This window comes from Thermobia domestica, chromosome 12, assembly GCF_964235325.1.
Source record: "Thermobia domestica chromosome 12, izTheDome1.hap1.1, whole genome shotgun sequence".
Lineage (NCBI taxonomy): Eukaryota > Metazoa > Arthropoda > Insecta > Zygentoma > Lepismatidae > Thermobia > Thermobia domestica.
Window position 1 is genome coordinate 177,777,307 of NC_137465.1, and position 144,179 is coordinate 177,921,485.

Genomic DNA, 144,179 nt, shown 5'->3' on the forward strand with positions numbered 1-144,179 from the left:
TATAAAAGCATGTTCCCTTTCAGTTTGACCATCATTAGTATTTCCTTTATGTGATTAAAACACACCGAGCTGCGAAAAAGTGCTGAGATAATAATATTAAAACGATTTATTTTACTTTGCCATTGCAAATCAGTCTTTTTTTTGTTACATACAGGGTCCAATGTCATAACCTACCATAAAACATGTTTGTAATAAAGATAGCAATACTTAGGTTAGGTTAGGTTAGATTGTATTATGAAGTTTCGTGTTATATTCAGACTGTAGTTAGGATAGATAAGTTCAGGTAAAGTGAAAATAGTTTAAACTAATTTACAAAATATAAAATACTGAATATGAAATTTACATGTTTTTCACTGTCATTAAGCGTGTTTGATTTAATTTTGATCTTCAGGTCTTCACAGGTACTGCAGACACCGACCTGAAGTCTGCCAAATCGGTAACCAAAGTTTTTCTTGAAATATTCCAAATAAAACTTATACTTAATTACATTCTTCAAGCCAGGAAATTTTTCTATGGAAAGTTCATGCATTTTTGCCACATTAGCCTGAGCATCGAGATATATGACTGATGTAGACGTATAATGTGCAACATATTTATGAAATTAATCAATATTGTTTATGTATTTTAACTAGATGTGAGGCTGGAACAGTATTAGAACGGTGTTCGTGTTTACCTCTCATGTCAATAGGGAATTTCCAAGAAGCCAAAATCTTTGTCAACCTAATAACAACTTTGTGTGACACCGCATGAAGGCTTATGTACGCATTACGACATACTTCAACTCTGCTCGTTCCTTTCATGACAAATTACTTGAAAGAGGACTCGTATTGCTTTGGGTTTTGATTTGATGGTCTGAGCCTTGCAACCTCATGCCTCTCAATTAGGCTCACTAATAATGTGTTCTGCTTGTTCTTAAGTCTGCCACTATTTAGGGTTTTAACAATGTTCTCCTTTTCCTCAATAGAGAAACTATCCATGCATTTTCCCACAGCTCGGACCGGTTGTTTTGGCCGGAACAAGAACGCCTGCTGAAGTTACATACTCCTCACCTCGACGCCTTGCTAACTTTTCCATCTTCCGTATACGTTTTTCTTTGTCAAGTCTACCCTTTTTACGGCTTGGTCACCATTGTCACTGTCTGTTTCGGACATTGTTACTAGGTTAAAGCAAAGAAACACCAATTAACTTCACTACACTACTTTTCGCAATGATCTTCACTTTCAACTTTTAACATAACCAACATGGCCTTAAACAACAGCTCACCTGTTAAGTCATAATACATAACTGAGCACTAGCGCTGTGACGAGTGCCGCCGGCACTAGCGCGGCTGCGAGTTGAAGAAGGAACATATTCCAGGAACATATTCTACATATTTTTGGTAACCTTATTTGCAATAGTGAAATATATTTCTTTTTCTGCTCTATGGATGTAGATACGGCAAAAGAAAAAATGGCTATCTCAGTTTAATTTGTGATATTTTTGGAATATGTATCTTTTTCAACTCAACCATTCAATTTGGATAACAATATGTCCTTATTTCACCCATCTTCTTTTCCACGAGAAGAAACGAAGCTTTCTGATACCTACTGCTTCCACATCTCCTATAATCGGGCGTATGATTGTCGCCTAGACGGTCAATGGGTCTTTCTCTTGGCATTCAAAAGTCTCTTTCTTATGTTCTTCATTTCCCTCTCTTACAATACCCATATATATATATATATATATATATATATATATATATATATATATATATATATATATATATATATATATATATATATATATATAAAATTAAATAATTACTCTTCATAATCTCACTCTGGTTGATCTTTATATTCCTCCCCACATACACCTTCCTACTTATTTTTGACAATATCTCTTCAGTTCTGTTTCTCCCCCAGAATTTTCGGCGGCGATGTTAACTCTAACCATCCTTACTGGGGCAATGTATATCAACTATGTTGGTATTCTATTACTATTACTATCATTTAATTCCCAATATTGCCGGTATTCTCCTTAATACTGGCACTCCAACTTGTCTTACCCGTCCCCACGAACTCTGTACCGCCCCCGATATAACTTTTCTTCTGCTTATTTTAGCCCCCTTACATAGTTCCTTCTGACCCGTACAGCAGTGGTCATTTTCCTATTATTTTACACAATACTACTTATCCTTTTTCCCTATTGTTTTCCATTTTCTACTAACTTTGATTGATCTGTTTATTTTTCTCGGTTTGACATCTTACCCCTCCTTCGTCTCGTGATACTTTACTCCACACTACTTTGTGTCCTCGAATTTTCTTGTCTGTTTCTTATTCTCACTCTGCCCTAGCTAACTTCTCCTTTCCTCCACCTTCCTTACCCATTATCGAAAATGGTGGACTCGGGAATGCCAGCAATGGATTTTCCGGAGGTGCCAAGCTCTCAAAATTTAACTTATTACTCCATCCTTTACCAATTTCCTGGCCTATCAACACACATCACAACCCGTACTCTTCAGCAAACTTTTCATAACCTCTGGTTACAATTTTGTCCTAGCCTTCCTTATGGCTCCTCTCTCTCCTCAATTTGGACTTCTTACGTTTCCCTTTGTACTAAAATTTGCCCTTTTCCTGGCGAATCTGCTCGACTATTACTTTAATTCTCAATTAGCCCTCGCCAGGTGCCTTTTCTCTCTACTGGCTATCTGCTGTTTATAACGCAGAACCATCCACCTCTTTATATCTTTTTACCCTCTCCGAACTCTCACTCGCCTAATCTCGTTCACTCCAATCTTCTCTTGGCACGGATGGTATTACCTATCGTCACTTACAACGACTTCCTCCAATGTACTTGCAGGTTTTACTCACTGCAAAATTGTATTTGGTCTTCTGAACGAATTTCTCACATTAGGTCCACCTCTTTATTCCCATTCACAAACCTACTAAACAACCTGGTATTTCTGATCATTCTCACCCGATTGCTCTGTTTTCATAGCTCCTAAAAAAATTTAAACAATTTCTTAAACAACGCCTCCAATGAATCTCCAATATCACCTGTTATTTCTCAAACAGCAATATGGCTGCAGAGTGGGTTCCAGTGTTCCTGACTGTCTCTCTCTTCTTACCTCCGACATTTAGCTGGCTTTGTCCTGTAACCAGCTTGTTTTTGCTGTCTTGATTGATCTCACTTATGCCTGTCAGTCTGTTCCCCTTTACGATCTCATTTACATTTCCTGGCAACAAAGTATCCTCTCTAAATACCTACGAATTATATTCAACCATCTGGTAGAACATACCCTATATCTTCGCCTTAGTTCCTAACTCTTCCGGACGTACAAGTTCTCATTGCTTTTCACAAAGCTTTCTATTATATCCTATTTTATCCAAAATCTTTCTGGCTCCTACCCTTCACCAAACAGGCAACACCGTTCGTATTCTATCATATCCAGATTATTTAACCTTCTATACTACTTCTTCCTCCTCCATTTTACCATATTCCAACTTATTTCTGCACTTACTACATTATCCAACTGGTGTTCCAACCATGACTTACACATTAATGGGGAAAAACATCCTTTCTGATCTTTACTCGTAAACGTCCACAGACATTCCCTCCCTTTCCTCTACTCGTGTCCTTATACGTCGCCTTTCTGTTTAATATCTTGAGGTAACCTTGGACTCTTCTTTACATTGAGCCCGTCATTATCAAATAATTGCATAAAAATACTTCTCCTTCCCATATTTAATACGTTCTATTTTCACTTTCACCTGTGCTGCTCATTTCCGTTTCCTTCTTCTCATATAAACAGGTCTAATTACCTATTTTAAACTATGTGTTTTATTTCTTCCCCTTCTCCTATTATGGTCTTTAAACATGTCCAATCTTTCCAATATACTCTTTCCCGTACTATCAACTTTTCCACCACTATTGCTGCTACTGTACTTTATAATGAAACTATGCTTTCCTCTTAGCTATTTATCTTAAATCCCTGTCGGATAAGTTTTATTTACAACGTTTCCAACTTACTCGTTCCCCTATTCTTCAAAAACTTACATTGCTTCGATATTTTCATACTACCTTAACCTATTACTACTTCTCTCCTTTACATTTATATACTAGTTACCTCGAGCTCTCAATGCGTGATGTTTACTCCATACGATGGTAATCCAAGTAGAGCAAACGTTACAGTAGATAGTCATTAATTGAATTTTTCTCCCGAGCGTTAACGACGAAACAAGTTATCACAACACATAGGCGAAAATTAAAGTAACAACATTAACCTTACGACTATGATAAACTCCAGCATCATTTAACATGAAGAATTAATTAAACACTCCAAAATTTAATTTTATCAATATATTGCACCATGCACAATAAGGCGAGAGCACATGTAAGGATTAACTCTAAGTCGCAGTAATGTCAATGATACCCACAAATTTGGAAGTTATGTTTAATATAGGTATGATACTTATATTACTTGTTGACAAAGGCAATATTTTGACAATAACATGTATCGATGTTCTACATATATAAAATTATAAACGAATGTAGTGATTTTTGTTTCTAGCCAAATTTTATCGCAGCGGTGGTTAAAGGCTTCCTAGCGTGCGGTTCCGGTTCTGGCACCGAATGGAAGCTAGCTCGCGTAATTTCTCTGTTATTCCACCCACCAAGATGAGGTAATCACAGGTAGGGCTGTAATTGGCTGCCGCTGGTTGCCAAGGCCATTGGCTGCTTCGTCTGCTGAATGTTGCTATCCGTTCGAGAATGCATAACGCTGGTGTAAATATAGCAGCCTTTTAAAATAAAAGGAAATTAAATGGTCTGAGCTGGGTATACCAAAAATAATGCACAAATAAGTTTATTACAAATGGCTTCCGAACAGTTGAAAGGCAAAATTCTGATATGATGCGATTACCTTAAGAACCCTGGCAACACTTATTGTTTGCACTTGCGTATGACGATGACACACTGTAAGTTATTCAAATATACATTACCTAAGTCATAGTTCGCACAAACACTTGGTTAACACTGCACTCACTAATAATAGAGGGCGGTATTCAGAGAGAATTCGTTAATCGACGGTTAGTCTCAGACTAGTTAGGTGGCATACTAGCTCTTTACTAAGGAAAGTGCACGTTATGGTATTCAGAGTCTACTTTGAGTACAACTAAAATTATGATTTGGGTATGATTAACTAATATAAACCCAATGCATCGGGTGAGAACAAAAATGTGGCAACTACGGAAAACTAGATGAGCGCATGCGTAGTCTGTAAAAATGAAAATATATGAAATACGAAATACGAAATGTTGTGTCGCACGCTAAACCGTGGGTAAAAGATTAGCCTCTGTTCTAGATTAATTAGTAACATGTGATTAACTTCGTCAAATACTGTAACACGATTGGATCGTGTTGGGTTCGGTTCCAGTTCGGGGCAGCCGTTCTTGTGACCTGCAGGGTCTGATTCTTGTTCGAGCTAACCACTTTTGTGACTGGCAGAGTCTGATCCTTACCTGATCCCATTCGGGATAACCAAATCTTATAACTCTGCTGGAAACAACTCCAGTTCAATACAGCTTACCTGTGGTGGATATTAGTAATTGGCATGAAGAAGGCATTCGCAATACTAATGATAATACTACAATAGAGAGTGCGCAAACCTCCAAGTTGGATCGCGAACCAAAATACTATTTCATTGAGGTTGCGACTACGAGCACCCAATGTCATTGCCACGCCTGCTGGCGGTAGCGGAATGAATACAAGTTACTAAACATAACATCCACCATTTTGGGTAGTGATTGTGCAGAGATGCTGTAAAGGTAATTGCACATAAAGAAATAGATTGTATGTAAATTTTATTCAATTCACACAAGTTATGTATAATACTTACTTTTATGACATTACAACCTTTTGTTAGTGATTTTTATTTAACATGTACCAAAATACCATGAGCCCAAAATTTTATTAATGTGGAATTTATGCGATGAAATTATTATATATTTTTATTTTCTCTTTAAGCAAATGACGCACTACGATTGCCGGCTGAAATTTGTACTACACGATGCACTAGCATTAAGCACACGCTATTTTCGTATCACACTTAACTACACTATAAGTTGATGGATTTGGGGGGGGGGAATCATGTAGCTATTGTTCAAAAAAAAAAAAAAAGATTCCTCGGTGCTTCTTGTTGGTCGTCGAACAGTTATTATTTAGGTTCCATGATAGTTATTACTCTTTAGTTGTGAGTGCAATTCGCCCTTTTACCTGTGTTGGTTCCTTACTCATCCCTCGTGGATTTCATACATTCACATATTATACGCTATTTTAGCACACAAACGTTGATTTTATGTTAATTTTATGTTTATCATTTGTGTAGGTTTAACTTGTTTTTCCCATAGTTGAATTTACAAAAATCGTGATTGATTGCGAAGAATAACTTAGATATTTTTCACAGGCGGCACAAAAATAGAACAATCTAAACCACCATAACTGCTTAGCACACCTTCGCGGCTTTTTTACCTCAGCGTCAGCATGTTTGCGCCGAGCACGCCAGAAAAGATTTTACAAATGTTCATAATAAATATTCTTTATCAGAAATACGCATATTAAAGGGCGTTAAATAAGTTCACCATTAAAACAAAATAATTGAAATGTTAAAAACAGTAAAAATAAGTCTCGATGATGTTTGAATTCGACGAACTATGTTTTGCATCATTTTAACCATATTGCGCCTCCTTTGTTCAGTGAACAGGAAGCACGAGTCATCACTCACAGGATTGCCAACTTATAAAAAGATAAAACTAGAGCACAATTTGCGTCGACGAACAGAACATGGAGCCTCATTCCAATTCAGCCAAGAGAAACTGGGAAAATTTAAAATGGAATGGGAGTGAGGGGGGGCCACACGCTCACAATACTACGTCCTAATCAGAGACTCCGAATACAATTTTGATAACCATCCTTTAGTCAACCCCGTAGTATGACGTTAATCAGTCTTCAAAACGACTCTGCATAAGGCCCAGAATGTTTATTCAGTCCAGAATTAGATGATATGTGAAAAACTGTATATATATATATTTGTTAATTATAGCCATAGCAATTAAAATGCGAATTCACTCAATTAATAATTATAAAAATTGCGCCGGAGCACAGCATAGGACCCATGAGTTAGCACAGGGGTGGGTTCGCAAGAAGCTGGGACATCAGTGACTAAGGTTGAGAGCGTAAATGAGGATAGTACGAAAAATATTTGCCGCCTTACGCAGAGTCGTTTTGATGTATGATTAGCGTCATACTAAAAATCAGATTACTGCAGGAAACAAATATTAGTTGAACTCTTTAGTATGGCACTAATCACATGTCAGAATGACTCTGCATAAGGCCTTGATGTTGCATAAAATCACATAGGTTATTGCACGTGTAATATTTTCGCATTCCTAAATGTAAATTAGTGGTTTCCTACACTGCGAAAAATCCCTCCGGAACTTAATATCCTACAGAATCCTCTTTATTATGTACTCTCTCATTTTAACTGTATAACCTAATGTTTTTATAACGGACTATTTATTCTTAATCAGTGTCCCAAAGTTACAAATGTTACTCGAAAATTAACTCGAATTGGTCCGATGCTTAAATTTCATCTAATACAATATAGATTCATACGTATTTATTGAACAAGAAAGGTAGCATGAAAATAAGTATTTGGGAATAGCAATGAAGGAGGGAAATGAGACAGAAGTAACTGTGAATAGTCATTCTATTCATTTCTACAACCTTATTCATTATAGTTACTTCAGCAGATGCCACCATAAAATTACACACATACGTTTAAGTAACCTAACAATTGAATCAAGAAATATAAACAAATGAGCAAGGATATTCATTTTATATTTAATCGTTTATAATGGGTGCGAAAGTTTTAGACAACTTATTTGACCAAATTTCCATGAAAGAAAAGGTCAATACAATATTTGATGGAAAACTGTGACGATGTATAATCAGCTTACTACTTTTTTCATCTACCAAAGAAGAAGAAGAAAATAGTTGCTTCCAACCCTGCTACACCAGACGAATTTTATACACAGCGTCTGCTCTGCTTAGTGCAGTAAGAAGTTGTACTGAAAGTTATGTGTATGTGGTTGTTTGTAGGGAAAACAAAATAAAAAAAATAGGTGGATAGGAAATACTTGAATTTTGAACACGTTTATAAGCTCTAAAGAACTGGATATGTGCAACTGAAAGCTGCACAAAGCAAGAACAGAATCTGTTTCGTATGCCACGTTCTTCAGTTCAACCACTTAAGTTACTGATTGGGTGCTGTGAAGTTGAAATGCTTCAGAACAAGCATAACGAAAAACTATATCTGGACATAATTCGTCAGGAAATAATTAATCACGATTTGCAAATTAAAGCATTGATACAGGTCAGTTAATAACTAGAATTGACAACTATTCTTTGAAGTATAAATGTAAGGTTTAGTCTCCTTACATAATAGGGTAAGGATTAAATGTGGTGGTTAATTAATGAAAGGATAAATATGTAAAACCTGCACGAAAAAAAAAAAAAAAAAACGAAAATGTTGTGTAATTTCTTAATCCACGAAGAAATGTCAGTAAGAGTGCACTTTGAGCAGAACGTGATTTTGTCACAAGATGTGGGGAAGGTTATAAAACACAGGTTCCTCCAAATAGGTTAATAGCTAAGTTGGTTCTATTACGTACCAAAGTTAATTATTTAATTCACATAGCATTGCCGAGCGAGCGTTAGCGACAGGGGCGGATCCAGGACTGACTTCTGTGGGGGCGGTGGGTTGTCATATTGTTACTTTTAAGGGCTCTAAACTTTGGGATGGGTTTTATTTATATATATAAAATAAGAAAGCTTCCTCTTCTGGGGGCTATCGCCCCCCTGGATCCGCCCCTGGTTAGCGAGTGGTGGCGGGTTAGAACGCCGTAGGGCACGTTTTGTTTTAGGGGGCCGCGGTGGCTCAGTGGTAGAGCGTTCACCTCTGGTGCTTGGGGTCCCGGGTTCGAACTTTGTGGTGGACAAACACCGTGTGCGTGGGTTTTCTCGGGGTTCTCCCGTTTCCTCCCACTTTCTTCATTCCACCATTTCATCCATTACTCATCATCATCGTCTCCTTTAGCCTAACCGGCATAACCTTGGGACGTAAAACTCAAAGATTTCATTTCATTTTTCAATAATACGTTTTATTTCAAAGCAGTGATGAATATTTTCCGATTCATAAATAACATACTCCACTTATTCCTACATCGTTATTTAGCCGTGATGTGAGGTGGAAAGTTTTCTCCTGTATTTTTCCGGAAAATTTTCCGTTCTAAAGAAATATCAGTGATCAAGTGACAATTCCTCAGTGATCATAAAATTAATTGAATTTATGTATAGAAATGTTAAAAAGTGAAAGTTCGTTTAAAGAATCTGAAAATTTTCATGGCTTAGACAATTTTCAGTACTATGAAGGAACAAGGAAAATAATTCTTCATGAATCGGAAGATTGTCTGTCCTGTATGGAAAAATCGAAAAACTTTTTGAGTGGGGAAATTTTCATCATTTTTAAGCAAAAAGTAAAACAACTTTTTGCGAATCGGAAACCTTTATTGCTCTAGAAACAAGTGAAAGGAAATTTCATAGATCGGAAAATTTTCATTCCGATGTAGAAACAAGTGGAAAAATTTTCCATATGCCCGAAAATTTTGTATATTATGTATAGTGATGTTAGGTGGAAAATTTTCCACTATATATATTCCTATAATATTCAATTCCTGCAGAGGAATGTTAGACAGCAACAAATTATAATTTTGCAATTAGCTTTCGGGAACCGGAAAATTTTCTAATATTTCAAGTTGGGAAGTAAGAATTTACAGTGTTTCTCTCTCTCTCTCTCTCTCTCTCTCTCTCTCTTTCTTTGTGTGTGTAAAGTGCAGGAAAAATATATGGAGTTCGTAGAGAACAAATATCCCATTGCAATATTTAAAATGTAACAAGAAATCGAAAAGAAATCTTTTCAATTGATCAAATATTTCAAAAGCAAAAAAAAATCCACTTTTTCTTCACATATAGGCCTGCCTATGTAATGAAATAACTACATAAAAATTCCTTATGAAGATTATTTTTGTAACAGAAAATAAGAAGAAATTCTTTGATTTTATTGTGTTTAAAGTCGTAATTCATAATTTCAATATTGGAATTTTGTATACCGTAATCAACATCTTAGAGCAGATAGTTTTATTGTAAAACTATCATTATTATTTATAAGTATGTATTAGAAATAATACCAATTCGATAGAACAAGTACATATCTATAAAAAAAGATATATATATATATTTTGTAAATTAAATGAAAGTTCTTGTTGCTTTTAGAACGCAAGCTAACAGTGCAGCTTTTTACGTTTCTTTTATTATTTTATTGAAAGAACAACTACATAAATCAGCTTCCTTATTAGTTATATCTCACTTTCTCTTCTGAATGAATATATATATATATATATATATATATATATTTAAATAAAGAAAATGTTTCATTATTTGTTTTCATGAGTTACTTAAATCCAAGTTTTGTCCAAGTGTAGTCAAAAATTTACAGTAGGCACTTCATATTATCTCTACTTATTTATAAATGTTGCATTATGTAAATCTAGAAAAGTAGTAAAGCTATGAGAAAACTTCGTGTTACGCGCATTAAACTGACGAAATATAATTTTGTGAGATGAAAGGTGGATTCTGCTGGAAGAACGCATTGCAGTTTTTGAAATCTTTTTGAAGAAATGAAGAATTGTTAGATTTTCACTTCATGAAACTTTTTTAGGCAATATTTATTACCAATAAATTTTACGGCTAAACAACTATGTAGGAATAAGTGGAGAATATTTTTATGAATCGTAAAATATTCATCACTTTTAATAAATTTAAATTTTAAATAACAGAATAGGATATTTGTACTCTACGAACTCGATGTATGTTCCCTGTACTTTACACACACACACACACAGAGAGAGAGAGAGAGAGAGAGAGAGAGATAGAGAGAGTGAGTTGAATTGATTTGATTTTAAGTTTAACGTCCCTTTCAGCAGCGAGGCTATATGGAACGTTACCTACTGGTTAACGTGAAATCCGAACCACCTGCACTCCCGCCGGGAATCGAAGAAAGGTCTCCCATGCCAAAGGTGGGTATGCTAACCGCTTAGCAACGAAGGAACTCACAGAGAGAGAGAGAGAGAGAGAGAAACACTATGTAAATTTTTACTTCCCAACTTGAAATATTAGAAAATTTTCCGGCTCCCGAAGCTAATTGGAAAATTTTGTTGACTAACTTTCCTCTACAGGAATTCAACTTTGAACTCAATGTGCAGTTAAATATAGTGGAAAATTTTCCACCTAATATCACAATACATAATATCCAAAATTGTCCAGCTTACGAAAAGTTTTTTTTTTTTCTACTCGTTTCTACATCGCAATGAAAATTTTCCGATCTATGAAAATTCCTTTCACTTGTTTCCACAGAGCAATAAAACTTTGCGATTTACTTTTTGCTTCAAAATGATGAAAATTTTCCGACACACAAACTTTTTCAACTTTTCCATACAGGACAGACAATTTTTCAATTCATGAAAAATTATTTCACTTGTTCTATATAGTACTGAAAATTGTCTAAGCCATGAAAATTTTCAGATTCTTTAAACGAACTTTCACTTTTTAACATTTCTAAACATGAATTTAATCAATTTCATGATCACTGAGGAATTGTTACTTGATTGCTGATATTTTTTTAGAACGGAAAATTTTCCGGAAAAATATAGGAGAAAACTTTCCACCTCACATCTCGGCTAAATAACGATATAGGAATAAGTGGAGTATGTTTTTTATGAATCGGAAAATATTCATCACTGCTTTGAAATAAAACGTATTATTGAAAAATGAAATGAAATCTTTGAGTTTTACGTCCCAGGGTTATGTCGGTTAGGCTAAAGGAGACAGTGATGATGAGTAATGGATGAAATGGTGGAATGAAGAAAGTGCGAGGAAACGGGAGAACCCCGAGAAAATCCACGCACACGGTGTTTGTCCACCACAAGGTTCACTTGGCGGGGGCTGGGATCGAACCCGGGACCGCAAGCACCAGAGGTGAACGCTCTACCACTGAGCCACCGCGGCAAAGGAGAAGCAAAATGAATATTGTTGTATGATATAAGTCATTAAGGGTTAACTGCTGCTGCAGATGGCGGCTCCGAAATCCAAAATGTACTGTGAAATGATCAGTCAGACAAAATATCACAATGAGAGTAACGAAAAATGTACCGTAATAAATGTCTTCAGTGTGGCGTGATAAGTTAGGGAGAAAAACGAAGTTAAATTCTGGACTATATGAGTTTACGTGTTGATGCGACATCAGGTAAACAGGCAATAGTGGATAATATGTCAGTGTTTGAAACCTATTGTCTTATTAACTAACCTAGGACGTGTGTGCTGCAGTAATGGGGAAAGTAAAGAAATGTAGAGCGGTAACTAATAAAAGAGGGGAGTTGCATCTGACATAGTGAAACAGTCTGACATAAATATAGTGAAACAGGCCAACAGTTTGCATATTATCCCATTTTGTGGGCATAAATTTGTAACATCCAGGAGGAAAATATGTCACTTCATTTCACAGTAGGATTGTACAAGTAATCAAAATATTTCTGACCTCTTACGTGTATAATAAGGTAGAAGTATGAAATGGAAAGTATGTTCTTTACCACGTAGTATTCCATAAGAGAGACATGGTGAAGTAAAAAAGTGCTATGTGAACACAGTGTATAAAATGATCATGGAAGTATTGCAAAGCTGTGTCACACATAAGACATGTGTTTTATACCATATAAAGTCTTTCTTCACTATCCTCGTGTATGCGTATATCGACAGTCCTGACGTGCCTCCTTCCTAGGGAAACACCCTCACTACTAATTAGTCACTGTAGCTGCATTTCTGCGCTGAATTGGTTAGATAGCATTCATGCTTTTCAGTGACCAACTGGCACAAGTTGGTTTGTGAATTAAGTTAATTCGTATTTTATGCACTGTAGTTTTTATGTCATATCTACGCACGCTGTATACTCAGCCTTCTTTATGTGCACCCATCAATGCAACTGCTCCCTTAAGAAACGCTTTCAGAGGCAGTTTGTATGGAAGCTTAGTGCAGGAAATAAGTATTTTCGTGTGCCCTTTGTAATTTTTGATGTTCCAGGGACATGTATTTGATAGGGAGCTCCTCCCCCAATGCCCCCTCTAAAAAGTTTATTTACATAATACCGTAATAGAGTGTTATTTATAGTGTTGATTGGAAACATGACAAGGTAAGAATTCGTTATTTTCGTTATTTGTGAATAGTGCATAGTTTGCAACACTTAACAGTTGAAAGATACTAATTTTGCACTGTAATACAGTACATATGAAAAGCAAAGAAAGCATGAAAATAAGAAATATTTGTGTTAACAGTTAAGAGTAAACCATAGCAAGTAGAAGAATAAGTGCGCTTTGTCAGCCTCTAATCATTGGAAACTGTGGAACCTCGTAATAATGGCGCTGCGATTGAGCTGGCTTCAAATTTAACAATTTGTAGGAAAGTTTGAGAAGTCGCGGGTTTTGTCTATATCCTATATGTTTTAAGTGTGTGTGTGTTTGTATTTAAGTGCTTTCTCTTAGTGTTCCCTGTGTGGTGCATTATTTTTGTTAATATTATTGTATTTTTGATGATTTAATGTGTTAAATATGCCAGGATGTTTCCTTTCTGTCTGCCTATCAGGTTATCGTGGTCATTGCAAACCTAAGCACTTTCTTACATCTCCCAGGAACGATGCATTGTTTGGTAAGTGGTAAAAGGAGAAATAATTGAATTACCGAGGGAAAACTGGAAATTAAAACTTAGTGCATTCTCACTCATATTTTCTAATCTTCTCAAGTATTTGACCACGTCTATTAAATATCGAAAGCCCCCTACGAATAGGCAGCTAGAAATCATAACAAACTAATGGGATCTGACCTAGTGGGCTCTTGACGAATTCTACCAGCATCATCGATTTCCTGTCTTGAAAACTCCGACGCTTCAGATACTCGTAAGACACTTATCTCTCTTAGAAAGCAAGTGAAGAATCTCAACAGAAAATTAGCCACAGCAAAATGTAATTTGTCCTCAGATACAGCAAAGATAAAATCCTTGGAAAGAAGTCTTAGCCATGGCAAAGCTAATGTATATGCCTCCCCCCCCCCCCAAAAAAAAAATAAATTTCAACCTCAGTTGGATACACTCCTGGGTACGGAAGGCACACCAAGATATCCAGCTCTGGAAACTTACTTTATACTGTGCAATGGGAATTATAAAGAAATAAAATAATTTTTAAAAAATATTGACGAAGAAAGAATAAAAGAAAAAAAGGTCTATACTGATTTCAATTTAAGTTATCTCAGGATTTTTTGCCCACTTGATACGGCCCAAAGTGTTCCTCTTAAAAGAATACAAACGAAACTCTTTTTGAAGCATCAAACTTCACCAATTATTTATATTACCTCAAATCATTACCTAAAGACAGAGCTTATTTTGTAGACACTACTGGCTCAATTTCTACGTTTTTGATACTGTTCATAGTAAGTTATCCACTAATATTCAAAAATAGTGGGAGTGAGGTTAGCGAAGCGCTTTGATGTCGTTAAATATCAGAATATGTAATAACAACAATATACCCAGCATTTACATAGACTATTCATATGAAAAAATTATCCACAAAGTTTCAGCGATATTTTTTCACCATCGTCAGTGCGGAAAAAAAATGACGTGTTTTCTTCACCCTGTGAAAATAATTGTTGTGAGTTGATTAAGGTATCTTCTTTCTTTCGAAGATTTCTTGTTTTATAACTGAACTTGTCGCCTCATTTACAGTATTTAGACTTGGAAGTAAAGAAACGCAGGCATATTATTCATCTGTGGACAAAATCACTGAATCACTTGATATCATTTAGTCCTGAATGGAGAATATGTTACTGTTACCAATACTTGTGAAATATGACAATTGTAGTTACATGGTTGTTGGCTATTTTGCAAAATTTAATTAAAACATCGAAAGTCATCAGCTGCCGAGTAACTTATTTTCCTTTTTAATGCCCCATGATTTTGCACCGAAGCAAAGGGTGACGGATATAATGATAATGAACAAAATGGTAAGAAACTGGAGAATCCCGAGAAAATTTACGCATACGTTTATACTAATAAAAGGAGGAAACAACTGATTTTTTAAATACACCAGATCCTTACTTGGTGCAAATTCTTCATATACAAAGAGTGAAAGACCGGGACTCGAACCCGGGACCTCTGACATACCGTGTCGATGCGTTAACCTCAGCACCAAGCGAGGATCTGGTGTATTTAAAAAATCGGTTGTTTCCTCTTATTAATATATGAAAAAATTAGACCGTCATGGGTGCTCGCTATATGGACACAGGGATTGTCGTAATCACAGCGGAAGTATGTGCTACAACCCACATGGTCCGAGACGAGAGTACCGACCTCGTGGTGGCATAGAGGTTAACGCATCGGCATGGTATGTCGGAGGTTCTGGGTTCTAGTTCTGGTCCAGTCGGTCACTTTTTTACTCTGTGTGTTACGCATAAATTGTTTGTCCACCACAGTCCACTGCGCTCTCGCGGCTTGAATTTTTCATACTGTATTTCATAAATGCTGTCTTTATTCTTATTCCGCATTAACCAATTATTCGCCTTTTAAGAATTAGTAGTGTGGAATGATTTAGTGTGCATAAATGAATAATTGGTCAACGTGAAATATAAAGGGTTATTTTGTTTTAAGTGCCCAAGTTTGCCAGTAAGTAATTTATTAATAACTTCACCCTTTCCTAGTACAAACTCCATTTGAGAATTCAAAGAATAGTTTAAAAGAGTCTTTATTATTACGAATATAAACTCCTACGTTGGTGAACGAAATAATATATGTATATTTCAATATTTAGGACATCCATGCTTGTCAAGGACCACAGGAGATTCTACATGAGCTTAATAGTGAAGTCCGTAAGAAAATCGGAGTTTTGAGGAAACAGATCGGAGATTTAGAAAAGATTGCCAAAGAGGAAGACAAAGAAAGTGATAAAGTAGAGCTGTTGAAAGAAGTGGAGAGCTATCGACAGCAGCTAACAAGGTATAAGACATTATGTGTATAATTGATAGGTTAAGAATTATAGAATATTATAAACGTGTATGTTAGTTCTTATTGTATCAGCTGTATAGTTTGCATTCAGTTCTTATTGGTAGATGTTTGATATGAAAAATCTGAGAATAATGTTTAAATCACATTTTATTGGTAGACATTTCATCCAAGATTTTTTTTTTCCCCTATGGAAATATGTAGTTTAATGCTGTACCTTGATATTTTCAATCGTTCTGGGATAGAGTATTGAGTTTAGTGTTCACACTTTGCAGTAACAGTAACCAATTGGTGATCAGTTCGAACTTCTGTAAGAAGTTGATTTTATATTAGTTGATTGGAGTTTAGCATCCCTTTCAGCACTAGGCTATATAAAACTTGAATTTACAGTTTAAGCTGGAATTCGATGTACCGTAATGTGTTTAAATTTCAGATCTCTCTCATCAGGAATCGAACCCGCTACTCTGTGCACCAAAGGTCGCGCAAGCTACTAGACCAGTGATGGACAAACTACGGCCTGCTGGCTAGAAACGGCTCTCTGAATGGTTCTATCTGGTCCTCGACATGATTTCTAATCTGACAGATCAAAAGAAGTATAGGACTACCTCGGAAGAGTTGTTTTAGTATATGACAGATCAGCATTTGTTTATACTTTTGAGAATCAGTGCATCCTAGTCCGAAACAGATTACGAAAAGCATAAATCCTTAATAGAGCTTAATATTACAATAAATTTTGTAAATTTATTGTAATATTGTTTTTTTTTTCCTTTTTTTTTAACTCATAAAAATGTTTACCAATCGCTGTCTAGTCCAGACCAACGGAAGGGATTCACTTTACATATAAGATAACATAGACTGAGCTGTGTTGACGTTCTTATGAAGGGCAGGACCTGCTATTAATCTGTATTCCGAACCATGACCACGGCTTCAGTGCGGTCCAGTTGACAGGTGCTTAGACCGTTATACAAGATCGACCCTCATAGGACAGGTCGTTCCCTTCCACTATCTCGGGTTTAATAAAATAACACAGTGAACTCTTTGTTATTGTGCTGGGATTTTCCCACATAGTAATTACGTTTACCTCAATAGCTGGAGCGTGAATAAACGTTGGCACCAGTAGCTTTTTTGAATCTCTCTGTGAGAAATCGTTCAGATAAGATGTCAGTTGTAGCTTGTGAAAATAGTCAACACCTTGCCTGGGTTTGAATTGATAAGCGACTGCTTCGAAGCAAATGTGCTATAGAAATACTGAAAAACTTGTATTGAATGAAAAGGATTTACTATTTAAGTATGGAGAACACTTTTCTTTCATCTTTAATTTTGCATTGAAAACTTTAATTGGAAATGACCAGATATATAAGACATTATAAAAGAAATCTTGCTACAGGTATAATATTTTTTATGCTGTAATGCTGCTATTTTTGGATTAGATTAAAATCCCTTATGTGTGTGAATTCTCCGATCCGTTCGTTGACTTTTCAGGATTGTTGGCGGTCTTAATTTCGACTCGAATTTAATTTTGCTTATAGTTAGACATATTTTGAGATAAACAAATTAAACCGTCAATGCAGTTCTTTAACATGGTAATATCTTAAAGCGAAGCTCCCACCAAGTCGAAAGGGAAAGTTATCGTTTTAATGTATGTGAAAAATTAATTGAAGATGAATGTACAATCATGACGTTCTTGTGGAGAATTAAATAAATAATAATAATAAAAAAAAAACTATTAACATTGCTGGTAGTGCAGTTTGAACCAGGAATCTCTCGATTACAAAGGAAAAGTACCTTAACTGTTTAAGGAAGTCGCTTTTACTGTTATTATCTATTCTTATTTTCAAGGAGGGGACGCGGTGGCTCAGTGATAGGGCGTTCACCTCCTATGCTTGGGGTCCCTGGTTCGATCCCAGCTCGCGCCGTGTGGACTTTCTGGTGGACAAACACCGTGCTTGTTGGTTTTCTCGGGGTTCTCCCGTTTCCTCCCACTTTCTTCATTCCACCATTTTATTCATTTCTCATCATCACCGTCTCCTTTAGCCTAACCGGCATAATTGTGGGATTTAAAACTTATAGATGTAATTTTTTTCTTATTTTCAAGGATTGCAATTGAACATACAGATGGTGATCAGAAAAATAGAAACACCTGAACGAAATTGCAACTTACCAGATTAATATGGTGTCGGGCCACCTTTCGCCTTCAGAACAGCCTTGATGTGACGTGGGATGGAGGCATAGAGGTCGTGAATGGTAGCAAGTGGAATTTTACACCATTCCTCGTGCAGGGCATCGGCCAGTTCTGTGAGAGAGGATTTAGGTGGAAATCGTCGCCGGAGTCGTGTTTCCAAGACGGACCACAGATGTTCAATTTGTTGAGATCTGGGGATTGGGCGGGCCAGGGAAGGTGTTGAACTTCATCCTGATGTTCCTCAAACCACGCTGCAACAACGCCAGCTGTGTGAATGGGTGCATTATCATCCTGGAAGATGGCGTCATTGTCCGGGAACAACATCCGGACCATAGGATGCAAGTGGTCTCCTAAAATTGCGACATAATCGTTGGCAGTGATTCGTCCGCTATGTGTGACCACAGGACCCAATGAAAACCATGATATGGCGGCCCACAGTATCACCGAGCCGCCGCCATGTTTCACAGTTGGGCGGAGACACTGCAGATCATAAGCTTCTTTGGGCGCTTTCCACACATAAACACGGCCCGTGGTTGGGAATAGGGTGAAGGATGACTCATACGACCATATCACACGTTTCCAGTCCTCAACGGTTCAAGTTACATGGTCGCAGCACCATTTGCGGCGTGCGAAAGCGTTATGGTCCCTGATGAGCGGTTTGGCCCGTGCAACACGACCCCGAAAGTTCATGTCATGTAATTCGCGGCGGACTGTGATTGTCGAAACAGGGTGGGGGAGGTGCTGATTGAGTTTATCCGTCACTTGCTCCGCAGTGGCACGACGGTTCTGCGTGACAATGCGCTTTAATACCCGGCGTGACCTGTCACTCATGATTTTCTTTCGCCCACTGTTTCGCTTCCCCGATGTGGATTTCCCGTGTGTTGTGTAGGCCGTCATCACCTTCGACACTGTCCCACGCGACACACCTAACACAGTAGCCACTGCCGTCACACTCACTCCACATAACCGCGCACCAACAATTTGCCCTCTTTGAAAATCTGAGAGGTCTCCCATTTTACACTACCTCCGTCTGCTGCAGCCACTGGACACTGCTGTTCCACTGCGCCAGATGTAGTATGGAGACCGACCTAACACACCACCACCAGCGGCCCGGCGCTGCGGGCGCCACGACACCACTGCCAACCCATACATCTGACGTGTTGCCAACTACAGGTGTTTCCATTTTTCTGATCACCATCTGTATAATTCTGATAATGTGTATATGTATTTAAGTGCTCGAACATTTAATAATTTGTGGTAGTAATGTATAGTGTAGTGCGTAAAGCTTGAAAGAATTAGGGAAGATTTAATTATTATTTAATTTTTCAGTACTTTGGCGAATTTCCGAAAAGCGAACATAGTATGCCAGTTGACAATAGAGAAAAATTCCAAGGAGTTATTATTTGACGAAGGAACTGAATTATCTCAGAAGCAAAGGTATGTATCAGTTAGTCGATTTTTATTTATTCATGTATATATGTATTGATATATTTATACATTTGGCTGCAATGGAAACCTGCCAGCTAATGGCCCAGTTTCCGCGTGGCCAGGACGATCCATCTATGCTCGTGTACAATGGTTGTAGGCTTAAGTCTCATAAACTTGAGGTTGAAAAAAAATAATAATTAATAATAATAATAATAATAAATCAAGATTGGAAGTTTGCACATGATGTTCCTATGTTACGTTGTGATTAAATAATTACTCATGTTAACTTTCGTGAAGACATTTTAATTTTGATGCAGTATGACGTATAGACAGGCTGACCGTTTCCATCCAAATAAATTCAAGTTATTGCTTGCCTAAGATATTCCACCCAGCCACCATCGATCATGTTCGATGTGATGGCAGCAGGTATATTCCATTGTGCATCACAGGATCCAGTGGCGGACCTAGGCCAGGGCTGGCGAGCCTAGCCTCCCCCCCCCCCAGTTTTTTGAGTGACAAAAATAATTGAAGCTATTATTTATATATTTTCAAAAGTTTATAGTAAACTCATGATATACATAGTGTGGGTTCTGGCTGCCCCCCTCCCCTAATTTTTACCTTCTAGATCCGCCACTGACAGGATCTCTTGCAACAATTTCGTTGGGTATATTGTCTCACGCCTGCTTGCAATCTCTTGATAGCCCATTTACGGTGTGAGCCCGACGTGATGAAAGGCGCCGTTCGAGAAGTCCAAATTAGCACTGCAATTCATAGGACTAACGGACTACTCTTAATGGAAATATTCTCCAATGGAATAGCATGAATACCAGTTACATCTGCCGTGCTCGGTAAAAGGCCAGCGATGTTTTGGTCATATGGTTTGAAGCTTAGTCCGGTTGCACATCTGCACGATGATTACATAACCGGTTTTGAGGAGATTGATTTTGACATTTTTTTCAACCTTACAAATCTTGAGTTTCCCTCTGTAGCAAAAGCCAGTAACAACCTAAACCCTTTCGAAACTTTCTTTGCATTTACCCCAAAATAATAATAATAATTATTATTATTTTCGTGAACACATCTGCAGATGATGATCTAAATTTTACCACAGTCACGTAGTTAAATCCATGTTTTTCCTTTGTCAGAACATATTTCGAGCGGCCACCAGCTAGTGGCGCTCATATACCCTTCTGCCCTTGCTCTTTGTTCTCCAATATGCCGTAGTGTTAACGCGTAACGCTTGCATGCTAGCCTTGCGGACAGTTTGCAGTCTCAGCTTGTGATGAGTTGCACGATTCACTGTTGATTGGGCCACGTTGTGGTAAGGATTCTCACCATATTGCGAATTTCCTGCAGTTCAGATCATAAGAGTTTGCCCTTTATGGGTACAAAAGATGTGAGCTGTGGTGGAACTGTGCATAACGTTTAATTGTAACACTAATGATGGTTCTTTTGTCACACAGACATTGCTCCGCCACTGTTCTGTTATGCGAGAATTGCTAACGTTTGCATGGAGAAGAGTCATTGTACACTTCCTGAAAGCGATATATTTTTTCGGCGGTATTTTGCCTTTGTAACACCTTCATTCTGGCACACAACAACTAAAAAACTGATGCACGTGTCCGTACAATTTTGTTGCTCTGTGAAAGCAACTTTGGCAAGTGTCGTTATTTACAAGTTGTCCCGATGGGTCAGTCTCTATATTTGCTTCGAGCTTTTACTGAGCACTTCAATTGATGTGAAAAATAAGTGAATGACTTTACTCCATCCATTAAAAAAAAAAAAAAAAAAAAAAAAAAAAAAAAAAAAAAAAAAGATTCACGATAAATATAAAACTACAATTTTTAATGAAATATGACGTATACCGATGATGATGATGATGATTATTATTATTATTATTATTATTATTATTATTATTATTATTATTATTATTATTATTATTATTATTATTATTGATGATGATCATCATCATCATGATCTTCTTTCATTATTATTATTACTTTTTATTTTTTTCTATCTTAAGTTTCTGTAATGTACTCTGATAACACAGAAAGTTGTTTGGGAGACTGAATCAAAAGATGATTATTCTTTTCTGTTTCTTTATTTCCAGGCAGCGCAAGGATAAAGAAAGCTTAGTGAAAATGTCTTCCGATGTTACAGATCACTTGCAGTCCATCAGTAGGCATCTAGCAGAAACAACCCAGCGAAGTGCAGAAACTCTGGATACGTTGGGTGAGTCCTTAAATATTACGGCAGAATAATATTAATACTGTAGTATGTATGTAGCGGTTACTCATAATAGAACATTTCATTTCTGGTACGCAGAGTCACGAATTCAATCACATATCGCTATGTCTGTACTCACTACATACATACTACTGCAGTGTGCATGTATTTCTACGGCGTGTTTGTATGTCATCCCTCATTAGTTATTCATTCTGAAACTTATATCTTATTTCATCATTCATTTGTATTTCTTATTGATCCGTACGAAAATGTAGGATATTATACTTAAATCTTTGTTTACCGTCATACTAAGAAAAAGATGAAAAGTACGCTGTAGATTTTTTCACTATGAGAATTCTTTCTTTAAGATGAGCCAAGATGTTTGTGTACATAATTGTTACCTGAATAATTAATTCTCATTTATTCTATCCGCATTAAGCTCCTGTTTCTTTCCTGCGTCTTGACATTGTTACCAGCAAAGGAAGTGAAAATTCGACTATGATTGTTTAACCTTGTGTCTTTCAAGTGCGGATGTTTCACCATATTCTTGCTTTCAAGATAAGACAAATAGTATTGGAATATATTCTTCACAATGTCTTTTGACATTTGTTTTTCTGTATCATTAGAAAGTATAACAAACAGTAAAGCTATAGTATTTTAAGTAAACCAATGCGCGCATCGATCGTCAATTCATGAGAAAATCGGACGTTCTTGTCTTAGCGGGATATATAAATTTGGTAAGTAAAGATTTCATAAATTGGTAAAAGTGTAGTAAAGAGCGGAGTGAATATTTCTTGAATTAATTTGTAAAATGTTATCTAAAATCATTTTACTATCATTTCTATAGATTTCAATGTAACCCTATTGAGGTACTTTACTATCTTTTTACAGCCAACTCGTCAACAACTGTTCATGACACCCAAGATGAATTCAAAGGCATGGGCGTTGTGATTGGACAGTCAAGAAAGCTGTTAACAAAGTATGGACGTAGAGAGGTGACGGACAAAGTGCTAGTGATATTTGCACTGGCTTTCTTTTTTGCGTGTGTAGCCTACATAGTTAAAAAGAGACTATTTTAAGGAAGAGCATAGATACTAAGAAAATTTTGGTGCTACAATGGCAAAGCAAAAGAGTGGAATTCCCATGTTGGATGCCTTAATATAATTTTAAGACACAATGTTGACCGAATTACTATTTGTACAGATTATTTTCATAGTGAGATTGCCTTAGAATCTTGGAGGTTGTAATTTTGTAAACAAAGGAATAGATTAATGTCGAAAATTTTTGGAAGAGACTTAAGAGGCTGGTCCTTGAATTGTTCATCTACGTAGACTTCGATATCAATATGCATATACTCTAGGATTGGTATAAAGTTATGTACTCCAGAAAAGGACACCAATCAGGATTGGTATAAAGTTATATAGGCATAGTTCCTGTAAATATATGCCTTAAAATTTTGTTAAAAATTTTGGTGTATATGGAAAAAAAAAAGATTTTTTTCCGCCTAAGTTTATGGTAGTACATTACAATCTAAGACTCAACAGCTTCTCTATGATTGTATTTTTTCCATCCTTTTTTTTCGTACTGCTAAAGTACATTTAAAACTAAAATATCACTGTCGCCTTCAGCGTAAATTTTCTGAGATTTCCTTTTCCAATCTTTTGATTTCACTTTGTCTTCGTATGTACATGAGTTGAATGTTAAAAATGAATTTTGTATGCGATAGAACACAAAACACTGTCTTACAATATACAATTAAAGCGTTGGCACGGATAACACACATTTCAGTGAAACCGAAAAAACTACGAAAACTGAAGTAAGCTTCCATAAACAACAGTGCTCGGCTCAAAGTTTGCGTGCGAGCGTACTACGGCCACATCCCGAGTAACGGAGTAACGAATCTTTGAGTATATGTTAGTCATGTTCTACAGCATGATTCCAGTGGCAACTCAGAAAAGTCCCAAATGCGCCATACAATGTTATTCGGGGAAATGCTTCAATTTATTTTTCTCCAAAGAACATGTGAAGATGTTTTATAATCCACAACAAAAGTGTTGAGATCTAACGTTTTAGGATTATTTGCGTGAAATCGAAAAGAACAAAATATTGCCGAGAAGTGAATAATGAAAAGCCACTTCGATTATATGTTTGATTAAAACAGCCGAAGATGATCCGAATCAGTAAAAATGATTTAAAGAGGATTTCGGTTTCTGATTACTGAGTCCACTTTATCATTCCTTTTCGGAATTCGTTTGTGACACTGCAAATGTTACGTCAAGATAAAATTAGATATAATAACTTGATTCTCCTTTTTATACGTTGATATTTAATTGCCAAAATTTTCAATGAAAGCTTTCATCATCTTCAGCGGCGCTCTTCAAATCTTCAAATTCTACTTTTAATCACATCTCATGGCGTCAGCATATTTTTGAGATCTATACTGCTATGATTCAGATGTACAAAATTGTAATCTTCTTAATGAAAATGGTCAAATAATGCATTGGGTTGATCTATAACAAATACAGTAAAACCTGTCAACTTGGCCACCTGTTCATCTTGGCCTGGTTCGTCTTGAACCTGCATTTTCCCATAGGCATTCGTTACTTATTACTCTGTAAATTGACCGCCTGTCTATCTTGAAGTTGGCAGCATTGAAGCAATGTTTACTCTCATGATAATGATAAAATTACTTTCTTATCTTGGCCACACAAAATACCGTTTTGTTATTTTTCCTAACTTTTTAGTATTCCCATATGAGAAGCAGATGTTCTATATTTGTGACTAGAGACAAAGAAGCATGGATTCCCACAATTTGTTCCTGGAGGTCAAGGCCAGAACACTACTCTGATAAAGGGATGGTGAAGGAAGATGTGAATAAGTAGAAGCACGTACAGGAATTCAGGAAATGGTTGTACGTATTTGTTTACCCTGTCTATTTTGGTAAAAGTATTAACTATATCGGCTCCTTTCATCAGTGGGGAGCTTTACTAATTCCGGAAAATTCTTAAAGTTAAAGCTAAGAATCTCTTTGTCAACTATTGGCACCTGATGGCTTGTCGGTGTAGCTTGTTTTGACATAATTATGTACATTATTTAAATTGTACACTATTTAAAAGTAGCTGTCGTGCCATAGCTTTCTAAATTTTGCAATCAAGTAATACTAGAAATCCTATTATAAAAACAACCAATCACACTTATTTTCTGTAAGTTGACCACTTTTCAATGGAAACGATGATGCCCAACAGACAGGTTTTACTGTATAACAATGTATGAAGAAATGAGTCAAAATATTATTTGCAATCATATGTCGGTTTAGGTCTTTATGTAATTAGACAGAATACAGGTTCAGTTATGTTCAAATGAGTAAATATCTTTCTTTCAAAAGTCCTATATAATCATCTTTATATAGGGTTTAGAAAAAAGCGAAAACAATTTCTGTATATTATTAACTGCGTACCAAGTCATTTAATCTAAAAGTGTGAGTGTAAATGTATGTGAAAGTATGATGAATGTTGAATATGACTGCATATATAAAAAAGAAGAAGAATTCTGATAACACTATATTAAGAGTGCACAATTATTATATAGCTGTCGACATTTTCGCTAATGGCGCTAATAGTTTTAATTCCGTAATTAGAAAAACTATATACTTTTATGAGCAAAGATTTTCTCAATTTAGTAGTTACGAGACTATTATCCGAAGTGCAAGGTTCGTATTAATGTTAGTTTATATAATCAGCCGGAACAATTGTGAAAGAAGCTGAATGTTAGAAAGATGAAAAAGAAATAAAGAATTAAGATAATATTGGAACATACAACATAGTATACTGAGTGAACGTTCTTCCAAAGTTGCAGAGTAGCTAAATGGTTAGCATAGTCTTGAGATCGAATTCAGTTGGGCACAGTTTCCATTAATTTGTAAGGAACAGTGGCACATAAACTTTTTTTTTAACAACTACATTAGAAAAGATAATACAGTATTTGTTGATAATCAGAAGGAAATTATAACGGAGATGGGTTTCCGTCAGACCTTAAATAGAGGTCGTGATTTGACTTTTTTCTAAGTTTATTATTATTATTTTTAGATGTATAAATGTATCTTAAAACAGTTGGCCTCAGTTTATTTGAATGACCATGTAACTGAATGTTTGTTTCTCGAAGGAAATCAATCTTGAAGCTAAGAGAGGTAATTCTAATTATGGAAATAAAAAAATGACTTGTATAAAATTGCAGAATAATTTTGATAGCAATCAGTTGAAGATAGATATATATACGCTTAGAAAGTCAGAAATGCAAATTCGTTAATTTTTTTTTCTTATTTACTTGCTACACTGTTGCTTTAAACTCAGTGTGTGTTCTGTATTTCTAATTCCAGCTGGAAGTGACTTACCTTCTATTTAGCATCTCTCAGTTACAATCGGTTAGTAAAGCTAAGTTGCTTATGGGTATCCTTAATGCTGAAGTTTTGTAGTAGTAGTATTATTAAAAGACAGACATTTTAGTATACCACAGATATTCATAAAAGATTGTATTGTTAATGTAGAATATTGTCTAAAGAAGTAACTTGAATTATTGTTCTTCACTCTTTGTCATCTTGATTAGAATTAAAAATATATGCAGATATATATATTATTATATATACACAAATCTCATCTCGATGTACAATCCTACGGGATAATCACTATGTTGTCTTCATATAGATATAGAAGTAAAAGATTTTTCACGTTCAAAGAGTAAAAGTGCCACAAATATTCTAGGTGGCATATGATTGAAGTTTGCAGTTTTCTCTGAAATTTAGATGTCATCCTGTTGAAAACTAGGAATTTCTTTATGCACTGTTTCCTGTTCGAACACTTCCTCACCTTCTGCTGAGTTAGCATGTTCCATTGAAATGCTCTTTTCACCTTTTGTAAAGTTTTAATTCCCACTCAGACATCCCTAATTCATTGTGTATTATTTCCATTCCAATTACGCTTCCTCATTCCAACTTTTTTACTCTCTTTCGTGATAGGAGTTGTTAAGCAAATGTAAAACTAGCTAATATTCATGTATAGTTTTCATTCAATAGATTTTTTGAACAACCGTACTACAAGTAAATACATTTTTTTTTATCTTCTAGTAATTTTGATTCAATTGTCTAATTTATTTAATTTATTTTTCTTGATTTAGGAGGTAAATGAAATTAACTTTCAGTGTAAAGAGTCTCTCCGTGTTTTTGTAAAAACAATTAATTACGCACCAGAATAATGCGTCGGAGTATCTTTACTCCAACCATACGTTTGAAAAAGGTAGTTACATACAGTCTAATGTAATAAAGAAAAATTAATGGAAAAACATTATTTCCACTATCAAATAAGGAAATTTCATCTGCAATATGCATTTAGAATCCAAATTTCCGTGATTCCAGGCATTTGAATTTGTAAACGTCACCGTTACATTAATTTTCTTGGGGTCCTTTCGTTTTTCCACTATCTTAATTGTAGCAGCAGTTTCATCACTCACTTTCATTTTATCATTCGTAATTATAACCTAAGGATATAACCGAACAACGTTGAACTAAATATTTCGTTTGTGGTTATTATCTAATTAAAGTTTTAATAATGTCACACAACAGTAGAAACTATCTATTTTATAATATTCTTAATTGTATGAATTAAATGTGTGGCAGATTTATTCTACATATTAGACTGTATGTACTAATAATCCTAAATTTGTTGTTGAACAAGGATGCAGTATGTTATGTTGTAATGTTATAAATATAATTAATTTATTCTATTTTTATACACAGTGTATTCTTTTAAATGATTTAGAAAACACTAGGATGCAAATCATTTGACTAGCTCTAATGTAGCTGTGATTTTATTACAAAAATGAATAAGATAATGTAAATTATTTTTATGTAAGGAAAGTTGTTGAATAATACTATTTTAATACTGAATTTAAATAAAAGTTGCTCCCGAAAGCTTATAACGTATCATATGACGTAATACTACAAGTTATTCATACAACTGTAGTACTGAAAATTAATCTGAATTTGAAGGACGTGTATTTGTAAAATAAAAATAAAAGAAAAATGTCTTTTTTTAAAAGAAATAAATTGCGTTTTCTTGTACAAAAATAACGTATTATAAACGTACAAAATATATATTACATGGGGAGCGGAGCACAGCGGCTGGATTGCATTCGGAATAAACAGCTTCATTTTGAAAAGTAAAATGCTAATGTCCCTAAAGCTTAAAATTGTGCATTTTGCCTGTTTCGAAAGCGTGGATATTAACAAAATCAGGCATTCACCGCCTGGAGACTGCACAATGAAGCATGGACGATGTGTATTAGTATCACCCACAAAGATAGGAAAAGAATCACATGAATCAGAAAATATTAGGTGGACATATATTGTCATAAACAAAAGCATTGAAGTGACAGTGGGCTGGATATATCGCAGTAAGAAACGATGATTAATAAACAATAGCAATTCTTGCGTGGATACCAAGATACAAGAAACGACCTAGGAAACGCTCTGATACAAAGTGGAGTGACGAAATAAAGAAACATTGCGAAATAATCTGAAAAAGAATTGCCCAAGATGAATAGTAGAAAAGCGTAGGAGAAACCTTCATCCAGCAGTGGATTGACAAATGGTTGACTATGATGACAATATAGTAAACATTTATTTTTGCAGTATAAAACATATATGAAATATCAATATTTATTCATATATATCTATCTTAGCTTGTCATTCGCACACTATATTTTATATGTGAACTAGCTGAAAATACCCATTCTTCGCATGGGGGCTGTATTTGGAAGTCAACGCCTGTAAGAGATATCACTATTCATCTCATCGACTGCGAAAACTATGGATTTGTCACTAATATTGATCATTTTGGATTATTTTTACATGTCTCGGTACCCCCCTCACACACACACAGGTGACCCCCGGTCCACATACAATGGAAGCTGAATTTGAAAGTCATCGCTAATGGAAATGTCACCATTGATCTCAGCGACCGCGAAAACTATAGATTTGACACTAGTATAAGTCATTTTGGATTATTTTTACATATTTAGGTATTCCCTCTCCCGTGACTCCCGACCCGCATCCGAATGGGGTGGATTTGAAGTTATGCAATCGGAGTTTCGCCATTAATCTCAGTGACCGCGAAAATTGTGAATTTGACACTAATATCGGTCATTTTCTACTACTTTTACATGTCCCGGTAAACGCTTCTCCCCTGGTTCGAATTAAAAATAAAACGCTTCGTCTTAATTTGGGGCCTGGACCAAGGTAACCGTGACCAAAATTTGATAACTCTTGGTCCACTCGTTCTGGTCCCTAGGCCGCACACAGACACACAAGTAAACAAACTCTTTACTTTATTTACGTATATTAGATTTCAAAATTTTAATTCGTTACAAAACTCTACGGCACATTCTTTATTCTTTCCTCTCTTCTGAATGCGAATACGATCGTCAGTTCAAGGAACTACGCAAAACATGCATATTGTCTCATCCCTCCAAACAACGAAACATAAAAACCAGCCTTACTATGCACCTAGAAAATGTTTGTTGACTGCAAGCAACTTAAAAATAGTTGTGGTTGATTCCGTAATGATTTGCATTAGGGCATCGCAAAATATGTGTTTTAGTTTACGATAATATTCATAGCAGGTATAATTGATTTTTGCATCGCTTTGCGTTGTATTACGAAGGAAGGTTTAGAATTAGTTGTATTATCTTATTTTCCTTTCTCTTTAACATCTTATAACATGAATCTGGTCATCGACTGTTCTAAATTTCCTGCAAGCTCCACAGAAACAAAAGGATTCGAGTACGAAAATAAGGGCATCCAAATCCCTTTGATCTCAATCACAAAATGACCTTGCAATATAGAAAAATGAATGAAGGCTTTAATGGCATAAATGTGTTGATATGATTGCTGACAATAGAGATAAAGCAATAAAGAGTTCTGCTGATTGCTGTATTTTTGAAGTTACTTCCAATTGAGCAAACTTTTCCCCTGCTTCCTTCGGTTTAATGACTTTCTGAAACAGACAACAGTAAAATATGTTTTGACAGGATTTCTGAAAAATGAATATCACGTAGGTATGCAACATGCAAAAGGAAATTTAACATTAACAGCATAGGAACAACATTACTTAAATACGATCAAGTTCTTAGATAGATAGATAGCCAACTTCCGAACTATAGATAACGCATATCGTATGGGAAAATACAGGTTCTATAAAAATGAAGCCAATTTGAAGAGGTAGCCAAGTTAACAGGTTTTACTGTGTATACCGAGCTATGACCACCTCTCCCAACAGCGCAAGTGGTGAACCACTGGCAAAACTGCAGAAGATAGTGTAAAGTTGATTGTTGAGATTTAGCAACTGGTGCGGGTTCGTAGGCGCCGCATATTGGAGCAGTAGCTACTGAAAACATCTGTGATCCAGTTAAAACATCCATGGGATATTCCAAAAGACTTACCCGGAGGTTATACCCACTTCTCAAATGGGTTTAGTAGCGATGATGATTCGCCTAATGCAACCACGAACATGCAAATTAGACATAAAAAGTACGATTTTTACTTTACTCCGTGGATGGGCATGTGCGTGTGCATGATGTGAACACGCACAAAAATACAGATCGAGGTAGCCGCTATCAGATCAGAAGGGTCGTTTGGTGGGTGGAGATGAGGGTTGCCTCCTGAACAATGAATGTGGCTGGAGATACGAAATACAATTTTTACATCAAAATAATAAATTAGTACAATATAAATGAAAATAATACAAATATTAAATAATATATTAAATGATATACATAGCTTTTATATATCGTACGCTATAATAATTAGGTGCAATGTGATGCTTAATAGTATGTACACAGTGTCCGAAGTGGGCCAGAAAAGCAGAACGATCGTTAACTGCTTTTTTCATTTCTGCTTATATATGGGTATAATTCTAAACAATTAAAAGAAAAATAGAACGAAAAATATAATTTTAAAAAGTACCATTTCGATGACTTGGTATGTAAACGTTGTATCAACATCTTTGAATGATAGAAGTACATGCTAGTTTGAGGGCCCACAACGATACCAACATCTGTAATATTTTTAGGGAACCTTATTGAACTAGTATTAGTTTGAAGGAGGACACATGGCTCTGTATATCGCAAAAGGAATTGAAGTTTAAAAAGTTAAGGCTTTGGGAGGAGGCAATTGTATGGCATGTGGTGTATTTACATGAGAAAAAAGTTATCTGCTGATTATGGACGAACACAAGACTTTTGTCTGATATCGCGATTTCCTGGCAAAATAGTCACATCCAATTGTATTGCTCCTTCCCCATAGCGAATGTATCTTCCAGGGCGATAACATACATAGCCACCACCCATGTCAGTCCGGAATATTTCGAGGAATACGACACTTCTCAACTCCGAGGATCTCGACACCATTGAACACTTGTAGGGCATCACAGAATGGCACATCCAGTTTCTTAACAATATAACCCCATCTCGACATTAAAGCCTTCATTAGATTACGTATGTGCATTTTTATGTACTTAAATACCAGTATGTACACTCAACCACAAAATTATCTCCCCCCTAAGTGCTCTAATTCCATTACTTGGGGTCCAGGTCATTTGCAGTTGTGAGAACGCCTAGACACAAGCAACCCAACTTACACGTAACTTTTCTCGGCACTGACAGCAAGTTGGTAGCCCTAATCCAGGTGTTTATGCAGGTAAAATTGAAAAGTAAGTGACTAACGAAACAGTTCTCCATTCTAAGATGAATCACTATGGTTCGGATCGTTTTTTCCAAAGAACACCATATATTAATCTCAATATTGCTGTGTATGTAATGTATTATATCTTTACATACTATATGTTTGGATAAATAAAAATACTGACCACGCATGGATCAGTAAATGCCTGAAAGTAGCTGAAAATATCAAATTAGAACAATTGCAGGAAATAAGTTTGTAAATGATTGCCTTCAATGAGAGACCTTCTCCAATTCTCCTCATTCCGACATCTTTTTCTTTCTGGAGGAGAAAAGATCTTGTTTGTCACACTGAGTATGTATTGAAATTTAAATATTTGAAAAAGTTTCAACCTGGCCGGGATTTGAACTCGGAAGTTCAATACGCTAACCACTTACCTACCGCGTCACTTCATCTTTCATCTAAACTAATAGCTAGTTAAAATCGTTGTATGTAAGACTATCCAAAATACTAATGCTCGTATAATGAGACGTTCCTTATGAGTGCCACAATGATTTACTCTAGATTTTCTTGTTTAACTCAAAAACAAGTTATATAGACGTTCCTCAATCAGTAACATATCAAGAAACGTCCTTCAAGTTAAGGCTACGTCATAGTTTTCAGCGATTGCCCCGATTTACAGTACAATTCTTCTTTACCTTCTAGTTTCCAAAGAAGAAAAGAGGGTAGAAATAGTTTTTACATTCTCTGAATTATATCAACACATGTGGAAATAGTGTGTGCTGTATTTATCTAACATAACTACTAGTTTATTTTCTTATCTTTGTATGAGGAATTGATGGCAAAGTGTGAAAGTAAAGAACTGCCATTACAGCGACCCGGGTTCGAATCCCGTCGTGACATTTATTTTTTTCTTTATTGGAAGGTATTGTTTACGTAATTGATATTGTAATTCTGTTATTCCTTGATTATTATTATTATTATTAATGCAAAGTCGAGATTTGGTTACATATTTTATATTTTATGAATTTTCTGATTGGATTTCAAGTCTTTTTGTTGAATAATCAACACACCCATTGTAAGTGGTTTGGGGAGGAAAATATCATTCTATTGCTTTTTATTTGTTTACTTGCACGCTACCAAGACTGGATACTACATTTCACCTTTCTATATCTACGGGAAGTACCCTAAAGATTTTGACGATCATAAGGGAGTAAGTGCATAACTGATGAGATCACTGAACTTTGCGTATTATCAACACTTAAAGTGTCAGGTTGTCGGAAAAGTGATGTCGTATTTCGGTAAAATATGACAAATGATTTGTGGATATACTCGACTCATTCGGGTCATGCAATAATTATGTCATGAATAGCTAAGATGTTGAGCGTTTTGTGTAGTAATATTGCTCTTTGTTTGGTTTGGTTTTAAATTTGACCAGAGATGGCGCTGGTCAATGAAAACTTGACACATGACCCACCACCCACCATGATCCACTCCAACCCACCAAATCACATCGTTATCAACTCTGACACATGATCCACGGCCTCTTCTCTACCGACTAAAGAGTAATAAAACCAGGTTGTGAAATTCTAACAAATCGGAGTTTGAATTTCTACGGTCAATCGCTTAAGCACCACTCTGTTACAATAACGGTGGATCTGACCTTTACGGTAGTATTTGTCATGGGCCAAATTACGATGAATTTCAATTAAATTATCATGGTCCAATTATTTCCTTGTTGAATTATCGATACTTTTCAGTGGAAAAATGGATGACATTTGGAAGTCCCAAATCAAGATAAGTAGAACAACGTACAGAAGGTTACATTACAAATTTTATGTCTATTTTTCTCACAACTTTATAGGTTGATTGCCCTGTGCTCTAAGTGCTCCATATAATAAACAAGCTTCAGCAATTATTATAGTAGAATGCGCATGGTAAGCATATATGGATATGTGATGCGAAGCATTGTATTTTTTGTTTTTCAACTAATATCGATCGTTTTCGATTATTTTTACAAACTAACCCACTATCAATTTACCATATATAGAAAGTGCTTCCCCTTCTCATAAAGGAGAATTTTTAAAAAATACTAGATGTACTGTTCATTTTCAATAAAGAGTTAATATACTGAATTTCAACTCCGTAAGTTTAACGGCTTGCGAAATATTCATTTTTTTCGCAAAAATTCGGATCCCCACAATCCTTTACGATATTATTGTAATGAAAGTAATATGATAAGGTCCCAGTTTGGATAAAGGCCTAACTATATACCAAAATTCATTTCATTTGACTGCAATTTGGCCGTGATAATTAGGCACATATAGTTGCATTCATTTTTTTCATATAACAATCTATATATTACAGTGATTCAAAAATGTATTTTTTCCAGTAGTTAGCTCTTCTAAAACTCACAAGCTGTGTGTCTCGAAAGCCAAGTAATAGTATAGTCCTATTGCTATTATTACAATTTCAAATATCAATATCCAAAATGCCTCAAGTTCTTTCTTCACTTAGAGATACTCATCTCATGTAAGTAAACAGAAACAAATGAAAAAGGGAAATGGAGGTCTTGAAAGTAAAATGTAGACAAGTTGACCAGTGTTCAGAAGCATATTTTGAAATCACGTTCGACCCTACTCATAGGAGCTAAATACGCGGTTCTGGGTAGTTGGAGTTATCCGTTTCTCGCCACGTAGCATAAATATAGTAAAAATCAAGTGCCTGTTACTGGCGGTCTTCGTGGCTGAACGTACTAGCGCAATGGGCTAGTAATTATAATTACTTTTGGTGTGGGTTCAAACCCGGGCCAAGGAAAGTTTATTTTTATATTTTATTTTTTAAATTTTCAAAACACTTTTTTCATTAAAATATGATGAAAATAATACTCAAAAAGTACGTTACGTGTGCAATTTTGCTATACGAATCCACAGTATAAGTAGTAGTACTAGTAGTAGTAGTAGGAGGAAAAGTTATTTAGAAACCCAGCAGGGCTCGTTTTGGTGCACCTTGACTGCCATGATATAAATTTAACCTCAACTGCTTCTTCAATTGTCTTCTTCAATTCCAACAAAGTGACAATTTTCTTCTATTAGTACTAATACACAATACATACACCAGATGGTTTGGATAATCGCAAGTTGCTACCGATCAGAAATGTGTTTATAGTTTCTATGGCTAGGGTCGAAGATGAAAAAAATATGCTGTTCAGAATATGCTGTCTACAATGCAGTAAGCAGAGTGAGTAGGTGGGTCAGAGTAGGTCATAGGTGGTGGGTCGATGTGGGTCACATTCTATTGACCCACTCAGAAAACTCGATCCATTTGACCCACTCCAACTCTGGATTTGACTTCACATAGAAAATAGAAGACCAAAAAGTGCATGTTCACCATATTTTATTATTTTACTTCAGGCAAGGGAAGAACGCGCGAATAGTGTTTGTGATTTTTACTGTCCTCAATGTTTCTGTTTTTGTCGCTGTTCTTAAAGAGTTATTGAAAAAAACTGTAAAAGTAAGTAAAGCACGTGAAAATGGGAAACAAGGTACTGAAGAAGTAGTTAACTTTTAAAATAATCCAGTGCCCTGAAACACCAGCTTCCAATCAATGTGAGTATCTGTCCAATGCCGTGCCGTTAAATACCAGGGCCCGAGGCGAGAGCATACGGCAGCACCTCCGTACATATGAGTTGTCAATTTAAAGTTGAATTTTCTGGACTATTCTTTCTGCATAATACTTTACTATTTTATCATGACTGAAATCAAAAAGTTTCAGTATTATTACACTGGAATCGTAAAAGTGTAATTACTGAATTCACTGCACATCCAGTTTCTTCTTTCTCCAAGAACAGTGATGTCTTAGAGTAGTGGATTAAGCGTTAGTTTCATAATGTTGGGGTCGCAGGTTCGATTTCGGCTGTGGCAATTAAGGGAATTTTTGTAATTTGCAATATTGATACTTCCGATGTATACTAACATGAAAAATATTAAATTTCTCTCGGTCTAAGAGTAGAGACGACTTCCTTCAAAGATGAAATGCCAACAACACAAAATTACATCATCCGTATCAACCTTCATTCATAACTGTGTGGGAGCGTAACATGTTTGGACAAGAACTGATGAATACATAAGGGCTTTACACGTCTTTACTGCTGTAGTATGGGCCAAAAATGAGTTCCAAGGAATTTGGTCCTAACTGTGCACAAATTGCAAATAGTGATCGAACTTACAACTCTAGTCACAAGAATGATCCTATTTAAGACTTCACCTCACCTATCTACTTTGTAGAAGGGGAAACTAAGTGCATTACTGTTATCAGCTAACAAATATTTATATTCCATTTCTTGTTGTCATAAAATGATAATTCTATCTGTAAATCCATAAACGTAGTAATATTATTGCGTTTATGTGTAAACCTAAGAAACATCTGACATACTGTATATCTTTTCTGTTTCTATGAATACCTTCAACTATGTTACTTTTTCTTTCCTTCTGTGGTAATAGTAATAATATAGGATTAACATAATTACAATACCAATTACATAAACATTACCTTCCCATACAGAAATATTAATAATTGCCACGATGGGATTTGAACCTAGGTAGCTGCAATGACTCCTAGTTTCACATTTTTTAAACAAACCACGGCACCTCATGTGCTTTCAACGTATTCCAAACACTACAGGGACACGAACACAGAAATACTGAGGACAGTTAAAATTCCGACCTTGCTCTTCAGAGGAATTCGAACCCCTACTGGATTGCGCCTCATGATCAGAAGCCGAAAACCCGATATCACTCGGCTAGTGCCACCGGCTTAATTTGCCACAAATTCTTCGTATGAATATAAGAAAATAAGCTAGTAGTTATGGAACATAAACATAGAACTGTCTATTTCTACACGTGTTGATACTGAATCGGTGAGTAGAAAAAGGATAATATTCCAAAAAATAACGAAAACAAACTGAAATAGTCATTTTGTTCTCTATCCGTAAATACATAGAATGAACGTAAAAAAACAGTGTTACTATCATAATCCATTGTTAGATATTGCTTTGAAATTTTCGCTGAGTGAAAGAAAGAGAACATTCCTGGAAGATTCTCCTTTTCCCACGCAACACCAGTAATTCCCTGATCGGCCACTAGATGCTGCGCCAGTCACAGATAGGCATTCACATCAGTCGCGGAAGATTGAGTACTGTGAAGTAGTCGTGTTAACACCGGAGTACTGTGTGTTATGAACATTGCGAAATAATATTCTAGTGCCTTGAAGTATTCTGTGAACTTGTGTCTCAACAATGTCTTCGTCAGAGGACAATATGTATGAACCTAAAAGGGAAAAGGGTAAGCGTAATAAAGACCAGCATATCAAAGAAATTGAAAAACAAGCTAGACAACGCGGAGAAGAGTTTGTGACAAGTAAGGGATATTTAGTGGAAGCAAGATTAACAGGTAATGATTGTAACTGTCGCAAAAAATATACGAAAAATTTACTGAAGAAGAAAAACGATGTACAATACATGTTCTTTTCTGTGGACGTCCTAAGAACGAACGTGATATGTATCTTTCAGGCTTAATTGAACGACATGATGTTGCACGTCATCGTCCTTTGACATTTGAATCTAAGCGTAATACTTTATCTTTTAAATATTTTGCAATAAAATATAATACTAGAATAGAGGTGTGTCGCAAAGCGTACATGGCGCTTCATGTCATAAAATCTAACAAAGCTGTTGAACGTTTAATTAAGCTAGTAGAAACAAACCAGAAACCAGAGGATAAGAGAAGTAAACACACTAACCAGGGAAATACTATAGATGCCATAGTTTTGAATAAATTAGATGAGTATATTGCCTCGTTCCCCACAAAGGTTTCACATTACACCTCTCAGTCCATTACTTATTTACAATCTGACTTAATAGTGAAAACAATGCATGAACTGTTTGTAGAAAAATAACCAGAGTTAAAACCAGTTGTTAAATATGAGTATTACTTAAGTAGTGTCAAAAAATGATGATATAATTAACTTTAAGGATTGGTGGCCTTATTATTTCAAGAAAACTACAAGACATTGAGAAAAAAAGTGAGAATTTTTCTATTAGTCAACATAGGCATCTTGTCTACAATAGCGAAACTAAAGGCTGATAAAAGCGAAACTAAATAAAAGCCTATCAGTACATTGATGGCATACAATATGTAACTTTTAAACTGAGAAAAACAGAAGCCAGCAATATCTTGTTCCACAAGACCTTGCTTACAGGGCAAAAATACCAGTGAATCCAAAGAAGCTTAGAGACATTGAAAAAGTTAAGCATTACGTGCCGGATGATTATCAAGATTTCTATAACAATATCATGCAGTTGCCAGTTTCTGAAGATACTAGTAGTGACATTGATGATGAGTAGATACAAAGGCGTTTTGTTTAAACAAACTTCTAAAGCATTTACTATACATTTTCTACTTTTTGTATCGCATCTAAACTGATGTTATAAATAACTTTTCATTTTTTTAAGAAAATATCACTAATATTGACTTGAAACTTGCAATTTAAATAAGTTTTGAACTAAATGTACCATGTATTAATGAGTTGACTGTTTTCAATCATGTGTTTAGAAATAACGGGTTTTTCTGTATATTTTGTACACTCTTTTGCTACATTTATCTCTTGTGTGTAAAAAGGAGAATATTCCGCAAGCAAATTTCCTGTGTAGTCGGAAAGATAAAATATTTAAATGTTTTTTCTTTGTGGCAAATAATAATCCTTAGCATACACTACAAATTTATAATGCAAAACAATCATATCAGAGCAACACATTTCTCAATAAATAGTTTTTTTTAAGTTTCCCGAAAATAAGATAGTGGGGAATGTTCTCCTTTTTCTACTCATCGATTCATTCAAAGAATGAGAAAATAATTTCTGTCGTCTTTTCTTCTTGGAAATTAGAAGTTATGGTAAAGAAGAAATGTATTGTAAATCGAGACCATCCCTGAACCGATGACGTAGCCTCAACTTGAAGAATGTTTCGTAATATTTTCCTCATTGAGGAATGTCTATATAACTTGTTTTTGATTAAACAAGGAAACCTCGAGTAAGTCATTAAGACCCTCACACAAGCATTAGTATCTTTTTATATTTTTCCATGAAACGATTTTAACTAGGTATTAGTTTGGATGGAAGATGAAGTGGCGCGGTAGGTGAGTGGTTAGCGCATGGAACTTTTATTCGGGTTCTAATCCCGGCCAGGCTTAAACTTTTTCAAGTGTTTCTATTTCAATTTCAATGCATACTCAGTGTGACGAGCAAGATCTTCTCTTTAGAAAGAAAAAGATGTTGGAATAAGGAGAATTGGAGAAGGTCTGTCAATGGAGACAGTCATTTACAAACTTATTTCCAGCAGTTGTTCTAGATTCGATATTTTCAGCTACTTTCAAGAATTTTCTGATTCATGTGTGAGCAGTGTTTTTATTTCTTTGAATATACAGTATATAATGAAATAATACATTACATACATAGTAATATTGAGATTAACATATGGTGTTCATTGGACAACACGCTCTGAACCAGAAAGATTTATCTCAGAATGGAGAAATGTTTTGTGTGTCATCTACTCACAATTTTACTTGCATAAAAACCTAATTCAGTGCTACCAACTGCTGTCAGTGCTGAGAAAAGTATGTTAAGTTGGGTTGCATCTGTCCAGGCGTGTTCGCAACTGCATATTACCTGGACCCCAAGTAATGGAATTAGAGTACTTAGGGGGAGATACTTTCGTGGTTCAGTGTACAAAACATCAAAAACAAAAACAAAGTATTTTATTTTTAGTTTAAGGTCCCACGAGGCTAAAGGAGGCAATGATGATAATATTGAATAAAATGGTGGAATGAAGAAAGTGAGAGGAAACAGGAGAACTCCAAGGAAGCTTACGTACACCGTGGTAGTCTATCAGAAAACCACCTGACGCGAGCTGGGATCAAATCAGGTACCCGTACCCCATGTACCAGTGAGGGTGCGTGACTCAGTGGTAGTGCTCTCACCTCTAGTGGGTAGGATCCTTGATTCGTTTCCAGTTTGCACCAAGTAGTTTTGTGGTGAACTACCACTGTATGCGTGAGTTTTTTTAGGACTGTCCCGCTTCCTCCCACTTTCTTCATTCCAACATTTTCATACATTATAATTATCATAGTTGCTCTTAATCCTCAGTCCATAATCGATGAGCGCTCTACCACTGAGTCATTGCAGTCCCTTTTACTAAATTCTTCTTGTTGTTTTGGAGTTCGGTGTATCCAGTAATAGGCTATATAAAACATGATCCTACAGCATTACATGAAATCCAAATCACATATGCCTTTAGCTAAATCTAACCCAGATCTCCCGCATCAATGGGGTAACTAACAATTTATTCACGAGTGTGCTCCTCAGTTGTATTCGAATATTAAGAACTGGTCAATGGTTGTATTGATTGTTCAAAAAGTTTGTATGCTTAACTTAACTGAATTTGATTTAAGTGGTGAATTTGAAATAACAAAAATTTAAGTTTTTTTTAAAAATCTTTATTTATTAAAAAGTATGTACACAAAAGCTAGAATTTAGAAGTTCTCCTGCGTCCTTTAAAATCTCCTAAGCTATTCAAAGAAAATTGTCTATTTCATCTCCGTACCTTCTTAGCCTACAATAGAAAAGTTTTGATTTTTTTGTCAGTAGAAAGATCGAGAACAAAAACAAGAAGTAAGTAAATAGTTAACAGATTTACTATTTAAAAAAAAAAATATATCCTGTTTGGTTTGATACCTTAAGAACGATGTTTGTCTATTTGAATATAACCAATTTCACAATAGTAAATTTGACATTTGCTATTATATCGCTAAAATTTAAGCATTTCTTTTTCTTGAAGGATTTGGTTTTGTGAAATGTTTAGTATCGATGACCTTTAGAAAAAAAAAAAACTTGCTAGTTACTAATTGATATTATGGGATTCATATCTACTAACAGGAAATTAAAATTATCACACACTAAAAAAATCCAAAGATACAAAATTAGCATACAGTTTCTAGACACTTCTCATCTCTTCCTCGGCGCATATAGAGAAAAATTCGTTGCTATATTAAATGCATAATACATGAAATTCTCTGGTTGTTCATTCTGTGAAAAAAAAAAGTGATGGGGTAAATTTGAAGTTCAGATTTTCTTCTCTTCCTTGATCTTTCATATATATTTTATTCTGGAGGAGACGGCTAAAAAAATAATTGAATTTATAGCTTCTATCACAAATTTTATTACACAGCAAGTACTTCCTGAGTGTGTTTAAACGTTTCAAGTTAGAAAATTTATGTTGGTGTCAAGTTTTAAGAAAATCTTGTATATTACATCATCATTAGTTTTACTGAGTGATTCACAGTTCGAGATCGTTAATTAAGTGTCAGTTCAAGATTAGCACTTGGTTCTTTATGATTTGTAGTCTAACGTAGAAGTGCATACCAAGGATTTTTCATTACTCATAAATTAGGACGAAAAGGAAATCTTATTAACGAACTTAAAACTTACTCTATCACTTTTATTCTATAAAATGGCAAGCAGAGAAATTCATACATCATATCTTTTATATACAAACTAGTTTTTTTTTTCTTTAGATGCGCCAAAGAAGAGATGAGGAGTATCTCGAAACCGTTCGCTGATTTTATGTTTCGGATGTTTTGATATTTGATAGTTTTTATTTACTGATGCATTTCGAACTCCCTCGTAACTAAGAGGTTAACGTACGCGCCTTTGGTTTGGGAGACCTGGGTTCGATTCCCGGCGGGAACTTATGCGGTTCGAATTCCACGTTAGGCTGTTTGTCCACGTCTCATATAGTCCCGTTGCTAAACTCAAATCAAATAAAACTCATACATCTTGTTATTGTGCAATAACATGTGATTTTGCTTATTTTTGTGTGATATACACTGAACAACCAAAACATTATGACTACCCACTACTACTTGAAAGAAGTCGTTGGGCTAACGTAAGAGCCACAGAGCAGAGCAGGGTAGCTCGCTACACGATGACAAGTAGCTCGCTACTCGATCAGTTAATATGATGCTTGTAAGTAGAATGGGAAAGGTCGGTGATATGAGTTTGATACGAGCTACACTGTAATGGCCAGACAGTTGGGAACGAGCATCTCCTCAGGAACAGAACGGCTTGTCGGGTGTTTGTGAGCTGCAATGATTAGTGTCTTCCAAAGGTGGGAAAAGGACGGTGGAACCAGCATCAAACTACAAGACATGGGGCAGCCACACCTCATTAAACATGTCGGACGTCGTAAACTGTCGAGGTTGGTACAGCAGGATAGGGCGCAAACTGTGGCACAAGTAATAGCACACTAACAGTTGACAATGCATGAGTGTTTCTGAGCACACAGTTCACCGTGCAATGATATGCACCTCCGCAGCCGATCTCCCACACGTGGGTCAATCCATACGAAGTGGTCCAGAGGTGGTTGCTCGACCATCTCGGAAAATAATAAAACTTTGAGTGTGACGAACCTTGTGTATGAGAAGGTGAATAACATCATTCACGTTGTCGTATGTACAAGTTCCTGAATGGCGGCCAATTTTTGTTGTCGGTGGAGTGCCATTTTTCGCATTTGCAAGCGTTTACGAATACTACAGTTGCTCAGGATGTACGTATCAGACGAACTCAAAAAAAAAAAAAAAAAAAAAAAAAAAACGAATGTTTAGAGAAGAGATTAAGGTACAGGGAGAACATATACTCTTGCTTCTAAATAAATATGCAGGGTTGCAAACCAATGTATGAAATCGCTAGGAAAAGTACAGAAAATTACACTTTTAAAGGGGCTGTATTTTAGAATGACATAAAGTGGGGGGTTCATAAGTTTTGTGCTGAATACTATTGCATGTAAAGAGTCTGTAGAAATATCCACATCGTAGATTTATGGGGGTCCGAAAGTTGAAGTTTGTGATTTTAATGCCATGTTTGGGGCGTAATATCTCGGGAGGGCAAAGTGCTAAAAATTGCTGCTTAGGCCACAAAGTAATTCTGTGTGTGAATAAACTATTGCAATATATATATGTATGTATGTATGTATGTATATATCATGATTGATATCGCTTGGAGAAAAAAGTGAGGACATGGTAAAAACACGAAAAAGGCAAGCGCGTGACGATGGTCATAGCCTGGAAAAATTTAAATGTTTTGATATGTTCATGCTAGATCAAAAAAAAAAAAAAAAAAAAACTACGCATGGTTCAGCAATTAGGCCCGCTTTTGTTTGTGTTCAGTTGTGCAGAAGCTTACAAGTGGCGTTTGTTCCATCTTTCTAGCTCCATGGTCATTGCCACGTCTACAGAATGGACAATTTATCTTGACCATCCGCTATAACGGATAAACCAAAAGGGAGAAAAAAGCGAAACTTTGCACGAAGCAACTGTAAGAAGGGGACATCTTAGAATGTATTAAACAGAAAGGCTCAAGAAGCAGTGTTGCCAACCCAATATGAAGTTATAGTTTTTTTTTCAAATGGCACTACGTCAGGTTATTACATATTTAAAATCAACGTGTCATACATAAGCTTAAAATACCACTTTTATTTTTCAGTGTTGCAAACTAATGATGATATACTATCACAAACATCCAAAGTTCGGAAGCTTCTAACTAAAATATAGCATAATGGAGATGCATAGGATAATGCACATCAAAAGTACTTTAGTGTCGGATACCATGGTCACGGTATGGCTTGTTTCGAACCAATAGGAAGGAAGTTACCAGGGCTTGAAAATTTTATTTTTTTTAGAAAGCATTTATTTCGAAAAAATGCTGAGACAAGTATCATATCTAGTTACTTGTATGGTTTGTAATGGATGTGTAAATTATTTTGCCGTTTACAGCACTTCGATATCTCAAACCTTTCCGAAGATATGATAAATAATGCTGAAGTTTGCAACACTGCTTAAATCGTGTAATTGTGTGAACTTGTAATTACAACTACTAAAAGCTATTGCTGTAATGATATAGAAGAGAAAGGAAACAACAAACATGTTAAACATTTCCTACAAAGACGCCATTTTCAACAAGATAGGATGGATAGGTGTAACGCAACCTTGTGAACACATTAATTCCGTAACTGGGATTGGATTTCAACGATACTTTACTGATACATTAAGTGCCTTAATACTGTGGTCCAGTCCGACGGTGGGTGTTGTGGATGCAAGGGAGAGCTAATCCCCTTACCATATACACGTGGCAATGATCATGGAGCTAGAAAGATGGAACAAACGCCACTCGCAAGCTTTTGCACAACTGAACACAAACAAAAGCGGGCCTAATTGCTGCACCATGCGTACTTTTGAGATTTGGCATGAAACATATCAAAATATTTAATTTTTTCCAGGCTACGACTATCGTCACGCGCGTGAGTGCTTTTTTCGCGTTTTTACCAGTCCTCACTTTTTTCTCCATGCGATATCAATCATGATATTTTTTTTCAATAGTTTATTCACACACAGAATTACTTTGTGGCCTAAGATTCATCACACTCAAATTTCTATAATTTTCGGAGATGGTCAAGCAACCATTTTCCCCATCTTTGGACCACTTGAGATGGATTGACCCACAGGTACTAATGTTATCCGCACGACATAATCGATGACGAGTAGTATGAACACATGGTCATCGTCATTGGACCGCAGGGCAATGAGACAATGTTGCATGAGCCGATGCATTACGATACTACCTTCATCACATAGAATCTGTCATTTCCAGAGAAACAGCTGCTCGAGATGTGCACAGTAGAAAGACGACAGGCCGGTGGTAGCTCCATTATGATTTGAAGGATCTTTACATGACCATCCATGGACTCTGTAATGCATGTGGAGTGCACTATGATGGCTCCTAGCTATTGGCAGATCATTGCTGATGACGAGTATGATAATTTTACCAGCTATTCATATCGATAATTTTTCCAGCCGAGAATGGCACTTTCTAGTAGGATAATGTTCTTTTTGACGTTCTGCTACAGTAGTTCGAGAAGCACAGTGGCGAATTTCAATTGCTGCAATGGACTCCAAATTCATCCTATGTTAACGCAGCTCATCGACTTCCTCTGCGGAATTTGCGGTCACTAAGTTACTTGCATGTGCTGATGTGGTGCACCATGCATCCAGTCACCTACAAAGATCTCGTTGTTTCCATGCCAAACCGCATTGCTGCTGTACTATGAGGCAAAGGCGACGTATCAGATATTAGGTAAGTGGGCATGATATTCTGGCTGATCAATGTATTCCGATAGGGACTAGAAAACATCGTACTTTTCACCTTTCAGTCCCATTATCGAAGGGACAATAATCTCCCCTGTTTCAAACAATGTACTCAGTGTTTCAATGTTGAACGAAGCCACAACACATCGTCTGCACCGGGCTTTCTAACAGTGAAATTGATTTCTGTTAGGGATGGTGTAAATAATGAATTGACTACCACTACCTACTGTGCCAAAAGACTTTCTGAAAACGATCATGATACCGATGGCTAAGAAATCGAACCCAAAGAGATGTGAGGACTATAGAACTATTAGTCTCATATCTCATTCAGCTAAAATTCTGCTCCGAATACTGAACAGAAGGTTATATGAAAGAACAAGTAAAGATGTTGAGGAGGAGCAGTTCGGATTCAGAAGAGGTAAGGGCACAAGAGATGCAATTGGATTATTAAGGGCGATCGGTGAAAGATTTATAGAAAAAGGGAAAGAGGTGTATGTTGTATTTATTGATCTAGAAAAGGCTTTTGACCGCGTGAATTGGGAATTGTTATTGGGAGTTCTAACGAAGATAGGGTTGGAATGGAAAGATAGAAGACTCATAAGAAACTTATACATGAACCAACAAGTAAGTGTGAGGATAGGGGAGGAAATGACGGAAGAGAGTGCAATTGGCAGGGGAGTTCGACAAGGATGCTGCCTCTCGCCAACACTATTTAATGTCTATCTAGAAGATATAATGAAAAAGAGCCTACATGATGATGATGGTATTTCGGTAGGAGGTAGAATGATTAGATGCATAAGATTTGCAGACGATATGGCGCTTCTTGCAGAATCTGAAAAGAAAATCAATAAAATGTTAGAAAAAATGAGAAAGGGCTTTGGAGAATATGGGATGAAAAAAAGGCTGGGTGGTATTATTAGTAATGACATGAAGTGCGAACGTGAAATAAAAGCAAGGATAGGAATGGCGAAAGAAGCCTTTAGGAGGAAGAAAAGCCTGTTTTGTGGGACCTTGAATAAAGAGTTGAGAAAAAGACTCATAAAATGCTTCGTGTGGAGTGTTGTACTGTATGGGGCGGAAACGTGGACATTAGGTAAAGGTGACGAAAATCGACTGGAAGCCTTCGAAATGTGGGTGTGGAGAAGAATGGAAAGAATTAGTTGGGTCGAGCGGAAAACAAATGAGAGAGTGTTAGAAATTGTGGGTGAGAAAAAAAACACTTTTAGATAGTATTAGGAAGAGGAAGAGAAACTGGTTGGGGCATTGCCTAAGAAGAGATTGTATCATGAGGGACGTCCTAGAAGGTATGGTGGAGGAAAAGAGAGGGAGGGGGCGAAGGAGACTACAATTAATGGATGATATTAAAACAGAAAGATCATATGCGAAGACGAAGAGGTTAGCGGAGGACCGTGGAGCATGGAAGCTTCTCAGCTGCGGCAAGTGACCTGCTAACAAGGGCAGAATACCTATGATGATGACCTACTGTGCTTAATTAATACAAATTGAAAATTCTAGATTTTATTACAATAGTCGATGAGCGAAATATTTAATTATCCCTAGCGACATTATTGTTTAGAATAACTGGATCAAAATGTCACATATGTCGATAAATGTTTAATAAAAACAATAACAACTACACATATTTGAAATGATGTTCCTTAAGAGCATACGTTTTTAACCATCAACTATGGTATTCAGAATTGCGACAAAGGAAATCTCGGGAAAGTATCAGGATGGCTAGCATAAGTAGAACCAGGCCCGTAGCCAGCCCAAAAACTTAGGGGGGGGGGCGGCTGAAGTTAGGGGGGGCCCGATCCAACCATATGATAGTTCATCACCATATTATAGTTCTTTTGCAAACCTACTGTAAAACTTTTAGGGGGCCAGCAAAAATTTAGGGGGGCCCGGCCCCCCCTAGACCCCCTCTGGATACGGGCCTGAGTAGAACTCTAGTTAAAATGACTTCTCTTTACTAAATGATATGACTAACCTTACAGTGCCAATGTATTTATTCCAGAAAAATTATATTTGCGAAAGCCGTCGCTGCTTTTACCCTTAGTTACTCCAAGTACGAAAAACCGATGTCTACATTAAACTCACATATTTATGAGTCCATAATTAATATTAAATAAAACATAAATTGTGATATGCTGGTCAATATATAATCCTACTACTCAAGTGTACTGTACAAAAACACAAAAATTAAATAACTGTAATGCATCTTATAGTTTGTCCAATAAAACCATCACTTTACCAAATATACTACATACAGACACTATGACTAACTGATCCACTATTCTGGTGGATTTATACATAATGTAAATTCATAAGTAAGGTGAAAATTTGATTAATCTTAAATATTGAAGTGTTTCAAAAATATTTTCGTTGGAATAGATACATTGACACTGTCAGATTAGTGATATAATGTAGTTAAGAAAAATGTGTCAGATGGTTTCTACGTTTGACTTTTCTTAGCTTATGCAACGAAATGTTTAACTCCTCCTATGATACTGAAAATGTAAAGCCAGTCCTAATAATAATAATTTACCTTCCGTGTTAAAGACCTTTGTAGACAGTTGTAAAATTCTTCTTGACTTCTTCCTTCCGGAATTATTTCTTCAGGAAGTGTTAACCTGATTTTAGTAGATTTCTTATCTTTAACAGGAATGGGAGTACCGTACTTGTTTGTTGTAAATGCCAATAATTTTTCTTCAAAAGTTCTATTACTTTCATTAAGCTGTTGTTGTTTTTCCATTAAGGAAACACGGTCTTGTTGACACTGTTCATTGATCTCGTCGAACTTCGACTGTGTCTCTTGTATCTTTACAACTATTTTCTTCTCTTTGGCACTTACAACGATATTTCCATCTTTATCATACGTTTCTCCATTCACATGCCTTTGGTATTGTGTCTCGAGAAGGTCACTCTTAAGATTCTCTATCAACACTTTCATCTCGTTTGTCATTTTAGACCGTACGAGGAAGCTGCGATAGGTTCCTTCTACATCTTTCGCTAATTGTTCCCGCGCTTCAAAAAGACCTTTCCCTTCTGTTGATATGAACTCTATATAGATATCCTCTTTTGATGGTACGGGAGTCATTTCTGGAATAGTTGTAATTTCACCACTGGTAACCGTTATTACCTCTTCCGTCCTTGTGACGATCGATCCGATACTTCCCTGTGAAGTCTTTCTATCCTGCACTGATGGTGATGTGACGTCGGAAGCACTTACAGCAATAGCCTTGCCTTTGGCAGGCTTAGTCATTTTCTGCTTTTTCATTGCTTTCGTCACATTACCATCTTGCGTTTTGATATTTCTTGCAGCTGCGGCTGGGCCAATACCAATCCCTCGGCGATCAGTTTCACCAACTTGAAGCAACTCCTGTTCTTTCACTATCAATTCTTTACCTGTGCTTTTGACAGTATCTACCAGCTTTTTAACTCGAGGTCTTGGAGTCGTCCTTTCACTGAGGGCAGCACGAGAAGAAACTGCAGTCGTCGTTGCAGGTGTAGGTGGTTGTTCAGGTTCTAATTCATTAAACAAGTCCCGAAATAACTTAAGTAATAGCTTGCCCTGCTGAGAACTTAGGACTTCAAGTTCAGACACATCGCCTTGTAAATACATAGCCACAAGTCGTCGCAGTTGTAATAATTCTGATTGAGACATAGTTGAATACGAAATTTCGGGGTGGTTCCTAATAATATTAAATAATTCTAATTCGGATAGTAAGTATTTCACTTCATCCTGGAAGAAAGAAAAAAAAGACAAGAATATATAATTTGAAATAAAAGCATCATAAGAATATGAATATTTCAAGACATTTGAAATAAAAACAAGAGATTGAAAGACAAATAAGAAGGTGCTATGCTAAACATGACACTAATAGAACAGATAAATGACGTAACTAAGTAAAACAAGGCATTAAGAGAGTCACAGGACCTCGAATTCAAAACTTTAACCGGTACATGATACTTACGTCAGTTTAAACAATAACTCTTACTACGGGCGTCTCTGGCATGTTAAAATTGAGAGGAACGGGGACGACTAGAATGCTAGTAGACCCCAACTAAAGTTATGTCAAAATTATCAATAACTGGAATCTACTTTACTAATGGTATCCGCTCTTTCTACCTTTAGCAATACCTTCATGATTTTCTACCATCACTGGTAGACTACTTGCCGAAAAAAAAAAGTTTATATATAATATGGTTCTTAGGTAATTTCTTCACCTTGACATTCCTACCGGTGAATTCCTGTTCAGTGTTCTTAAACGCATTTGCAGCCGTGTAGTTTTATAGTCCTCATTTATGTCGATTATTTAGCTATTAAAATCTTAACTCTCTGAAAGAAGTCTTACAATGACACGTGATTTGATTGCGAATTTCGAATTTTTGGTTTTCATTCTTTTTCTGTATTCTTAATAAGCTCAAAAGGTATATTATCTACCTTTTTGTTCTTCATTTCGCTGTTTGTTTTTGAACTTTCCAATGAATCACCCTCGTTTACTTCGTTTTCCGTTTTAATGTTTAAAATGTAGTCTATTCTTGCTGTCATCTGGCTCCTCAGTGCATTCTTTCCATCTTCCTCACCCTCAATTCGCTCAATGAATACTCATTTCTATCTTTAATTTCTATAGTGATTTCTATAGTATTTGTCCCTTGCTGCCCTTCTACAGTATTCGCATAAAATTTACTCCCATATATAATATTCAAATTTCTCTATCTTTTTAAATTCCTTTTGTCACTTCGCTTCTTTGTAGATTTCCCTTCTTAATTCGCAATAAACTTTCTATACATCCTTTCCTTTCCTTCTCCAGTCTCCATTTGTCATGGAAACCAATTATTGCTGGTTAAGCAATGAAAAAACTGTGTGCCTGCAGCCGAGACTACTTTGACTAACCAAGAAGTGTAACTTTTCTTTAAAAATCCTTCTTTGAAAGCGACACACGTCAGGTGGACATTCTAATCACATTAACCTAATGTTTAAGAACAGACATAACTTTAATTTGTTCTGCCTATGTTTGTACTTCTTCCATATAGATCTAAATACTTTCAGCATTGATCCATTTATCTCGTACTCAAAATATTTGAGGGGGACGCGTCCCCCTGTCCCCACCGCCAGAGACGCCCGTGACTCTAACATACTATGGAACCCGGAATTTCAATGCCACGTTCACAAAAGCTCTCCACTGGATTCTATCTTTAGCCAAATGGATCCAGTTTCTACTTTGTATTCCTATTTCTGCAAAATCTATCTTAATATTGTCCTCCCACCTGCGCCTAGGTCTTCCTAATGGTCGTTTCCCGATTGGAATTCAACTTAAAACTTTGAAAGCGTTTCTACTTTCTTCCATTTCAGCTACATGACTTGACTACCTGAGCCTCCTAGACTTGATGATCCTAACAATGTTTGGTAAACGGTATAAATTATGCAATTCCTCGTTATGAAGTTTCCGCCATCCCCATTCTCGTTCCTTTTGGGTCTCAGTATTCGTCTCAGGGTCTTCTTCTCAAATATTTTCAGTCTACGTTCTTCCCTCAGAGTAAGCGACCATGTTTCGCAACCATACAGAACAACAAGCTTCATTATCGTTTTACATATTTTAAGCTTCAAATTCCTCGATAGGATTCGTGACGACAAAAGATTTTGAACTGAATAATAACACGAATTCCCTGCTTTTAGTCGACATTTAATTTCTTCGTGAATACGGTTTTGATCTATTAATATTGATCCTAGATGTTTGATAGTATCTACTTTGTTTAAAGTATTATTCGATATTTTAACGCATCCATAATTTGCAGTATTATGATCCCGACGAACTCCATGTATTTAGTTCTACTCTGCGTTTAATTCTAAACCCATATCCCTGTAAGCGTTTAATAAGATCTCTTCATTTCTCTCTATTGTTCTCTTATCATTCCGTATTATATTTACATCATCAGCGTACGCCATAAACTGGTGAATACCATTCAGCTCTAGGCCCTGATTGTTGTCTTTGATTTTTCTTGTAGCGTACTCCAGAACGAAGTTGAATAATAATGGCGATAGCGCATCTCCTTGTTTCAGGCCATTTTAGACGTGAAAGTTCGTGGACAAGAATTTTCCTACTCGGGCCTTACTTTGGGATTCATTTAAATATATCCTAATTATCCTAACTAGCTTTCTCGCTATTCCCAATTTTGTAAGAATGTTGTACATACAATGTTTCCCTCCTAACAGAGTCGTAGGTCTTTCTAAAATCAATAAATAATTAATGTACCGATGTATTGTATTCCCATTTCTTTCGAGTATTTGTCGAATGTTAAATATCAGGTCGAGAGTTGATCAATTTAGCCTAAATCCGCACTGATATTTTCCAATAATTCTGTTCGGTTTAAACAATAATAGGACTTAATATATTAAGAAAAAGGTTGAAGTCAAATTTATCTATATTATTCTCTGTAAGTAATACTTATAAAAATAATAAATTTAATAGAAAAGATATAAGAAAGAAATGGAGCAAGACGTGTGTGGTAAACATAAATAATAAAGTAGCACTGGCTTAGAAAAGTTGGGTATTTTGCGTATTTCTCGTAATAAATATCACTATCACACGCTTCAACCAAAAATTACTTGATAAACAAACTGTCCTGCATTTTGAAAATTAAAAATTACACTGTAGAAATTATTCATATCAAATTATTCGAAAGAACTGCTTGTCTGTAGTGTAATATTTTCCTTAAGAAAAGCAAAGCATAAATTGAATTAATATAAGTTGCTAACTGGAAATTTTTAGACTTACTAGATCTTATACTTTAATAACGAGTTTCATACAGGTAAATATTTTTCGAATATTATTGTTTATTTTCTATTTGACAATTAAAGTACTTCTATAATTTTATACTACATTTTTATCCTGCTTCGTCATCCTTTTATTTATATAGCTAAATTATTTTTATTTTGTCCAACTTTAAGGTGTAAAATATGAATAACAATGAATTTTTGTTTATGTATAAATGAGAATATTACATAAACATAAATAATAACTGAAAATACGTTCTGGGTTGACACATCTACTTTGACTTACCTGGTTACTCACTTTCATGTGGTATGAGCTATTATGATAAACCTAAAAAGTTATTTTACTACCTTTTTGGTCTTACTCTCTGCTTGACAATGTCTCAGACTGCTGAAAACGTAAGCCTAAATTATTTTAACTTCTTTTATTGAATACATATGCATTGTATAGTCATGTTCAAGGAAAGATGTGACCATACAGTTCACTTTAATAGCTCTGCACTTCCATTCATATGAGGGTTATTTTCTTTACCTTTTTCAGACCTTTATTACAAGCTTCATTGTTAAAATATGTCAACTTTTTTAAGCATATTGCCTTGAAAGAAATACGTGTCCAAGCTATTATGAAAAAGAGTGTACCATTCGATTAATAATAACTATACGGTGGGTGGAAAACTCAGTATCCATTTGAAATTTTAATGAATATGAAACTACTCTAGTTCATACATTTATTTTGCTGCTTTTTCGGATCTTAATGCATTGTATTTTTATAGTGTGTTGCCATATAAGCGATGTTTTCTGTTTTCCACGATAATCTCTAACCTGATACTCAACACTGGTGCTCTAGTAATAAACGATAGGGGTGTCTATGGAACAGGCAAGTGACTACATAGGTTGCAGGGCATAGTGTGATAGGTAATAGTTTAACACTAATATATGTATTTCAGGTTAATAGTCATTACGCATAGTGTTGAGCAAAGTTGGGCTATAAGATTATCATAGTTTTCGGTTGAAAAGTAACCAGTGATAAATGCAAAAACTGGACACGCCATAAAATGATGCAAAAATGCACGCGTGTGTGTGATTGGTTTGAAAAAACAAACAAAACAAATTGTTTCTAGGTATATGGTTTAATAGTTGATTTAACACTTAATAGTTAACATTCTGAATTTTTTTTGAAGTCTATTTATATATATATATATATATATATATATATATATATATATATATATATATATATATATATATATATATAGAGAGAGAGAGAGAGAGAGAGAGAGAGAGAGAGAGAGATAGATAGATAGATAGATAGATAGATAGATAGATAGATAGATAGATAGATAGATAGATAGATAGATATAGATATAGATATAGATATATATTAGATAAGTTGAAGAACAACAACATTTTGGATAGTAAATTTTTCGAAATAAAACTGTCGAGATGATCTTCGGAATGTCAGTTGAAATGGTAACATTATCTAACGAATATACACCAAGAAGGTTATAGAAATGTATGCAGGGTTTTCAGCGGGAAAAAAAGAAAGAAAAAAAGTACACCTGATACGTAGGCGTTTTCAAAGACTGAGGTGAAGCACCAGAGTCTGAGGGTAGCAATAAAATATAAACAAATAAAAGAAAGAAAAGGGGAAATATTTGCGCTATATTAATGGCAGAGATTTAAAGAGCAGGTCCTACAAATCACAGAGATGTGCCAGAGGTTGAGGGTATTAAACAGAAAAGCTTGGAACCCTTTTGGGATGATAGAAAGGAAAGCTGGGAGGCACTGCCGGCTCCAGGGGGGTACGATGGTAAGACCGTATCGCTTACGGACGCCAAAATGACATGAAGGGAGAACATCAGTGGTAATATTAATATGTGAAGAAATATTGTATTTCAGATTGCATTAATAGATTCAAATCGTACGGTTCTCGTAGACTTCTTGGTCATTTCAGTACAAATAAGTGAAAATTAAATAAACCTTACGGCACTAGCGTCACAAGAGAAAAGCTAAAAAAAAAAAAAAAAAAAAAAAAAGTGAAGGATGAATGGTAATATTTTAAGAAGGACAGAAATCAATGATTTAGGAGTAAGGTCTGTCGTCTTTCGGAACATATATTGAAAAAAAAAATATTGTATGTAATAACTCGTATTATATAGTATGCTTTATTATAACAAATACAAAAGAAATAAACCATATAGAGACATTATTAGCTTCGTAAGAGGGATCGTTTTTACTAGTGCCCTATACACAAATTACACTTTAAAATAATTCTTATGTTAATTATACTGCATTATTAAACTTATTTAAAAAATCCACATAAGATTATAGATATTTTATATAGAATTGTCAGAAAACATTTAGTACCTATAATACATTATCTATTAGAAGAGAAATCTGCGAACAAATGTTTATTATACAGACTAACAACAGATCAACAGAAAATCAGAAATTTTATAATTAAATGTGAACAAAAATACGGACTTACACAAAAATAAATATGGTTTCGCACTTGCATGGCTTTTCCAGTAAATAGTACATTAGTCACGTCATTTGTCATATATACTTTGTACGAGGATCATTTCAAAAGTCTTGCACAAAGAGCATGCGCGACCGTTTGAGTGGTGTGCTCAAGCTCAATTTTATGTCAGCTCTGAGTCAGAGTGTGGGCTTGATGGTTGTGTCTGTGTTTGCTGGTTCGTGTGGCTGTGTTGTGAGAAATTCAGTGTTAAAATGGAAGGTGAATCCGACTCAGGTCGGATTACACATAGTGACTAGCGGGCAAAATTGAAACTCTATGTGAAAAGAATCCAACTGAAATGTATAATGTTTTGCGAGAGGTTTGTGGAAATAGTGTAGTAGATCGTAGCACTGTGTTACGATGGTTAGCTAGTTTTCGTGAAGTTCGTGTTAGCACTGCGGACAACCCAAGAAGTGGAAGACCATCAACTGCAACAACTACACCTATAAGATTATTGTGAATGACATTTTGAGAGAGGCTCGACGAAAAACAGTGAGGAAATTGCATATGAGACCAGAATGTCTGTCACTTCAGTTTACAGAATCATTACTGAAAAGATAAAGATGAGAAAAATCATTGCCAGATAAGTGTCGATATAATTGACAAAGCTTCCAGTGAGGAGACTCGAGTGATCAAACAGTTCAACAATGAAGGTGCTCTATCTGGAATACAGAATTTATCAAAACGTTGGAAAGCTGTCAAAAGCAAGAATGGAGATTATATTGAAAGCTTGTGAAACGTATTTTGTACAATAAATTATTTACTTCCATAATATCCATAATTATTTACTTCCACTTCCAGTGTGCAAAAGTTTTGAAATGACCCTTGTAAAAGACAGTGTGAAACTATGTAATCGATTTCCATTTTATATAAATAGATGGGGGGCGCTGTTTTGCTTACCGTACCTCTTGCTCACAAATCTTAAAACAGTCGGTGGCTGGGGGCGTAATATTGGAATTGCAGGAGGGAGAAATAATACCTAATTCGTCATTGCAATATGTGTCATTTGGCTGTAAAAATATGCACTGTAAAAACACGCTTTGAGATAAGCATACAAACAATAATAGAAAATAACGTAGCAAGCAACATAATGTTGTAATATGCAACTATTTTACTAATGTTTATGAACATCTTTATTATTTTAGGGTAGAAAACTGATAAAATATTATTTCTTAAGCATTTGGGAATCTCGTTCTCTGCCTTGTGGTGTAAAAGGTTTAGAGTGAATAAAAGAAAGTTAAAGTACGAGCAATATGACATTAATACGGAAATAAATATTTTCAAGGTATTTGACTGAATAATAAACATTGTAATTTTGTTTGAATTGTTTCTTATAGGACTTCATTTTCACACTGGACGTTTGAGATTCATTGTAATAATCTTCATATGATTTGATTCTTAAATCTTATTTCAGCGTATTCAATTACACAAAACTATATTAAAATAAAGCGCTATACTGATCACCGCTTACAGTTTAACTCATTTATGAAATAATTCGTGTAAACATTTTTAGGAAATTGAATTTTCTGTTTCCCTTTTCAAATCAAGAAAAAAAAATCATATTAAGATAGACAGCAGCCATAGGAGAACATAAAGAATAAATTGCCTTGTGCATATATAAGAGAGTGTTAATGAACTGTATGACAAACTATAAGAGGCGATTTCTCATCAAAATAAAAAATAAATAAATAAAATAAAATAAAAAAGAAGTTCACATGGACCCATGGACAAAAGTGCACAATTTCAGAGCTAGTGCGTGTAAAAGCGTGGAAAAATTATATTTCAACACGGGTTATTTCGAATATTAGAAATCGTAAAGTAGACGTCCATATTAGCGTAAAGAAAATCACACATACGCCATCCAAAAATGTATATTTTAGCAATGTCTTTCTAAACTCTTACGTCAAACATGTCTTTCTTACAGAAATATTTGAAGTACCATAGAAAATTGTCTCCCATGATTAAATTAGTAAAATATATTAGAAATCAACATAAACTCAAGAGAATTTTAATCTGAAGGAATCAATTCTTTCTAGTAGGCTTAATAGAATGATCTTTTAGCTTCTCTCAAGAATAATCTCTTGTATTAATAATTTCTCATTAATGTGTTCATGTAAATTTTAACTAAGTATTTCTAAGAACGATTTCAGTTATATAGTGAAACTAGCACATTGTTGTTATTCTTACCTTCAGTCTCAGAATCTCCATGTCCGCATCCACTTTCGTGTGTTGAACAAGAGTGCAAGGTAGACCACGAATCATCTGACCAAATCGAAGCACTGAAATCGTTATGGCCAAATTTTCAAAATCGCCATTAATATGTCCAATGAACCTGTGTCGACAGAAAATAATAATAGCGCATATTTTATTACTAACTGTATGTACTGCTGATATTTTATTAAAATAACTACAGAGGATTTTGACGGATTTTGGGTTAAGAAAGTTGGAAATAGTGACATTAAGAATCGATTTGTTGACCATATTTATCACTCAGTTTAACTTGCGTTATCTAGTCGACTAAAAGTCTTTCGTAAACTTAAAGGGCTCACTTCATTAATATACATTGTACTTTGTATTTTTCTAATTATTGTAACTGTAGAGAGAGAAAAAAAGCAATACACATATGTGCAAGGTGTTTAAAAAGGATTATCCAAAAGTAAAGCCTTCCTTGTCTTTGTACGTAAAGGCACCAAACTTCAAGGGAAAGTTTCAGAATTTTAGTTCCGCATACCAAGAGAGTAATCTGGCATTCTGAAGATCAACCAATAGATGGCGGCATACATTTTGGAGCAAATGGATTTTCGTCATCCAAGAGTACTCCAATGCATCAAAAGCCTGATCATGATATTGAAAGTGAGCTATGTTGGCTCTTTTTTCACCCCATACTGCTTGCAGAATGCTCAGCAAATTGTTTCCGGGCTGCCATTGCATTTGTAGTACTTGGACGATCAAAATCCGTGCCTCAAAAGTGTGTTTCCCCGTCTAGTGGTTGACCATAAGAATACGAGATTATTCTCTTGGCATGCAGAACTGAAATTTTGACACTGTTCGGTTATTCGTGAAGTTTGGTGCCTTTACCTGGAAAGAGAAGGGAAATATAAAGCTTTTGAGTAGTACTTTTTTAAAACCATGTATAAGGATAAGTATTTTCTTAGACTCTGGAGTAATATTAATTTATACTTCTTACATAAAATACAATTTTAAAAGATGTCTCATGTTTATATTTTACATAACGAGGTATAGGATGGAAAAAAACTACATAATTACATATGGTATTCCGAAGAAATTGACGAGTAAAAGAAGTAAGAATAACTTTGAATTGACAAAGTCAATTATTTTCCATATAAAACAAGTGAGTTTCGTTTCACAGTGTGAAACTACAATAGACTTTCAAACTATGGGAATTCAATACTCAAACTTGAAGTAGTATATCTATAACTACTGGTTGCAATAGACTAATAAGAACAAAAGATAAAACCTATTCCTCGGACGCTGAATCCATATGAAAAACCATTACTCGCTATGCCTTACTGTTTTTTTCTTCTACAATACAGGTTGAAACAGGAAATTGAATTAGAACCAATTCCCAATTGAATATATGGTTAAGGAAGGAGTTAGAACTTACTGTTAGGAAGCTGAATCGATTGCCAAAAACTGCATCTCGATATCTCTTATCGTTTTTGCTTTACGAAAATCAGTATTGAAACAAGAAGCAGTAGTAACTTTTAACCACTTCCGGTTTTGGTAGAGTGTTGCGAATTGTGATGGTATGTTCCGTTGAACCCCTGAATCATTTGCAGAAAACCATTTCTTGCTATCTAATATAATTTTGCTCTACAGCGATGAACGTTAAAATAGGAAATGGTTAATTTGAACCATTTCTGGTTCGAATAGTGGGTTAACAGAGGAAATGAACCCTACTCTTGGGATCCTGAATCAATTGCAAAAAACGGCATCTCGATATTCCTTACCGTTTTTCCTTTGTGCAAATCAGTAGTGAAACTGGAATATTAAATTTGAACATCTTCCGGTTTTGATAGAGTGTTCAGGATAGTCTCTGTACGTTGCAGTTAGACGCTGAAGCGGTTGCCAAAAAACTTCTTCTCGCTATCTGTTTTCGTCTTTGTTCTATAGCGATAAACTTTGAAACCGGAAATGAATAATTTGAACTACTTCTGGTTTGTATAGAGAATTAACGGAGGATATGAAACTTATTCTTGGAGGATATGGAATTGATTTCAGAAAACTATACCTCGATATCTCTTACAGCTTTTGCTCTGATACCTGTCAACAGACGGACGGACGGACAAAACTGTTCTATAAGACTTTTCACACTTATGCATAGCATAATTTGGAACTCGAATAATTTTAAAATACATATATCTTGATATTCTTCTTTAATTTACCTATCTTTTTATTCTACTCTTCCTGTTTTCTACGTAGCTTTTTTTTATCTTCCTTCACTTAAAGTACTTTTTGTAGTAGAGATGCACTAGATTTTGTAACTCACTCATTCCTCGCATGGCTTGTGAGACATACCGTTTGTTGGCAATATTTATTTACAACATTTTACTTTCTTAGTTATCTTTTCCAGTTTGACGATATTCTACGCGCATGATTGTGTCTGTTCATCGTCAAGTGGCCTTCTGTACGCGTGTCCCAGATTCGATCCCCGTTGGAAATATTTGCCTCGGATATTAACCTCAGTAACGATCGAAGGTCTGGTCTATACAATCTAAGTATCAAAAGGGAATATTAAACTCCACTCAATTAAAGCTATTTTGAATGTATGATCAAATATACTCACAATGTACTTTCTTTATGTATTTTGGGTGCATTCTGCAAGATAACTACGTTAGAGCCTTCTTTTTTTTTTTTAAGTTCGGAGGAATTAATAAAACTCAAAAATGACACAAAACTGTTTATTATTTTGTGCTTATTTTTCATGATCTGCAAATACATTCAAGAAGTGGTCGTAATGAAGTATGGATTTTTATATTCCTATCTTAAAAAGAAAACGAAAGAAAGAAATCGCAGCTGAAGTGATAAGGAAGCCCATGGACTGGAAAGTGAATATATGTATTTTAAAAAATCTTATGTTTTATGTCTCACACTTATATCGTGTGAGCTAAAGGAGATGATGATGATGATGATAAGTAAATGAAAAGATGGAATGAAAGTGAGAGGAAAAGGGAGAACTCCGAGAAAACCCACGCACACTGTATTTGTCCACCGCAAAGACCACTTGGTGCGAGCTGGGATCGAATCAGGAACCCAACGCACCGGAGGTGAACGCTCTGCCTTTGAACCACGGCATCCCATGAATAGGTGTATTATAGAATTATGTCGTTTGGTTACGTACTGACGTCTCATCTGTTTCTACAGATTAAAGGTGATAACAGCAGAAACAGTTTGAGACTAATGAGCAAGTCAAAAGTTGGCATAACGCCCAGGTGGTACGTTGTATTAACTCGGACTTATCCATTATCTATTTACAGCACGCCACAGGTTGCTAACAAGAAAAAAAAATCTTTCACATCCCATAAGACTTTATGTGGTAAAGAAACAACTCGGGCAGTCAAAATAAGGTAATGTAACATTATAGTATATGACAGGGATGTAAATTTCCTTGAACTCTAGATATTATACAAGTAATAGTATGATTAGCAATTATTATTAATGACAGTATCATTAATAAGCAACAAAATTATATAAATATTTAACTATACAATTAGCTTACCTAACAATTGATTGAGTATTGAGGGAATCACTAAGGAACCGAATCATCTGAGTTTTTCTTGTGAAAGTTCGTTCTTTATATATTCGGAGAGAGATCATAAATTCTTTAAGTACACTCAATGTTACGTTACTCTTTCCTATTTCTTTAGGAGTTTTCCAAGCTGATGAGCGCATTCCTGCAGTATCAATACCAGCCAAATCAATAAAATGTAACTACAAAGAAAGAAATAAGAAAAGAAAAGATTTACTTTAAAACTTTTAATTTGATTTTAATTGAATCATTGCATTCACGGCACACTTATACTACGTATGAAATATGCAAATTACAAGAATGTTAAATTACACGTACAAGTAAATATGTATAAAAGTAAGATGGTAATGAAATGAAAAGGAAATCTTTCAGTTTTAGGTCCAACTGTTATGTCGAATAGGCTTAAGGAGACGGTGATGGTAAGAATGAAGAAAGAGTGGGGAAACGGAAGAATCCCGAGCAAACCCACATAGTAATAAAACTCAGATATAAATGACAAGGGTTTTTTGCACATATTGTCAATATTGATTATTATATAAATACTCTTCAGTTATATAATGAATCTGTTAATACCCCTTTCTATTCATTGAAAAATGAAGTGTTACTGTTGTCACTGTTTCAGCAGATATTGTTGATTCAGGAAATAACAGGTTCCTCATCACAAACATGTATGTGTTCTTTATATTATTTGCTGAAAAATAAATTCTAAGGGTAAGTTAACACACTTTAATTCAGTTTATTTTTCCTCGTATAAAATGTTTACAGAAAACTGACTAAATTAAGTAATTTAAAAGAAGATCTAATTATTATATATCACAAAAGTATGGATAAAAATTGAGTCGTAAATTCGATACAAATATCCAAAGAATATTCAAATGGTATTTAAAAAATAGTTTAAACGTGTTTTCTAGAAATTCAGAATTATGACTGAGAACATGAGATCGCTACATTTCATATTTAAGATGATTAAACGAGGAAAAAAAGGCAATTGTAGGAGAACATGTATCTAAGAACATATTTTTAGTCTTAAACTAGAAAAATAAACGTTTATTTTAAACACTGAACAAAGCAACGTTTATTTTAAAATAATAACTGTGTAACAGTTTTGCCAAGTAACTGAACTTCAGACTCTGCAAAACTCAGAACTACTCAAAATTTATAAACACCTTCTTTCATTGCCTATAATCCAAGTGTCAAGTGAACGAGCTTTTTTTCTTTTTTTTTAAACTTAAATACATAAAAACGAGACCCCATTCACGACTTCCTGACAAACATCTGGAGTCTTATTTTTGATGAATTCAGAAAGAGATATTTTGGCTAAAATCGACAACAGTGTCATTATGGACAATATGTATGAGAGGAGCACAAAATTAAGAAGACTTCTGAAAATTTAAGTTATTTTGTAATAGGAATTGCTTGTAAACATAAAATTAAAAATATTAATTGCCTTTTTTCTAAGATGAGACTTTTTTCATTATATTAATGTTTATAAATGTTAAATGACAATTAAAACCATTTAGACTTTTCTTTGAAGTATCTTTAATTCAATTTTATGTTTTGCGTTGTAGTTAAAATCATATATGGTTACTAGACATAATATGACATGTATGTCTCTAACAGCATACACCTATAAATGACATGATACCCCCTCTCTGATCAATTGATATCGCGCCTTCGCAATATCTGTGCCATCACTCTTATCATGGAGTCAGTCCACCCCTGCACATAACACTGTACCACATAGGCATTGCTCTCAGCTGTGATTTGTGCAATATAGCGGACAATGGGAATTAACACTGATATACGAGCCACAATTTGAAGTTTTGTAAATCTCAGCACAGTTTGTCTAAACGGATCCCACCAAAATGGCTGTGGAAACATTTTTGAGTATTAGCCACACCCTGTTTTTTCCCGAACAACAAAACTGTTTCTTTTACTCTTTTCTGTAGTTCCAGTCTCTTAATCGGGGAACTGGGGTTCGATTCCCCGCGGGAGTTCATATGGTTCGGATTCCACGTTAAACTAGGGTCATGTCTCATATAGCCTCAATGCTGAAAGGAATGCTAAATTCCAATTCAATTAATGCAATTTCCCATTGTCTGCCGTGTTGCACAAATCATTGAGGGAAGCAAAACTTATGAGTTATATCGTTATTTTCTCTTATCTGTTTTACCACGCATAAACTAAATCACATTGTATGAAACATAAGTAAAATATAGTTCCCATCCTGTAATAAGTGTTATTTGCGTAGGATATACGCAATCCAACATAGTCTGGATGAGTGCAAAGTAATATCGACGTTACCAATAGCATAGTATAAAATATTTCTGTTTCTTCTACGAGAGCTTCCTCGTTTAAGGAAAGGCAAGTTTCGACAATATATTTCACTATAGGAGCACTAGATAGATAAAGATATGAGAGCCAAAGGAAGTAATCTACGCTTTTAAGAGATTAAGAAAACTTGAGAATTAACTGTAACATGATGCTTTACCGTGAAAGTTAAGTTAAACAAGTCATTACATTTAAGATATTATTTTAAAGTAGTGATTATAGAACTATTGACTACATAAATGTTCTAATTCTATCAAATAATGTTTATTATCTTCTTATGGCAGTGAGTGTAGTCTTAGTAAATACACTATTCACCGATTAACCAGTTAACTCATTAGTAAAGCTTGTTCAGCTTTTATTTAGACAATGTCCTAAATTATATAAGTTTATAGTAGATTCTGTCCGCCACTCTCAAACAAGATTTTTCTCTTTTTTTTTAATGTTAATATAATTATTTTTTTTAATATAGACTCCCACTTGTTAATATATTTAACAAGAATATAAATAATTTTTATGTTTCAGTTATATATATAAGAAGTAGATGACATTACAATAGATAGAGTAAGGTCTTCATTCTCTTTAGTATTGTTTTAAACCATGTTTCCTAGTCGTCTAGAAGATTCCTTTTCTTTCTCGTTATATAGAGATAAGTTTCCTTTGTTTTTAAATGAATCTTGATTGTGTATGATAATGTTTTCCCATTACTATATTTAAAATAATTTAGACATGAATTATGGTAAAATTTCACGAATAAACAAAAGAATATATGAAATTAATGAAAAAAAACACACTACATCCACACAATGATCCTAGTAATGTTGAAGACACTTACCCCTAAACAGGTCTTATTGTCAAGTATTTGTTACAACACGAGGCGATAGAAAAACAGAGAGAGAATAGAAGGGAGATTATAGAAACTTAATATACATTCCTAAGCTAATATATTTTTAAAAATTAAAAATACCAACTTCGAAAGCTTAGTATATGGATCATCTCAACCAAACATACATATAGTAACAAATTATCAAGCAAGAAGGCAAGCAAAAAAGAAACAGAGGAAGGAAACGAAAACCTGATACGATAAAGTTTAAACATATTCATACAAATTAGACATACATATTCTTAGGGCTACGGATACGAAAATATTTTCTTGGAACAGTCCAGTATTATTAATGGAATATTCTGTGAATACTATACCTGAGCCACTGTATATAATAGCATAGAGACCAAACGTATGTAAGATGACGACGGAAGTAATGGCAGGAGACCTTATAAGAAAAGAAAAATAGTGGACGGAAATCAAACTTAGGCGAGCAGGATCATTGAACACTCAAAAAGTTTGTTACAAAGAAGAGGTAATGCACCACAACTGGCTACAAAGCTCAATCAGTATTTGGATTGACTCGCTTCCATAGCCACATTCCGACGAGAGCAGCACAATCTAAATACTTGTAAATACGTTTTCTCTTTGAGTAGATCTAAAGGATTTATTGGTTTTAACAATGAAAAAACAAAAGTGCCGATCCCTCCAAGATGTTGGGCGTAGTTCCAAAAATTTACCATTCTTTCTCCAAATTTATCATTTATCCTAAATTTACCATTCTGCCTCCAAATTTAGCATTTATCCCAAATTTCTCCCTCCCTCCAAATCTCCCTCCAAATTTTTCATTTACTACAATTTACTATTCTTCCCCCAATTTATCATTTACCCCAAATTTACCATTCTCCCTCCAAATTTTTCATTTACCCCAAATTTACCATGCTCCCTCCCAAGTTTATCATTTACCCCAAATTTACCATTATTCCCCCAAATTTACCCTTCTCCCTTCAAATTTTTCATTTACTACAAATTTACTATTCTTCCCCCAAATTTACCACTCTTCCTCCAAATTTTTCATTTACCCCAAATTTACTATTCTTCCTTCAAATTTTTCATTTATTCAAAATTTACCCTTCTACCTCCAAATTTTTCATTTACTACAAATTTACTATTCTCCCCCCAAATTTACCACTCTTCCTCCAAATTTTTCATTTACCCCAAATTTACTATTCTTGCTCCAAATTTTTCATTTATTCAAAATTTACCATTCTCCCTCCAAATTTTTCATTTACCTCAAATTTACCATTCTTCCTCCAAATTTATCATTTACCCCAAATTTACCATTCTCCCTCCAAATTTATAGTTTACCCCAAATTTATCATTCTCCCTCCAAGTTTATCATTTTGCCTCCAAGTTTATCATTTACCCCAAATTTACCATTCTTCCTCCAAATTTAACATTTACCCTAAATTTACAATTCTCCCACAAATTTACCATTTTCTCTCCAAATTTATCATTTATCCCAAAGTTACCATTCTTCCTCCAAATTTACCATTTTACTCCTCAAATGTACTTTTCTCTCCCCAAATTTATCATTCTTCAATTTGATTGTATCATTTTCAATGTAAAACTAAGTTCCTCCAAAAATTCCTATGGGTACAACCTGCCTGTTAGCGCGCTGTGAAGAATTTTATTATGAAGAATCATACATCTTGTGTATTCCATATGTACTTCTATACAGTAATTTTATGTAATTGCAATGGATTTTTCTTCGATTTTTTAAAAATATTTCAATCATATATTGCAAAATTACTTTTAAGTTGAGGAAGTGTGTGTTAATACGCTTATGGTGAAATTTATATGATAGATTCTCCATAGGTCAGTATATCACATGATAGCTGAGAATTAATTGTGACTACACTACTGTATAATTAAATACAATTGATTGGAAAACTACCTTAGCTAGTTTGACTGTAGAACAAGAGTGTACGAGCGACTTGGATTCTATGTATACTGTGAAGATACTGTGTGCTAAATTCGATCCCTCATACGTCAAGGAAGTCTTGGTAAGTCGCTTGGATTCTCCTTCGAATAGAAGACGTAGGCCATCTTCTACACAGTCAATTTTGTACTTGGTCAGTCCCTAGAATAAAAAGAGTTGAATAATAGTAGCGAGGTATTTAAACTTGTTGTGTTTGAAAGATGGGTTTTCTAAACGTCTTTGGCAAAAATCCAAACATAATCCATAATGCTTTCTTTTATAAGTGATAAGTGCTACCATTTACATTGGAACATCCCTAGAACATAATACCATAACTCAATAATGATTGGAGTTTTGCTTAGTAGACTGAAGGTAATATTTGTGTTGTAATACTATCTCTTATTCTGAGCTCTTTCATGGCTAAGCGGTTAGCATATGTGCCTTTGGCGTGGGAGACCTGGGTTCGATTCCCGACGGAAGCTCATGTGGTTCGGATTCCACATTAATCAGTAGGTCTCATCTCATATAGCCTCGCTGCTGAAAGAAACGTTAAACTACAAATTAACTCAACTATCTCTTACTCTGCGAAGACTAAAACAAGTATTACTTAATTGTTTTTAAAGTTGAAATATATTTTCATTCCAATATAATTTGCAACTAATGTAAATACCCAGTAATGATTATTTGCCAATACGATGAATTGTTTATTTTGAAATTCCACAAAATTGTTTTATAATTATTTAAAATCAGTTTGTTTGCGTCTAACCATTCGATTAATCGACTGAATGTTATGTTTAAGTTATTTTCAACAAAAGGCAAAATAGCGTATGCCAATTCACTTAATGGTGTAAACACTGATTTTTTGTAGAACACTACTTTGTATTTTACTTTTAGAGAAATATAAAATTTTCAATTTTTCCATTGTTTCTTTTGTAATTTGAACTATTAAATATATATTTTTCAAGATTGAATTAACTTATTAGCAATGCCTCTTATGCCACAAGCATGTAATTTCCAAGTAGAAAATTGTGATTAATAATATCACATGCCTTCGTAAAATAAACGAAGATACTAATGGACCATTCTTTGTTATTTATCTTGTTCATAGCAGTACTAATAAAACAAAACAAAAAAATTAGGAGTCAGTAGATTTACCTTGCGTCGTAATCCATCCATCATCTTTTCTCTTTTTCTGTGTGGCAGAATATGAAGATTAACCCGTGGTTACAGATTTACAAAAGTCCTACAATCTCTCTACTTAAAGCGAGTAATCTGAAGTAATAATATGAGGTCAGGATTTCAAATATTGGAAAGACCAATCACTCAGCTTTGTATCAAAAATTGGAACGCTATTCAGAAAATGCGAAAACGTTTGCTAAGAAGAAAATGAAACTTTTACTAGCATTTTTATACAAACTCTGCTAGCATTTAACTAACTTTGTGACATTTTGGTGAAGTGTCCACCACTTGCGTCTTGAGAACGTTGAACCTGGCATGCATATTGTGGACACACTTGCCAGTACATTCGCTATCACTAAGCTCCTTCGTTTGTGTTTACACTATGGTTCGTAGTTTGATTGAACAAACTCTCCCTTTTAGATATCCGTGTAGATATATTTAGGTGGCGTCAGATCGGTCGAGTGGCCGAGTCCGATCGAAATGAACGAACTTCCATCGAAATGATGGAGTCGTCAAAAAAGTGCTGAATTTCTGTCGTGTGTGAGGTATCGCTCCATCTTGCTTAAAATATTCAATGTAGATTCTCTCATCGTTCAATTCATGCGCAAAAATATTAATGCTTTCTCTATATGCAGCTGTTGTGATGATTGTATGGAAGAAGATGTATCGCCGGAACATCCCACGGCAAACAACAACCTTCTTTAAATGATGTTTACAATCTATTGCGTTGAGATTTTCCTTTACCCATATGCGAAACCTTTTTAGAATTAACACATCCTGACAGGTGAGATTACATATTGCCCAAGAATCAAATGTACTTTGAAACGTCGGTTTATTTCTGAAGAAGTGTCCGAAACCATTAAAAGTATATCCCCCTTTAACTTAGTCAGGCTTTTCTATTTCGTGGACCATGGAGACAGATATGCATGAAGATTTGCTTTCTTCTCAGCATTATGAAAATTTTCTCTGGACATTCCTAACTCTTGTGAAAGTTGGTGCAGTAATTTCTTGGAAGATATGGTTCTTCACATTCTTGACCGTTTTCTGTGACATTCTTGGATGACTTTCTCCCTTGTTGTTCAACGAAGGACGAAGTTACTTTGGTTAGTTTCCAATTTTTTCAGCAGGGCCGAAATATGAAGTCGGCAGTGCATGTCTCTCTCCGATTTCCTCTAGAAATTGCTGTTGACGTAATTTTATCAACTTGGCTTTCCAATTAGTGTGAATAATAAACACTTGTTGCTCTAGAGCAGTGATCGCCAAACCGTCGATTGCGAGCTACTAGCAGCTCGTGGGGACATTTTCGGTAGATCGTGTTAACGCTCCGGTTGGCTAACCTTGATTCCTCCACTGATTCTTTCGTAAACAAATATGATTTAAAAAAAGTTGATAGTTCTTTCGGTTGGTAAGTCACAGTAGGATTTAGAAACGGCACGATAACGCAGAAGCTTCATAAATTTGGCGACCGCTGCTCTAAAGTATACCGATAGTAACACTAACGAAAATAGTCGTACTGTGTAAACATCCTCAGCCGACCGAAAGAAGCAAAATGATACCAAGAGAGGTGAATCAGGCAAAAAGCAAGCTGGCTAAGAGACAAGTCTTTTCAAGATAAACAAGCCGGTTAGGATATTAACCTTTTGTGCTATAACGTCATGGTAACCATCTTGAAATTCGCCATTTTATATTAAGGTCAATTGTTTGAACGGAAGAGAGTCTGTGATGCACCCAATCAGACAAGAAAATTGACAGAAAGACTTGTCTGAATTAAATTCATTTCAGCATATGGAAAGTAATATATACAGTTTATTAGCCGGCGGTGTTTAAAACTGCTTTCTGTAGACACCCTATGTCAAATATCTCTTAATGGCTGCTCATGATTGTACCAACTTTTCTACGTGTAACTGCCTTAATTAACCTCGAATTCTTTTCAAGAAAATTTCACTCCCTTTCAGTTATGTATGTATAACAATTAGAAATACAGCTTCTTGTTGTCATAGCAACATGTAAAAGGTAACATAGACAACATGTAACATGTAAATATAGATAGGCTTTCGTGATTTTACCTATGCGATAGAATATATATTAATATTTTGTGTATGGAAAAAAAGACACATATTTCCAAATTTTGTACGTCTCCTTATGAAGATTTTCATATTTTGTAAACCAACCACATATTAAGTTCCTATTTAAGTTTTTAGGCTCAAACTAAAGTTCCAGTAATAAGTGAGTCAGCCGATTTATTGGATTGTTGTACCTTTTTATATACCTAACATAATTTAATTATAGCAAATAAATGTAGTAAATAGTAGTACCACTACTTTAATCTTATATCTAATAAGCTTGAATTGTTTAATATATATATATATATAAAATTTTGCTTACCTTGTAGATAGTTTGATCTCCGTCAGACAGCATACAAACGTAGGAATTTGACGATACCGACAGAAGATCCCGAAGTTGATCATTGTAAACTTCAAGAAAGCTAACACTGATCCCAAATTCACGCTCTATTTCCATTGCCTTTGCCTCTTTAAAGATCTCTCCTAATGTACGAGGAATAATGCCTCGATTCTGAAATATGTAAAGAGATAAGAACTGAAAGGCTGTTTGAATATTTAAGCATAATGAAGCGCTTTTTAAAATTTGTAATATATTTTATATGCACAATTTTTCAGTATATTCGTACAAACTTTTTTAATATGGTAGTATATGAAGGATTGAATGACAAAATGAAATGTCTTCATTAGCAATCGAAATCAATGTTGCCTATTTATTTTGGTATCTTTTTCGAAGGACATCCTCAGTTGCACATATTAGAAGGTCCTACTTCCCGGAAGTCCCAAACGTCTACGTATGGTGGGCAAGATACTAGCGGAAGATTCGATAGATTTATTGTATTCTAGTAATATATGCATAAGTGCATTATATAAAATATACCAATATATAGAGAAAGATACTCAGTAAATGTAGATAGGTTTACACAATACACACAAGGTAATACCATAAACAGAATAATTATATAATAATATCATATAAAGTTGATATAGGCTATACGTACATAGTACATACTAAGCATATTAATGTTTTAAGTATATTACAAGTTCGGCATTTTTACCCACTTTTTGTGTATTTTTTTTAAAAAATTATATTATCTAATATGGTTTCTCATGTGTGTTTGTTTATGTATGTGTGTGTTATTCGATATACAGCTTTTAGTGTTTTAAATCGATTTGTCTTCGTAGGACACCGAAGAAATGGAAATATGAATTTAACTTATTAGTAATCTCCAGGATATGATTTTTATAGATCAAGTTTTTATCTATAAATATTTCCATACATTTAATAGTATATGATAGTTTATTTTTGTAGTCTAATTATTGTTTCTTAAATAGCCTTGTTTTGTAATGTGTGAAAGAGGATATGTTTGTTTCTCCGAGTTTTACTGCAAGTTTGTTATTTTGGAACCAGTTTCCTAATTCTCCATTATTAGTTTTGTTTATCAAAATGTCCTTTATTCATGTTCGAAATGGTTTTGTTGTATCTTCTACAAAGACATTTACCTCAGCATGTAGAATAGTAGGTGAAAGGTAATTAAAATATAAAACAAATATCAAACGTTACAAGAAACTGACTTGAGGTACCTCAAACTCATTTTCCTGTAATTAAGATTCATTGCATGTATATGTACCATTTTTATTCATGTATAGGATCGTTGTAAATTGTTTCTTCCTTGATGCTGTGCATTTCCCTGTTTGAATTCCCTAACTCCTACTATTTGGGATTTATATTTATTTTCAACACTTGTCGAAATTTCTTCATCTTGTGTATGGTCATCTCTACTATCTCTGAAACGATTTGAATGCATGTTATTGATCTGTATTGTTCCGGAGACTTAGCAACAATGTATCAAATGTCATTCCAGTAAATTACGGTATGATTATAAGAATGACAGGTAACTATCTCTTATTATAAGAGACCATGTGGGATATTCAAGAAACGATGTATTATTATATTACAGAAGAACTGCCTTGATTATGTCTTGCATTCAGTTTCTTCGTTTTTGAAGTATTGTAGTGATTTCAGAACTTCACATAGGAGACGAATAATTTCTTCCTTGATGATATTGGGTAATATTGAACACAAAGTTCAAAACACTGATGAATATAATTGTAGTTGGTAGAAACCCATTCTATATACTTTTCGTTCTTGTGTTCACATAACTATCTAGTTAGATACTATGAAGTAATATTATTTACATACATTTTATATATTTAGTTCCTTTATTCTTTCACAGGTTTTGTATAAAATGCAATGACATTTGAAGTGTATGTATAAGTTACATATGAAGGAATGGAAGATGCAACTTTAAACTTAAGATTTCAGATCAATGGTGAAAAGTAATTTCAATTTGTTCACTTAAGATTCACTTAATTTAGAAGTTCATATAATTAACACAAATTTCTATAGCGTAATATTTAATAGTGTTTATTACGAGTTTGGACATAAATAATTTTTGTCCGTGTTAAATAATTTTTGCATCAGCTTCTTCGTGACTATTTGCAACTTGTGTAACATCGAAGACTTTACCTCGTTCCTCCAACTAACAACTAAATTTTGCTTTATTTTCTGTGCATGCAATAATACTTTATGAGCGAAGTAAGCTGTCAACTCATCCTTAGCCCTGTGATGAAACAGTAAAGATCTGAAGGTCACTTTGAGATTTTATATTGAACAGGGGTTGTTTAACTAACCCTTTTCTTTCTCATGATGTTCTTCAGTGAATATTCGACGTACTCTGGTATGCCATCAATGACTGTTACAGAGTGTTTTATGAGAGTGGTTTGTTTTGAGTGAATTGCAGGTTCATTGTATGTAGATGAAGCTTGTTGATTTGTAGTGTCAGAGATTGGTAATATAAGGTGTTCAACAATTTCCATCAATTGCTCTTGTTGGACGATAAAATCATTGATTCGTCTAAATTAAAGATTGATCGAGGAACAGCTAAAAACTCATCCTCACTGAGACATTGCTACAGATCGATGTAGGATCGACTGCTCGAGACAATTAGTAACGATCTACCTTTGACTGTAATACTCGATCCGACTATTTCGTCAATACAACTTTGTGGAGTTTAGTACATAATGAAGATTTGCTTTTTTCATTGGTGCCCATAGACTACATTTATCTGATTCAATTCTTTTTTGTTTACAAACGTACATCTGAAGTATTTTTTCAGACATTCTTATTGTGTCGTTCTGGATATATTCTGGAAACTCTAGCTTTGTTGAGATATTAATTAGTTATTTTCCTTCAAAAGTACGGGATTTGTCATTCTCAAAAGATAGTCATAAATTATTTGAGCATCTTTCTATTGGCGAGACGCTTTACATGCTACAAGATGATAGCGTTTTTAACTGTTTTCATCCGTGATACCCAACATTTTTTTTAAACTTCTGTCGATGTCCTAGTATCCTAGATAGTATAGGAGAAGTAAGAAAAAAACTGTTATAGCTGGTTTTCGTCTAGTGATGTTTACCACACCTCCAAGTACTTTCATTGCTCTGGTTTCTTGTTCGAGAGCTTAATCTATTCCTAAAAACAAAAGGACATTTCATCTTGTTGAACACCCAACTTTAGTTGTTAGTTGGAGGAACGAAGTAAAGTCTCTGGTTAGAAATGTTATGAGGAAACTGAAACAAAAGTTATTTTACTCGGTTTACATGTATCGGCCCGTGCTTCTATCCTCCACATCTATTCAATAGATACAGATGTGTTTGGTATGTTATTGTGGTGGTTTCAATTGCTCCCACCAGACAACATGTTTGTGACCGAAACTGAAGCTATTAGAGATCAATAGAACTTAATTGTACTTACTCTTGCATAAATCCCAAGCAAGTTAATGCGTTATTAAGATTGAATTCTCTGCCTTGCTGTGACACAGTAGGTTGCTTCAAGAACAGAAGAAAACAATCCTTCTGGAACGTTTTTGAACCTTCTGAAGAAAATTATCTAGAAGCATTTGATAGATTATGCTGCCCAGAAAGTTCTACATCTGAAGATGAAAATTTAATAGAAAGGTTCATTTGTCGCGTGTATTTATAAGGTAAACAATTTTCAATTTTCAGACAGTAACCTCCAGTGGTGGCTGCTTGCCAAAAAAGACGTCCAAAGTGAAAATTTGCCGTCAACAAAGCCAGTTTTATACCAACACACCTTAAGAACTCACTACCAAGTCATGGAGTGGCAACGGGCTAATCTTCCACACTAGGATCTCCCTGATCATCCACGTTTTCATAGGAAAAGATTGGAAATCAGTATTTTCCTATCACAAGTCATGTAACATGTCCAGAAGTCACAAGTCCAGAAATTATTTTAAAATTTGTACATTGCGGTTGTTTCAAAGGACGATGTGCTGTCAATTGTATTAATTACAAAGCTGTGCTCAATCACTTAACAGAACTATGCATATGTAGAGAGAGGAAGAGCATTGTGACAACGGTGAAAATGACGATCAAATGCAACTGTAACTGTCGGACTCAGATGACGACTCAGAAATCAAATTTCTAATACTAGATTCCTTTCTAAAATGTTTGTTTGTGTATTTGAAGTATTTTAGTATTTGTTTTGCTTTTACAACCCAACATATTTACTAATTTTCATTATTGTTTAATTAGGATGCATGTCTTTTTTTTTTTTTTTTTAACAGTAATAAGGAAGTAGTCCACTACAATATGGAAATAAATACTCTATAATCGGAAATTTTTGTTTAATTTAACATATTTATCGGCATAATGTTTTGTTAACATTTTATACCTCACACCATTTTTATTTTCGATATTTGACTGCAAAAACGACTCAATTTTAAATCAATTTCACCGACTTTTTTTTTATAACTTTGTCAATAAATAAAATTATCTATTGGGCAAATATCAATGCAATATGTATAAATAACAGCCATGGAGGAAAATGAGACACTTATCAAAACCCATTTGCTAGTTTAGTCTGTATGCCCGTTGAAGTTCGAAAAAGCGATTTAATTTTATCCCTGTTTTGATAGTTTTCTTAATTTTTGAAGTAGTGAAACTATTTATTTGGCAAATATATATGCAAAAGGCACATGCGGCAGCCATAAGAAATAAATTGAGATACCTCCCATGAAAATCGGTTGGGAACTTTAGCCTGTATAGCGCTAAAAAGACATCGATGTCGGCGTAAGCGGCCATTTAGAAGTATGACGTCATAAATCGGCTCGGCCACACTTTGAGATAAACCACCTGGTAGTACACGATTCTATAGCTCATTACCTATCCATCGCCATCAATCATATAATTGCTTCTTTCAAAATACCACGGTATTACATATGCCCCCCCCCCCACTATAGATTCGTGAATTCCTATAAAAGTGGAGATGAGCATTCTGGATATCAGATCCTGCATATGTATCAAGTAAAAATGGTGGGAGAGAAACTAGGTAAAGCCCTTTCAAATTTAAATATTTCTTGCTAAAGCATTAACTATATTTGTATTCTTGTATATTCTTGGAAGAAGTATTATATATAAATTAGGACAGAAACAATATACAAACTTGTATTAACACTAACCTCGAATTTATTCCTAATCCCTGAAAGGGTGAAAGTTTTTCCTGTGCCTGTTTGGCCGTATACAACAATAGTAGCGTTATATCCTTCAAACAAGCTGAAATGATATAATAATATATATATCTTGAATAAACGTTAGTACAATTAAATCAATAACTTTAAATAAACAACATCTCTGTTTATCTTTTCAAGTTGGTCATCATTGCTTTCAAGTTATTATTACACTCCAAGCTGGTTAATTTTATACGCAAACTCATGTCATCTATATGCCAGAGAGTATTACTATTCTTGGTCAGCTACATCAGTACATGGTTACAATTTGGACCAATACAGACAAGTTTAAGCTATTTAAAAAAAAAAAAAATCTGTACAAGATGTATTGTTAATACCTTTTTATATTTCATTTTAGCTTTAACTGGATTTTTCAATTTAATAAGATAATAAATCTAAAATTGAAAAATAAATGTTAGAAAGTATTAGATATAATGTATACTGTATTAGAGATAGGTATTGTGTATTAGATATAGCAAAACTTAATACTCTTTGATAAAATATTCCTTTGATTGATTCTTACTGAATGGAGACTCAGCTATTTCGACTAACACTTTACAAAGAAGAATCTTAAAATATTCTGAACAGTTTCCCGCTACTTAAGCGGATTTTTAATTTTGTTTTAAAATTATTTTAAACCTACAAAGATACTAATTTTAGAGCATTTATAGATTAGTTTTATACTCCTTGTTGTATGCTTAGAAGCACACGTTAGCTGTCTACTTTAACACACGTTTTAAAAATAAGATCTCTCCATACCAGTCTTGCAGTTATAAAGTCTATTATTTAGAGGGGATACCTCACGATGATGCTTTATAGACTTACAGACATACCGTTCAGCGAGAAATCAATGCATACCATCGTCCACCTTCAAAGAAATTAACTCTCTTAAACTGATATTTATTTCTGAGAAGTTTCTAATATTTCCTAAAAGAGGTCCTCTATATTTCTCCGCAATAAACAGTATTTTACAAAGTAGTGAGTTTCATAAGATTTGATAATTCTAACTTCAATTTAAAAGCAATTTTATGATTATTTGCTTTCTTATCTTTCTTCTTGTTTTCATTATTATTATGGAGTTATATCCTAGATCGTTTTATAAAGTAAGATTATTTACTTTCTTAATAAACCTTATTTTATGTTAGGATTCGATTTTAATTAAAGTCAACAATCCTTCATACATCGTGAGCTTGTAGCACAGGAATCTTAAGGAATCTGTTAATCACCTAAAACAGCACTTACTTGAGTTTTGTTTAATAGCTATGATTGCAGTGAGATGATGAGGATGGAATGTTTGATTTTTATTTCCAGTACTTAGAACAACGCACTAATTAAGATCTATTACTCGCAGAGATTATTCTTGTTCTGTTCCTTCTGGGCATGGAAAGGGAGGTCTTGCCAGCTCCTTTCCTTTCACTGATTGTCTAGAAGATCATATCCTAATGACGAAGAGAACGAAGAAACTCTACTGCAACTTGAGTGATGTTGGAACTGCGCAGTAACTTTTTATTTTAATAGATATTATGCTGACTTGGTTTATGAAAATACAATTCAAATATCAACATTGCTTTTCTACATAAATTATCATTCCAATTAATTGATTGAAATTCAGAAGAATTTAAAGTAAATACATAGGTATTTGGCGATGGCAGTCGACCAACTGCTCTCTGCTAGAACTTCACTTCAAAGTGTATGTTTTGACACCAACGTTAAATATTTAAAAGTATACAAAATCACTAGAATAAATTTATATATAAAAGTTCTACTACCATGAAAAGGCACTCCACTCACTTATTCAATACGTTTTCCATAACGCCTTCGCAAACTTCGCTTTGGCTGCTGTTATAAAATATTCCATCTGTCTTGAAAGCCCAGTATTTCTCCAAATTACTAGTAGACTGATCGTCCTTGTTAAACTTCAGGTCTTGTAGCCGACGAACTTCAATAACCTGAAATAAATAAAAATTATTTGTAACTAATCATATAATAGAATGAACAATCAACTAAAATTAATAACTTCCTTACTAAGTTTGCTAATCCTTATATTACATCTTAAATTGTCGTGTCAGGTTGTGGTAGTTCAATGGTAGAGCGCTCACCTTTGGTGCGTGAGACCCCTGGTTCAATCCCAGCTCACGCCAAGTTGGCTTTATGATGAACAAACACCGTGTGCTTGGGTTTTATCGGGGTTCTCCCGTTTTCTCTCACTTTCTTTATCCCATAAGTTTATTTATCATTATCATCACCGTCCTCCTCAGCCTCGGAGCATAATCGTACGACGTTAACTAAATAAAAAAAATGCATTTTTGCGCATTTAGAGATGGAAATTGAAAAATTTTGATACGTTATAATGTAACTGTAGAGTATCTTAAATTATGATTATAGTGAATCTATTAGGACTTTTTTTAACCAGCCAAATTTTACTATCACTCGTACCTTCAAGGTGCTTGAAATATAATCTACTGTCATTCTGAAAGATGCCAATAAAAGGACTGAAAGAAAATTATCCACGTATAATACGAGGGCTATTTTTTTAAAATTCCGTTAAGCTCTCAGAGGAAAACCACGTGTCATGACGTCATGAAGAAACGGGGATAATCCAAAACTGTTCATTGGACGTCACTTATCCACCCCGATCCCACCCCTGATGGACGTATTCTAGCATTCAATCATTATTGAGTAGTAAGCGAGAAAACACATTAAGTACAATCAGAGCTCCCACCAAGTGTGAACTGCGTCATATCATTCTTTTTGTTCGGGTGAAATGACACAATGCAATCGCAATTCATTCTCGAATAGGTAAGGAATACGGCAGAAACTTTTATAAGTGATGTTTGTGTGCACAAGTGCTGCTGAGAGTTTAAAGAAATTACCGACGTACACGACGAGGGAAGCCAAGGATGGAAATTTCTGGCGGAGACGAATTTGATGAACGCATGAATCATACAGTTTATGAAAAGTGTAGATTATGATTTCTGATCTGTCTGATCTTGAAATTCAGAAAAATCAGCAGCCGCCTGGAGAAATCGAGTTCACATCACGTAGTTCACAGTAGGCAGACTTTTCGATTGCATTTCTTATGTTTTCATGCTCGCTACTACACAATAATTAAATGGGACAATCTATTTATCAATATGAGGGATGGGTGATGTCTAATGAACAGCTTTTTCTTATCCTCGTTTCGCCTTTAATGGCTTAACAAAGGTTAAAAAAAAAATAGCCCTCGTATATAAATTATATTATACATTCCTTAATAGGATATGATTTACTGTCCACTGGATTAGTGTTTATAAATCTAAAGTATTAAAAAGTCTCGTAGCTCACGGACACAAAATATCCTTAATTACATTAACAAAACAAGTAAGTTACTATTTGGTAATAATAATAATATTAATTACCCTATTTCCGAAGTAATTTAACTACTATTTATGTGGTAATTCAACACATGAAAAAATGCTAAATTTAGAAGTACATAGATTTTCTTTAACGCCTTCTTGACTATAATTTTGCATGATTCAGCACTGAGAGCTTATTGCAGGAATAACTCCTAAAGTGATAGAATGTCTAAATACCTCGCATTTCTGTTTTTCCTGTACATGAGTGGCGAAATTTCTTAAACACAGCCCAAGATTACACATTGATCATGCAACAAGTCCACAGTATTGTATTGTATTGTATTTGTTTTTTCCTGATTCAAAATGTGACTCAGGAATGGTGAAATTGTTAATTCATTATCTTACTTTAGTATTCTGCATTTTTGATGTATAAATGACAGAGGCGGGAAAATAATTAATTAATGATACGAATTAATACTTGTCAATAATGATAATAATAATAATGAACGAGAGTTCTAGTGCAAAGAATTTACAATATCATATTAACTAGTTTTCTGACCTCATTAATATTTACCGTGTACAAGAAATAGTTTAAAATAAAATTGTAAAAAGTGACGGGACTTGCACGTGAGTAGGCCATCCCTGCTGAAGAAGTTGTCTGGGAGCACCGAAACAGTATAGTTAATAGTTTATTAAATATTAGATGCAGGAAATAAACAAATTAAAATGACGTAAGGCAATTGTCGCAAGGGCCTATAATTTCTATGTATTTCAGTTTTATAGCTCAATTCATTATAATACATATTCTTTTTAGATAATTTAAATAAATAAATAAAAAAATAAATAAAATAAAATTTACATTATTGTTTTCAAAAATAAAAGAAAAGTGTAAAATAAATAAATAAAAGTTCTGGGTAATGAATTACCAACTGATTTATGATGATCGCATTCCTTTAGACCATGAGTTGATCAAACATACTACTGGTTGGTTTCTACATAGTCCATTGGGCTAGAGCAGACGTACATCTAACAGTCAGCGACAGGTTTGTGCACCAGTGATGAAAATTTTCCAATTCATAAAAACATACTCCACTTATTCCTACATCGCTGTTTAGCCGTGATGTGAGGTGGAAATTTTTCTTCTATATTTTTCCGGAAAATTTTCCGTTCTAAACAAATTGTTAAAAAGTGACAGATCGTTTAAAGAATCTGAAAATTTTCATGGCTCAGACAATTTTCAGTACTATGTAGGAACACGTGAAACAATTTTTCATGAATCGAAATATTTTCTGTCTTCTATGGAAAAATTGAAGAACTTTTTATGAGTCGAAAAACTCATCATTTTGAAGCAAAAGTTGAAACAACTATATGTGAATCGGAAAGTTTTATTGCTCTGTAGAAACAAGTGAAAGGAATTTTCATAGATCGGAAAATTTTCATTGCGATGTAGAAACAAGTGGAAAAACTTTCACAAGCCGGACAGTTTTGGATATTATGTATAGTGATGTTGGGTAGAAAATTTTCCACTATATTTAACTGCACCTTGAGATATAAAATTCAATTCCTGTAGAGGAAAATTAGACAGCAACAAATTATAATTTTTCAATTAGCTTTCGGGAACCAGAAAATTTTCTAATATTTTGAAGTTGGGAAGTAAAAATTCAGACAGTGTTTCTCTCTCTCTCTCTCTCTCTCTCTCTCTCTCTGTGTGTGTGTGTGTGTGTGTGTGAAGTGCAGGGAACATACATCGAGTTCGTAGAGAACAAATATCCCATTCCAATATTTAAAATTTAACAAGAAATCAAAAACAAACCTTTGTTAATGTATCAATTATTTGAAAAACAGAAAATTCCACTATTTCTTCACATATAGGCCTGCCTATGTAATGAAATAACTACATAAAAGTTCCTTATGAAGATTATTTTTGTAACAGAAAATAAGAAGGAATGCTTTGATTTTATTGTGTTTAACACTCGTAAATCATATTTCAATATTGGAATTTTGTATAATCAACATCTTAGAGCAGATATTTGTATTGTAAAACTACCATTATTATGTATAAAAATGTATTAGAAATAATGACGATTTGATAGAACAAATACATACATATATAAAAAAGAAATATGTTTTTTTATTTTGTAAATTAAAATGAAATCACTTGCTGCTTTTAGAACGTAGTGCTAATAGTGCAGCTTTTAACGTTTCTTTTATTATTTTATTGGAAGAACAACTACACAAATCAGCTTCCTTATTAGTTATATTTCACTTCCTCTTTTGAATGAATATATGAATAAATAAATAAATGTTTATTTCCAGAAAATGGTCAATATCTGTTTTCATGAGTTACTTAAATTCGAATTTTGGATAGTCAAAAATTTACAGTAGGCACTTTATTTATAAATGTTGCAGTATGTAAATCTAGAATAGTAGTAAAGCTATGAGAAAACTTCGTCTTATGCGTATTAAACTGACGAAATATAATTTTATGAGATCAAAGATGGATTCTGAGGGAAGAACGCACTGAAGTTTTTGAAACATTTTTGAAGAAATAAAGAATCGTTAGATTTTCACTTCATGAAACTTTTTAAGACAATATTTATTACTAATAAATTTTACGGCTAACCAACGATGTACGAATAAGTGAAGTATGTTTTTATGAGTCGGAAAATATTCATCACTTTTAATAAATTTAAATTTTAAATAACTCCACGAACTTGATGTATATTTTCGGTACTTTAGATACACACACACACACACACACAAAGAGAGAGAGAGAGAGAGAGAGTTGAATTGAGTTGATTTTGAGTTTAACGTCTCTTTCAGCAGCGAGGCTACATGAGACGGGACCAACTGATTAACGTGGAATCTGAACTACATGAGCTCCCATCGGAAATCGAAGCAGGTCTCCAATGCCAAAGGCGCATATGCTAACCGCTTAGTAACGAAGGAGCTCGCAGAGAGAGAGAGAGAGAGAGAGAGAGAGAGAGAAACACTATGTAAATTTTTACTTCCCAACTTGAAATATTAGAAAATTTTCCGGTTCCTGAAAGCTAATTAGAAAATTATAATTTGTTGCTGACTAAATTTCCTCTACAGAAATACAAATTTGTAGCTCAATGTGCAGGTAAATATAGTGAAAAATTTTCCACCAAACATCACTATATATAATATCCAAAATTGCTCGGCTTATGAAAAGTTTTTACCACTTGTTTCTAGATCGTAATGAAAATTTTCCGATCTATAAATATTCCTTTCACTTGTTTCTACAGAGCAATAAAACTTTCCCATTCACATAAGTTGTTTTACTTTTTGCTTCAAAATGATGAAAATTTTCCGACTCATAAATAGTTCTTTAATTTTTCCATAGAAGACAGAAAATATTTCGATTCATGAAAAATTGTTTCGCTTGTTCCTACATAGTACTGAAAATTGTCTGAGCCATGAAAATTTTCAGATTCTTTAAACGATATTTCACTTTTTAACATTTCTATACATGAATTCAATCAATTTTATGATTACTGAGGAATTGTTACGTGATTACTGATATTTTTTTCAGAACGGAAAATTTTCCGGAAAAATGTAGCGGAAAATTTTCCACCTCACATCACTATTGTGCACCCATATGTTCGCGGAAAAACTGAACTCAAATTTTAGTCCAAGGAAGTTTCCATGACATCTTCCATAACAATTCACTCAAAAATCAAGGCTTGCAGTTTGTTATCTGTAACTATCCATGGAGAAGGTTGAGAACACCAGACTACCGGAATACGATATTGACCTTTCAGTTGAGATGGAACTGATAATTCCTGAAAACTGAAAGGTATAGAATAGCCTACTAAAATTTCTAAGATGAAAATCAAATTCGACACGGGAGATTTTAATAAAATAAATTCTGAACAAAATTGCACAACGAACTAATATAAACAAGACACGGAATCATATCTGCATTTAGAATTTGGAAAAATTCTTCGGTTATATCTATCCCCAGTCACACTAAGAAAGAAAATTAGATTGAACTCTGTAGTAGCATTCGTGGAATTTGATTGTAACATTATATACACTATACAATGTTCTGCTCTTTTATGCACTGTACTATCGTACATATATAAATATATTAGATTCTCTGAATAAGACCAAATAAAGAAAATAATATGAGTACAACTAGATTTTCAATTGTTTAGAGAAATAAAATATTTAAAACGTTGGCCTATTACTGTAGATTACACAAAATTTACAACCTTTGAAAGAAAGAAAAAAAAATATGATAGTTCTCAGAATTCATGTTCTTTAAGTAACAGTCTAAGCTTTATGAACTAGCAACATGCAAATATTTGATTCACAGCAAGCACTTCCAAGAAAACAAACTCAAAACATTTAAAGCAAAAATTTCCATTCAGTCACATGAGAATTCTTCTACTTCTTTGACCGTCTTAACTTTACAAGTAGCTTATTTTTTAACAGTACAAAATAATTTCAGTTCTAGTGTGGTGGGTAACATAATCATAACACGAGTACAGCAGTGTTAAATACTGAATTACTTCTTGAGACTCTTTTCATCATTATTGCCTAGCTGCTGGGTTTTCTTTAGCGACCTGCTTCAATAGCATTAGGCAAAATATTATATATATTAAAACATAACATATAAGAGAACAAGGGAATATTTATTAAACATAAAATAATACCCTAAACCGAACCTAATCTAACTAAGAGAATTACACAAAAACATTCAACCCACACATATACCAGAATTATGACCGTAAAGATATGTCCGAAAAGGGAACTGATGCGAAAGCATTATCTTGATAAGGATTAAATTAAATATGTCTTACTTTTAATATAAACAAAGAGGAAAAATTAATATTAAAAATAACTAAGTGAAATCTAGTTTCCAAGAACTGAGTACACTGAGTTATATATATTATTTGACCGTATCTCTACGTGCAAAAGGGCAATTTTTTGATGTGGTTCTCCACGTAGGAGAGAATTAAAACTATACGTACATCATTCATGTCATATGTAAGTTATGATTTTGTTTCCTTCAATGAAGTTTGTTTTAAAATTATCTAATTTGATGTTTAATATAAGTATCTATATTTATTTTTCCTTTTTCTGATATCACAAGTTTGTTAAAGATTGGCACAATATACCAAACCAAACTAACTTTTAATTAAGTCTATTATTATTTTTATTATTATTATTATTATTATTATTATTATTATTATTATTATTATTTGGATTTTTTTTTTTTTTTTTTTTTTTTTTTTTTTTTTTTTTTTACGGCGTTGAACCACGGGCTTCTTGAGCCGTACTATGGTTATGATCATGTTCGGAACTTAACATTTAATTTTGGATATTATGACAATATGGCCTTATGTCCATCTTGAAGAAAGAAAAACAGCTTTCTTACAAGACTGGCTAGAATATTTATTATAAAAAATAAACTAGAAAAAATAAACTATTTATTTCCGAAACCGTTACTTTTCTAGTTTATTTTTTATAATAAATATTCTAGCCAGCCTTGTAAGAAAGCTGTGTTTCTCTTTAACATTTAATTTTATACCTTATTCTGGTTTTGAGCACAAATGTATACCTTGTACATTACAGTACTTGACTAACGCTGTTCTTAGCACTTTAAATACGCGTATGTAATTAAATTATTATTATTATTATTATTATTATTATTATTATTATTATTATTATTATTATTATTATTATTATTATTATTATTATTATTATTATGCCAGTATGTCTGTTTATTAAGATTTAATCTAAGTTTACTTTTTGTATCGTCTAGGATAATGGAGACCGGCTTGGTATCATAAGAGAAACTAGGATCACACATTTCAAAAGTGAGCGTGGTGTCGATGTGTCTATTCGGGAGTTCTATTTTGATATGTGGCATTTATAATTTTGAAGATTTTAATACAAAGATCACCCTCAAGCGCATCCTAATAATCAAAAGCAATTTGTCATAAGTCTGAAGGACGTGATGGCCAAAGAGAAGCGCGAAGTAGAAGTCTTATTCTTACCCTTTTACCGTCACTGAGCTTAATGTGCTCCTGCTCAAAATGAACTGTGGGTAGAATTCGAACAAAAGTAGAAGCTCTTCGTAGATTCTCCATTGTTATTTGTTTGTTTCTTTATAGCATGCTATCAACTTTCTTATTGAAAAACAGTGTAAATTAAACTAGATAATTTCCGAGGCAACGCCAAAATGAAAACAACAATGCACGTTTGGCTGATATGTTTATTTTTCAAAAATCTAGTTTTATTTCTTGGTAACAATTGGTTTACAAGGTAATGAAGAAATTAATTTCTTTAGCCTAAATTCTAACAAACGTAACACAACTTGTATTAGTGCTGGGTTGGGTGGTGGAAGTAGTGTATATACAATAGACCAGACGTTCGTGATACGAAAAGGAAGTCGTTTCCGATTCTGAAATGGAAGTCGTTTCCGATTCTCAGAGGGTTAATTGTGGGTATACCTGCTAGTTGGAACACGTATAGCTAAGACTGCTTACCAATGTGTTACAGGTGTCCAAGGTAATGTTAGCGTACAGAAATAGTGGCAAGGCATAACGGAAGATGGGGAATAGTAACGAAACCACGGAAACCAAATCTAGGTGAGAGGTATCGTCGAACATTGACAAGGATTGTCACAATGAAGCGTAAAGTACAGCTGGCTACAGAACTCATGCAGCATCTGGAACGATGTGTTTCTACAATAACAGTCCAATGAGAGCTCAAAGCTTCAACAGCTGTAATTTGGAAATCTCTGATCACTACAGCCAGGAAGAGAGTAATATGGTCAGATGACGTTCAATTTCCTTGTTTCCAATAACATGTAGGGTTTATAATAGTGGACATTCAAAGAGGCGTATGCTCCAGACTGCTACAACACTGCGGTAGTATTAAACATGGCGTCGACTCTCTACTGATGTGGATTATAATTTCATGATATAGTGATATAACTTTCCTTAAGGAACACCTCCATAATACGGACAACCTTTTTTTGTCCCGCCAAAAATATATGTATTGTTATAGGAGAGGATCTTCTCTTTTACGGACACGGACTCTTTTACCTTCAACATTATACCAACCTCTTCATAGCGGACAGGAACCCGGATCATATAACCAGGATACCGGGCAGGAACCCTGTGCTAATACGTACGTATTTAGCACAGGAAATACTTTCTGCAATAAAAAAATAAATCTTTAATTGATCCCTTTAAATGATCAAGCACTTACAAACAAATTCCTATCAGAAACTAGTGCTCGCAGGATCATACGGCAGACAACAATTGGAGTCTTTTTTCAATAAATTCATAAATTGTCAAAATTGGTTGGTTCTGTCTACATTCTCAGTTTTTAATAATATCGTTTCATGTTCTCATTCGGTTATTTTTATTTTTCATACAGTCTGTAAGTGAATTAGGGGACTTTTATAGAGGTATGACTTTAGAAAACTATCTCACAAACATTTTGCTGTACATGCTCATATAGACACCTCAACCGACAATATATTTATTTCTTTACAGATGACCCCATCCCCTTCCCTATTTCCCCAGCAATTCGAATATTGAGTACTGTTAGGATAGCCGGCCGTTCGTGGGCAGAGATGACCAAGCTGTACCTAATTGAGCGTAGCAATTTTTATAGTTAACCTGAATACTCCAACCAGGCAGCAGCTTCGGACGCTTCACTCTAATCCTTTAGCCAGATGAAGAGATCCGCGACTAAGTCGGACGGATGAGACATATGTCTGGAACGCACAGCTCCGCTAGTCTTCCCGTGAGTAGATTTTGAGTTTAACGTTCCGTTCAGCAGCGAGACTATGAGATGTGGACCTACTGATTAACGTGGAATCCATACCACATGAGTTCCATTAGTTTTCCCTATTCGCGGAGAATTATCAAATGATTGTTTTAGAACAGAAAAATCATAGAGGCATATTTGCAACTTAACCGCTCCCGGACCAGTCTATAGATTGAATCCTTGTATAACTAACTGACGCGATTTGTATACTGTAAAACTTCGTCCCATGTAGGTATAGGCAGAGCGTTAATAAAAAGTGTGTCCGGAATCGACTCCCACTACCGGATTTTATAAAATTTCCACTGTAAGAAGTATTTTTACAAAATACTGTACAAATAATCTCTCCATGTTTGCAAGGTTAGTTACAGGTAGTCTTTGACCGTAAGGTCGTAGACAGGATCTCTACAGAGCCCCATAGCAGGCTAAGCAGAGTGGAGTTAGGGACCCAATGCTTCGTGACAAGCAGAGGGATGGTTAAGTGGCCAACAGAGCCCTGTAGCAGGCTAAGCCAGGAGATAGGATAGGCGTAGTCCCGTAACAGACTAGAGGCCTTGGGTTAGGTTACTCCTACTAATGTTCCGTGGCAAACAGTAGGAGGGACACCAGAAGACTGGTACAGAATTACTGTCGTCCAGCCAATTTATAGGGTTCCTTGGGTGGCGGTGGCGCTGTTGCTCCGTCGTTATCGTCTGCTCCATGGAAGAAGCCAGAAGCCCGTCGTCTGCAGGTGATAGTAGATCCATCTGGTGTGTGGAATCCTCTTGCTAAACCACGTGGTGGTGTTTGTAAACACTGGCGCGAAGAGCTGTTTACACACATCATCATGTGGGACATTACAATATAATGAGAAATAGTAATGTCGACACAAAGTCATTACTTTTTGTAACTACTGTGTATATTCTTTCTCACTTTTGTAATAAACTCTGTTATTTTGCATTTCTTCTTCTTCACTAAATTTCCAAACTTCACATGAATGTAATGGATACTGGGTGGTTCAAGGTACCAGGTACTTCTGAGCTACGTATTTCTATACGATTTCTCTTTCAGCATCACTTCCATACCAGCGAGCTGATAACGACAGTAATATACTAAGATAGATACGGGATATCCCTTTCACAACTCCGTTTGTCTGGCAGAAAGAGAGGGAGAGAGAGAGAGAGAGAGAGAGAGAAAGAGTAGTCATGTTCTATCATTTCAGAATCCACATAAGACAGAGTTCCTATTCGAAAGCCGCTTAAGTGGGATAGTGTGAGGCTCCTTATAGTACCACTAACTCACACTGTGTGATTTCTATCACATGTTTCAATTTATGGTGGAAGCCTCCAAAGAAATTTATCGAACATCAAAATAAAATCTAACATAATCACACAACAAACAGCTACCCATAACAATTGATCCGCTGCCGGATACTAGGTGGTGGCCGAAAACTCAAACCTATTAGCTAAAATACCTTAACAATATATATATATATAAATATCTATCTATCTATCTATCTATCTATCTATCTATCTATCTATCTATCTATCTATCTATATATATATATATATATATATATATATATATATACAGTGGAGTACCGATTATCCGAGGTTCCTTATCAGAGTTAATCCAAATAAACAAAATTTTATAAACTAATCCAGTTACAACGATAAAGAGTTTACAGGCTTTTGTTTCAGCAACAAAGCCAACATAAAGCTGGTGTAAAGAAGACTACTCTGCCCGACATTGCCATAATTAAGCTAGCCAGCTTTAATTGTAGCACGTCTTGAGTTTCAGTTTGAGAAGGCACTGCTTTAAGTCGAGCAGTAAGACGACAAGGGCACCATCTGACATTATGATGATATTACGTCTGTGCAATATAGTGCCAAAAACGAGGCAGCTTAATGAAACAGAAGACTATGAAAGACTTGTTTTAAAAAAAATAGGGGTATATGTTTATGCTAAACAGTATTTTGTTTGTGCTGTGTTTTGTATTGTGTTTAACTTATGTACGTATCAATATCAAACCGATGGCTAATTCCTTATGTATGTATGTATAATTATATGTACTGTACTGTATATCCAATAAATATAACAAGTGCAATAATAATGAATAATGTAATAAAGACAAATAATCAATGAATAATAAATACTGTACAAAATTTTCTATGTATTCATCCGTATAAACGGAGTTCTTGGTTATCCGAGTTAGAACCGTTCCACATTAGCTCGGATAATCGAGACTTAACTATATATATATATATATACACTGGTGTCCAAAAAGATAGCATAATCCTAGTCCACAGCCAAAAAATATAGCCGAATCCTAGTCCACATAGACCAAACATACCTGACTAATCCTAGGCATCCTGCGCGACAATCGTGTGCAAGGGAAGAAGAAAATACACAGTCCCAACACTTTTATTTGACAAAACTCACCATAGTTGAAAATGACGCAATGTGTGTGGCGAAAAGACAAATGAGTTTGTGGTGGATCAAGAGCATCAGTAAGGCGTGTGGTCACCCCGCTCCACCTCCACACGACGACGTGTCTTGCGTAAAGACCAATCTCATGCAGTCGCCGGTACACCGCGCGGCTACACAACGTCGTTTCATGCTTCCGATCAGGTGCATCGGTATCCTTGGCCACTCCGCCCGAAGGGCAGTACACAGGTCCGGAATTGTGGTGAGGGCTGTCGGGCTGCAATCCGCCTTCCCAATGCATTCCAGACATGTTCTATTGGGATTCATGTCTGGGGACCGTGCAGGCCACGGCATGCATCGAATATCTTCCTCCTCCAAAAAATCATTCACCATACCTGCCCCATGAGAACATGCGTTGTCATCCATGTATATGAATGATGGTCCAACTCCACCCCGAAACAGTCTCATATACGGTTCCAGCATCTCATCACGTTACCTCTGGCCAGTCAAAGTACCGTCCTGAAAGACTTGTAGATCAGTACGGCCATTCAGCATGATGCCCGCCCAAACCATCACAACTCCACCACCAAATTGGTCCCTTTCAATGATGTTCTGCGGGTTGTAGCGCGTCCCCTGTTCTCTCCATATCAGTGTCCGTCGAGAATCTGACTGCAAGCTGTATCGCGACTCATCCGAGAACAGAACGTGACCCCACTGTTCCATGGTCCAGTGCCTGTTTTCTTGGCTCCACCTCAAGCGGGCTCTGCGCTGCACACGAGAGAGAGGGACCCACACGACGAGGTGTCTTGCGTAAAGACCGATCTCATGCAGTCACCGGTACACCGTTTGTCTTGAAACATGTGCTCCTGTAGCAGCTGCAAGCTCTGATGATAATTGCTGTGCTGACATTGACCGAGTCCGATGTGCTCTTACCGACAGATACCGGTTCTGTCGAGGGGTTGTGTCTCTTGGGCAACCCGGAATTGGTGCACGTGCGGTGTTGCCGGTGGTTTGAAACCTGTACAACAGCCGTGAGATCACACTTTGTGGTACATGCAGTGTTCTAGACACCTCCGTTTGTGTTTTCACAGCTTCCAGCTGTCCGATTATCCTGCCCTGCAAAACAGGGTCTAATGTGGGTCCTCGTGGCATGTTGAAGCCTTCACGACGCACTAACACTATTGCCAACACGTCTGCTTTGCACACGACTCAGCAATCGACTGTGGTGTGGTGTTATCAGCTCTTCTTCGGCCATTTCTCTTCCCTCCCTCCAGTAGCCTTTGTATGGCCTTCAGCGCGCTTTCTTCTGTTTGGCAAGGTCAGTTCTGATCGCACTGTTCTATGACGGCTGTATCCCGCTGTTCCCATTGTGTTCCCACGTTTTCCCATTTTTCTTAATTATGCTATCTTTTTGGACACCAATATATATATATATATATATATATATATATATATATATATATATATATATCGTGACATTGCACACTCCATTTCTACAAAATTGTAAGAGCTTTGAGTGTGGTTATCACGGGTATTAGAAGCACTCATAACTAAGTAGAATATAAGCTCTTACACAAAAAATGCAGGTAATAACCCATTTCTGTGAGCATTTCTCTTTATTGTAGATGTAAATACATTGAATTTCGGTGTGAAAGTGTACAATCGGTCAAGAATCGAACCCGGGTCTGCAGTACGGTGCCAGTGTTAGTCATTAGCCTACCTAATCATTTTATCAAAACCTTCTGAATTCATCGGATTATGAGAATTTATTCCCAGACACACAGAAAATTTAGTAGCCAGTTTGAAATGTAGCGAGAAATAGCACAGAAACAGTCATATAGTATTTCAAAATACAAAAATATGAAAACTTCCCGTGAAATGTATGCCTGCTTATGTCGGCATACAGTTAGACTGAAAAAACCGTATTTGGTAAGCACAAGCATGTGAGTGATAGAGACCGATGAACGTTGGGTAGTTTTATAATGAAAAACAAGTCGACAGTAGCAAAAGTGATAATTGAAGTAAATATTGTGCTTAAAAACTTTTATCAGCACCAAAACAAAACGAAGGAAATTCGACAAACAAAGTATTTATGGACGAGCCTCCACTCCCAAACTTATTCTTATCACAAGACAAGTCTGTGAAGAGGATAAAGTGGTGCCGAAGTTATAAAACCTGGAAGTTACAGCATTGTCAAAAGCTCATTTGGACAGACGAGACGACATTTACACTATTTCCGACTTCTGGCAGAATTTACGTCTGGAGAACGCCATCCCAAGCTTACGATCGAGATTATTTGCTACCACGCGAGAAACATGGGTTCCGTTATGATACGGGCCGCCACATCTTCATATTCTGCTAGATCCATCGTTATCCTGCAAGGTCACGCCACTTCCAATGATTAGCTGACAATTTTGAGCGGCCAGGTCCATTTCATACGCAATGTCTGTTCCATGATGGTGATGCAGTTCCTCAAGATGACATCGTCCCTGTTCAGACAGCTCACTTCATGCAGAACTGGTTTTCTGAGCACCAATAGGAAGTTGCACACCTGCCGTGATCACAACCTCCTGATCTCAATATTATTGAGCCGTTGTGGACAATGTTAAGAGAGAACTGTTCGAGCACGCTATCCGCTACCATCATCGCTAAAGGAACTTGCACAGGTTTTTCAAGAAGAATGATAGAAAATATACAGGACTTCTATTTATCCGTCCCAAGAAAGACTGCAAGCAGTTTTTCATGCCAGATATCGTCCCACGCCATACTAGTGTCAGGTGGGTGCTTTTGTCGAGTGTACCATATTTTTGTCTATCCCTATACATAATGTACACCTAGTATAGCCCCAAGTACATAGTATGAATCGTGTGTGGATAGCCTCGAGAACTGGGTAGCGTAACGATTAACACACAGCTATGGGACGCAGGAGACTCGAGTTTAATCCCGGTCCACTCGGACATCTATTTTTGTCATCAATAAAACAGTTTCACAATCCTAACTACAGGTATCTGTCTTATGCTAGAAAACCTGTGTGTTTCAGAGATACCTGCCTGAAAACAAGTTGTATATTATAATCTTGCTAGAGATTCAGTGTAATTTTTTCTTCAACTAGAACTTTTTATTTATTTGTTTATTTATTAAGCACTTCACATCTCTAGGCCACATAATTAGGTACTTCGTGTTGAAGACGTGAACCCAACAATTGTTAGCGACACTGTTTTAAACCAGAGCAAACTAAGATGTTTTCCCATTATTATTTTCACGGAAGAATGCTTTTAACAGCATTCTAAGGATAGAAGGAAATGCATTGCCTTTAATCTACAAGGATTTATTTGTTTCTGTATAACTGTGGCATTGAGTGCGACCATTTGCAAATATCTTACACTTTCTATCCGTATTAACAACTGATTAAGTGGTTGGAAAATGTAGTATCCCAAAGTACAGTTACACAGACAATGAATTAGTACTTCCATCTAGCTATCTCAACTCCCCTAAAAGTATGTGTGGTTAAGGAAAACTAGAGTCTGGAAAAAATCTGCACGTGTTGTAAACATAACGAAAGGTAGATTCTTCATCAATCACTCCAGTATTCTTTCATACTGTTTCAAGTCAACTAAGATCACTGACAGTGCTGTTGCCGGTAGCTCAATGTTGAATCTTTAATCAAATATTTCAAGTAGTTGGGAACCATACGACACAAACCATTCTGTCATATTATTACGATTTTATAGAATTATGACTTGCCACACGTAGTAAAATTGTGGGCAAAGATGCCGTGTCTAGTATAGCAGAGACTTTGGAAACTACCTCCAACGCACCACGTATTCTATTCAGCTGTTAAGACACCAAAATTTCCTTAACCTCACTTTAGGATAGGAATTCATTAACATTCTCTAGTATGTTCATGATTAAGATTTATCTTATAGAAATGACTGAATAAAACATCTTTTCAAAATTCACATTTATGGAAAATTATTTTATTTCATTAAAAAAATAAAATTCTGGACATTTAAGTGTATACATATACGAAAAATTACAAAACAGAAGAAGCGTAACAAGACAAAATTACAAACAGCATTTTTCGAAAGATAATCACCCAAAGAAAAATTTAACTATAACTATTAGAAACTATTAAGATAGTTTAGTATACTTGCAAAATAAACAATTAACTGATATAGTTGATTTTCAGAACTGTAATCGAGGAAGTAACATCTAGAACGTCACTATATTCGTTAATTTAATATGCAACAAACTTGGAAACGAAATGTTACTGTGTATTTAACTAAATAAGAACTAAACAATATGAAACGTATTTTCCCAGCCTAGTCGTCAATGTCTCTTAATTGTAAGACATGAAACACAATGATTCCTGTAATTATTTTCCTTGATATTAATTTGGAACTTAAAGAAACTCAACACAAAAATATAGACTATAATTGGATTACTATATGATGCAATTCATTTAAAAAGAACTGCTAATTAATCAATCTCACAATATAAGCTGAAGTTAATAAATGAACAATTTTATTTTATAATTTGTTACGTGAAACTGCTATGCTGGAAACACAAATATCAAGATTTGTAATAATAATAATAATAATAATAATAATAATAATAATAAAAATAACAAAACAAATTTTAAGTATCTTTCACTTGGTCTAAATATTTTCGCCTCCTTTTCTCTAAACACTTACTTAAAACTTCCATGGAGCTAAAAGTTAAACTGGAACAACGCAAACCTCAACGCACTTAAACACTATATGTTTAAGACATAAAAGTACTTCTAACAGTCTCTCTTCATTTTCATAAGTATCCTATATCTACTTACAATTTCATCTTAACAGCTTGAAATGAAAATACAATAATAAAAAACTTAATAAAACTTAAGTATTAACCTATTGCTGTTAATATTTTTTTTTCTTAAAAATAAATTAAACATATGCCTGTAAAAATACTGATAAACATTGACTTTAAAAGAAAACAAATAAAGAAATATACATTTGCAAAAACCGATATATATAAATATCACTTATTACCTATTCTATTATCATATATATATATATATCTGTATGTACATATAAAACATGAGTATTAAATGTAATTGCACTTAAAATATTCAAGTTTATGCATTTGTTTGTACCGAATATGGACAGTTTTGCTTATTCAGTGTATATTTTATGGATATGCACACAAATAATTTTCTTCCTTTACTTCTAAATTCAACGATGCGTCATGCCCTGAGAATCTTGTACTTATACCATACACTGAAAATAAATAAACAAATAAAAAGTAATTAGAAACGGAAATGGACAATATATTCAAGGCAGATATTGCAATTATTTACAATGATCAATTAACGCAAATTTTGCGGTAGATGTTCACATGTAACCGGAAATTTAATTCAGTAAGTGCCTGTATCTTTACACTAAATATGTGGTATATACATTAATATTCCATGTTCGGTGATTACTGCATGAAATTACCTTTTTTGAATGTTTTCTTCTCTCTTTCCCGCCGGTTACACAGTGAAACTACGTTGCAACATTGATTAGTATTGCTATCTGTTATAAAGAAAAGCAACTAACTTTTATCTACACTAGTAACAGCAGTGCAGCTATTTCAAGCATAGTGGTATGTTTTCTTGGGAACCGCGAATCAAATTTGCAGAAATTTCGCAAAGATTGGCAATACAATTTCGAGAAAAAGTTTGAATACACAAATGTATGAATGGTGTGCACGAACCAAAATGATAGAAAAGAAGACTTAAACGCTACAGTAGTGAATGACGTCAATGTTGAACATCTAGAAAAATCTAATCGTGAGAGAGAAGCGAATTAATCTTTGTCAAATAGTACAGAAAACCCATCAGTAATGGGAGTATTGGTACTATCGTAAGGTAGCCGCGAGGTGGCTTTAGAAACACCCGACTGATTCTCAAAAAAGTCAGAGAATGTCCACGTCTCTTTAGAATTATTTTATCGTTCCAAATAAAGTGGTAAGGTTGCTTCCGGAACAGTCACTACTCACAAGACCTGAATTCAGCATTCCACGCAGCATAAGAGAGATAAAGTATGGAAATGGAAGCATAAACATTTTCTCACTATAGAAGAACTAGAAATAAGAGACTCAGTCATCAGAACAAATCCTTCTCTTATGTTTTGGCATTAACATGGCAACGTTAAAAATGCCACAAGATAAATAATTATTACATTAGAAATCAAGATTCTTTACTCATTATAACTTTGTCTCCTTGTGTGTCAAAATTTAATTCTAGTTTTGAAGTGTGCCCCATATTTATTAATATACCAATCCCAGATGTATAACGAATAGGTTGGCCATAAGGATAAGTCGACCTAGAGACAGTAATTTTATGAAGATTTCTATCGGAATAGCTAACGCAATAAGCCATGACTAGATAAGTATTATCTATAGCAGTGGTCACCAAACTTACGTAGCTTCTGAGCTATCGTAACGTTTTTAAATCCTACTGTGAGCTACCAACCAAACGACCTATCAAGTTTTTTTTTTTTCTTTTTTTTTTTCAAATCTTACATTTGTTTATAAAGGAATCAAGGTTGGCCAACCGAAGCGTTAACGCGATCTACCGAAAATGTCCCAGCGAGCTACTAGTAGCTCGTGACCGACAGTTTGGCGATCACTGATCTATAGGTAAGGTAAGTCGAATGACAAAATGAGCATTTGAATTATGAAATTTCACACACAAAGATAATGTTATGTTAAGCACTTTAATAAGTTTTATTGTAACGTGATACTGTATTATTCTGTGTTATTATGCATCGTAATAATAAATTTGCTATTCCTCATTTCTTAGGACTACACTTCCATTGACATAGAAAAATGAGCATCGCTCGCTAGTTCTCGGCTACACCTCATCTTCTTCAAGTGGTTTCAACACAAACTATAGTAAAGGTGTCCGTGTTTCTAACAATCATTTGCTTCTCTTTTCATGAAACTCAAAATTATGAAATACACGCTAACATTAACAAAGTTTTGTATCCACTATGAACAAAGCAAATTGAATAGCCTTGTTTCTACTTTTCATTCACCTTTGGATTTTTTTTGTCAAATATGGAAGTATTTTATTGTTAATACTTAACATGTGAATTTCTTGCTTTTGTGTCTCTTGATAATTATTTAGGCAAAATGACCCTCCTCTGCCACTACGATAAACATTCTATTAATTAATTAATTAAATGAATAAATAAATAAAGTTTACATTGTTAGCTTAAACTTAAATTCCTTACTTTTTTTAAAAGAGAATTATTTACTTACGTCAACGTTTGGATTAAACATCTCAGAGTTGACAACTATGACTTATCAGTTTTAGTTACTTGAACAAACAAATTTATGATATTTTACTTACAGGTAACTAATTCCTGAAAACATCTTGCACTACAGAATTTTCGGCTTTCCCTTGGACTCTTGGTCACAGTGGTTAAAAACAGGAGAAAAAAACAATAAAAACATCAGGATAGTTAAAAAAAAAAAAAAAACTCGCCAGTGTTGAGCAGTGCGAGAAGACACCTTTGAGCCTTCTGCTCACTCATTTAATGGTGGAGCACACATCACAATATTGCCAGCTCATATTAGTATTTTTATTTATATGCTAATGTTGCTTGTGTTTTTCAATCACTACATTCATTCCTTACTCAACCATCCTTACCTGCATTCAAGTTCGAATTTCTTAAACGAATAAACAAGTTTTCGAAAACAAGTCTCTTAATTTAATTATTAACCCCGAATAAAATTCTTGGAATTATCAATATTGTGCTGTGTTTTTTTCCAAATATTTCTACAGTCCAGAAACCGGTTGCTTTGCTTTGGCTGGCTTATATTCTTCAACCCGTATTTTGAGATTTATTTTTGTCCTACCTATATATTCTTCCTAGCAACTGCATCTTACTTAACAAAATCTGAATTTTCGTTGGGATCGGTACAGTAGCTCTTAACTTGAGGATGTATATTTCCAAAGTTTTTAGGAGGTTTTAATGCGGTATGGAAACCATATTGTGTAAAAATCTTACTTAATGCGATCGATAACCTACGGTATACAGGTAAATCAACTCACTTGATGTCAGTGGTTTGGTTTCAGAATTATGCCAACTTAATAAAATTGACATTGGATACTCATCCATACTACCTAGATACTACACTTACAGGAATACATATTACATACTAAATCCTCTCCTTTTACTTTCCTGATGTTCATAAAACTGTTTCTTCTGTTTTTTACCTACGTGACTAAGACTCCAGGGGAGAGCCGAAAGCTAGATAATGCAGTGTGTTCTCAGAGATTACAGTTATCTGTAAGTAAAATGACTGTAAGAATTCCTAAAAATGTTAATATATTGTCTGAAATTTATGATAATTAACAAACTTCACTTTCATCTTCCAATAAGTAGACCCCAACGGATGTATTACCTTTAAAAGCTAATACCGCATTATGCAAAATATTATCAATCATGAAGTACAGCATATTTATATGACATTAATAAATAGGCAACTTTCATATATACAGTATTATCATACATTTTAATTAAAATAATAATAATAATAATAATAGGGTTACATAGTCTGGTAACACCTTTAAGAACTTATTCTGAACCATTTATGAAAATTATTACTATTATTTACACTAAATTTTGCAAGCAACGCAGTTTATTATTTTTTCTCCACATCATTTAATGAGGAAATCGTGTAACCCGACAAATATTTACCCAGCAATCCAATGCCCAACGCCTTCTTTGTAATTGTGATTGTCGTTTGTTCAATTTGCACGTAAGTTCCATCACATTAATTAGAACAGTCACGTGCAACAGCGTCCCCAGGCAATGACCCCTTACTGAAAATGTACTTCTTACATAATCTTAAACTGAACTGAAAATATTTCCTGGATAACTAATGCTCACCCTGGAAAATATCATCCGTAGTGGAATATACAGTGTAGCATGGAACATTGAGAGACTAGTTCAGAACATGAAGAAATTCCCCAATAAATGAAAAATAAATATTTTTTTTTCCGCTTTTCTTTAGTAAATAAGTATTTTGCTTACCGTTATAACAGTTTTCTTGTTCCTGTGATGTTAGTGTTCTCCATTAAATATGAGCATTCGATTGTTATGAAAATGTTATGCATGGTCTCATATGGCCTTAAATGGCAGCAAGTCCTCTGTCATTGCCCCACCTCCTGTTCCAATTTGCACGGAGTTAGAAGAAGAACATATATCATGTTCTTTACATATTCTCACAGAGACGCAAAAATAACACGAAGTGCTACCGAGTGTATTTCATTGGTCGTTTACAGTACAGCCAAATCCAGCAATTTAGCAACCGTGTTTAGATATGGCTTGACGTTGGAGCAAAGTCAAGATTTCGGCTCCAGAACTGACCGTAGATGGTGTTCAATGATGCTCAAGTCTGTTAATTGGATGGGACAGGGCAGGGCAGATAATGTGCCTCATTCCGGAGCTCACGAAACCATGCCTCAACAGCTCGAACAATGTGAATTGTCACATTTTCATCTTGAAAACTTGCGTCATTAACCGAAAGCATCTCGACAACAGGAAGCAAGTCGTTACAGAAACTATCCACATAATCACTGGACCCATGAGATACCAGGGAACTGCGGTCAACTCACAGAGGCACTACCATGTTTCTTCGTATGGGGAAGGGGGGGCACAGTTGAAAGCATACGCCTCTTTTGAGTGTCCTTCATATATAAACACAGCCTGTTATTGGAAATAAGATTAAAGAGGACTCATCAAACCACGCTACAAGTTTCTAATCATTGGAGATCTACTTTAAATGTTCTCGGCACCATTTTCTTCGTGCTAAAGAATTGATCGTGATACTGTGGTTTGTAAACTCAACCCAACCGCGGACGTTCAGGTTATGCAACTCGTGATAGGTTGTTCCAGATGCTGATTGAGTTTTGCAGTTACTTTTGCCACATTCATTCTATGGTCCTTGTGACAATCCTTTTCTATGATCGGCGTTCTCTGTGACTGAGATTTCTCTTCAATCCACTATTGCTTTTTGCCGATCTTGTTTTGCCGCGAGTTCTGTAGTTCATCACCTGGACACTTTTTTCTCGCGTCATGCCTATTTCATTAACTGGCCATCCACAATTTGATTTCTTTGAAGCTCAGTCTCTCATCCTGCACCAGAACCATCTGCCCACTTCAACACACACACACCTCCGTTCTACGCCGCCTGACATACTACAGACCTAATACATCACTACAACACTAACAACGACCAGGTACTGCAGATGCATTCTCAGTGTTAGCACCTTTACACATCTTAATGTGTTGCGAACTGTAGGTGTTTCCATTTTTGTGATAATCACCTGTATATATGTAGACAGTATCATAGGCCAAATATAGGTCTTCAGAAAATGTTTATTAAAATAATAGTAACCGAAAACTACTCAAAATTTTTGAGAAACTGACCAATCACAAAATTATCTAACAGTCCAAGAGGCCATAAGAGTCAACGAAAAATTAGTTGATTTCTTGTTATATTGAAAGTAATTTCAGGAAAAATAAATGTTATGATTTTTGCTCAACGTCAAATGAAAACTTCTGAAAAAACACTATCGCCATCTTTTTGGACTCAAATGGACCAAAAGAAGTTTATATTGCAAGGTTAATTGTATCACATACGGCATAATTTATACAGTTTGTATTTAGTATATGGCCTTACAGTAAGATAAAGAATCTAACAGCGAATTTAGACAAAATAATTAACAATTTTATCCATGTCTTAAAAGACCCTTGCATCTTCATTTCACTGAACTATATAATAAAAATCACTGTTATTACAAACTAACTAGAATAAAAAATCAATTACCACTAAGATTTGACAACACTGATGTTTGCGAAATAACTATTAAACTTGGCAAATATTCGCAAGTAAAGGAGACTGAAGTTAGCATACGTAGTTATAAATCTTTTTCTCTACATTTCTCATTTAGTTTGCAAAGCATTTTCATTTCTGTACAGAAACTTTACTAAATTGGAATCTATTGGGCTGAATGGATCTAATTTGAACGTGTGATCACCAGCTTCCTGGTTGAAATCATTAGGCAGAACAATGATCCATCTGCAATTAGTGAAATCCACCCCCCCTTTTTTTTTTTTTTTTTTCAATTAACAAAGTACGTAACTCATGCATTAAACTTTTATTCTTTGACCAAAAAGAAAGTTTTAAAATAAATAAAACAGCAGTATTATTACTCGAGTTCCCATTTTTTTTTAAAGAAAAAAAATGAACTTACCATTCCGTATAAATATCACTATTTGAATGACAAAGAATAATATCCCGCACTTCTACAGGAGGTTGTAAACCAAGTTTCAAAGCACGATCCCATCGCTGCATTCGTGTTATGTCAAGGCACGGACCATACTTCCAATTAAAATCGAAATCTCTCAGTTTTTGCAATTCTTCTTCTTCTTTAGTGACTGTTGCACTAGAAGTACCTGCAAATATTGAAACAGATAATCTAACAATTGAACATACTCCGAAATAAATTAAGCTCGTACAATTTAATTATATTTCCTTGTTTTTAACCTATAATTACAGATCTTACAGTTTTAAAATACATTAGATACTACCAGGGGCGGCGATTAGGGGAGCAAGAGGGGGCAGTTGCCTCCCACTTTTTTAAAGTGCCTCCTTAATGTACATAGTTTTATTTTGGAATGTAAAGTTTTTTTTATGTATTACTGGTTCATAGAAAAAAAATAGTACCATATAATATTTGCTGTTGCGTATGTATTGGTTGTCTTCCCGTGGAGTTAAGAAAACTACAGGAATTGCGTTTTAATTGCAATACAAAGCAATGAAATTGCAATTACGTATTTCTTTAAATGTCATAGCATATGTTTATAGTATTTACTATCTTTCATTTTCTAAGAGTAATAACATACATTTAATGGCATGTATGGAATTAAATATATAAGTTGTTCATCAATCCCCAGTTTCAATATAACTTCTACAAAACAAGCCTCATTATTCATTGCTACGGTTAATATTATCCTTTCTATTTATCTGTTTTGCAAATTTGTTATTAAATAATTTGATCACATAATTTTCCAGACAGAATTTTAAGATGTTCATGAGGAAGGAATCAGATCTCTTCTTACAATTTCATTCTTTAAGAGTACAAACGGCTTGTACCTACTTGTGCTGCTCTTGTCAATTTACTTAATAAAATATGAAATACAGTATTTTAACTGAAAAAGATAGTATCATATTAGTTATACAACCTTTCGTCAAACAAAGTGTCAGAAACAACCAGGAAAACTAACATTTATATACAAATATTCAGATCATGTCTTGCCCCCTACTTTTAACGTCCAATCGCCGCCACTAAATACTACGTTACATGACTGTACTCAGGTATACAGCAGATTTTTTCAAGTTATTTCAAATCACGGTCTACCCCTACCCTTTAATCACATCCTCTTGCCAGCGACCGTCATATTTAATTTCTGGTTTGTAATAAGCTTTTCGATTATTGTAATTTATCGCTTGTGAAATCTGGTAGTTTCATTTGTATTTGTACTGTTCTCGTATTTCAATACTTTCACTCCTCTTTTATTCCAATTGTTTTTAAAACAATTCTTTATTTGTTTCTTACTCTTTCTTGTATTTGATAATAAGTATGGGAATTAAACTGTCTGTCAAAATAAGAAATTCCAAATAATCTTTAAAATATATATATTTCTGCTAATTACATTTATCTTTTTCACCTCCCTTCTCAACCTCAGATATACCTCTTGCAACCCCCTACGGGTCCCGATCCCCCACGTTGAGAAACTCCGGGTTCCAGCAATACATCTTCTAAAGTATAAACCTATCTTAAGTAGAAGACAATTTTGAAAAAAAAAAAAAAAAAAAAAAAAAAAAAAAAAAAAAAAAAAACAGTACTTAAAAACAGTTGGATTTTTTTCTTTGGTTTTTGCGATTTACAGAAAAGGCCCTCTTTTATTAAGGTGAAAATCATTGCTATAAATAACTACGTCGCCTGCATTTTGATAATGTCAGGGAAATAAATCACATCAACTTTTTTTTTTTTTTTCATTTTCTTTCTTTCTTTCTTCCACGACCAGGATTAGACCTAGCATCCCATAGCCTATGAAAATGTTAAGAGAGTTTCCTCGTTGCTAAATGATTAGCATACGCCCTTTCAGTGAAGAAGACCCTGGTTTGACTCTCGTTACAAGCTACTGTACTAAGTTCACGTCTCATACAACCTTAATCCTGAAAAGGGATACGAAACTCAAACAACAAATGCGACTACTGTTAAGAGATAAGAGGATGAATTTCTGATTTTTTTTCATTTCCTTTAAGTTATAGAAATGTGAGTGAGTAAAAACAAGCATAAGATATCTTTAGTGATGTAAAGATTATCTGATTCACTGACTTTCAATAGGATTATCGTCAATTCAACTCAAATAATAATCGTGCAGTTATATCTTAAATTCAGGAGGTTTTCAAGTTGCGAAAATTTGTCGGGACAGAGCGCCTGATGTGTTTTTATTTGTTTAGTTTTAGATTTCTTTTCAGTACCGTACCGAGACTAAAAGAATCAAGACACCAAATCTTATATGCTTCTGCCAGGATTGAACCTCGATATTTTCCGCATTCATGTAATTATTGTTAATAAATATTGTCAAACATTATGCTTGTTGGTACAGAATTATAAGTAATAAAATTTGAATTTAAGGATTTTATTTTATGCATCTTGAATTGCACAGAGCTTAAACGTGGGGAACACGACACACTGATGAGAAATAATTACAAAGAAAATGAATGAACATAGGAGAAACTTTGCTCGGTGGGACAAGAACGGATGAAGAAAAGCTATCACATGCTTGGAGAGGATGACACTTGAATTACTTCGGTGCAACAACATTGCGCAAATTTTTCTAAGGATTAGATCGTTGATAATCTTTGTAATCAATGAGGAGTAAAAACTGATGAAATTGCGCAAATTTTCACAGCGACGTTGTCAACAGGATTCAAGAAATTGTGTGATATTTTGCACCGAAATAAAATGTATAAACGCCATTCATTTGAGATATACTTGTATTGCATTCTAATATTTACAAAGCAAAATATATATTTACAGAACATTTCATGTTTACAGCTTGAATCCCTAGAATTAAAATCTTACAGCTTTTAAAAATGTCCCACGTGCCTGCTCATGGTTTATCTATGAATTCCTAAACTCAGCGTATTTCCTAATGAAGAGCTCGCTCCTTTTGAAATCTGCTAGTTTTTGGGCTTCTGAAATTCCTTTCACTATCGACGTCACTTTCATGGCAGTTTCCGTTTGGATCTCTAGCAAAACAGAAATCACCGTATGAACATCAAGAGCAGGGAAGTAAAATTGACTATTGTAGTGTCTATGAAAAGCTTCTGGTCGATTTGTTGTCCGACGCAGAGCCAGTTTATTGCCTCCTGTTTATATTACCCTCCTCACTAAAATTTGCTATTAATTTTCGATCCTGATTGGTTCGTTGTGATTCTCATTTCTCATTGGCTTGTTATATTATTGCCTTATTATATCCGCAACTAGCAGACAACCAGTTACCATTGATTCTTGTAACAATTTATATAACAAATTTTCCTCACAGCACCTAAGAACAGTAATTAAGAGGCAAATGAAAATATAAGGATCATTTATATAAAGATGAAAGGACAGTTCCTAAAATACGTGGTAGACATACCTGAAATATGCAAACAAATTCTTGTTTGTGATTGGTCAAAACTGGAAAATGTAAACAAATCCTTATCTCTGACTGGTCGAACGTCTGTCTACCATATTTAAAGGAAACTTCTAGAAATATTTATATTTTTTGTTTATTTTATATAAGTTTGTTTTCCTTAGTTTTCCAATAACTTTTCTTACAGTTTTAATCTTTCAGGCAACTTACATTTAGACATGATGCAGAAAATTAGTGACTGGGACATGTTCCCTGTCTCTTTCTCTAACGACGCCCATGCACACATATAATAGCGATAACTGAAATAAAATGAAATGAAATCTTTGATTTTTACGTCCCACGGTTATGCTGGTTAGACTAAAGGAGACGGTGATGATGAGAGATGAATGAAATGGTGGAATGAAGAAAGTGGGAGGAAACGGGAGAACCCCGAGAAAACCCACGCACACGATGTTTGTCCACCACAAAGTTCACTTGGCGGGGGCTGGGATCAAACCCGGGACCCCTAGCACCAGAGGTGAACGCTCGACCACTGAGCCACCGCGGCCCCAGCGATAACTGAAAATGCTATTGTCATCCATTAATTTTTTCTCCCTAGAAGAACTTGCGTTTTGGTAACTATTTTTATTAGTCGAAATGCTTATGGTAATGATGGCAACGTTGCGCAACTTTTTCCCGCGATTTCCAATTTTGTTACCTGCTCATTAAGACTTTATCCTTGTCAAAAGTTGAGTGGAAGTTTGAGCAATTTCAGTGCATCCAATTACTTTATTAAAAAGAAAAGAAAAAACTGGAGACCACGATATTATTTGACAAGTAGAAGCACCTGCTCTTCGCACGAGAAGAATAATGTCTACGTAAAAATTTTTGAAAATAAAGAATTGCGTGAAGTATATAACGACGAGCAATGCATTCGCCCAGCTGACATGCCTATTCTTCGCACGAGAAGAATAAGGTTAATGCAAGAGAATTCAAAGATCTGGAAGGTATGCAACGTGACTCATAGTAAAAACGTTTGGGTTGCCAATCTCAAGGACACTGTGGTTCATTGTATATATACGTATAGTACAGGATATGGATAGAGCGTTTTTTTTCTTAGGAATTCTGGAAGTCCTCGAAACTTTTCCCTGCTAGACTTCGCGACACGTGCTAGAGATTTATGATCACTGTTTTCTGAAAACCAATGTTGGCTCAGTTCCTTTCCTTCTAACTGTTTATTTCTATTTTTTTCCAAAAGATATTGGGTTTAAGTCAGTTTTCGTGACAAGATCTGTATGAATAAAAGAATGACAACTCACACGCTCCTGAGGACTGTGGGGGTAAATATGATAGTGGTTGGGGAAGAAGACCTTTAACTTTGTCCAGAAGTTTACTATAAATTTTTAACTCCCCAAATTCTTCTCAAGTCGATAATAATAATAATAATAATAATAGGAAGAAGAAGAAAAAGAAAAAGACTTCATATGTGATTAAATCTTGTGAAGATGTATCTGTACAAAATTTGGGGGCTCTAGATGACTCCTTTCTATGCGAAAATCTGATAAGACAGACAATCTTTTGCCTGCTCTTCGTGACTTTGTTATATGAGAGAACCTAGATCATCTTGCATCCGTTTTCCAACAACACTATATTTTTGGTATGGTGAGGATCCTAGGGAACAACTCGCTGAACTAGCAACAATTGATTTTTCATTTAACATGATACTAGCTGTAATCCTTGCCAGGCTTTAATTCAGAACCTGGATAAAAAAAAGAGTAAGCACCCGTCGTTGCCCAATCTTCGTTCAGAACTTGAATAAATGAGAGGAAGAAAAATGTCCATAACCATTCCAATACTCGGATATTTATCTTATACTATTATTTAAGCTCGCAACACTATGTTGGTTAAGCACAGGCCAGGTGTCAAAAATTGATATATTTCACCCCCGGAAGATACTCCTGAGACAAAAATCGAAAAAAGGGCTTTGAAGGCGATTTGATCTGGTGAAGAACTATCTGTGTACCAAATTTAGTAGATCTAAGTCAATCTTTTCTATCCGACAAGCTGATGACAGCCAGACAGATACACAGATACACAGAGATCATTAAAGATTAGTAAGAAAGAAGATGTCTTATTGGGCATGTTACAAAACAAGATCACAATTGATATAATATGAAAGGTACCGATATTATTTACCAAAACGAAGAAATTAGTGTAAAACGATAGTATAACAGCAGTGATAGTAAAATATTTGTGATGAAGTTCTCAAGCTTAAACAATTGTCAGCTGACACGGTCGAGCACTCTACTGGTAATAACGGGACCAATTAGTCATGGGCGCCTGAAGAGGGCAGGGAGTTTGCCCCCGCTGGCTCACGAAAATGTATTAAATCTCTTAAAATTTTCTTAATACAAAAAAAAAAAAAAAAAAAAAAAAAAACGTAATATAGCAACCAGGGAAATGGGCCCCTAGAAAATTTTCTTCGGGCGCCCATGAAGTCAGTCACTGGTAAGAGTCCCGCTCTGGACATGTTACGTAACCCTAATATATTTTCATCATATAGTTCACTATCATAATTAATTTGTCATCTTTTGCTTTAGCCCTCTCCGCAGGTCTAGTGGCTAGCGTGCACTAGAGATGCAAGGGCTCGGAAAAAAACCGGCTTTTTTGAAAAAAAAAACCGTTTTTTTCTGCTTCGCTTTTTTGCTTGGGAAATTTTGAGCTTTTTTCAAAATTCTGCTTTAAATTGATAAAGCAGACTTTGTTTCGCTTCTCTATAACACAAAAAGTCATTTAATTAGTGGTTGATGCTGATAATAATATAAAACCTCGAAAATAAACCACGAATTTCGAAAAGATATTTTAAACAATTTTACTTCAACATTTCTACATTATGAATTCCAAAGGATTAACTAATGTATATAATTAAAAAAATTAACCTCCTATATACAAAAGTAAGCAGAGTTGGCAAGAACCATGGTTGTTTCTGAAAATGCCAAAAACCTGTTTTTTGGGGGGCAGTTTAAACCAGGCTTTTTTGGGTTTTAAACCAGGATTTTTGATTTAGATATTTTGCTTTATGTATTTATATTACATATTCACAGAAATAAGTTTGTTTCGCCTTGGTGTTATTATGCAACAACGGGGTTATGCTGGAGGAGGTCCCATAAGCTTAAAGAAGTCCGGTCAGTAAATTTCTTAAATTGAGAAACTTCGCCCTAGCCATCGGGAAAATCCCGTCATTATTTTAAATGTAAAACAATAACGGGAAAATCCTGTTATTGCTTTCCATGTAAAATTTAAAGGTCAACGTATTATAATCAGTACGCTAAATTGAGGTATTAAATTACAAATTTAGTATGTAGATATCATTGAAAATCCAATTCAAGCTAATGTTGGAAGCTACGTAGGCAATCGATAAATTTTACCAATTTCAATCAATATATTTAAGCAACCTTGGCTTCTTTATAAAACAACAGGCATGCAGAAATATATAATTTGGTTTCGTTTCGTATGTTTAGGCTTTACATCCTTACATAATACCGAGGTTATCAAGGAGAAGACTTTCGCTTAAAGTGACATCCGAACCGCTACTTGGTTTACACATGAAAGAAGGGTTGTGGTTCGACCGAGAATTGAATGGGACACCTTGAGTAAAAGGTGAAAAGGAAATACGACTAATGCAGATGGTTTGACATGTGGAAACGTCACCATGAAGTTCACACGATTCGCATTTTTATTCTTTTTATTTTTTTGGTTTAAACCAGTTATATATATATATATATATATATATATATATATATATATATATATAAACAGCTGGTGTAAACGAGCCAATCCTAAAAGTAAAAACTTCTTTTTAAAAAAACTATACAAATAACTAGCAAAATTGTATGTAGTATTTTTACTTCAAAATATTCCATACCCTCTTTTTGAAACAAAATAAAACATAAGAAAAATACTTAGATTTATATGATACAATTAAAGGTTGCACATCTGGAACTTTTGGTTCTGTATAGTCTTGAAATTCTACAGTTAAGTTTTTTATAACCACCATCGAGGGTGCCCATCAGGGGGGGCAAGGGGGCGCTTGCCCCCCCAGAAGAAAATGTACTTCAGAATATCGAAAATCCAATAGAATTTTTACATTAGTTACAGCAAAATTTGAAACTATTTTTGAAACGTCGATTATACTTGCGCCCCCACTTTGGAAACCACAACATGGGCGCCCTTGACCACCATCACGGTTTACCCAGTCCTCAAGTTTTCTGAACTTTTAACAAGAGGGATTCAATATATCATTACGGAACTCCCCCCCCCCAAAAAAAAAAGGACTACGGAATATATTTAAGTTAAGCTAAATACAACTGCACAACAAACATGACTGAGTGGTTGGCTTTTGCGCTTCTATCGGGAAGTCCGGGATTCAACCCAGCATTCGACCATTCTGACCAAGCTTTAATTCATTCCATCTGTGAATGTAGAAATAGTGCGTGTACTGGCCGACTAGGAGTGTAGGAGTTGGCCGACTTCCTTTCTTACTGTTTTTAAATCGTTATTATTACTAATTACCAGCAGTGACGGTTTTGCGAAGGTTAGGGGGTCGGTCTTTCGGACTGAAGCCTGTTCTCCAAAGTTGCGGAATGTCTAAAACTAACGAAATATCTAATAGTTATGCCTTTACTCATAAACTTTAAGCTCCCGTCAAATAAAAATTACGAATGTTTAGAAAAACTAAACATTAGTAGTAAGAAAACCCCTCCCAAAATACTTTTCTAAATTCGCCACGGATTCTCAGTATAAAATGATCTTCAAGGTTGTATCCGGAAGATTATTGCTAAACATATAAACGAAACGAAATATTAGTTATGCCTGTACTCATAAACTTCAAGCACCTCCCAAATAAAATTAGGACTTTTTAGAAAACGAAACAACCAGAGAAACCCCTCCCAAAGTACTTTTCTAAATCCGCTACTGATTATTTGTATTCAAGGTTGTATCCGGAAAATTACTGCTAAATCATTGCACAACTACAGTATAACAGAAATGTGGAAGTACGGTTTGACGTACATACTGAAAAACGTATGCTTTGACGGATATATAGAAAAACGCAAGTTTAACTTTTGTGCTAGAAACTACAGTACTAAGCTCTTAGAAATGAAACATGGATGACAAACTAAAATGATCTAGAGAAGAAAAAAAATGTCTAACTCAAAAGTTAAAATAAAGTTAAATAAACTGTAAAATTGCCCTCAAATACTACATTCTTCATGTTAGCTTTAATTCGTAAAACATGTGTTCCATCCATCTTGATGGTGAATTACAGAGCTAAATATGGCATTTACGTCATGGAATTCTTATCAAACTATAGAATATACTATAAGAAAGCTATTTGGATAGAAAAATCATGAAAATGAAAAAAGCCAAAATTTCCAAAATTCTCGTTTTTTTTCCCAAAAAAGCCGGCTTTTTATGTGAAAAAAAACCATCGATTCAAAAAAGCCGTCTTTTTTGCATCTCTAGCGTGCACATCTTTGATACACGGGATCCTGGGTTCGATTCCCGATGTGAACATTAAAGTTTGAATGCATTATACGGTGGCTCGGATTTCACCTTAAACTATAAGTCCACGTATCATTGCATCGGTGTTGAAAAGGACAAGTTCTTCGTTTACTTTACCCCAAAGGCCAGAATCACGAAATGTGAAACTCGAAATATTTATCTTTAAACAGACTACGAAAAAACACGTAAGTGAGAATTTCTCCTGTTACCTATAGAAAATAATTATATTTCATTCATGCATTATTTTATAATTTTTCTCGATATATATTATATAAAGTTAATAAATATTTAATTATCTATTCAGGTATATTTTTTCACCATCTCACATAATTTTTTTAATCTTTCACTCACCAGAAGTTGATGGTGACGCAGCTCCACGTCGAGCTCGTTTCTGCAATTGTTGTCTTGACTTTTTAAAAGCTTCTGTCACAAGCGATTGCCTATTTTTGCGTGCCATTATTCTCTAACTATGATAACGTTACCTCACATTCGCGTCTGTAGAAGCAGAAGTACATACTGAGCATGTTTCAACATGCAGCTGTTTCTTACTTTGAGAATGCGAAGTGTTGCTAACTACAATATCGAAATAATTACCAAAAATCACAATATTCAGTCAATGAGGGAAACGCCTACAGTCGTAATAGTGATTATATATATAATCTTCAGAATGATTGCTAACACAAAATACAATGATGCTTACTTGAACAATGTACAGTAATTTACAAAAGTTGGTGTATTACTATCAAAAGTTGGTGTACTACTATCACATACAGTTCTTAATATTCCTTATTTTGTATACATCTTTCCTTTTTCACTCTCATGTTTTTGATGTTAAATCTCTCTTTTTCGACTTTCATTCCGACTTCTTATGCATAAGTATGGGGAGTCTTATAAAACGGCTATGCCCGTCCGTCTGTCTGTCGACTTGTATCAAAGTAAAAACGGTAGGATATAACAAGGAGCTATTAGAATCGATTCAGTTCCCAACAAATAGGTTCCATATCCTTTCCTTCCATTGAAACCGGAAGTGGTACAAATAGACCATTTCCGGTTTCAATTCTAATTGCCACAGAGCAAAACGGTAGCAAATAGCAAAAAACTATTTCGTCGAATTGATTCAGTGTCCCAAGAATGGAAAGTCTTCACTCATATCTGACCACTCAAAAAGGAAGTGGTAGATCTCCATTACAACTTCCGGTTTTAATGTTGATCTCCACAGAGCAAAAACCGCAAAAGATAGCGAGAAATGGCTTTTTGGTATAGATTCTGCGTTCCAAGAATAAGTTTCGTCTTGACTTCCATCCTTCTATTCAAACCAGAATAGTGATCGTCATAGTGGTGTGTGTAATAAAAAACAAAATAAAAAAAGTAGTAGTAGTTTCTTTATACATGGATTCAGTACTGTATGCGTAAAGTTTATTTACGACTTTATTTTTCTCTTGCAACTTGAAGTGGTAAAATATAATTTCTGGTTTCAGTTTTGGGAACATTGGGAGAATGTCGGGAAAAGTCCCTCCAGAAATCCCTCCCATCAACTTTGGATCCCTCTGGAGTTGCCCCGGGTATAAGCACACAATCCAAATATATCTCGAAAAAATACTATAGGGGATAAGAAATGCTTTTACCCGGGGCCACCCCAGAGGGGTCCAAAATTGATGGTAGGGATTTCTGGAGGTAAATTTCCCGACATTCTTCCAATTTTCCCTGTTCAAGTACGTTATGGGCACCAGTACATAGCACCTCTCGAAAGTTTGTTTCATGCTGAAGAGAATCAATTATAAATCATGACTTTCCAATGAACAGTGTTGATGCAATAGCTATTTCACTGAGTGTCTACCATTTTCTTTATACTAACAGGGGTAATGGGTGCCAGGGACTTACTCCGTTGTCCATGACACCTAATTTTTTGTGCATAAACATATCTTTGTTATTATAATTACATGGACGCATGGGGGGTAGCCAATTTTTTGTTAAACAGCTTTGTTATATTTATCGAATGGACAAGGTTTGATTCGGATATCCGGATGACACGTTCATGTCGGTTCCTTGTAAGGTTCTCATTTGCAACTTCACCGTTCCTTTCCGCTTCACCCTAGGAATTAGATTTCACTCTAATCATCTTTTCCTCGTTGCAACACTCTCGAGCCGTGGAATAGTAAATACCTTTTGTGATTTCTTATTCGAATTTTATTTCTGTTCATTTATCTTGAACTGTTTTCCTTCTATGGGTACTTTACGTTTCATCTGATACAGATACCATGTCTTGGTGGTCATTTGGAAACGGTGACCCATATGAACAAACTTTTGCCACAGGGCTCTTTAGTTTTTAAAGATATATCGAACAAGGTATCACTTGCCCCATGTTTCAATTTTAAATTTCCAAGTTGGGCCCTCGGCCACCTTGAAGGGCACCGCGACAATGCCATTCGATGTGCCCAATGGCATTTTCTATTTGAGTTTTTGTTCGGTTCATTTCTGTTCAACCGTTTTCATATTAGTGATACTGAACTTTTTATCTGATAGAGGCACCATATCTTGGTGGCAACTTTGAAAATGGTGACCCATATGAAAAACTTTTGCCACAAGGCTTTTTAGTTTTTAAAGATCTATCGAACAAGGCATCATTTGCCCCATGTTTCCATTTAAAATTTTAAAGTTGGGCCCTAGGCTCCATGAAAGGCGGCCTTGGGGGGCACCGCGACATCATCATTCGATTTGCCTCATGACATTTCCTATCCGAGTATTTGTTTGATTTATTTATGTTCAACCGTTTTCGAAATATTTCCGTGGAAAGATTAAAATGGGTCACTCTATATATATATATATATCCTTCCCTCTCTCATGTTGCGGGTTAAATTTGGATTTAAACAGCATTGCAAGTATCACTGCTCATCTCAGCGACCCCGAAAACTATGAATTCGCACTAATATCGATCATTTTTATATATTTTCCCCCTTCTCCTCCCCTAAGTTACACATCAGTGAAATAAAATCCATTCCAGGTCCAAACCTCATTAATGTTGAACATTTGATCGAGATCTGTGGAGTGGTTCAAGGGTTATTAAAAGAAAATGAAATGAAATTTTGAGTTTTACGTCCCACGGTTATGCCGGTTAGGCTAAAGGAGACGGTGATAATGAGTAATGAATGAAATGGTGGAATGAAGAAAGTGGGAGGAAACGGGAGAACCCCGAGAAAACCCACGCACACGGTGTTTGTCCACCACAAAGTTCACTTGGCGGGAGCAGGGTTTGAACCCGAGACCCCTAGCACCAGAGGTGAACGCTCTACCACTGAGCCACCGCGGCCCCTCAAGGGTTATTAAGTCACAAACATAGTCACTTTCATTTTTATTTATATAAATGGCGAGAAGCTCTTTTCAATACGAATTTAGCTTCCGAAGAACAGATTCCATCTTTGACTTTATCCTTCTATTGCAACTAAAAGTTATTAGATGTGCTATTTCCGGTTTCAGGATTGGATTTACGCAGTTTACAATGTGAAATGAAACCACTTTTTTTTTTTTTTTTTTTCTACAGACACACATGGTAACTTCTAAAATTAACTGGTATTTATTTTTACAAATATATCAAGTTTAATGAATAGGTGAGTACCTCCCTCTGAACTACACTCTTGCCAATTCTGCATGTGGTACACGCTTCCATGCTGTTGCGAGATTGAGTTACGATTTGTAGAACAATTCTTGCCACTCAACCGATACTCCGACCAAGGCTTATTTTCTAAGTTTGTTGATTGTGAATCCATATGACCAACAAATTAACGACTTTATTTACAGTATAGACGCGTGAAAAAGTGGTAGATGTGAATTAAGGTCCCAATTATGAAAACAAAATACGTCAGACTAGATTCAAGGAGAAATAAAGATTTTAGAGAAATGCATGTAAAGAGAAAGGTTTTTCGTTGATACAGCAAAGAATGGCCAAATGACCAACAGTATGCTCTACTACATTCTCTAAGCTACTGTAGCTGAGCTACTGCTGCACTACACTTTGTGAGCCACTGTTGCTTAGCTACAAAATCTAGCGTTTGGAGAGTTTTACGAAACAAACAAAAGGGAGTATATGAACGCATAACTACCTTTAAAAATACGCAAAAATTATAATTTACGATGCAGAATCCAATTTCAAAAGAAAGTCTCTGAAATATTCAAGGTTCTCCCTCCACATCACTTTCCTCGATTCGTCTTCTTCAGATGCTAAAGCAGCGACCAGTTTATTTACGGCATAATCAAAAATATTTATGGGGTCCTTTTTGCCTTTCTGAAAATAGTTTATCCAGCGCTGAAAAAGAAAAGATCATATATATATTAACAGTAGTTACAATTTTCCCGTCAAACAAACACATATATAACTTATTTATGCCCGTAAACTATAATTAACTTCGCTTCATGACGAAAACCTGGAAATATTGTTATAAACACACATATAAAAAATATTGTCATATAGAATTACCAATTTTATGGAAGATGTCTGAGTGTTTACAGGATATCCGAAAAGTCTATATCATAAATAAATAAACTTTAGTATGTATTCTAACACTGTGAAACTTCTCAATAACGAACACCGATGGGACCTGATTATTTGTCCGTAAATGAGACGTGTCTGTTACAGAATTTGTAATACCTTTCAAATTTAGAATACTGGCAGCTAATGTAATTGTATTCATTATACAACAAATACGTTAGTTATAAATGTAAATATAGGCTAGTATCGAAATACTATCAAGGTGAAAATTACTGGAGAAGATCTCCCTGTAAAGAAACATATTTATCGCTGAGGAATATGTTTACATGTACATGTACTGCAAAAGATAATGATTATGTGTTAATTTTCTTCCCAGTACAACTCATACCTTTATAACAGTCCCCTAATTTGCTTACTAACTGTCTGCATTAACAGTACATATATATATGACAGTACATAAAGTCATATTCTTACTGATAATGAGGGTTTATATATATATATATATATATATATATATATATATATATATATATATATAAACCCTCATTATCGGTAAGAATATGACTTTATTATTAGCTGTGCAGGTAATTTAATGATTTAATACTATTGTAACGATTTAATTGCAATTGCTACATTGCTTCAATCTATTTCGAAATAAAACAAGGGCCACAGCCATATTTAGATTTGAGCAATAACAATAATAATATAGAATTGTCGTTTTTTTTTTTTTTTTTTTTTTTTTTTTTGTAAATTTTCACGGTTTCGTTGGTTCGTTGAGCAACACTATACTCGGATCAAAATTAGAAACGAACTAACAGCTCAAAACAACGTGGAAATTTGTCTAATTAGAGAAGCTCCGTTACGGGGTTATTCAACTCACAAAAAGAGGGGCTAACCATAAATGTTGCATGTGGAGGGTTTCTGTAGAAAGGGACAACATTACAATTTTGATGGCTTCTAACACATGATCAAAAATGCTTGTCAACTGAAGTGGAGGGAGCACAGTGGACCCTCAGCGGAATACCCACGCACGGCATCAGGACAACACATGTTCCTCCAAAATGTCAGTTTGTTTCTATTTTGATCTGAGTCTAGTGTTGTAATTTGAATTGCAGACTCGTACTCGTAAAGCCAATCGACAAATATTCCTTGCTATAACGGCGCGGCGTTAGATTTTAAAACAATTGAAAGAGTTTCAAACAGGACGCATTATTTATTTATTTTATTGGGCTAATCAAAGAGCACTCAGAATGTTTACCTGGCAGATTATTACAAAATTAATTACGTTCCAATACACATGAAACCTGGTTAATGCTACAAGATGTCAAAGTGAACAGACTCCCTTTTATATCTATATGCTAAATTAGTGGATAATATTGTATAAAGAGGCTATGGCAAAGTCAGCACAGATGAAAGAGTAATGAGTCCAGCAGTAGCACCCACGTATTCACCACCGGATAGAAGATCTCATAAAGAATTCGAACCTTTGCAACAGTCGAAAAGTTTCGGATTACATCACTCAACAGATGAACAGATGCTGCAGTAGATGAAGAAATACATCTTCCCGCAGTGATGTGAAGCAGGTTTTTGCAGCAAAGTTGTCGGTAAAGGCAAATCTTCTTTTCGGATATCATGTGACTATACACAAATTCTCAGACTAAATTATAAAATATATTTTATTTAAATCTGTAGAATGACTATTAAAACCTACATTGAAAAGACATTCTAACCACCCACCAAACCACTTGGCGTGACAGTCCTTTGTGGGCCCGAAGCCACTTTACTGCAATCTGTTAGCGACCGTCTTACAACTTAACACGTGGTCAGCGTGCTGCGTAGCCCTGTGTCTAACAGACATATCAGGAGCTTTCTAGATATAGTGGCCGTGACTCCTCAGTGTGCTTCACGACGCTGGGTGGATGCCGAAAATTGGAAAGCGCCGGCCGAAATCGAACCCAGGATCAAACAGACGCGAGCCCAACGTTTCAACCACTGGACTAATGTGGACCCTAAAAAGGCCTGCTACTTACCTTAAAGTGAAGCAACACGATAAGCTGTAATATATGTGATAAATATAATATACACTATTAACTTCTAAAGCTGTAACAACTGCTCAAAACAAATTTAACATATCAATTGAAATAACGTCTGAAAGAAAGTTTACGGAACAAAGAAAAAGAAATGAAATTTTAGTTTAATATTCCATGGTTATGTTCTTCAAGCTAAAAGCGGAGCTCGACTTCGGTACCAGAGGAAAAAGGTGACCAAAGTGAGGAGATGTTTGAGCGAAGCCCCTCAAAGTCAACGAGGCAAGATGCAAGAGAGAGTGACATTACATGCTATTCTGTGCGTGCAATTCTTCACAAAGAGTTCCATTTCAGACTATGGAAGCCTCCTTATATCCAAAAATTGTATCCAGATGATTGTGATAGGCGTGTTGAATTGTCAAATGATACTCACATGTCATGAAGATCATCCACTCTGTAATAATAATAATAATAATAATAATAATAATAATAATAAATGAAGTGATGAAGCTGTGTTTCATGTAGGAGGATTCGTTAATCGACATAACAATCATTGTTGGGCAGAAGGTGATCCCAAAGACCACTGAAAAAAATGCGGGCCAAGCCGATGATAGTGTGGTGTAGATGATCTTTTTCCGTATTATTGGATTCTTATCTGTTGAGAGACGATATGAGCACTGAATGATACCTGGAAGTGTTAGAAAATTTTGTATGGCCTACAATTTCTGAATAGGACGGGTCACATGAACTCTTCATTTATGCAAGATGGAGCTCCCTCTCATTACGCCTTGCCTGTAAGACAAGGGCTTGATGAACGCTTCGCAGGACGCTGGACAGGTCGCCAGGGTCAGCGATATATTTTTGGAGGATGGGGGGGGGGGGAGGCTAAGGAAGGAATGTATCGCAGCAAACCACAAACTCTTGGAAACTTGAGTATAAGAACCTTGAGGCCATAAGTGGCGTTTCTGCTGAGGTCTCGAGAAAGGTCGTAGCAAACGTACCTGTTCATTTAAGACAGTGTCTACAAAATATTGGAGCACACATAGAGTTTTAACTTTTGGAAAGATAATGGTATATAATAAACTACATGTGTGAAAAAAAATGAGATTATACCTACAATATTTAAGGAGGGAAAAAATATTAAAAATAGGGAGTTACTTTCCGCTCAGTATTTAATCGTTCTGCGCGTTATGGAATCACACGTGAACATACACAAAGTATTAAGACTATTCATCTGTTGAGGAATTTTACGGATAAACTCCAAAGACGGTGAGATCCCGATAAAATTCATATGGAATCTGCAAGAGAATATACTCTCTGAGACTGAAAAATAATAATCAAAATCGGTACATCTGTGTTGAAGTTATGAGTGAACATGCATATACGAAGTCGGTTAATTACGATATCAACATTATCATCCGTTGAGAAGTTTTATGGTCTAGCTTCGATGACTATCATAAGATCCTAATGAAATTATACGAAACCATCACGAGAACATGCTTCTCCAAACAATCAAAGTTGGTGCAGTTACGTCGAAATTATGCGTGATCATACATACAATTATTATGAACACTGTCAGCCACTGAAATGTTTCATGGTCTATTTCCGAAGATTACTGTTAGATCCTAATGAAATTTACCTGGAACCACCGGAAAAGAATACTCTTTCAAACAAAAGAGAAAAAAGGACAAAAGAATTATTAAAATCGGTGCACTTATGTCGAAGAGTTATGCTTGAACATTTGCACAACATATAGAGGTGTTTCAAAACAACACCGACAACGTTTGGGAGTAATTCCTGGCACCAAGATAAGACGAAAAGTATAGACCAACCTGGGCATAGATGCTTCCTTTCGGAGTTATAGGCTGCCGAAAACATGAGAAAATGAATTTCAAAAGTCCATAGCTCCAAACTATGGAACCTACCGTAGTCGGGTGAATACTTTATTTAGGAACTAGTATGTGCCCTATCCATGTTTCAGAATCCTGAACTCCCTCTATAAAAATTGCTGCGTGAGTACCTTAGGATTCTGAAACATATATTTCTGGATAGCGCACATATTAGTTCCCAAGAAAAGTCTTGATCCGACTACGGTAGGTCCCACAGTTTTGGAGCTATGGACCTTTAAAGTTTATTTTTTTCATATTTTCGGCAGCCTATAACTCCGAAAGGAAGCATTTGTGCACTCATGTTGGTCTATACTTTTTGTCTTATCTTGGTGTCAGGAATCATCTCCCAAAAGTTGTTGATGTTGTTTTGAAATACCCTGTATGTAAAAGAGTCTAATTGAAAACTTTTTTAAAAAGACGTATATATATATAAGCTTAGAAACACCGCCTTCTGCCTACATTAAGGGATTTAAAATGCTGTAGCTCAACTGTTTCAAGAGTAAAAAATAAAAACACAAATCATGATACAACACACCCTGATATATTTTAATGCATCTGTAACCTATTATTCTATAATGCTGTATTACACGTCTCTAAATGCAAAAATAACCTTATTATTTCAAAGTTATCTTCGTTATCGAGAATGACTACTTTATTTCCTTGACCTTAAAGTACTTTTCAATATTTTCGCTGATAAAAATCAAATTCCCTTATTTTATAGATCTGTGGGAACCCTGTTTTAGTTCCTACTATTTAAATTGGCATTTTAAAATTTACACCAGTAAACGTACACACACACACACACAGTTATATTATTTATTCTAATCTAAAATAAGACCTATAATAATAGAACTAACCTTTAAGAATGGTGCCTCCGGATCAAGGTCTACAGCTTGTCTCCATGCTACGACAGCTTCAGGAAGGCTATTGCGAACATTGTCGTAGAAAAATCCTTTGGTTAGTAAAATGTGTGACCTTGAGTGCACGTTGGGGTATTTGATGTACATTTCTTCTAGAAATTTTTCAAGTTCTTCATATTCACCAATTCTTCCTAGGACAGAGATATAGTTAAAATCAGCATGCTCATTGTTTGCTTTCTTGTAATACGCTAATGCCTTATTCAGATTTCTTTCACAAAATTCATAAAATAGTCCTTGGATGTGGTTAATCATACTGTTTTCTGGAGCCAAAGCTACAGCTCTCTGAAGATAACGTTTGGCTCTTACTTTATCTTTAAACGGAGCGCTCACGCTCCACAGAAGTTTCGCACAGCGTGCATTAGTAAAAGGAGAATCCCTGTCTTTCTCCGCTGCTTCAATACAAAGATCGCGAACTTTCTTGTTCAATTCTTTTACGGTATAATTAGGGAGGTCTTTAGGTTTAGAGCCATACACAAAACACTGTTTACTTAGTGACCAGTAACACTCTGCCAGGTGGGCTTTGTAAAAAGCCCTGTCGGACAGTTCAACAGCTTTTTCAAAAGCTTGTATTTCGTCTTTGTACGACCACTCGTAATAATCAATCTTTCGATTACGTTTCAGACACTTCCCCAACCAGTAATGTACCTCAGCACACCGAGGATTTAAAGCCATTGCGTCACGAGCGATCGTAACTGTATCTTTGATGAACGGTTCTCCATATTCCAAGTATACCGCTGCTTGGTGAAGAAGTACTATTGCTTTATCATCATCTTGAAGATCTTCAAACCTCCAAAGTCCCAGTAACAGATTTCTGGCAGCAAGTATACAGTTTTTTCTACACAAAACGTGTATGTAACTTACATTTAATATATATGACAATGCTTTGGAGTATTTTCCAAGATAGGCACATTCTTTGCAAATTTCCCTTGCTTTGTTCAAACTATCTAAAGCAGTGTCGTAGTTTTTTGCTAATGTATGTTCATATGCCAAAACAATATTTACAACGAATTTGCGGAAAGCATCATCTTCAAGTCCAAATCCTCGTTCTTCTTGAATCAGCATTTCAATGAAATTCTTGTGTGCATACACATTCATCTTTGGTTTTGGGTCCCATGTAAATATACTCCTTGCACTGGTAATTTTCTTAAATTCTGGATATTTCTCTACAAATTTTTCAGAAAACCACTCTGAGTTCGCATCATCTTCAGTTAGTAAATTTGACGACCCATTCGAGAATTTCGATTCATGTCCTGAAATTTTCGACAAAGCCTCCGTATTTGAACACTTGAAACTGGGTTTAGACAAAGAAACTGGATTGCCATTATTCAAAGAGTGTTCCAAGTCATTATAGGCCCTTAAATCAGCCTCATTAACATGATCGTTCGGAAGGCTTGATTTTCTTTCAGATATAGTAACTTGATTCTGAGTTTCCTGACATGCATTTCCAACAATAAGACGCCTCAGTAATTCCAAAACTTCTTTCTTGAGCTCAGGATTTAAATTCGTGAAGGACATTCTTGATACGACTCTTTCTTCACCCACGCTGACTAAATGCTGATTGGAAGATAGTAATCTGCAAAACAAACAAAATATTGTATGTTTTGTTCATATCCTTATATACTTGCTAATACAAAGTAAGGAACTTATTGTTTATTGCAAAACAGAGAATTTTATTGACTTGTTTTTTTTTTTAATATTCCTACGCAGATCAATATTGTTTCGCGTCTGGTATTCCAGATATTTTCATCGACTACCCATCCTTGGAAATAGGCTTAAATCATACTACGCAATAACCTTGTCTCTGCAATTGAGAGTTTATAATTCATCGCTTCATATTGATACATTATTTTATATATATATAATTTATAAAATTCTGCTGGTATTGGTATAACAAGAATTTGATGAGTTTATTGCATAATATATTTTAATTCTGAGGATGGATACTCGAGGAAAGTATTGGAAATTCGAGACTTGTAAAACATTAGAGGCCCCATGACGGCGAAATTAAAATACCGCTAATTTTACAGTAATTACATGATATCCTTCAAATAGATAAAAGATAATCGAAAAGTGGAACAAGAGCTCGCTAGACAATATTATCTTACATGAGATACTGTTATCACGACTCACTTATCTGCTTTCGATTTTCAACCATTTAGAAAATCGGCATTTATTTTTGCGTTTATAAATGGCTGCAAACGGAAAGCTATTAGGTGACTAATTTTATCTATTTGAGGATATCATATAATTATTGTAAAATTGGCGGCATTTTAATTTCGCAGTGATTAGGCCTCTTAAGCGTCTGTGTTTATTTTAATTGAACATTTCCTTCCTCCAGGACGTCGTCAAAACCATTTTTCTTCGTTTGCTTCAAAGAAAAATTATCGTAAAGTATTCAGTGACTTAATTTCGATTTTCGATTGTCCTTAATAATTGTCCCTAAGAGCTAATTCGAGATTTCTTCTAAGTGCTAATTCTACATTTTTGTTTGCAACGGGTGTGAATTTGCAAATTAAAGTGCTTTCAAAACTAGAAACAAATTGACAGCTCACAAAAAAAACACGTGCAGATTTGTTTTGAAGAAGGAACACTACGTCAAATAGTTATTGCGGTCACTCAGCGAGGGTCGAATCATAAATGTCATTCTAGCAAACAGTAGGTGGAGGGTTTCCTTGGCAACAGACCTTAACATTCCAATGTTGCCGCTAGTAAACACGTCTTTTCAGAAGGAAAGAAGCTATTATAGCCTTTCGTTTCTTTGTGCGTGGAAGTGATTTCACACAGCCCTCCCCCCCTTTCCAACAAGAACAAATTGGGACGACCAACATATCCTTTCATCCATTCCAAACAAACCAATATTTAGATATTTTCCTTTTCGTTAAGACTCACAAAACAGTTCTAGCTGATGACTTATACCGGGATGCGCACGAAGTGGCAACAGCGTACCACGTGCTTCTCCAAACGTCAATTTGTTTCTAGTTTTGAAAGCACTTTAATTTTCAACTGACAATTCAGCTCCAAGTGAGGGCAATCGCAGCTGATCTAGTGGCTAGCGCGCGCGCTTTTGGTTCTTATGGTGCCTGGACAGGATTGTTGGAATCTTCTCCATCCCAAAATATAAGAAACACACAATAAAATCCAAATAACTCACTTCCAAAAATATACTTCAAAACTTGGATAAAAATAATAACCTTAATGTCAAAATACGCTTCAATCGTGGTTCTCAATGCACGCCTAGCTTTAGAACTGGTTTAAAATATGTTATTTATCAAGAGACGATCGCCAGAGAACACATTAAAAAAAGTTTGAGAATCATGCGTAACGAATTTAGTTTACACTCGAAATAATAAAATGTCTTTCTTATGTCTCAATTAATTATAAATCGAAAACGCTTCACTTAACGAGAAGAAATTACTAAAGTCAAGCTATACCTCTATCTTCTCCATACTAGCGGCAATTAGATGAGAAACTCTCGAATTCTTCTTGCATATTTGGAGAAGTATGTTACGTATTGTACGATTGTCGTATATAACAAACATCCTTTATTCGTAAAATGTAAAAAATAAAAAAAAAAGGCAACAGGAAATTATTTTTAAACAAATCCAAAATTTTTCTTTTTAAAAAAGCCGATTTTTTAAATTAAAAACAACATGCATTTAACAAAGCATCTTTGGCTCTTGAACTTGAGGTACTATCATAGTATTTGCATGTTTTATTGGGAAAATAAAGGAATCATCAGTCTCGACAGCTGGCTCAGCGATTTGAATCCTGAGTGTAATAGGGGATTTTATTACTATTCTACATTATTTAGAATTACTCACCTCTTGGTTACTCTACAAAATTCTCAAGTTCCTTCTTTCTAGGAATCGGTATAAGCAAATGTCAATGGTGAAAAGTGTGTCGCACGAAAACTGAATAGGGCTTCACGAATTCTCTTTGTGCGACATTTTTCCGTTGTTACTTTTATGTTTGGTTCAATGTCTCACGATCGTGCACCGATGCTAAAGGTGCGGTGATGATAAGACGGATGATGGCATGCTGAAAGTGGGAAAACCCCGAGAAAACCCATGTACATGGTGTCTGTCCACCACAAGGCCAATTTGACGATAGCTAGGATCGAACCAGGAACCCCACGCGCCAGAGATGAGTGTTTTACCACGCGGCCCCACAGGCAAATTCCTTAGTTTCACGTGTACAGCAGAACATGAATGCCTAAATAGTATTTTAGGTATAGTAGCAATATAGCTTCAAATGTAGTAAAAATTTTAATGAAGCCTAACCTTACCAATAAAAGCCACTGGGCTAGGTGTTCCACAACCTCATCCCTGGATCGATTCCCGGTGGGGCAACCTTCAAATTTTAATATAATAAAGTGGTTAGGATTTATCTTTCAATACAAATTGTAATTTTACGGTTACAACCAATGAGTGCATATGAACGAGGATTGTATAGAATACTGAATTCCAGTGGCGGAGAAATTTTTCACGTTGTGGGAAACCAGTATTTTATGTATATAAGCGTAATGTTACAAGTGTGAAACCATTACTCGGTCTATACCAGTGTTAAAATGAATAAGTGCGCATCAAAGACAACTCTGTAACACACTATTTTCCACTAGTAGAGTATTTTCACACGCTGTATAAAAAACATATTTCATGTTTACACGTATAGAGTATCAAGTATGAAACCACTACAAGTGCTCTAATCTAGGTTTGTAATTTTATAAAATGTGATATCAATTTGAGATGATCTTGAGCGTAACGTCCCTTTCAGCAGCGAGGCTATATGAGGCGGAACCTACTGATTAACGCGGAATCCAAACCATATGAGCCCCTGCCGGGAAATTATGTGATATCAAGTGTTTCTTGCACTATCCTCGTTTATGCGCATACTCTCCGTCGCTAACGCGCCTCCTCCCTGCGGACATCTTCCGACAGTTCCTCTGCCCTGACACATTTAAATAACGTTCTCACTTTTAGTGGCACCTAGCGCAATGTGCTTCGTGCTTATTACACAACCGGCTTTTATAACGCATGTTTGATCGCGTATTTATACAAGGGGAAGTCCTCGTAAAATGCATTTAGATTTCTGGACTTTCGGCATCTACGGCCATTTCGCCCGTTACGGATGAGAGATGACGTCCCTTGGTGAGCACACTATCCGGGGAAAGGAAACGAAGGAAGCGACCTAGAACCTATAAGTTAGGGACCACCCCGGCAATTGCCAGTTGTGAATGAAGAAAACCCAGGGAAAATCTTACTCAGGATCGCTGGCTTGATTTTTTTTTTTTTTTTTTTTTTTTACTTTTTCGACCGATCGCCCCCACGCGCGACCGCTCGCACCGAAGACGTCATCGTAAAATGAATCTGCACTCATGAATCCAACTCCTACCTTATGAAACAACTTCCCAAACATTGCGAACCGCGAGAGAATATCTTGATGAAATACTTGGATAGAATAAGATAGCACGTAGTCATTTCCATAGCATTACAGTTTTCACGCATATTATCAATCCGTACGAAATTATTTGGGCATGCGCCTGGGTAATAAGGTTCAGAATTTCTTGCGAGATTATTTAAAGCAAGAAAAGTGAGAGAAAAATACTTTTTAAATTTGGCGGACTATTCTGAATCTACACCTAGATTTTGTAGATTCCTCTTTTGAAATCATAATTCATATTTCTTCCATAAATTTTACAACACTATGCTCCTTACCCCCAAAAGCTGGAATAACATAGGAAAAAAAAAAAAAAAAGCCAGAAAAAATATTATGGACAAGTCATTTTGTAGCCACTATTACTGTACATCCATATAGTAAATGTATGCGAGAGTGACCGAGTTATATTTAGATACGGGTCCAAAAATAAATGCAGGGTGATTCTTATGTAATTTAAAAGGTCAATGGAATTAAAGGCATTACTGCTATATAGCCGGACCAACTTGAAAATTGAAAAGAAGTACCAAAATGTACTGCATTCGGTTATATTTGGTTGGATTACATTACGTTACGTTAGATTACATTATTAGACATGTAGTTCTACTATACGGATCCATAATATAACTAGTAGTAGTAGTAGTAGGAACGAGTTAAAAGCCCCGCAGGGATTCGTTGGGTTCTGTTCTCGACATGAAATGGGCAAATTAAAGACTTGCCCAAATTTTTCTGTGCATTTTAGTCTACGGATCCGTATAATAAAACAAGTGTACCTCTCCGCGAAGTAGTCCATCCGCCTCCACATACAGTGCCGCTTACATCATCAAACAACAATCAGCAAATACAACCACTTTCTTCCTCACAAACTTAAATAAATTCTCCAATTGACCCGGTAAATTTCCTAAAACTGGTACGACGATACAGCAGTTAACCCGAATAAAAATGCAATGTATGGAAGTGAAATATGTGAAAGACTGTAGGGATTATTAGTAGCTACCGGAAATGTACGTAAGGGTGTATGAATACAATAATGCAAGTACTAATTAAACCTTACATAACCTAACCCGAAGACAACCTGAAATTAGCGTAGTTTTAACATAAATGGCTAGCCCCGAAAACTAAACATATGCTAAGCGGGAATAACTACATGAAACACTGATCTGAAAGAAAATCATATTTGGGTAAACTTTACAAGACACGCTCCAGCCGCGCATCGATAAGTAGGGCCTTTAAAAAGTAGAGTAGAGTAGAGTAAGATATAAATAAGCAGGGTACGAGTTAGGAACGGGTTAGCTTAAGGTTAAGTAAGTTTTGATCCATTTTCATATTATTATTATTAGTGTGTAATTTCTCGTTTCTGAGTGAATATACCTGCTGGAGCCGGCGTTGTAAAGCTAATCCTCATTTTTATTTGAGGAGTTTATCTCTAGCATTTTGTGGTGCAATTGCAGAAAGTACGGAAAATTACCATGGAAATCAATATTATGCCAAATAATAAAAAGCACACAAGTCACAGCACCTAACTTAATGATTTAAATTATGATGTTTTTAATAATTACCATGTATTATACACCAACAGGTGTTTAAATATTAAAACCGGCATCTAGCCTCCGTGAATTCCTGGACATTAAAGTTTTCATTTTTGTATACAATGAAACATAGGAAAAACATGTTGCCATAACATGTATTTGTGATCTTAAATTTTAGACTGAGTTATATATGCTCACAACTAAGTGGACACGTTGTTTAGGGCTGGATACTCACATAATATTATTGAATACGAAGTGACATCAAATCAGTTACTTTTTCTAGTCGTTTGCAACAATGTTCTCTTGTATCCTCCACACTTCCTGTGTTAGTTTTTACTAGCATTCCGATTAACCCTGGAACATTCTAGAAGATTCAAGTCAAAGATTCAAAGACAGCATTAAAATATTGTGATCTATACTCTCATTCCGTATCTACTAAAATTTCAATGACTGCCGGGCACTATTCGTTAAGGTTTGCGTAAACGGAACGCAAAATTGGCAATTTTTTTGGTGATAATCTGCATAACACAGTGGCATAGGGAAGGGGGAGCAGAAGGGCCGGGCCCCCCAAAGAGGTCCGACAATGTACTTTGGTACTTTGATGTTTGTAATTGTTTTATATATCTTTGTTTATATATTTTTTGTTTGTAATTTTTCTATATGTACCTGTAACAGCACTTGCCACCCCCAAACACACATCCTGGCTAGGCTACTGGCATAACAGTTTGATTTTCACGTGTTATTAAGTTTAGCGTACCTTTCAACAGCGAGCCTATATAGGATATGAACCTACAGCTTAACGTGCAATCCAAACCACATGAGCTCCAGCCTTGAATCAAACCCGGATTTCCCACTTCAAAGGCGCGCACACTATAGTCCGCGTCGCCCAAATTAGCATGTGGCATTAGCCAATAAGCTCGCAGTGCGCTGTTACTAAACCTTAAGGGAGGAATCTTATCTTATATATAAAAGAGAACGCACAAATCCTTTGTTCCCTCATCACGCTAATACGGCTGAACCAATTTCTTTCATTTTTGGGGGTTATTAGGATTTGGACCCTAGATGGTTTTTATCATATCACTTTAATTTTTAATTACCAGTGTCTTGAGATAATTGACCATTCAAGTGTCCATAACGTACAAATCCTTTGTTAGTTCATCATAGGTAAAAATAAACGTATTTATATGCAACCCGCATGACCGTGTCACTCGGCGGGTTAACATAAATGACAGGCGATATAATGTTAACATTTACTGGAATCTACTATGGTTTTTATCATATCACTTGAAAGCGAAAAAGTAAAAATTATCTAAGTAACAAAGTTTATTGCGTTCCGGGGTGACCGCAGCGAAGCGGGGCGGGTTAACATAAATGACAGGCGATATAATGTTAACATTTACTGCAATCTTCTATGGTTTTTATCATATCACTTGAAAGCGAAAAAGTAAAAATTATCTAAGTAACAAAGTTTATTGCGTTCCGGGGTGACCGCAGCGAAGCGGGGTGAACGCTGCTAGTCATTCCTAAATGATTTTATACATACTTGTTGACAGTTATGAATGATTAGATTACTCCTTGAAGGTTTAGTAACAGCGCACTGTGACCTTATTGGCTGATGACACGCCAATTCGGGTGACGCGAACTTATAACTCCTTAGCCACGGAGCTATAATAATAATAATAATAATAATAATAATAATAATAATAATAATAATAATAATAATAATAATAATAATAATAATAATAATAATAATATATTTCAAACAACTCGAATAAATCGTGCGGCAATCTTAGAAAACGAGTTTCGTATTGACAGCTTATTTGATTGTCGTTTGATTTACAGTGGCAAAATTAAATGGTTAGTCATCTACACATGCGTAGATGTTGTTTCATCAACCGAAGTGCAGTTTGTATATAAAGAATGCCACCTTCTACATCTGTTGGCTTGTGTCTTAAATAAGTCGTCATCTGATCGCAGGGAAAAGGAGCTTGTGATCAACACTCCAGATAACTAGACCAAATTACCAACTAGAACCTTATTTCAAACAAATGACAGTCGCTTCTCAACTCCATGTGGAGCTTTTAGTTGCCACAGTTCCAAATGGTGACCTTTAAACACTTGTTGCAATAGACAGTGTCAGTATATAAACAAATACATACAAAGAACAAAAAGTTACAATTTACGCCTTTCGTCAAAGTCGTCGATACTATAAGTAGAATTATTTATAAGAAAAGATTTACAATGTTTTTTGACATCGTAACACACATCATTCGTATATTCACTGCCAATGTATTGTATAGTTTCATACAGGGTGCGAATTACCGGGGGGGGGTGAGGGGGATTTTCCCCCTCAATCACATTTTGTTCCCCCCAAAGAAGTCAGCTGAAGTATCCCCACCGGGGATGCTCGCTTTCCCCCTCAAACTATGCTTAATGTAACTCCAAATTTCACTGATTTTTGTTATTTCTTGTAATTTTAATCTTCTAGCTGTATTTCGAAATTATCGATGTAAACTGTTCAGTTTTGGTCATTTCTACTTACCACCTAATTACCCACTATTTTCAACGTTGTTTAGTAGAACTATATTATTATGACTACGGTTGTTACTTGCAACTGTACCTTCGTACCCTTCAGTTCGTCATCGTTTGTGAATTTGAATGTACTAATTGCGTATAACAAAGCCACATATAGATTTATAAATGTTCTTAGCGGTTGGCCAAGAAGAAGTAAACAAATAGCTTCTTCTACCATACTTGGCGAAGTTCGGATATGTCTTATTCATCCTCTATATTTGTATCGATTATCATCTTATTTTAATTTTTGTTATAACATGTTATTTCATTTTCCAGTGTACTCTTTGTTAGCACATGGTCTTCATTCCCTAGTAGGTTGTCTGTATGCAACTCAAAAGTTGCATTTAATTTGTGATAATTAGCATAGTAATCATTGCTTTTACAGTTTACGGAAATGAAATTTTGAAACTGTACTCAAAATCTGAGATATAGGTATTCTCTCGTAAGTATATGTTAACGTACACGCTGGGGGATACGCTCCTAGTGAGCAGACATGTTAATGAAGGTGATTTTTAGGTGAATAAGCGAATAATTCAAGATTTGTTTCAGCATTTGTTAATACGGCTGGTTCTCCGTGTCATTGTCCGTGTCTGTATAAGCATTTCAACTGGAGCGGGTTTTTTTAAAGTTAACCCTTCATTTTTCCATCTTTTCGCTGTACAGTTTGCTGTCCACGCAATTAATGTTGTCTGAAAAACTTCAGTGTAATGTTTTACTTTATTTGAATAACGTAGCCCATAGTGAATCAACTCATCTTCAACCTAAAAGTAAAGTAATTTTTAAGTGTTGACTTTCCGTGCCCATCGTGGAATATATATTTGGAGAAAAAAAGTCGTGATGAGCACAGCTTTAGCGGGAAGTAAAAGCACAAGCTCGAAATTTGAATTGAGAGATTTTAAATATTTGGCCTTCGATTTGACCTTGATGTGAGAAATCGGGACCAGCAACAATCCATTTCTTATTTGATAGGCTAATATCTAGATTTTCTTTTTAAAAAAAATGTCCGGTGTAACTGATAATTTTAGTGGTTTAACTGATAATTTTAGTGGTTTTCACAAGACTGAAGTAGGTTTCTTTTCGCATGTATTAATGCAAAGTGGAAGCTTTCAATATGAGTGGAAAAATTAACATATGCTTGTGATCATGGCTATCGCTCGAGCCAAATTATTAACTAAATAAACCTTAGAGAGCTACGGGGACAAGAGTGAGTACAACATTAAAACACGTTCAGAAAGATTTAGTGGGGTGTGTGTATGTCAGACAATATATATGTGCATAGTTATTGTCGGTAGATTTATTAAATTAATAAATCTCTCATTTATTACAGGTCACACACACACACACATATTATATATATATATATATATATATATATATATATATATATATATATATATATATATATATATATATATATATATATATATATATATATATGGGGGGTAAGGCATTTATTGTCTCATTTTGAAATTTGAACCTTCAGACTATGTTCTTTGGCCTAATTTTATCCCCCCCAATACAGATTATCTAATTCGCACACTGGTTTCATACCTGTATACTTATAACTTCTTTGTATTATGCTTAGCCTAATATGAGGAGTATTTAAGTCATCTTTATGTCTAGTATTATATGAATGGATATTGTTACGGTAACCCAAACTGTCCTAATTTTCTTTAACATACATAAGACAACTATAAATATATATATATATATATATATATATATATATATATATATATATATATATATATAGAGAGAGAGAGAGAGAGAGAGAGAGAGAATTGTCATGATTTGTAAATCCTTAATATTGTCCACACGAGACACTATCAGTTAAACCTTTTATTGCTCTTATGGCTTTCTTCTGCTATTTAAAGATAGTCTGGGCACCAGGTGAGTTACCCCACAATATTATGCCATACTGTAGATGAGAATAAAAAGAGCCATAGTACGCTGCAAGAAACATTGTTTCTGTGACTGTTGGTTTCAGTTTACGTAGTAAAAATAGCACTCTATATAATTTCCTGCATAAATTTTAAGTATGTTCACCCCAGTTTATTTTCGGATCTAGATGAATTCCCAATAATTTTACGGAATGGTGCATATCTACCTCAGTCATAATAATAATAATAATAATAATAATAATAATAATAATAATAATAATAATAATAATAAAGAATTTTATTGTCATTAAGCTATACATAGCAATAGACAACGTCAAAATGAGATATAATATTGATACATAAGCACGGGTGCCCACAAAGGAAGGCTATGACGCAAACTGCGTCATTGAAATATTTGGGGGGTAAAATCTATATAAATATGTTTGAGGGGGTGTAAAAATTAATCGAAAAGATTTTTTCATGGAAGAATACCTACGGATAGACAATTGGGGGATGCGTCATGGACATAAGGGGGGTGGACACCACTGACATAAGTATAAATGAATAATAATATATAAGCAAATTAATGACGAAATGACATTACAAAATAAATTACAATAACAATACGCATTTTAAATACTAGTTCAGCACGAGATTAGAAAATACGTTACATTTCTATTGAACAATTAAAATACTCCTGTAAAGAATAAAAGGGCGTTGCAACTAACTAGTTATATAACTTACTTTTAAATCTATCTATATGTCCACTTGTTAGTGTTGCAGGCAACTTATTATACAGTTTTATTCCAAGTGTCTCATAACTATTTAACGACTTGGACAGTCGGTGATATGGAACATTTATGAGTTTATTGCTTCTAGTATTGTACGAATAGATGTCTTGCCTGAGTTGTAAATTTTGGAGATTACTTTTTATGTAGAGGAGTATTGAGTAAATGTATGGTAAGAGTGGGTGTTTAGGGCCACCGTTCGAATAGAGCCACTCTAAGAAAATTCAATTTGGCAACGCTAGACAGCTATGCAGAATGTAAAACCTCTCATGGAGGGAGAACTTAGTACGTGAGGAGTGTTAGTGGAACAGGTGGATGCGTATTGGTTATACAGTTTTCATTATGTGAAGAATTGAATTTACCTCCTTGAAGGTAAGTTGTGTTGGAATTTGACTACAAGTTAAAATTCAGTGTTAAATATAGCATGTATTTTTCCTAACAATGAAACATATCTTTATGTAAGAGCGATAGTTATGGGGCAACAAATAGTCACTTGTTCAAGGTCAATCAGTGCATGGAAGTAGCGTTGCCATTAAATAATATGAAAATATGTGTAAATTGGGTGAATAGGGCCTAGTTATTTGGGGCGGATAGAACCACCATACTTGTAACATATATTTTTTTTCTTTAAATGCCTGTAGTAATGTAGTTTTGAAGATGTCTTCACATATTAAGAGGCCTTTAAGAAAAATATTAATTATTTGTTACTGTTTAATTTCAGATGACCAGATACAAAAGAAAAACTGAAGTAAAATCGACTGAAGAAGTTCAGGCGACACTCCAGGAAGTTAGAGACGGCATGAGTCAAAGACAAGCAGCGAGGATATATATATGGAGTTCCCAGAGCGACTTCCAGAAAAGAATAAAAGGTAAAGCAAGTTTCAAACCAGTTGAAAAGAAAGGAGGACAAACATATTTTACAAATGATCAAGAGCCAGGAGTTGGAACAGTGATTAGTAAAAAAATGTCAGAATGTGGTTTTCAGAACCAATCATCAACCATGCTGTGCCCTGGTAAAAGTGGATTTCAGTTTATTCAAACAGAAAATCAGTGGCAAACGCCGCTTGCGGTCAATCCACTGATGATGTTTGTATCATCCAGCTGAAACGTTGAAGTCATTCTGGACTTTATGTACTGTCGCATCTGGCCATTTACAGGATGGCTACGAAGTTTCATTTTCAAAATTCCAGTATATTTCCAGTATATTCAGTAAAACTACAGCAAAATTCCTGTACCTAATACAATGACTTTTTGAAGTTCTTTAGGAATAATCACACTCTTGATGATTTCAGGTTTGTAATTGTTTTCCCATCAAAAGAATATTTTAGTTTTAATAAATTTAGTTAACCTTGATTTTTTTTAAAAAAATACAATGATTTTTTAACATTTTTAATGGACATCCTAACTCCTCTCACAGCCCTCTACTCCAACCATTGCTTTAAATATCTAATTACAAAATGTATACAACTCTTGCTTTGGAAAAATTTACAATCTCAATGGATACAAAATTGTTTCTAAGACTATTAAAACAATTACAAAAAAGTATTGACAAATTACCAGTTTCATGATTTTTCCAATATGTGGATCAAAATTCCAGTATATTTCCAGTATCATAATTAAATTCCAGTATTTCCAGTATCAGTAGACATCCTGTTCTATTAGTGTGGTTCGTGCCCAGCTGATTCTGGAAATGAAGACGAATGGGATGGAAAAAAAAAACGGAAAGTCTGGATCAGCTGAATCCTCACCGTTGTAGAGAGGTTTGCATATATCGTGCGTTTACACTCTTGTGTAAGCTGATTTATAACAATGAAAGCATTTATAGCAATTTGTGTTGTGTGTACAAATATGTTATGGCTCTTCTAACCACCTAAGTAACATGTGAACTCTTATTTTCTAATGTGAAAATCATTAAATCAAAACTGATTTGACTTTTGAGGCAAAATTACTGTAAAATGTAATGCTGCATATGTTCAGATTTTCTTGTACATTACAATGCTATTGGAAGCGAAATAGCAGAAAGGTCAAGAGATCTTAAACGATTACTTAAAGGTCTGTCAAATTTAATATAGTCATAAATTGCACCTAAGATTTTTTCCCTCGTGTTTGTACTGGAATCGGTAGACTACTGCTAATTTATCTATCTTACATTCATATTTTGGTTGGATGTAATATGCTAGTAGTTTTTTGTGTATGCTTAAAACGCTGTGAATAAATTAAAAATACATTTTAAAAGCAAAAAATGTTTACATAAATTTGTCCATGATGCGCTCCTCTAAGTTTATATCTCCGCCTAGCTCTGACAGCCCCAGTCCTAGGGATGCGCACGAGACAAGATTTGTGGCTGTCTCCTTTCGAAAATGTACTGTAAAAGTGATGTCTCGACTCGAAAAATGTATATTTCTCTATTGGAAGAGCCGTGTCTCGACTCGAATTTTGTCAGGAAAATCCTGTCTCGAGCGCATCCCTACCCAGTCCGACACTGCATAGAGCAATATGACACATTTTAGCAAGGCCATAACTAGCAACAGACAATGCAGATTGGTTTGAAACTTCTGCAGTGAATAAAGTAAGTAAAAGTATGACATAGTGTTTTTCCTATATGGTCATCATGGGGGATGAAGGAGGCAAATGTCCCGTAAACTTCGAACATATAGGCCATATAACACTTTTTTTTTTTTTGTAATGCCATAACTAGCAACGCACAATGCAAATTTGTTTGAAACTCCTGCATGAGTTTTTTTTTTTTTTTTTACCTCTTCACCCCCCGCGTTGACCGATATAAACAAAAATCACATATTATACTTTTACTTACTTTATTCACTGCACAAGTTTCAAGGAAATCTGCATTTTCTGTTTCTAGTTATGGTCTTGCTAAAAGGTGTCATATTGCTTATGTTCGCAGTTTAGAAGGGTGTTTGCCCCTTCACCTGCACGTTGGCACGTTTGACGTATTTTTAATTTTTTTTATTCACTGAAGGAGCTTCAAGAAAAACCACATTGTGCGTTGCTAGTTATTACCTTACTAAAAGATGTTGTATTGCCCTATGTGCGCAGTTTAGGGGGTATTTGCCCCCTTCATCCCTCACGTTGGTCAATATAAAAAAAAAACACGTATTTCTTACTTTTGATTCCTTTATTCACTTCAGGAGTTTCAAGCAAATCTGCATTGTGCGTTGCTAGCCATGGCCTTGCTAAAAAGGTGTCATATTACCTTATGTTCACAATTTAAAGGGGTGTTTGATCCCTTCATCCCCCACGTTGACCGATATTAAAAAAATGCATATATCTTACTTTTATTTCTTTATTCAGTGTAGATATTTCAAGCAAAATCTTCGTTGTCTATTGCTAGTTATGGCCTTGCTAAAAGGTGTTATATTGCCTATATTCGAAGTTTAGAGGGTGTTTATCCCCCTTCATCTCTCACGTTGGCCGATATAGAAAAACACGCATATCTTAGTTTTGATTCCTTAATTCACTGTAGGACAGTGTTCGAAGTGGAAAGAAAGCAGAGGCGGTATGTTTTATTAGGATATTGACTCGACATACCGGCTATCTAAATTTTGAAGTACAGTGGAGGTATGCTGCCTAAGATAATGCATTTCTATTTACGTAGTCACTGAAAACCACTAGAGAACTTCTATTTAGTTACGGGGGGAACCATGGAGAAACTTTGATCCCTCGCCAACAACTTTCTGGAAATAAATTTAAAATTCCTCTTATGCTGTATTACAGAGAATTTTTCATGAAAATGCTGAAAACCGAGTTTTTATATTAACAATTTCCTGCGGGAAAACTCCTGGATCCCCCACTCGACTGAGAGATATTCCTGGAAGAATCGCCTCCACAGCAGACAACCCCTAAGTCCGCTTCTGCTCAAAATACGACACTTACATGAATTAAGACAAGAAGACACATGCATATATATGAAAGAAACAATTCAATATGGCACATCAAAATATAAACAAGATGAACTTCTTTGAAGACAGCTCATTTTAAAAACAAAGGGAGGAAAAAGATAACAAAAATGTCGGTGTAACTTACAAACTATTTCTACATAAGCAATAAAATGTTACACGCAGAGCTATTCGTCAAGAATTTATTAAAGGTTTTTAGCATCTACTCTCTCGTGAAGGTATGTCTTGATCACTAAAAATCCAGAGGCGGTATGCCATCATCACTGAAAAACCAGAGGCGGTATGACTACCACAGCATACTGTCTCACTTCGACCACTGCTGTATACCTATAGGAGTATCAAGCAGATCGAAGTATGTACTTGTATGTGAAAACCTTGCTTGTATGTGAAAAAAGAACTTCAGGCACTTTTGGATATTGATATTTGTAATTGTAATAATAGTAATAGGACTTATCCACTACTTGGCTTTCGAGACAAACAGCCTGCCAGTTTTTAGAGGAACTAACTACTGGAAAAAATATTTTTTTGAATCACTGTAATACAGTAGAGCGTCGATTATCCGAACGTCGGTCAACCGAACGACCGCTTAACCGAACTGTGTACTCGCTCGCTTAAAGGATTTTTTTAAACGTTAATTTTGTGTACTGTGTGTATTGTTCATGCAAAATGCGTATGTAAAATGTACATATTTTTGTTTAATAAACTGTACCACACACTATATATTCCTACTAAAGTTGCCTTTGTACGTTACTTTGTAATACTTAAAGAGATGCCTGTTTTTATGAATAAATTTACTGTACAGTACTTCTTTTTGGCAAATAAACATGTACAGTTCGATTATCCGAACAAACCAGTTTTCCGAACACCCATGTCCCCCAATTACTTCGGATAATCGACGCTCTACTGTATATAAATTATTATATTAAAAAAAAGGAATGTAACTATGTGTGCCTGATCATCACGGCTAAAGTGCAAAGTCAAATGAAATTACTTTTGGTATATATTATAGTTATATGCCTTAATCCAAACTGGAATGTTATCATATCGCTTTCGTTATAATACATATCCTAAGAGAATAGTGGGGATCCGAATTTTTGCGGAAAAAAACGTAGTATCTCGCAAGCCATTTCACTTACGGAGCCGAAATTCAGTAAATTAACTCTTTATTAAAAATAAACAGAACGTGTCCTAGCATTCTTTTTAAAAATTCTCCTTTATGGGGGAAGGGCGCTTTCTATAAAAGGAAAAATGGTAGTGGGTTGGTTCGTAAAAATAATCGAAAACGATTGATATTAGTTGAGAAACAAATTCAGAAACAATTATTAATTGAGAAACAAAAAATATAATGCTTCGCTTCATATATCCACTGCCTTCAGCTATAATAATTGCTGAAGTTTATGTTTATTATATGGAGCGCTTAGGGCAGAGGGCAATCAACCAATAAAATTGTGAGAAAAATAGACATAAAATTTATATTGTAAGCTTAATTACACGGAAATTTTAAGTTTGTACTATACGCATAATTATATGGAAAATTTTACCCTTTTTTCCTTTGTTGGTTTACTTACTTTGATTTGTTACTTTCAAATTTCATCCCTTTTTCCACTGAAAAGTATCGATAATTCAACAAGGTAATAATTATAACATGATAATTTAATTAAAATTCATCCTAATTTGGCTCATGACAAACACTTTACCATTTTATATCGTAAAGGTCAGATCCACCGTTATTGTAACAGCTGTGCTTGAGCGATTGACCCTAGAAATTCAAACTCCGATTAATTAGAATTTCACAACCTGGTTTTATTAGAAGTGTAAACTCTTTAGTCAGTAGAGAAGAGGACGTGGATCATGTGTCAGAGTTGATGACGATGTGTTTTGCTGAGTCAGAGTGGATCATGGTGGGTGGTGGATTAGAGTGGATCACGGTGAGTGGTGGATCACGGTGGGTGGTGGGTCAGTGGGTCGTGGGTCACGATGAGTGGTGGGTCAGTGGGTCTTGGATCAAGTTTTTATTGATCCACGCCAAATCTGGTACACGCCCATTACGGTATACCTTCAGGTGGTTCTGCCTAGTGTTAGTGTAGTCGCTAACGCTCTCACCTTTGTTAAGAGCGGTCTTGGGTTTCCTATATCTATTTTATCCTATTCCCCGAGTAGTCTGATAACCGAGAGACGTCATCCCTCGTATGTGATGGGCTTAGATAGACCATGGATGCCAGTAATGTCCCGAAATATAACCCCTTACCTGGTCTCAGGCCTATATATACTAAATGGAGGAAGCTTTACACGTGAGTAGGAGTGTACAGTCACCGAAGTGTTAAAACGAGTTCACATTCCATTCTCGTGCCAGGAGTCTTCCTGGACCGAATTTCACGTTATGACCACAACACTGCAGAGAAGAATCCTCTTCTGGGATCCCCAGAAATTCCAGAGGTGATTTGCTGATCCCAGACCTGCCTAGCTCGATTTTACGTTCTGAGCTGCGACAGACACTACCGGGCCCAATGTCACGTGTGGCACGTGTTAGTTGCTGATTTCGGAGATATGGTAAGTTCCTTCTCCATCGGTAGGGATAATATGTTCTTTACATACGATAACCCTACGTACTGAAAATTGTAGGGCTTTTTGGCAGGAAAGTTTTATTCTACATTGCCCATAAGAAGAGATCTACATGAATGCGGATATCCGTAATTATTCACATTATTATAGCCTTTTGCGGATATATTTTTAGCTTTTGTGCATATGAAAATGCGGATATTTTTGAAAAGACAAGAATTTACGTGATCATTCTTCTAAACACATTTAATTATTTACATTTTGTAATAAATTGGGATTACCCTTTCGAAACAAATAACCGCCAGAAAAAAAATGATTTTTGTTAATTATATGTTTTTCTTTTTCTCTGCTTTAAAACTCTATAATAAATATTATGTGCTAATTAGATTTTATGACAATTCGGGCGTCATGGATGATTGTTTCCTCTGGAAGATCTTTTTATCTCCATCTTATCTTTGCCTTCTGAACAAAGGCATGTCTTATGAGTTATGAAGAATAAAGGAAAATGATTTGCTCTAAAATTAAACGACAGATAAGTATTATCAGTTTCACAATTGACTTGTCAGAAATTTACTTTTAAGAGAATCTTAATTTTAACCCAATAGACATGTTTTCTTTTTATTAATTTCATATTTTTGTTTGCATGAATTTTATTACTTTTTATTTAGAGTAGTTGAATTACAATAGAATGAGATAGTATTGAATATTTAGCTTGAATTTTATTGATACTATACCATAGGGTTCGCGAGATTATAGTGTAGGTACTTGTTTATTATAGTAGAAAATATTTTTGAAATCGTAATTATTACAGCAATCAAATTTAATATGTATTAGTTATTTCATTATCTGAGGATGCGGTTGCGGATCTAAATGATCCGGACTCCGATAGGGATATTGCGGATACGGATGCCATTTTTTATATCCACGCAGATCTGTACAATAAGACGGAATAACGAGTAACAATTGGGCTGCTCCTCCTTTGTCAACACTGCCCTGGGACCGGCTTTGGCGCGTAGAACATTGGAGTTTTGTATAAATGTTTCTCTTGCAGTTTAAGCTGTAGGTAAGACGAGACGTTTTTAATGCGAGCCTTAAGACAGGATAACGGAACTTTAATGATTTTTATTGCTGTTCGCCAGATTTTCGAAACTATTATGCATAGAACCTTGAAATTTTGCAAAAAATGTACTTGCATTTCAGGCTGTAGGTAAGACGGGATTTTTTGAAATGCAGACTCTAAGGCGCATTATGAGGTTTGAATGATTGTCTGTCGTTCGTCACATCCCCAAAACTACTAGGCATAGAACCTATGTTAGAAACTTTATATAAATAATCTTCTAGTACTTCTAGTTTAAGATAAGAAACAATTTTGCAAAGTATTCCGTCTAGGAGAATAACGGGGCTTTGTTCGCCGCATTTTCGAAATTACTAGGCGGGAAGTTTTGGATAAATTCTCTCCTTGCACTCTAGACTGTACCTGAGGCGAAATTTTGCGAACTATAACCACTAAGGTGGGATAATGTGGCTTGAATGAATTCTTTTTCGTTCTCCAGATCTAAACTTTTAGGCGTACAGCCTTAGCATTTTGTATAAATGTTTTCCTTGCAGTTTAAGCAGTAGATAAGATGGGATTTTTTTTGCATTTAAGGAGGATTACAAGACTTAAATGATCTTTTGTTGTTCACCACATCTTGGAAAGTATTAGACATATGAACTTGAAATTTTGGACAAGCAAAGTTCAAATTTCGACTTTTGTGTAAATTTAGCCTAATTTTAGGGGCAATTTTAGGAATTTTAATATAAAATACCCTCATATTGAGTTTGGACTCTCCCCCGAAATAAATTCCTGCGTACGCTACTGCACCTGGTTATTCACCCTATTAGGCATACAACCTTGAAATTTTGTATAAATATTCTTCTAGCATTTCAAGCTGTAGATAAGACGAAATTTTGCGAAATGCTGCTCCAAAGAGGGAATAATGGAACTTGTATGATTTTTTCTGTTCGCAATATCTCCGAAACTATTGGACCTTGAAATTTTGAAAAATGCTTAAAGTTTAAACTACATTGTATATGCTTTAGTTCACTATATTAAAACCGTTTGTTCTTCCATGTTTACTTTTACGTTCATTCATGCATTTTTCTTTCTCAAGGTGCGAGAGTGTTTCTCTTCTATAAAGAAAAAACAATAAATGAAGTAATTAAATATTCTCTGACCTGTAAAAGAAATTATTTACAGTTTTAATTTGTCAAGATTGTCTAAAGTACGAGGTGCTGCACACCAAAAGTAGTGCCGTGCCAAGAATAAGGAAATATAGGGAACTAATCCGTGTCTATTTCTTAACAAAATTTCCCTCTTCAATAATACACAGTTGTCATCGCTCCGTCCGTTTCGTGTAGCATGTCGTGGCATAATCATCTTTCGAGGTATGTTTCAGATACTGGAAAATAGAACTTCCCAGGGATGATCTACTGACAAAACGGCTTCTACGAAAAGAAAATTTAAGATTTGGGAACAACCAGAAGTCATTCGGGGCTGAATTTGGTGAGTAGGGTCGGTGTGCCAAAGGTTCAATACTATGATCAGCCAAGAAATAGGTCACAACATTACCACAGTACGGCGATGCAATGTTCATGTTGAAGATGAGATTTTCACTTGCAATTTGTGGTCGTTTCTCAGTCAATTTTTGCATAAATTATGTATCCAAACCAGTGGCGTAACTAAGGGCTTGGGGGCCACCCGGCAGACAACGTGAAATGGGGCCCCTTCTCCACGTCCTACATAATGATTTGGGGCCCCGTGATGGCTTTGGGTCCCCCCGCAATGCGGGGTCTGCGGGGTCCTTATTTACGCCCATGATCCAAACGTGTACAAAAATACTCTCCCGTAATCGTATGGCTTTTGGGAACATGGTGAGACAATATAAGTAGTAGAAAATGGATCGATCTGGAACAACCTGGAACAGTATTGGCCAACTCAGGAGCCCCTGGGAAATTGAGCACCTTACACCGTGAACCCACGGTCTTTTACGACCTCCATTTTAGAGGTGAATTTGTTCCATTTTATGAGCACTTTTTAGGGGGTGTATTCGTTCTCTTTTATGAGCATATTTTTAGGGGTGAACTCGTTCCCTTTTATGATTACTTTTCCAACCCCTATTTTAATTACGAACACACAGAAGAGCAGATAACACATAAGACTACGTAACACACAGCAGAGCAGATAACACATAAGAGTACGTAACATAACAAGGGTGTACTCGTTTTCTTTTATGAGCACATTTTAAGGGTGAACTCGTTCCCTTTTATGATCACTTTTTCAACCCCTATTGGAACATAGCAGATAACACATAAGATTACGAACACATAGAAGAGCAGATAACACATAAGACTACGTAACACACAGCAGAGCAGATAACACATAACATAGCAAGGGTATACTCGTTCTCTTTTATGAGCATATTTTCCAACCCTTATTTTAACATAGCAGAAATTACGAACACATAGAAGAGCAGATAACACATAACATTTTCCAACCCCTATTTTAACATAGTAAAGAATACATAGCAGTTGGCCTATTTTTCCACCCCTAATTGAACATAGTCCATTTTTAAGGGTGTATTTATTCTCTTTTACGAGCATCTTCCAACCCCTATTCAAACACAGCAACAAACTAAAGAATAATGGGGATGTACTTTTTCCCTTTTTAACCCCTATTTTCCACAGAGGCTACGGACATAGGAGATTGCATAGCAAAGAATTCTTTTTACCTGGGTCTTATAGTTTATGTGGGATACGCCCTTTGTATGACAATTTTAACCGATTTGGATGAAACTCGGTACATGGGGGTTTTCGGACATGCTGATTACGAATACCATTTCTATTTTTACCTGGGTCTTATAGTTTATGTGGGATACGTCCTTTGTATGACACTTAAAACCCAATCACTCGTAAACGAAGCAACATACTGAGGTGGTGTTTCCACATTTAGCAATAGGTCATCAGGTACTACATGTTCCAAAATTAGTGGTCATCGAGGTCAAAGGTTAAAATATTTAAAACCTAATAGTTCGCAAACGGATCCACATATTGAGATGCTCTTTCCCCATTAAGTAATTGGTCATCAGGTACTACAAATTCCAAAATAATGACCATCGAGGTCAAAGGTCAAAATACTTAAAACCCAATCACTCGAAAACCGAGCCACATATTGAGATGGTGTTTCCACATTTAGTAATTGGTCATCAAATACTACAAGTTCCAAAATAATGACCATCGAGGTCAAAGGTCAAAATACTTAAAACCTAATAACTCGAAAATGGATCCACATACTGAGGTGGTGTTTCCACATTTAGCAAGAGGTCATCAACTACTACAAGTTCCAAAATAATGACCATCGAGGTCAAAGGTCAAATATTTAAACGTAAATACCTCTTAAACAGAGCACCATATTGAGGTGCTGTTTCCACATTTAGTAATACGTCATCAACTATTACATGTTCCAAAAGTACTGACTATCGAGGTCAATGGTCAAATATTTAAGCCTTAATAACTTTAAAGAAAGCCTGTGTGACCTATTCAGTTTTGTACCAAGCAGAGAGAAGTGAAGAATGAATAAATATGACTGGCTTACTTCGAGAAAGAAAGCAAAGATATTTCATTTTAACTATTTAAACAAACGAAAGGATAAATTTTATACCAACGAGAAATGTCATTTTATACCATTTCGTATTACTCCAATAAACGAAGGAATACCAGAAAAAAGAAGTGAAAAGTGAATAAAATTTAGGTGGATTATTTTCTTTTCTACCAACTGGAAAAGAGAGGAAGAGCTACTTTAACTAGCTCATTATGTACTGTTTAAACAAACGAAAATTGACCATTATGTAACTTTTGAACTACTGATATGTACTAGTTTTGTATCAATCAGAAAAAAACGAAGGATCATTTTAACAAGTTCATAATTTCTGTAACGAAAGAATAATTTTGATGTACTACTTTTATACCAACGAGAAAAAATGAACTAGCTGAATATACGAAATAATAAATTTAAGTGACCTATTCAATTTTGTACCAATGAGAAATGGCATTTTAATTGGCTTAGAATTTTACTAGTCAAATAAATAATGGAGTATTTTGTTTTGTACCACCGAGAAAACAAAAGAAATTGCATCATTTTGGAGTATTCAAATAAACAAAGGAATTATAATTTGTGTCAACTCTAAAATCAATTGAACGAAGTAATGCATTTGAGTGAGGTATTTAATTTGAAAAACCGAAGTTGAGTATTTTATACCATTTTGAATTATTTCAACAAACAAAGGAATAAGCAAAAATAATCATTTTATATCATTTTAAACTAGTCTAATAGTGAGCTATTTAATTTTGTAGCTGAGTATTTTCACGAAAGAACAAAATTGTACTAATCAGAAAAAGCGAAGAAGACCCATTTTAACTAACTGAGAATTTCCGTACCTTTTTGTACTATTTAAACAAACGATGAGATAAATTTGAGTGGCCTGTTTTTTTTTGTACTAACCAGAAAAATTGAGGAAGGTCCAATTTAGCTAACTCAGAATTTATGTACCTTTGTACTAGCCCAATGAACGAAAGAACAAATTTGAGTGTTCTACTTTTTATACCAAACAAAGAAGAACCATTTTGTACTACTCAAATAAACGAAAGAAAAAGCGAAAAATACCAATTTAACTAGCTCAGAATTTATATACGTTTTGTTTAGGTGTCCTACTTTTTGTACCAGCGTGAAATGCCATTTTAACCAGCTCAGTAGTATTCAAATAAACAAAAAACCGAAGAAGGATCATTTTAACTAGCTCAGAATTTCTGTTGGACGGAGTATTATTTTTTGTGCCAAGCAGAAAAAGGAAAGAATTTGTACTGACCAGAAAAGGCGAAGAAGGATCATTTTAAACCTTTTTGTGCTATTTAAATAAACGAAGGAATAAATTTGAGTGATCTGTTCAATTTGGTACCAATCAGAAGAAAAGCAAAGAAGGGCCATTTTAACTAGCTGAGTATTTTTGTGCTATACAAATCAACAAATGAATAAATTTGTACTACTAAAGCGAATTCAATTTTGTACCAACCACGAAGGTCCATTTTAACTAGCTCAATATTTTTTGTGCTACTCAAATAAACGAAAGAATAAATTTGAGTGAGCTATTCAATTTGGTATCAACGAGAAATACCATTTTAAATAACAGCATTTTATACCTTTTTGTGCTATTTAAATAAACGAAGAAAGCAAAGGAGGACCATTTTAACTAACTTAGAATTTTATACCATTTTGTACTAATCAAATAAACCAAGGAATAAATTTAGGTGGCCTATTTAGTTTTGTACCAACCACCAAAAAAAAGCGAAGAAGTTCCATTTTAACTAGCTCAATATTTCTGTACCATTTAACTAACTCAAAAGAATCAATTTATACCTTTTTGTGCTATTAAATTTGAGTGACCTATTCAATTTTTACCAAGTAGAAAAAATTTTGTTTGCAATTAAAAAAGCGGAGAAGGTCTACTTTCTGTACCAACCAGAGAAAAACAAAGAAATACCATATTCTGCTGCTCAAACAAACGACGGAATAAGCTCAGAATTTCTATACCTTTTTGTGTTATTCAAATAAACGAAGGAATAAATTTGGATGTCTCATTTATTTTTGTAACAATCAGAAGAAACCAGCTCAGAATTTTATACCTTTGTTGTGTTACACTGAAGTCTCAATCTTTTCCGGTCATTAACTTCATATTTGAACGTAAGATTTACCAACCAGACTTGTGTTATACATTGAATTTTAACTTAATTCTGTAGTGCAGACTCCATAGCAATTAGCGTACTAAAGAAAACTGATGAAGGATGAAAAATTATGACGTTCCATGTTCCATACCATCTATAAAGAGTGCTGCAGATATTTAAGCAACGTTACGAATGCGTTACCTAACATTTGTATTGCTAGTATAGTGAGGCTCCTAAGGTACTACCTATTGCTGAACGATTCAATTATTTTTAAACTTTCTTTCCTGAAACTTCAAATATATATATTTTTGCATTTATGTATTTTATTATAATGGAATATAAGTTTATGGAGTATATTTGGAAAATAATAGAACATACATCATGATGTTATATTAACGAATTATTTTGTATTGCCTTGAAACATATTATTAAACACGGAGAATACATAGAACACTTGAAAAAATATTTATTTGATTCGTTTTTGCTGAAGAGCAGAAAAAATGACTAGCATGGAAATTTTGTTTCACCTAGAGAAAAAGAAATTCAGCGTGAAAACGAAAAACCTATACTGTTAATTCACCCGTCTGACCCCGATTTGCCAGATGAATTACGTGATAAACTGAGAATCATATATCCAACACAAGAAATAGAAGAAGTGTATTATTTTAGACGCTATAATAGATATAATGATGAAATACTCCCGGAAAGTGATGATGACAGTGTTTCAAATATTAACTGTTTTGAAGTGGAAGCTAATGAGTGCGGGTGTACTAGTGAAAGTATTAGTGATACATGTGTTATAAAATTATTTAATGAGTACACAACAAATTCAGTATTATTATGTGAAGCATGTTCTCAACATAATAAAATGAAAAAGATCACAACTGTTTGCTGCAGTATGATTACGAATTATTACAAAAGGTGTGGACGATCTTAATTAAACGTGAAATTAGAGAGAAAATCTATAAACTTTATTTAAAGAAGCATTTTAAAGTTTGTAATATTAAGAACATTTATACTTTGGAGAAAAAATTTAATCTGGTGTATGAATACATTACAGAGTGTGATTATTATATCAAAGAAATAGTAGAAATGTTTTTAAAGAAAGATAAACAATTATTTAATACTCTAAATGAACACTGAGACACTGTAGCATATGCATTTGATTGTGTATGAATAGAAGAACATATTAGGGCTAAAATTACAAAGGGTTACAGAGAATTGAACTGTTAACTATATTATTTTATAAATGGATCAATTTGTAGTATTGTAATATTACAAACATTGGACTCTGGCAACTGAATTGTCAGTGAGAGTCAATTTAAATTGTTCTCTGGATGACACAAAAATATACAAAATGTAACACCACAAAGATATAAAATTCTGAGCTGGTTTCTTCTGATTGTTACAAAAATAAATGAGACATCCAAATTTATTCCTTCGTTTATTTGAATAACACAAAAAGGTATAGAAATTCTGAGCTTATTCCGTCGTTTGTTTGAGTAGCAGAATATGGTATTTCTGATTTTCTCTGGTTGGTAC

General features: G+C 35.0%; 4 protein-coding genes across 5 annotated transcripts; 1 reads left to right on the plus strand and 3 right to left on the minus strand.

Moving 5' to 3' along the window:
• Positions 1-8,050: 8,050 nt before the first annotated feature.
• Positions 8,051-28,115, plus strand: Sec20 (vesicle transport protein Sec20). The gene is made up of 5 exons (XM_081734443.1): positions 8,051-8,410; positions 15,998-16,182; positions 19,700-19,807; positions 21,909-22,030; positions 22,916-28,115. Exons 1-5 carry the CDS (start codon positions 8,261-8,263, stop codon positions 23,101-23,103), a joined length of 753 nt encoding a protein of 250 aa, XP_081590569.1. The 5' UTR covers positions 8,051-8,260; the 3' UTR covers positions 23,104-28,115.
• Positions 28,116-40,287: 12,172 nt separating this feature from the next.
• Positions 40,288-83,650, minus strand: LOC145666863 (kinesin-like protein KIF9). The gene is made up of 9 exons (XM_081734444.1): positions 83,397-83,650; positions 75,824-75,981; positions 73,985-74,078; positions 68,767-68,955; positions 65,179-65,364; positions 60,041-60,252; positions 56,488-56,632; positions 47,550-48,746; positions 40,288-40,416 (listed from the first exon to the last, which is right to left on the minus strand). The coding sequence occupies exons 1-9, from the start codon at positions 83,487-83,489 to the stop codon at positions 40,396-40,398; spliced, it is 2,295 nt and encodes a 764-aa protein (XP_081590570.1). The 5' UTR covers positions 83,490-83,650; the 3' UTR covers positions 40,288-40,395.
• A 9,165-nt stretch (positions 83,651-92,815) lies between these two features.
• LOC145666189 (DNA polymerase delta subunit 4-like) lies at positions 92,816-108,339 on the minus strand. The gene is made up of 3 exons (XM_081733259.1): positions 108,234-108,339; positions 98,885-99,086; positions 92,816-92,849 (listed from the first exon to the last, which is right to left on the minus strand). The coding sequence occupies exons 1-3, from the start codon at positions 108,337-108,339 to the stop codon at positions 92,816-92,818; spliced, it is 342 nt and encodes a 113-aa protein (XP_081589385.1).
• On the minus strand, positions 98,951-124,610 carry LOC145666864 (uncharacterized). 2 transcript variants are annotated; one of them, XM_081734446.1, is made up of 4 exons: positions 124,399-124,610; positions 117,139-118,774; positions 111,980-112,182; positions 98,951-99,086 (listed from the first exon to the last, which is right to left on the minus strand). In XM_081734446.1, the coding sequence occupies exons 2-3, from the start codon at positions 118,714-118,716 to the stop codon at positions 112,006-112,008; spliced, it is 1,755 nt and encodes a 584-aa protein (XP_081590572.1). In that variant the 5' UTR covers positions 118,717-118,774; positions 124,399-124,610; the 3' UTR covers positions 98,951-99,086; positions 111,980-112,005. The 2 variants fall into 2 exon arrangements, with proteins under 2 accessions (XP_081590572.1, XP_081590571.1); XM_081734445.1 differs by lacking the exon at positions 124,399-124,610 and adding an exon at positions 124,194-124,392.
• Between the last annotated feature and the right edge of the window lie 19,569 nt (positions 124,611-144,179).

Bases quoted from the DNA above. Each gene is read 5' to 3' on its own strand.
- Sec20 (XM_081734443.1), top strand. From the start codon at position 8,261: ATGCCACGTTCTTCAGTTCAACCACTTAAGTTACTGATTGGGTGCTGT. The intron at 8,411-15,997 runs GTCAGTTAATAA...TTCAATATTTAG, and splicing joins AAATTAAAGCATTGATACAG to GACATCCATGCTTGTCAAGG. The intron at 22,031-22,915 runs GTGAGTCCTTAA...ATCTTTTTACAG, and splicing joins AGAAACTCTGGATACGTTGG to CCAACTCGTCAACAACTGTT.
- LOC145666863 (XM_081734444.1), bottom strand. From the start codon at position 83,489: ATGGAGAATCTACGAAGAGCTTCTACTTTTGTTCGAATTCTACCCACA. The intron at 74,079-75,823 runs GTGAGTGGAGTG...ATATCATTTCAG, and splicing joins ATGGAAAACGTATTGAATAA to CTTGTTTGAAGGATATAACG. The intron at 40,417-47,549 runs GTAAATTATTAT...TTTCTATTGTAG, and splicing joins AAAGGTCTTTAACACGGAAG to GCTAAGAAGGTACGGAGATG.
- LOC145666189 (XM_081733259.1), bottom strand. From the start codon at position 108,339: ATGGCACGCAAAAATAGGCAATCGCTTGTGACAGAAGCTTTTAAAAAG. The intron at 99,087-108,233 runs GTGAGTGAAAGA...CAATATTTGCAG, and splicing joins TGCGTCACCATCAACTTCTG to GTACTTCTAGTGCAACAGTC. The intron at 92,850-98,884 runs GTAAGTTCATTT...ATTTATTTTCAG, and splicing joins AGTGATATTTATACGGAATG to TGTATGGTATAAGTACAAGA.
- LOC145666864 (XM_081734446.1), bottom strand. From the start codon at position 118,716: ATGTCCTTCACGAATTTAAATCCTGAGCTCAAGAAAGAAGTTTTGGAA. The intron at 112,183-117,138 runs GTTAGTTCTATT...TTTCTTTTTCAG, and splicing joins CGGAGGCACCATTCTTAAAG to CGCTGGATAAACTATTTTCA.